Consider the following 144,179-nt stretch of genomic DNA (forward strand, 5'->3'; position numbering starts at 1 on the left):
AGCCAGGGAATCCAGGACTTGTTGTTGCTGCACCAACCGCTGGGCCAAACCCGGAATGGCCTGTAGCCCGGCGAGGTCTGCCGGATCCATGGCCTTGCAAACTGTTGTGCTGGCGAAAACCCGGATGTGGATCCTTGGGCCGACCGGACCGAGGGAACAGTCGGTAGGCAGAACTCCCACTGGGCAAGAGGATCTTCACCTGGAAACCCGAGACTCCTCCAGAGGAGCTGTGGGAGCCCGGGTTGCTAGGACTTAGGAGACTTCGCCCTGGAAGTCCGAGATCCCCCCAGGAGAAGCCCGTAGGGACCCGGACCGCTGGGACTTAGGTGAGAACGAAGAAACCCAGGAGTGGAATCCGGTCTGGAGTCTGGGCAGGCAGCGAGCAAGCAGAGGACGGGAACACGGACCGAGGTCAAGGCAGGCTGAAGACAAGCAGGTCGAACCTAACGAACCGGAGTCAAGGCAGATAGCAGGCAGGCGGAGTCAGGCAATCCGTGGTCAAGGCAGGCAGCAGGCAAGCGGAGTCAGGCAAACCGTGGTCAAGGCAGACAGCAGGCAAGCGGAGTCAGGCAAACCGTGGTCAAGGCAGGCAGCAGGCAAGCGGAGTCAGGCAAACCGTGGTCAAGGCAGGTAACAGGCAAAGCGGAGTCAGGCAAAGCGGAGTCAGGCAGGTAACAGGCAATCCAGGAACGCAACTGAGAACTACAGGAAGTAGTGAACCTCGTTGCAAGGCAAAGAAGGGAAGGGACTGCAGGGCTTAAATAGCCCTGCAGCGTCTGACGTCATAGAAGGGAGGAGCCGGGTTTTCCCGCGCTGGTCCCTTTAAAAGTGGAGGACAGTCGCGCGCGCGCGCCTGGGGGCGGGACTGGCTGTGAGGGCACGCCAGCGGCAGCGTGAGAGCCGGCGCATGGCGCCCGAAGGCCCTGCAGGCCCGCGGAACGCGGCAGCTCCCCGGAAAGCAGCGGCCGGGGTCCTGAGGCCGCGGAACGCGGCAGCTCCCCGGGACTCGGGAGGAAGGTAAGGCCTCGGGCGCCAGCGTGGCGACCGAGACCGCAACATAAGCATCGAAGAACTGCACCTACTTTTCAACCTGGGGATAAAGTTTGGCTTAGCACACGAAACATCCAGTTAAAATTACCTTCTATGCGTTTGGCTCCCAAGTATATTGGTCCATTTGTAGTTTCAGAGCGAATTGGACAGGTCTCTTATCGCCTTAAATTTCCTACAAGACTGAGAATTCATAATGTATTTCATGTATCATTGCTCAAACCTTTGATTACATCTAGATTCCGGAATGTTCCATCTGAATCATCAAATACAGCAGCGGATGAGAACGTTATATATGAAGTACAAGATATTCTAGATGTTCGTTTTCTTCATAGACGCTGGGAATATTTGATTTCTTGGGAGGGATTTGGTTCTGAGGAGAATACTTGGGAACTGGCCTCAAATATTTTAGACAAGTCTTTGTTATTACAATTTCACCAAGACAATCCAGATAAACCGAGACCTCCAGGAAGAGGGACTAAGAGAGGGGGTACTGTTGTGAAAATACCTTTTGTTGAGTTGATGTGGAGGGCGCCGTTTTCGCCGGCTTTGCCGGCCTGCACTGCGCTCGGGGGGTGGTAGGTGAACTGCTGAGATTCGCGTGATTGTGCTCTGGGACGTCTTGGGCACGTGCGCGTTCTCGTGCTTGACGTCAGATTGCACATGCGCGCATGAAGGGAAGTTTTGGTTGCTTGTGTGGGGTTGGTGGGAGTTTGGGCCGGCAGGAGAGCGTCTCGGGGAGTGAGGTGCGAGTTGGGAGGTCAGTTAGAGGATTTGGAGCGTGACAAGGGTCCTCGTGAGGTGTGGGAGCTCGAGGTAATTCGAATGTATGTAAGGTACGTCATTTTCTGTTAGTTTAACTGTTCTGTGAAGCAGCGTTGATGTTGCCTTGGCAACTTTGCAGCAACCGAGTACTCTGCTTCACAGTCTGTCTCCGTTTCTACTGATTATAATTTTCTTCCATAGCTTTGAAGGATTAAGTTAGAACTTGTATTATTATTGAACTTGCTTCAGATGAATCTGCATTGAATTCAAAAGTATCTAAATTGCTCCAGATGTACCTGTTTAAAGACTAAGAGTTTGATTTGCTCAGATGTATCTGCCTTGAAAACAAAGTGTGTTTTTAACGAAAGTTTTATTAAAGGATTCTTTGAAATTCAGCTGGATTCAGAATATATTTCTACTCAAGGTCAGTGTTTGAAAGACTGTAATTAAGATCCATATTGATTCTAAAATCATAAATCAAATAAGAGTCCACAAAAATCAGTCCATACAGTTAACAATGCCGGCATTCTCACAAGCTCCTCACCTCACCACACTCCAGAAGTCTTTGTCTGCAATCATAGTTACATAGAAATGAGAGCAGAAAAAGACCTTATGGTCCATCCAGTCAGCCCTTTTCTAATTCTGCTATATCTTTCCTGAGATTTGGCGACCAAAGCTGAACACAATAGTCAAGATGAGGTTGCACCATGCAGCAATACAGAGCCATTATCACAGCAAGCCAGACAGGATTGCTAAACACCCATACATGTAAGGGCTGCCCACATAAACAGCAGAAAATTGGATCTGTCTGGAAATGTCTTTATAGTGCCTGTACGTTTCCAGATGGGGTTTCTCTTTGACTCCATCTGACATTGGGCAGATGCCAGGAGTAGGGATGTGAATCGTTTTAGGATGATTAAAATTATCGTCCGATAATTTTAATATCGTCTTAAACCGTTATGGAACACAATACAATAGAGATTCTAACGATTTATCGTTATAAATCGTTAGAATCGTGAGCCGGCACACTAAAACCCCCTAAAACCCACCCCCGACCCTTTAAATTAAATCCCCCACCCTCCCGAACCCCCCCCCAAATGACTTAAATAACCTGCGGGTCCAGCGGCGGTCCGGAACGGCAGCGGTCCGGAACGGGCTCCTGCTACTGAATCTTGTTGTCTTCGGCCGGCGCCATTTTCCAAAATGGCGCCGAAAAATGGCGGCGGCCATAGACGAACACGATTGGACGGCAGGAGGTCCTTCCGGACCCCCGCTGGACTTTTGGCAAGTCTTGTGGGGGTCAGGAGGCCCCCCCCAAGCTGGCCAAAAGTTCCTGGAGGTCCAGCGGGGGTCAGGGAGCGATTTCCCGCCGCGAATCGTTTTCGTACGGAAAATGGCGCCGGCAGGAGATCGACTGCAGGAGGTCGTTCAGCGAGGCGCCGGAACCCTCGCTGAACGACCTCCTGCAGTCGATCTCCTGCCGGCGCCATTTTCCGTACGAAAACGATTCGCGGCGGGAAATCGCTCCCTGACCCCCGCTGGACCTCCAGGAACTTTTGGCCAGCTTGGAGGGGGCCTCCTGACCCCCACAAGACTTGCCAAAAGTCCAGCGGGGGTCCGGAAGGACCTCCTGCCGTCCAATCGTGTTCGTCTATGGCCGCCGCCATTTTTCAGCGCCATTTTGGAAAATGGCGCCGGCCGAAGACAACAAGATTCAGTAGCAGGAGCCCGTTCCGGACCGCTGCCGTTCCGGACCGCCGCTGGACCCGCAGGTTATTTAAGTCATTTGGGGGGGGGTTCGGGAGGGTGGGGGATTTAATTTAAAGGGTCGGGGGTGGGTTTTAGGGGGTTTTAATGTGCCGGTTTTGCGATTTTACGTTTTTTCGATTTTTTACGATTTTTCACGATTTTTCACGATATTTTACCCCCCCAAACGGCAACAATACGATTCCCTCCCCCTCCCAGCCGAAATCGATCGTTAAGACGATCGAGGACACGATTCACATCTCTAGCCAGGAGTGACATATAGATAGCCCAGGTAGACATACGGTGCTGGCAGCAGAGGAGAATGAATCTCAGGGAACACCCCTCCCCAAACTTGCCCCTCTTCCCATAGATTTCGACAACTTTTATTGACAATATGCAAAAGTGGTCTGATCAGTAAAAAAAGAAAAAAAACATTCAGAATATCAGTAAAAACATTTTTATGGCGGTGGCATCCTTGAAATCCTCCTACCAAGGAACACTCCACATACCATCCCCTAAACTTACTCATCTCTCCTCCACAAGGGAGCGAGCATTTTCAATAGCAGGTCCCGCCATTTGGAATGCTCTGCCACCCGACCTCCGCATAGAACCGTCCACACAGAGGTTTAAGAAGAAGCTAAAAACATGGCTCTTCAAACAAGCCTTCGATTAAGCACCCTTCATGTCGCGTTAGCCTCTCCCTCCCTTATTGGACTTCCTACTATTGTTCGCCTCTCCATAACCTTACCTCCCTCTCTTTCTCTGCTTCCCTGCCCCTCCTGTCCTCCTTTATGCCCCTTGCCCTCACCCTAAACATGTGTAAAACATGCCTTGCAGCCTTAGTCTATCCTTCCTTTTCTACCTTCTTTCTATCTCGCGCCCATTATAATTTTCTCTCATCATTCTGCTCGCCTCTTAATATGATTATAGCTTAGCACAATACATATACATTGGTTTCCCTTCATGCTACCTATGTCCTATGTAAATATAAATGTAAAATGTCCTATGTAAATATAAATGGTTTGCATTATATTTCAGTTATGCTAGACCTCCTTACCTCTTTGTTTCTTGTAATCCAATACTGTATAATCACAATGTTTATTGTAAATGTTTCATATGCCATATCTGTTTATGCGTTACCTTATACTCATAATGTTCCTTGTAACTCAATATGTTAGAATCTCAATGTTCCTTGTAAACCGAAACGATGTGTAAACGGTTATCGGGATATAAAAACCACTAAATAAAATAAATAAAAAAAGGGGAAATACAGATGTGGCCATGGAAGGGGAGATAAACAGCTGTGCATTACTTTGCAGTGCCAAACTTGGGTAGGGACGGCACCAAATCACCCTTTTATGTGGGTACTCAATACCAATAGGGAAGGGGAGTACCCTAAGCAATCCCTGCCCAGACTGGGTGCTGTTTTGTCCAGAAACTGCCCTGGGGGAGAGACGTAGGCTAGGGCTGAGCAGAGCCCGTGCTGGGCTGATGAGAGGGAAGAGAGAGAGGTAATCATGCTAAGTTACTATGAGAAAAGACAGAGGAATGGCAGAAAGCATAGAAAGAAATACTGTGATACAGAAAGAGATAAACACTGGGGATAAAGAAGCACCTTTGTGCCAATTTCCCTAAGCTCCTCATCGTCTCCGATTTCCAGTTGTTCTTCAGTACACCGTCATTCTTATAACATTAGCAGCTCACAGTCTTGCTCCCACTCTAGGGAACATCAAAGGGAAAGTCCAGGCAACCCGCCCTTTCTCCCTATTACGGAGGGGGGAACTACTCCACAACCAGAGGTTACTCAGACCCTGCAGCACATCTCTTCCTTATTTTCGGGTATGATGTGCACACTTCAACAAGCCCTGGCGCTGCCACCACGGCAACCATCTACTCCTATAAACATGGAACCTCCAGGATCAGGCATCCTACCATTACTTCCTGATCCCATTTCTTTCGAACCGAAAGAACCAAGTATCCCCCATCCACCCACACCAGACCTAAGCAACTTGCCTCAGCGTCCTCATTCACATCCATCTACCCCTTATCCTTCCGAGCCCGAGGAGGAACATCAACAACCATATTCACCTCCGGAAGATCTTGCATACCCAAAATTCATAGAAAAAGTGGGAAATGCCTTGCATCTTGAGATTCAAAAGGTGCCGGACCCTAGAGCAGATGCTTTAGATCTGCTAAAGATATTTGATTTACCGTCCGAACCAACCAGTCTGCCTTCACATAAGGTTCTGGATTCTGTATGTTATATTATGCACTGACTTTCTGAAGTACCTCATCTCTGCTGTATTCAAGAATGCTAGTTTGAAATTAAAGGAAACAAAGGACTCTGACTACATGCTGGAATGCAGCCAGCCAACACCCCAGACCCAGTGTTTGGGTAATTGCCAGGTTCTTGTGGCCTGGTTTTTGGCCTCTGTTGGAAACAGGATGATGGGCTTGATGGACCCTTGGTCTGTCCCAGCATGGCAATTTCTTATGTTCTTATGTTCTTACCCATTAGCTGATTGGTCTAATATATTCCCAAATCAGAAGCCCTGCACTTATCTAGAAATAACACTCTCAATATGTTCTGATTGGTCAGTATGGAAGGTATAAAAGGTTCTACACATTACTGGAACTTTGAGTGACTTGGTGATTATACATTTGTATGGACCTGTCGCTCCCTGGAACAAACTTATCTGTACTTTGTTCCAGTATCTGTCTCTATTCCCTTTGTCTCTGTCTTTCCCTAATAAAGTCTCAAAGTTAACTATTACAGCTGTGTTTTCCTTTAGAATAAACATGTGGTAGCAGAGGAACGGGTTTTCTTTTGCAGCTGTACCTTGCCTCTCCTGACTGATTGGACCAGAGAGTTGACCTTTTCCCTGCGCTTCGTGCTCAGCCCCCGGTCTGGACGAGAGGGTCTGGAGCCTCCAGATTTGAAAGTCTTAGGGACTTCGTCTGGTGTGAAGTTGTCTAGAATTTGCTGAAAGTCCAGCTGGGATTTTCTCTTGAGTATTGTAGTTGAGCTTTCGGTTTGATTTTCCTCAAAGGGGAGGAAACTACTGAAGGTATGTTGTTTGGCTAGTTTCACTTTGTTTTGCTTTTGTTTAAGCAGCCTGTCCGTCTTGTTGCTTAAAGTCCAAAGGTTACCGTTCGCTGCAACAGAGTTCCAGCGCCTGGAGTGTTGCTGGTGTGAATTTGGTGAAGGTAAGAAATACGTCACTTTGTCATAAGGGTGACTTTAAATTGTTTACTGTTTACCAATTGGTAACTTGTTTTATTGTCTAACTTCTGGTCTGCAACCATGGGAGGTCAGTAATGTGCTGTAGGGGTTAATTCTACTAGTCCACTTTGTTATCTCTTTGCATAGGCCTGCTGAGCTGTTCCTTTGTCTCTGGTCTGTTTCCCTGCTCTATAGTAAACAGTGCTTGCTGCAGAGCTCTGAGACTTTACTTTTAGAGGAAAATGTTGCTGCAGTGAGGTTTTCTTTAGTACCCCCTACCACCCTGACTTTTGGGTCCCTATTCTGTCCCTTGGCTTTTGTTCATATACCGATTTCTGGGACTATTACGGTAGAAGGAACTTTACACTGTGTTTCCGTTGGAGACAGTTTTATCCCGAAGGTGGGACATTATGCTTTTTAAGGACGAAAGGGGAGTACCTCCTGCTGGTTCAGGTTTGTGTTGCCCTGTGTCTCTCTTATCATTAAGGATGTGAATCGTTTTTTGACCATTTAAAATATCGTCCGATATATTTTAAATGGTCAAAAATCGTTAGGGCCACGATACAATACCAATTCCCCCGATTTATCGTCAAAAAATCATAAATCGGGGGAAGGGGGAGAGCACGAAAACCGGCACACTAGATCGTGAGGTCTTCAGCCGGCGCCATTTTTCAAAATGTCCGCCGCAAAATGGCGGCGGCCATAGACGAAAACGATTCGACGCAAGAGGTCGTTCCGGACCCCCGCTGGACCCCCAGGAAACTTTTGGCCAGCTTGGGGGGGCCTCCTGACCCCCACATGACTTGCCAAAAGTCCAGCGGGGGTCCGGAACGACCTCTTGCGTCGAATCGTTTTCGTCTATGGCCGCCGCCATTTTGCGGCAGACATTTTGAAAAATGGCGCCGGCTGAAGACCTCACGATCTAGTGTGCCGGTTTTCGTGCTCTCCCCTTCCCCCGATTTAGCCACGGACCGCCGCTACGGAGGACTCCCAGGTAATTTAATGCATTTGGGGGGGGGTTCGGGAGGGTGGGGGATTTAATTTAAAGGGTCGGGGGTGGGTTTTAGGGGGTTTTAGTGTGCCGGCTCACGATTGTAACGATTATGACGATACTTTACACACACAAACGGCAACAATACGATTCCCTCCCCCTCCCAGCCGAAATCGATCGTTAAGATGATCGAGGACACGATTCACATCTCTACTTATCATATCCTGCTGATTCCTCGGGACCCATACATCCTATATCCATTACCCCTTCCCTTCCTTATTTTACCCATGCTTTCACACTCCTTTGTCCCTGTTCCGTCTCCTTCTGCCCCTGCATTTTTTCCCTAGGTACTGATTGCGTGTGGCTTTCTGCCGTTCCTTTATCTCCGCAGGGAGTACCCTGCACTTTGTGTATTCAGAGGTTGCCCTTGCTACAGCGGTATATGCTGATGGGGCATATCTGGCTCTCTCTCTACCTTTTGTGCTTCTGCGGTTCATGTTGCATGTGGAATCTCTGTGTGTGTCTGTCTGTGCTTATCTTTTTCGTTTTGCTTTGGTGCTGTATAATCTCCTGGCTCTTCATGTGCTCTGGCTGTTTTACGTTTTGTAAGAGTTTCACCAAATATATATTTTACGTGCCTCATTGTACATCTTTGTGATATAGAAAAGATTTTAAATAACTAAATAAATAAACATTGCCTGTTAAAAACTTTTTTTTGTGTTGAGCTGTGGGTGTGCCCCTTTGTTGGTTGCTGAGACATGTAGTTTTCGTTTGGTGTACGTATGCCCTTTCTCCCCCTTCTTATGTATTTCTTTATGTTAAGCGGAGAGGGATCGGGGCGTGGTGACCAACCCCCCCCCCCCCCCCTCCCCTCCTTTCGTTTCTTTTGGGCATGCTGGTGGAGGTGAAGACCTCATTCCCCCCTCCCTTCAGCTTTCGCAGTGCTCTCTGGGATCTGGAGTTTTTCCGTGTGCCTGGCTGTGCTGGTTGAGTGTGTGTCTACCCCTCCCCTTGACATTCCTGGCATTCCTTTGGAGCAGGACATAGAGAAGGGGAGGGCTGGTGTGCTTCCCCTCGCCTCCTTCCATCTCGTCTAGGTCTACCTGCTGTTTTTTTTTTGCTTAGTTTCTCAGTCTTTTCTCTGTATACCAAAGTTCTGTAATAAACCTTTCGTCTCTAGTAGCATCTCCTGTTTTGTCCTTGTCCTGCTTGTTTCCATAGTTGTTTATTTACAACTATTTTCATTTAATTATTTGATTTCTTTTCTCCTTCGCAGAGGACATTTTGCTTTTCCTAGGTCCTAATCCCTATGTTTCCATTACATCTTTTCTGCCTCTGCAGTAGTACAAACAATGGACCTGCCTGCTTTTATTTTTGTGTGTAATTAGTTTATTTTCCAGCATGTGTTCTGGGCTGTGTCACAGTGTTTTTGTTACTAGTTTTTAATTATTGACCACTATTTTTCTACGGGAGTCACGGTATAACTGGCTTTCATGTCACCTTCTACTGGGAACATTTCACTACTTTGTCAGGCCATTTGCTGTTTTTAGGTTTAATAATTTGCATGCATGTTTTTTCAGCGACACAGATGACGTCCAGTTCCTAAATCTTAATAATTTGTTCTGTTTCGTTCCAACCCAATATGTAGTTACAGCATGCCCCACTCCGCGGTATGGCTGGATGTTTACTTTCCACATTCTTTCAGCAACACACTGTGGGTCGCTTCCTTGGACGGCTCACTGTCTACCAATGACATTATTGATCCCTTCAGGCCATTAGCTCTACCCCTGGTATTTCGCTGTTATAGCATTTGCTCCTACAGCTGTGTAACTTGGATGTGCCCCTGTGTTATCTTGTATTCCACTTATTTTGTATGGCATGTTTCTCTGGGCCTATATTTTTCCTTTTCCTCCTTCTTTCTGTGGCACCATCCAATTTTGGTTGTCTGTATATTCTGTGGTTCTGTTCTTTTCTCTTTTTCTCATTTCTTTTTAAGGTGATCACTGTTCTTTAATCTTTTTTGTTGCTTTTTTCTATTTGTTTTGAGTAATTGTTTCCAGTGCTGGATGGCACTTTCCTGCCATTGCTTTATGTATTTGGCGTACTTGATCAAGCATTTCCTGGTGTTTGTGCTTTCAAACTCTCCTTCCACTGGTAGTTAAGGGGTTAATTGTGCAGCTCTTAGTAACAAAAATCAGGTAGTTACGAGAAAGGGGGGTTGATTCAGTGTGGGCTTACTTCAGTGGAGGTCAGTGGGAAAGAGAGTACATGGTAAATTTCACTTATATTTTGAAAGTACAGAGATACTGACATAGTTTAGATTCTTTGTATACAGAGTGCCACTGGAAGAGTTGGGCTTCTTTGGCATGCAGTCATTAGTGGGGTTTGGTTCAGGCATTCAATGGTTTAGTACTCACATTAATACATTTAAAGCACTCCCTAGGTTTGTTTTCTTGTAATTCCTAATTGATTCTATTAACAATGTTTTGTAGAGATGTGTATCGTTTTTCGCCCGAAGTAGGAAATTCAACGAAATTTCCTACTTCGTTGGCATTTCGTTGTCCCCGAAACCCGAAATGAATTTTCCCCGACTTTCGGGGAAAATTCGGTTTTCGGGTTTGCCTGGGGAGAGGGGCACAAATTTTTTTTTTTAAATAAAAAAAACACCCCAAACCACCCCAAACATTTAAATTAGCTAATACCCCCCCCCCCGATCCTGATCCCGATCCCTATCCCTCCCTAACACTTACGAAGATCCCTGGTGGTCCAGCGGGGTCCCGGCCTCCATTTTCCCTCCGTGCCCTCCGTGCCAGTGCAAGCCGCGCGCCTCAAAATGGTGCTGAATAGTGAATAGCCCGAACTACCATGTCACAGGGGCTTTCGGCGCTATTGGCCAGCCCCTGTCACATGGCCATCGGCGCCATCTTGTGCTCCTATCATGTGACAGGAGCTGACCAATGGCGCCGAAAGCCTCTGTGACATAGTATGGGCAAAGGCTATCGGCGCCATTTTGGTTACTGGCAGCCGAAAACGAAATCGCTCCCGGACCCCTGCTGGACCCCCAGGGATTATTGGCAAGCCTTGGGGGGTCAGGAGCCCCCTCCTGACCCCCCCAAGGCTTGCCAATAATCCCTGGGGATCCAGCAGGGGTCCGGGAGCGATTTCGTTTTCGGCTGCCAGTAACCAAAATGGCGCCGATAGCCTTTGCCCATACTATGTCACAGAGGCTTTCGGCGCCATTGGTCAGCTCCTGTCACATGATAGGAGCACAAGATGGCGCCGATGGCCATGTGACAGGGGCTGGCCAATAGCGCCGAAAGCCCCTGTGACATGGTAGTTCGGGCTATTCGGAGGCGCGCGGCTTGCACTGGCACGGAGGGCACGGAGGGCAAATAGAAGCCGGGACCCCGCTGGACCACCAGGGATCTTCGTAAGTCTTGGGGAGGGATCGGGATGGGGGGGGGTTGTATATGTATGCTTTAAAACGTTTTTAAGTGCTTGGGGTGGGTTTTTTTTAGCTTCGATTACTGATTCGTTTTTCGGCCCCGTTTTTGGGTTTCCTCGTTTCGTTTTTCGGGAAAACGAAATGAGAAAACCCGAAATGTACCACGAAGTACTCGAACCGAAAAACGACCCGGTAGAAAAAAACGAAGCACATCTCTATGTTTTGTTGTTTCACACGTTTATTTTCCCCTGGCAGTGTTGGCAGTGATCTCTTTGTAGCTTAGTGTCCTGCTTGTGAACACACTTTGTTTCTTTACATTCTGTTTTTTTTAGGTGTTTCTCACCAGTGTTTGAATATAACCTGTCTGTAGCTGACTGCAGGGAGTCCATTGAGGGGACTCCTGCTGGACATCCGGTGAGGCACAGATGCATCGACAGTTTCTATTTTTATGACTTTTCAGTTACTTTTACAGATGGTGTTCTGTGCTGAGATTATAATCCTTTCTTTTTTACTTCCTGCGTTACAGGAGTTGTATTTGTTACTAACATCTTACTTCCTGCATTACATTTTCTGCCACTGTTTTTCTACTTTTTATTTGCTAGAATTCTGTTTTCCCTGTGCCATAGGAGAGATGAAGAGACTTCCTTTACTAAATTGATCTGTTTAGTTTCCCAACTTTGACAGTAATACAAGCCCAAATATGTTGTATGGCTGTCTGCTTATTTTCCCCCTTCTAATTCTATCGATGCTAGTAAACTCCCTGGAAAGTTTCCTGTCTTCATGTGCCTTTCTATGGACTTTACAATCTTTTGCAATTTCCCTGGTGTTTTTATTCTCTAGTGTAGCCTGCAAGCATACCTGCAGCACGTTGCAGCCTATGCCAATACCGTGGTGATATATGACAATGCCGTTTATGCCTTCTGTTACCCCTATATCCCTTGGGATACATGGTGTTTCAATACATGTTGTAAGTTTTCTATGATGTCATCAATCGACGCGGATATATTTAGCAAATATATAGAGAGGTCATGTATACACATGGTAAGGTGTCACCCAATGAATGTGGGAACACAAAGAGGTGAAATATACAACAATAGGCAATACTGGGGACAAGAAAGATGGTGTGTAATGCATGTTGTAGTTAACATTTTAGATGATAAAATATGCCCAACTGGTTTTCAAAAGTTGAGTCTGTAGGGACGACTTCTGGCTTTTTAACAGTGGCCTAATGACCTTTGCCATGGACATGTGTCTGCATTGTTTACATATAGGGATAGGTTTACACAAATATTGAACGGATATTGTTTGATTAACTAAATAAAGTTTTCATTTCAAAAAACAAAAAAAAAGGGAGATGAGGGGAGGAGTTGATTCAGGATTTGGGCTATTCTATTGAAGGGTGTGTATGTATACAGAGGGAACTTTGGCATGGGTATGCTGATTAGTTTGTTTGTTTATTTTGAATGTACAAAAAAACATTGAACGAGTTATGCTTCTTTAACGTGCTATAGTCATTACATTTCAGTAAACCTCACTTGCTTTTTCTTGCAAATCCTAATTGCTTGGTATTTCATATTGAATTTCAGCTCTGAGTGCTGCTGACCGAATTCATTCTTTAAGTTTATACCTAACTATTGGTATTATTTTTTGTATGTTACCTTTCCTTTTATTCAGGTCAACGTCCTTCCTGTCATGAATATATTCAGGCTGTATTTTGTTTTTCTACATTTTTTCCATTTTTATTTTTATTTTTCCATTTTTAAACAGAATTCTGGTTTTTGTTTTCCTGGCATTTTTCAAACGCGTTTGACACTCCTTTTTGGTTTGTTTTTACTTTTGTTTTCATTTTTGAGCTCAAACATATGTGTTAATTGTTGTCTGTCTGGATGTTATGAAGACATCGTATGTCTATTTGTGTAATAAATTGATATATGTTGGTCTTGTGAAATCTATGTTCTATGTAGTGTCTGCCATGAGTTGTCTGTGATTCTGTTTATTACATTTGACACCCACACCCACACACATGTTCCAAATACATGCATATTTCATTAAGGCCTTGATTAGTGAAAGATTAATACATCCTACTGAATAACATGAATATTCCATTGATTGTTTGAATTCAGAGCTTGTCTTAGCAAGCCAGCCCAACAGTACTTCATTATATGACCTGAGTTATTTACTTATTTGGCCTGATTTCTTTTTTGTTTTATTCTTTACCCTGATGAAGTTTTCTTGATCACATGAATTAATGTACCTTGATCTGCCATGCGATAATTGATTGTTATATGTATTTGGTTATTATGCCTTTTTGCAAGTGCCATGATTTAAATTTCCAAACTTCATAATATATTTTGAGGTTATGCAATTTTCACACTTGTAGAAATCTTCAGTTCAAATATTTCTATTATGTGTTTCTTGAAATGTTCTTTTATCTCTATTTATATGCTAGTATGTTTACATTTGGGATTCCAGAGGGGAAGGTATAATATTTTCTTATTTCTGATTTTTTATTTTACTACATTTCTTTTTACTTGTGCAAAGACTCACATTGATGGTTTAGCAATCCTGCAACGAACATTATTTAGTTTTAGATCATATAACATGCTAAAGACTTTCTCACAGAATCATCTGTCACTTGTTTCTATGATTATCTCCTATTACACTCAGACTTACCATCATTTAAGATGGGTATCAGTCCCGCTTTCTCAGATGTACCCGAAGATAAATCAGTATTACTAGCCCTCATCTACATTAATAGCTTATACCCCTTGACTAGAACTGGTTTAGAAGCTTTTCCATCCATAGTTGGATCATCTCTTGGACAGGTGACTGCCACAGTTGAATTAGGACTGTCCATACAGCGATTGTTTTCACTGCTACATACTACATGTTGTTGTCATAATACTGCATAGCGCTATCAATACCCTGCCGGACTACTATGATGTTTTGGACTTTTGCTATGCCTTTGCCTACCATGCGTATGCCTCTGCCTTTGACGATTTGGATCTTCCATCGCTGCTGCCATGCCCAGGCTGCCCGGATTGAACATTATGGTCAATTCTTCATCTGCAGTGCAAGATCAAGTAACTACTATCCGTCAGCTTTTAATGATGGACATACATGAGCTTCCCCATGAATTAAATGGGTAGGGAACAATAGTGGGGGTTTAGCCAATGATGGGTAAGATTCCTTCACCTAAGGCTAGCTTAGGATGTAAGGGACAACCTAAGACAGGCACCCACGGCCCCGCCCATATGTGAAGGGTTTCTAGGCAAAAACCCTTCAAGAGGGGAATGTATGTTATATTATGCACTGACTTTCTGAAGTACCGCATCTCTGCTGTATTCAAGAATGCTAGTTTGAAATTAAAGGAAACAAAGGACTCTGACTACATGCTGGAATGCAGCCAGCCAACACCCCAGACCCATTAGCTGATTGGTCTAATATATTCCCAAATCAGAAGCCCTGCACTTATCTAGAAATAACACTCTCAATATGTTCTGATTGGTCAGTATGGAAGGTATAAAAGGTTCTACACATTACTGGAACTTTGAGTGACTTGGTGATTATACATTTGTATGGATCTGTCGCTCCCTGGAACAAACTTATCTGTACTTTGTTCCAGTATCTGTCTCTATTCCCTTTGTCTCTGTCTTTCCCTAATAAAGTCTCAAAGTTAACTATTACAGCTGTGTTTTCCTTTAGAATAAACAATACTCTATTAGAGAAATCCTGGGAAACACCATATAACTTGCCATCAGTCTCCAGGAAGATGGATATAAAATACAAACTAAAACAGTCACCTTATTACGCTACGCCTCAACTCCCACACAGTTCAGTAGTTGTAGAGTCTGCTTTTCAAAAGGCGAAAAAATCCAGAACCCATTCAAACACTCCACCGGGGAAAGACCACAAGTCGTTGGATGATTTCGCAAAAAAGACTTTTCAGTCTGCTATGCTAGCAGCGCGTATTGGACAGCATCAATTCTACATGGTCCAATACCTCTATGATTCCCTGCAGCAAATAAAAACACTGATTCCATCAACAGATTTAAGCACACCTCAACCTATTTTAGACATGGAAGAGGGAATAAGACATCTTCTGCGTTCTATTTACAAATCCTTTGAAACAACCTCTCGCACTTCGGCATCGGCGATAGCAGCAAGACGTATAGCATGGTTGAGAGCTAGTGCAATTAGAGATGATGTTCATGACAAATTAGCTAACTTACCTTGTCGAGGTGATAACTTGTTTGGAACTCAATTACAAGAAACAGTTTCAAAATTAAAAGAGCAATCGCTAGCAGTTCAATCGCTAGAAAATCCATCGACTTTCACTACGACGCCTCGAAGGTTTTACCCTCAGCAAAGAAGACAACCTTTCCAGAGAAGAACATACAGACCATACATTCCATATCGCTCATACAATTATCAACAGCCTCAGAGACAACAAGTCTCCCAACCTCAGCCTCGGCGGAGAAGGCCAAGAAATCAACGAAATACAACACAACCTTTGACTTCCACCACAAAAAGCCAACCGTCTTTTTGAAGGTAATAGGGCCACCCCACTCTCTACCTCCCCTAGCAGGAAGAATACAACAATTTTCACAAGCATGGTCAAACATAACATCAGACCGTTGGGTTCTCAACATTGAAGTGGAGGGATACCGTCTCCCTTTCTCAACAACCCCCCCTTCCACATTTACCAACACGACCTATTACCAGGAACAACCACCTTCAGTTATCACAGGAAATATCTCACCTCCTTCACCAGAACGCAATTCAAATTATACCACGTTCCGCATGGAACAAGGGGTTCTATTCCAAAGAAAACAAACGAGCTACGGCCGATCCTAGACCTCAGAGAGCTCAACAAATACTTAACCAAAGAAAAGTTCAAAATGGTATCCTTAAAGTCCATTCTTCCGCTACTCCAACCCAACGATTGGATGTGCTCCCTAGACCTAAAGGATGCATACACGCATATCCCAATGCATCCCACCTCGTGGAAATACCTCAGTTTTCACTATGGAGACCGCCACTACCAGTACAAAGTGCTACCTTTTGGACTGGCGACGGCACCGAGAGTCTTCACCAAATGTATGGTGGTGGTGGTGGCGGCCCACCTCAGAAAAGCAATGATACAAATCTTTCCATATCTGGACGACTGGCTCATTGTAGCATCAGACCCAGTCACCTTGCAACATCAGGTTCAACAAACCATTCAATGTCTACAGACATTGGGCTTAGTAGTGAATTTTCAAAAATCCAAACTAACTCCGACTCAATCGCTTCAGTTCATCGGAGCACTTTTAAAAACCCCTCTGAGCAGAGCGTTCCTACCAGAGGACAGGAGAAAGAACTTAAGATCCCTGTTACTGCATACGAAATGGCAAAGAAAGGTTTCTGCTCGTCAAATTCTAACTCTGTTGGGCCATATGTCGGCAGCGATATACACAGTGCAAAACACCAGACTTCATATACGCCGACTGCAGTGGGGTTTGAAACAACAGTGGTCTCAACACCGTCAGCCACTATCACACATGATAACGGTCACATCACCAATGTTACTAGACATCAATTGGTGGTTACGCCCAAGGACTCTCACAAACGGTTCGCTGTTCAGAGTACCTCCACACAATGCGGTCCTAACTACAGATGCATCACATATCGGATAGGGAGCCCATCTAGACCATTTAGAAACACAGGGCCGTTGGTCACCCAGCGAATCCACTATGCAAATCAATCTCCTGGAACTTCGAGCCATACGAAATGCTTTACAGACCTTCCGAGCACATCTACAGGGCAGAAGAGTCATGGTCTACACAGACAATCAAGTTGCCATGTTTTACATAAACAAGCAAGGAGGGTCAGGTTCGTGGAACCTTTGCAAAGAAACACTCCAGATTCTGGAATGGACAACCAAACATTCCATACATTTGCAAGCTACATATCTCCCAGGAGTAATCAACACCAGAGCAGACCATCTCAGCAGGGTGTTTCACCCACACGAATGGGCACTCCACCAAGAGGTAGCCGACACAATCTTCCAGAGGTGGGGCACTCCTTTCGTGGACCTCTTCGCCACAGAAACCAACAAGAAGGTACAACGGTTTTGCTCCTTAAAAGCCAGCAAACACAGACTGACACAAGATGCTTTCCTCCTATCATGGACCAAACATCTCATGTACGCATTCCCACCGATTCCACTACTGAACCGAACAATACAGAAATGCATACAGGACCGAGCAGATCTCATACTGATAGCCCCAGCATGGCCGAGACAACCATGGTACTCATACCTGCTCAAACTCTCTATCGATCGTCACATTCCCCTTGGAAACAGAGAAGATCTTCTCTCTCAGGAAGACGGCACTCTTCTTCACCCGATGCACGACTTCTTACACCTAACGGCGTGTTGACTGAACGGGACTTACTAACGGACATGGGACTATCCACTCAAGTCCAGGACGTATTGATAGCGTCCAGAAAACCCTCCACTCGAAAAAACTATTATTCGAAGTGGCACAGATATACTAACTGGTGTACGACTCGCCAGCTAAACCCCCGAAATTGTACACCAAAGTTTCTTATGGACTACCTGTATTCACTATATGATTCCGGCCTAGCCACGGCCTCTATTCGAGTTCATCTCAGTGCAATTGCAGCTTTTCATTTACCTGTTAATGGAAAATCAGTATCCACACACCCGTTACTTTCTCACTTCATGATTGGATTATCTCATCTACGACCTCCATTATCAAAACCAAGAATTCCTTGGGATCTCAATGTAGTTTTGGAACAACTGATGTTGCCACCGTTTGAACCAATGGAGGTGGCGCATATGAAGTATCTAACCTGGAAAGTAGTCTTTCTAGTAGCAATTACATCAGCACGCAGAGTCAGCGAATTGCAAGCTTTGGTCCATTACTCGCCATACCTAAAGTTATTTCAGGACAGAGTGGTACTTCGTACACACCCTTCCCTTTTACCTAAAATTGTATCAGCTTTCCACCTAAATCAGGACATAGTTCTACCTACCTTTTCGCTGCCACCACATCAAGACGAGCGGCATCAATCGCTTCACACATTAGACTGCAAGAGGGCCTTGCGTACTTACTTACAGCGAACAAGTACCATAACGAGACCATCCCAACTATTTCTCACCTTTAACCCGAATGCTCCAGGACTACCGGTAGCAAAACGCACCATATCCGCGTGGATAATCCACTGTATAAAATTCTGTTATGAGAAGAGGAATCTCTCCCTCGCTTCGCCCCCTCACGCACATCAAGTGCGAGCACTCTCCACATCCATTGCACATCTCCAGCAAGTAACACCACTGGAGATATGCAGAGCAGCAACTTGGTCTTCTGTACATACCTTCACGGAACACTACTGCATAAAGCAACAATTGACAGATGATACTACGTTTGGACGTGCAGTACTAAATACTATTATTCACTAGATTGGAGTGCTCTGTCCACTCAATGGGTCACGCCAAAAAAAAAAAAAAGAGACATATATAATACAAACAGGCGTGACCTTTAGCTGGGGACTCCCATAACAGCATGGCTGATTCAGCCTGCTATCGACGGGAAAAGCAAGTTTGCTTACCGTAAACGGTGTTTCCGTAGATAGCAGGATGAATCAGCCATGCGACCCACCCTCCTCCCTGGACAGATCACTTCCTACAACGATTACAGCTATATTACAGACTGAGGAGAATCTGTTTCTACCAGCACGGGAACCTTCGCGCAGCCGCACAGAGCAAAGCTCTGTATCTTACTTAGACAAGCTCTGCCTCCCGGGCCTGAACGGACAGCCCATAACAGCATGGCTGATTCATCCTGCTATCTATGGAAACACCGTTTACGGTAAGCAAACTTGCTTTATGACCATTCTATCTAACTGCAGTTAGCGGTTTCTGTCCTTGTTTATACATAAGTTCTTTGTGAGACCTTGTGTCCAGTAATAAGGAGGTTAGCTCCTCTATATTTTGATTTGATTTGATTTAATTATATTGATAATTATTATAATTACCCGTCTGTTAATTAATTAATTAATATTGATTTTATATATATATTGTTTGTTGTGATATCTTGTGTCCAGTATTAAGGAGGTTAGCTCCTCTACATATATACTCTTATTTGATTTGATTTGATTTAATTACATAGCTATTTGTTAATTATCTGCCTGTTTCTTGTAGTTTTTAAAGGTATACTTACCCCTGAAGAAGCTGCGAGGTTGCAGCGAAACATCGGCCGCTGTCAGGTATATTGACAGTGATATTACAACCATTGATACTGTGTGTATATCATTTTTAGATTTTTTGTTAACCAATTTTGATGGATGTTATATGAACTGTTTAGACGGGCTATAAGTCTAAACTACAAAATAACTATTGACAACTTGTGAAAGAAATATTGATTATTGTTTTGGAGCCTCCATCAATATATAATTATTAGTGAGTGGTGCCTTTTGCTGTTTAATTTTGATACATAGGACCCATTAAGTGCTCTTTTTGTTCTTCTGGGTACCATACATAACATTGTGAGGGCTGAAGAAGAGCTGGATGAATGGATTCTGAACTATACCATCCACATCCTGGTGGGATTATTAGAAAAAAACAACAGCAGAATAATGTGCGGCAATCAATTAAACTGGACAATACCACTTTAACCAAAACACTAGTATTTTAATTCAATATGTGCACACAGCAATTGTGCACAAAGGTTTAATCGTAGAGTAAAAATGAGTAATCACACAGGGCTCTGTGCACATGTTGAATTAAAATACTAGTGTTTTGGTTAAAGTGGTATTGTCCAGTTTAATTGATTGCCGCACATTATTCTGCTGTTGTTTACCTAAATGTGTGTGCTCTTGACTCCGTTCTCCCTGTATGCTTGGGGATTAATTAGAAAACCAGGTAGGCAGAGAACACCCCCTCCTGCACCTTCATCTTTCTCCCCTGATCCTCTGTGAAGCAGCCATCATGCAGGATGCACAGCTGCATACCCCAGAGGTGACTGCACAGTCAAGGAGCTACCATTTTGCTCTCTGCTTAAGAAGTCTTTTATAAAGTACAAGGGGGATCAGTGTTTCTGTTGTCTGCTTCTGAAAGTTCCCAGGCTCCTGTGCATTGGGAGAGGGAGGCGAGATAAAAATCCAGTAGAAAGGGGTAGTGAATTGTGAGTGAATGACTCAAAGATTAGAAAGACTCAGTCTGTTGACAACTGTTTGCAATACAAGTCACTTTTGGGTTCAATTTTGCGCTGCCCCCTGGTGAGCTGACGTTTCGCCTACGGTTGTTTCCCTCTAAAGTGAAAAGACCAGCTGCACTGCAGGGATCTGTCAGTACCCGCGATCACTGCACCTATCTTTTCTAGAAGTCACAAAGCCCACTGTGGAAAACCAGCCCTTGGGGATTTCCTAAGGAAATCCCTGCACTATCGACCAGCACCACCCAGCTCTGGGCCTCTCCCCTTTTTGCTGCAAGTAATAATCAAATTCATTGACTTGAGTAAAGACCGATGTATCCCTGTCAATCGGCTTTCTGACAATTGCCTCACACCAGTCAATCTATCAAGCTGCCCACTTAGCTGCAAAGCCTTGGAGAGACTTTTTATCTGATGACTTTGGGCTGAATTTCAGAGGGAGAGGATGTTCCTTCTTTCCCTTTGAAAACTGCAGGTGGAGACCTACGCACCCACTCTTAATGTTTGCAAATCTACTGCTAAATAATTTGAGTAGATTCAAAATATCAACCTCAGATCATTATTTTTGGAAATGGGCCCAAAACCAAGCCCTGGGAGTCCGTCCCTCCAAATCAGGCTGGAAGCGTGCTCCACTAGCCAAACCGAAGGAGGGAAATTCCTGGGTTTCCTGTTTACCCGGGTCCGTCGCTAGAGTTACCCACATGAACGGCTGTGAATTAGCTCTCTAGAAGTATGTGTGATGTTCTCCGCAAACCCACTTTTAGCCGGATGCGGGGGATGGGGGTGCGGCATTCTTAGGCCATGTTTTGGGCAGTTTCTTAAGTAAGACACCTAGTTTCAAATCAGTGCTCATTAGGGATGTGAATCGTTTTTGAACGATTAAAATTATCGTCAGATAATTTTAAAATCGTTCTAAATCGTTAGAGTGCATGATACAATACATCAGGGGCATTTGTATTGTATCGTTAAATAGGGCACGGGAATTATTTGGGGGAGGGCGGGAAAACTGGCACACCAAAACAACCCCTAAACCCACCCCGACCCTTTAAAACCAATTCCTTACCCTCCCCCACCCTCCCAAACCCCTCCAAAATATTAAGTTACCTGGTGGTCCAGTGGGGGGGTGTCCCGGCGCGATCTCCCGCTCTCGGGCCATTGGCGCCATTTTGGCTGCCACTAATTAAAATGGCGCCAATGGCCCGATAAAAAAAAAACCCACCCGACCCTTTAAATCGACCCCCCTTAGCCTCCCCCACCCTCCCGACCCTTTTTTTTTAGGGAGGCCCGTGCCACTAAAAAAAAAAAACCCACCCGACCCTTTAAATCGACCCGACCCTCCCGACCCCCCCAAAACCTTTTAAAATTACCTGGTGGTCCAGGGAGGCCTCGGGGGGCCTCGGGGAGAGATCCAGGGGGGCCTCGGGGAAAGATTTCCTGTTCCCAGGCATCAGCTGTTCTAAAAAAAAAAATGGCGCCGATGCCCCTTTGCCCTTACCATGTGACAGGGTATCCGTGCCATTGGCCGGCCCCTGTCACATGGTAGGAGCACTGTATAGGCTCGGCGGCGCGCCCAAGCCCCAGGACACGCGTATGTCCCGGGGCTTCGAAAAAGGGGCAGGAAGAGGGCGGGTCTGGTCGTGTGGCAGCGGTCCGGGGGCGGTCCTGAGGCTTCCTTCGTGCGGCCCTGCTGGAGGTTCGTGCGCCGGCAGCTGAACATAGCAACAAGCTTTACATAGAACGAGTTACAAGGTGAACGTTAATAAAGGTAACCATGATAAACATGAGCAAGTAAAACAATAGGCAATACAGAGAACTAGTTACAAATTAAGCGTTGTTATGAGGCAGTCATGAATAATTAGGTTATTAACAGTTTAAGTTTTACAGAGAATAAAATTGTGACAGGAGAGTTAAAAGTGGGTAACATTGTGTGAAGTGACTGGTGATATAGGTAGGGCTTAAGCCGGGAGAGGGAGGCAAAGTGCACAGGAGAACACCTGGCATAAAAGGTGGCTGGGAATAAAGGGGGGAAGGGGAGAGGAGGGGTGAACTAGCTGGGGTATACTGGATAATTCAACAGAGTTTCAACGGAGCGAAGAGGAAACAATGAAATTATGAGGGGGGTTAGGAGAAGGCCTGTTTGAAGAGCCAGGTCTTGAGGTTCTGTTTGAATCTTTTATGACAAGATTCTAAGCGAAGGGTTGGAGGCATTTTGTTCCAGAGGGCGGGTCCGGCTAGGGAGAGAGCACGTGCCCTGGTGGATTTAAGTTTGGACATTTTAGGAGAGGGAGTATGCATTGTGGCAAGGTGTTGCGCTCTGGTAGGTCTGTTGTGAACGCGGATTTGGAGGTGATCTTGGAACCAGGACATGTCGCGATTGTGAGTGGTTTTGTGGATGAGGGTGAGTGCTTTGTAAATGATCCTGCTACCTCCATCTCAGAAAGTGCTTCAGAGCTTGTGAAACCCTTCTCACGCTTCTATCATTGCTTGATCTACCTTCAGTTATTTTCATTTTCTGAAGTGTTTTGATGCGGAAAATAGACTAGCTCTCTCTTTATTTCACATTAAAGAATCATTCAGTATTTATCTTTTGTTTTAAGGTGTTATAGTGCTTATAGTTTTATTAATTCGTAGGATGTTCTAAAATTTAATCTCTTTAGTAAACTTCAATAAAAATAGAATGACTAAAACCTCCCCAAAACAGAGTGGCAAGATTGGCATGAATAGTGCCTTTTATGCTTAGGTATTTCACATGCCCAAAAAACTTTAAGCAAAATCTCAAAATGTGGCTATTCTCACAGGCTTACTCCTAATATCTACACCTTGGCCTCCTACTCTCCGCATGCACACATCCTCTTAGCCTATCCTCCCTCAATCCCCTTTAGCTAACTCCCTTCTTTGAATCCCTCCCTCCCCCCTTTTAGTGCCACCTATCGGTACCCCCTCTTTCAGTCCCAATGCATCTTGCTGTGTTCCTTATATTGTATATATTATATAGCATTGTTTTGCCATTATATATCTTATATATCTCTTATACTACCTTGTATTTCTCCTATGTTACGTTATTCACTCAAGTCTAAACTCATATATTCTTTCATGTTTATTGTCAAACGCCTTCGGCGCCATACTCCTGTTCAATGTACACCGACGTGATATCCTCGATGAACGTTGGTATATAAAAACCGTTAAATAAATAAATAAATAAAATGCTATTAATCTGTGCAGCCTGTGTTTGAGCATGAGCCAAAAGCAGTAAGATAAAGGAAGATGAAACTCAAATTACAAATGGCAGCATTATATCAGAGTGGTCACTCTAGCCTCAATAACGAATTGCTATGAAAAGAATTAAAGACAATTTTAAAAGATTTTAAAAGACAGATGAGCCATTAAACAAAAAAGAAAATACAAATAGAGATTGAAATACTATATTTGAAAAACATTTAAAAAATGTAAAACAGAAATCAAAAGCAAAAGAGCAGGTGTCAAAAAAGAAAGCGAAGGGAGACCAGATTGCTGGGCCCCTCTTCCGGGACCGGACCAACACCCCGCCCCTGCTGTCGTGAGTGGGAGGAGCCGTGAGCCACAAAAACGCCGCGGCGGCGTCAGGAGAGCCGGAGACCAGATTGCTGGGCCCCTCTTCCGGGACCGGACCAACACCCCGCCCCTGCTGTCGTGAGTGGGAGGAGCCGTGAGCCACAAAAACGCCGCGGCGGCGTCAGGAGAGCCGGAGACCAGATTGCTGGGCCCCTCTTCCGGGACCGGACCAACACCCCGCCCCTGCTGTCGTGAGTGGGAGGAGCCGTGAGCCACAAAAACGACGCAGCTGCGGCGCGTCATCGCCGCCGGCGCGTCACCAAAGCCGTGCGCACCCAAGGGGTGCGCACGGCTTTGTCCGGCTTAGTCCGGATTAAGACGGATAGAGGAAGGAACCCTTCATCTGACCTTCATAACTGAGATCATTTGGATACAGGTACTTTTTGAAGCGGCTGGTTTCAATTGTTTAGTTGTTTCTTATATTTTATATGCCTGCTAAAAGAAAAGGGAGGGTAAGGGTGTTTCCCTCAGAACCCCTTCCCCCCCTTTTACAATTAGAGATAGACCGCTTCATGACACAGTTTAAAAATGAGGATTCCAAGGACTCCCTTGGAGGCCCCTTGGAAGGAGAACAAGCGGCCTCCCAGGAGGAGGCTTCCCTTAGTCCTGTGTACCGACCGTCTCCTTTCCAGCGAGAAACAGGAGGAGGAACTGTATCCTTGCCCTCCGAAGAGGGGGCGCAAAAGAATGCATCTGGGGGAGAATCCTCGTCCCTAATATCAGGAAGGGAAGGAATTGAGGAAGTTCCCCTTGAAACAGGGGAACCTCCTATATTTCCTACAGGTCTACAACAACGATCTCCCCAACCTGAGACTGCTGTGGATGTAAGGCCTTTAACAACAAGGCCAGAGACAGTTACGTTGGGAGCCATTTGGGACTTAGTAAGCAGTTTGAATGCTACTGTAAACAGGTTAGAAGGGAAACTTGATAATGTAGCTTCTAATTTACAACAACAAGTTTCTTCTGTACAGAATCAAGTAATTACTCTTACTACAAGAGTTGATGTAATAGAGCGTAAAGTAGAGGTGGTAAACTCTGTGAATAACAAGCTTATTAGTGATTATCTAATCTGTTCTAAACGTTTAGAATATCTTGAAAATAATGTTAGACACTTAAACGTTAGGATTGTTAATTTCCCAAAAATAGTAGGTGAAACTGTATTAACATCTTTGAAGAAATTTCTGACTGAGATACTTGGCTTTTCTGGAAATGACATTCCTTTGGTTAACTCATGTTTCTTTGTTAAAAAGAGAAGTTTGGATCCAGTATTAACTATTCCAGAAAACCTTACAGGTTTTCTGGAAGACTCGACATTGCAGGTTCTTGACAGGAACACCTTGATTGTATCATTAGTGTCCACTGGGGATATTACTAAATTAATGAAACAATATTTCCAAAAATACCCGGTTTCTTATATGGGACAAGACGTAAAAATTTTTCCTGATCTCGCCCCATCAACTCGTAGTAAGCGAAGAGAGTTCTTGGTATTAAAACCCAGAGTTTTGACTCTGGGTTTTTCATTTCTATTGAAATACCCATGTAGGTGTTTAATTAGAAGGGGTAATGAATCCTTTAGTTTTAATTTAGTGGAACAACTGACCCAGTTCATAGTGGCTAGAGAACCAATTACTTCTTCCCCAGTGGTAACCTAGGTGTCAGGCAGAATAGTAATATAACTGTGAAAATGTACCTAATCCTGTGAGATTGTAAGATTTTCTTTTTCTTTCTCCATAATATCTTTTCCAATTGATTCTCAGATTTGTATTAATACTCCTGAAGAAAAATTAATTATAAATTTTTTGGTGGTTCAACATAAGTATAAATGAAATATGTTACTTTATTGGTAATGTTTGAAATTTTTTTCTTTTTAAATATGTTGAAATTGAAGGGATTGAAACTAAATCAAATATTATAATGTAATGAATGATATTTGAAGTAAATACTTGTAAATTATATGATAAATAAAATATTAAAAAAAAAAAAAAAAAAAAGAAAGCGAAAAAGAGCTCAATGAGAATAAGCTTAAATTATGAGAATGGCAATCAGCATCAGCGGTAGCAACATCACTTGGGTCAATGGCAAAAGACAGAGTTCAAAATGCCTTAGTACAGGGCAAGGCGCCAAGCACGTCTGTGCCGAGAAACCTACGTTCAGCACCAAGGGCAGCGCACTGGTGTCTGATGCTGAATTCTGAGCAGAAAGGAGAGTGGCTAATGCTGACAAATACAAGCGGTAGATCTTGTGTGCATGAGTTTAACAGAAAAAGAGGTGAATCAAAGTCGCCAGATAATATACAGTAGGTAAAGGATATGAGGAAACAAACTAAAAAAGCAATGTTCCCCACCGATTTTAACACCAGAGGAAGCAACAGCTTCAAAGTATTTTAGCTATACCACCATTCCCAGAATCATTCATACTAACAATTTGGGAGAACTTTATGAAAAAGCATATGGCTCAGCCTTCTACTTCTAAACAATCACATTACAAACAAAAAAGTGTTTTGAAAACAACAGGATTCAAGGATCTCACCAGTAATAATATAGATTATGAGTTCTCAAATTCAGATGATATGATAGCAGAGGAATCATTGGATGATGATATTGATATCCCTGCCAGTGCATCTCCTGAGCCATGAAAAATTACAAGTTGTCCTGAAGATATGACTTACTTATGTTTCTGCAAAAAAAAAAAAAGTTGCAGAAAATATACCTTGTTAAATTAGAGAATACAGATTAAATTAACAAGGATTTGCCAGGTGTTTTAAGGTGTATACAGTCACATAAGCAAATAAATGTGGTACCGATACATAAAGCTTTACAAGAACTGCAATTAGAAATATGAAGGTAATACCACTGACAGGATATTTAATAGCTAAAAATATAGATGCAAAATATAGAGTTCAATAATGCCCAGCATACTATACCAAAGCTAATTGATGATTGAATAGTAGTAGAATCTGCATTCAGCAGAGTCAAAAAAAATCTATGACATATCAGCAAGTCCACCACTAAAGCATGTCAGGTTAATGGAATCCACGGCTAGAAAACATTATTACAATTATCAATATTACAATCCAGATTTGCTGCACGTCAGTGACAATGTTATGATATCGAGGTGTTTGGTGGATTCTCAGGGGCAACAATGATGGTATCTCCTACAGGGGGAGCCCCATAGGGAACTGTAGCACCGGGCTAGACTCAGAGGCACAAACACAAACACAGAGAATATATCTTTATTATACAGCTTGTCTGATTCACCAGAGGTGGCAGTAGAGAGTGGATTAGATAGCAACAGTCTGTGATCCTTGGCGTAGGAGACCCATTTCACAATAGTGGTGTAAGGTCCCAATGCAGATGTCCAGTAAGGCACTGTTGGAGAGACAGACTGGCAGATGTTATAACACACTCCCTTGTAGCTGAGTAGATAGAGTTCCCAATGAGCAGGAAAGAAAGGATAGGTATCAACAGTCTGTGATCCTCGGCAGAGGAGACCCGTTCCACAATGGTGGTGTAGGGCCCGATGCAGATAGACAGCGAGGAGCTGTAGATGGGCAGACTGGGAGAAGTAGTACTCACTCTCTGTAGCTGATAGGTAGTGTTCCAGCAGGTTGAAGAATTGGTAGCAGGCATCAGGATAGACACACAGGCCCTCGAGGAGCGAGTACCTGTATTAGGATAGGCACCTGGAAATAAGCAAAGGGCCCCCGAGGAATGAGTACCCAGGTTAGTAGAACCCCGGAGGGTGAAGGTGGCTTCCAGCAGCAGTAGAAGCGGCAGAGCAGCTTCAGACCGGAGTGAATCCAATCTGCTGCTAACTCGGCGAGAGTAAGCAAATGGGCAACCTTTTGAAGAAGGAAGCAGTGACATCACTCGAGGGTGACGCTCCCGAGGTTTGTGCCAACTCTGCTATAAGACGTGAGGCACGCGCCCTAAAAGGCCTCAGGTCAACATGGCGGGACGCTGTGCCAGGGCCGCTTTGGGGAAGCCGGAGGGTGCAGCAAGGAGATGCTACGGACGCCATTCTCCCGAGGCTGGTGAAGGCTGAAAGAGAGGTGAGGCATGTTGGGCGAAGCCGTCTGAGATCAACAGACAGAACAGACAAATTGTACAATATTTGTACATGTTCCTTAGTGGTTAGAGCAGCAGGCTGAGAACTAGGTAAGCCTGTACTCAAATCTCGCTGCCACTCCTTGTGACCTTGGGCAAGTCACTTTGCCTTCCATTGCCTCAGGTACAACCTTAGGCCTGGATTTATCAAAATGCACTAAATATCGCATGCGACAGAAAAAGGGGCGTGTTTTATGGTAATAGGCAGTTTATCACAATTTGCACTAATACCTATGCGAAGTGATAAGTTACCACAAATTGCGATAACTTTTTCACACTTTGAGATATGCCAGAATTGTGGTATTTTCTACATACATCCACTCTCTCTCTCTCTTGGCCTTTATAGCTAGGCTGGTGGTCCGGGAGCTTCACAACTACTAAAACCGGCATTTGAGAACACATCGCAACATGTGATAAAGCCTTAACGCAACCTATCGTATGGCTTAACGCTACTGAAAAAGGTGTAGCTACAATCTGCATTAAAGCCGTGTGATAGGGCTTCGCAAAACGATGAACGCAGCCCACTCCGCCCCTAACTCCTCCTCTTTTTCTGATTTGCATCGCACCATAGGTTATGGTGCTATTGCATGTGTTAAAGGCGTTTTCGCATGCATTAAGGGGTTTTCGCATGTATTAAAGGTGCTTAACGCATGCAAAAATGCTTTAACACATGTGAAAATGCCATAACGCTATTTGATAAATTACTGTTAGATTGTGAGCTCTCTGGGGTAAGACAGGGCTGGATTTCGATTGCCAGTGCCCATAGGCAGCTGGAGGGGTGGAAGGGAGTTGCAGGCACCTCCCTCTCCTTTTCTATCCTTAGATTTGAAGGGAGACGGTTGCAAACTCCCAGCTGTTTACCTAAACTGGTATTGTCATGATCCTGCACAGTGGTGGCAGTAACCTAAAAGAAATTCAACTCATTGCTGTATGCTCAAGACTCCTCCTCTTGTACAGACTTCCTGTTACTAAGGAGACCCATGCAAGAGACAGGGTCTCTTGCATGGGCTTTAGGTCTTGTGTTAAATTTGTTTTAGGTTTCTCCTGTCACCATTGTGCAGGATCAGGACAATGCTGCTTTAGGTAAGCAGCTGGGAGGCAGGGCCCGATAGAGCGTAGCAGCAGCGGCAGTGCTCCGGGATCTATCAAAATTTGGCACTGGAGGCAGTTGTCTATTTTGCCTATGCTTAAATCTGGGCCTGGGGACAGAGAAATACTTATAGTACCTGAATGTAGTCCACATTAAAGTACCTGAAAAAGTGGAATATAAATGAAATAAATAGGGGGACCTCGGAGTTCTTCTTGACCACGAACTAAGCATGAAACCTTACATCAACTCCATTCTCAAAGCAGATTTCTTCAAACTCAAAGTTCTCAAAAAACTCCGACCCCTACTATACACCCAAGATCTCCACACTGTGATCCAAGCCACCATCACCTCTAAACTAGATTACTGTAACGCACTCCTCCTAGGGCTCCCCATGTCTACGATAAAACCTCTCCAAATGTTGCAAAATACTACAGCAAGACTTATTACTAACACACGCAAACACGAACACATTACCCCTATCTTCAAAGATCTACATTGGCTCCCCATCCTCTCCCGCATATACTACAAAACCCTGACCATAGTACACAAGTCTATCCATACCCACAATTCCAACTGGCTTGACCTTCCCTTCAATGCCCCCCAGTCTACTCGAGCCACCAGATCTGCCAGCAATGGTACCTTACATGTACCTTCCCTGAAAACAGCCCATCTCTCCTCCACCCGCTACCGCGCCCTTTCTATTGCTGGTCCTGCTCTCTGGAACTCCCTGCCCATCCACATGCACCTTGAACCATGTGTGATCAAATTTAAAAAGAAACTAAAAACACTATTGTTCAACCAAGTTTATTCAGAATAGTTACTCCCCTTCACACAATTTCTTACACCACCCCTTGGTGACCTCCCATTCCTTATATTAAGGAGCTAATTATACTGTAAATTGATCTTGTTCTTGTTTTAAACTATTTTTCCATGCTGCCCTGGTTAACCCCCCTCCCAGTTCTCCTTCCCTGTTGATATGTATTTCAAGCCTTTTGTTAGAATGTGAACCGGTATGATGTCCCCACTAATACCAGTATATAAAAGTTTCTAAATAAATAAAAATAAATAAATATAATGTCAAATCTTCTTGAGGCATAAGAATGTGCAAAGCACTTAGCTATGTCAATTTATGACATTTTTGACACTTTCTCAAGATCAGCAGAAGCAATAGTGAGAAAAGATTTGCATGGCTAAAAGAACAATATATTGGCAGACAGTCTGAGTTGAAAACTGCAACCCCCATGAGTGGTCTCCTCAAGGCAAAATAGTTCAGGAGCTATTCTGCTTTTGAAGAAGACCAAAAAACAGTCCTCCTTGCTGCCCTGTTGAATCACAAACTTCCATGATATTGATTCAAAACTCCATCGACAAATGCATTGTAAGCAGATGCATTTTTGATACTTTGGGGGAAATTTTGATATATGCTTTTCCACCTATCCTACAAGAATTATAGTCAAAATAAGGGATGACTAAGTGAAGATGATTTTAGTGGCGACAATGGCAAAAGCAAATATGGTTTCCATGTTACAAAGATTGTGGTAAGGCTTCATTACCTCTCTCCGTGTATCGGGGGTTGGGCCGGGCTGCCTTGCGGCTTGCAGCATGTCGGTCTCCAGTTCAGCATGATCGGGACCGACGTCGTAGGCCTTGCTCGTGCGTGGTGTGCACGCACGCATCGGTGACGTCATCGGACGAGCGCGCGTGCTGATTCTTGATGGGACTTTTTTCGTCCCTGTGCCATGTTTGGTGTGCGCGCGCGCGTCGGTGACATCGTCGCGCGAGTGTTTGCATGCCAAGGGGGGTTTGGTGGTGATTGGTGCAGGGAGTCAGCGCGGGACGGAGAGCATTCCTCAGCTGTTAAATTTAACAGCTGAGGAATATAAACAGCGTTGCTGAGCGTTCTGGTTGCCTTGGCAACAATCAACATCGGAGACAGGCTGGTATTCAATGTGCTCTTGTCTGTTGCCTTTGTTATTTTAGTTAGTTATTTTAATTCAAGTTAATTTGTTATTTCTGAATGCTTAAATGTTTTTGCTATTTATTACTTCATTAATTAATGGACTGTTTATTTGAATACACTTCTGTTCTGAAGCTAGCATGTATCTGTGACTACAGACTTCAGTCTGATCCTGAATATACTTTTGTTCTGAAATTAATATTTTTCTGTGACAACTACAGATTTCAGTCAGACTCCTGGTTTGTTTTTTAATCTTTTTATCTTGTCTGACTGTTCTGATTAAACCTCGTATTGCAGTGAAATTAAAGTCATTTTTATTGAACTGTTTCCTATTTTTCAAACCGCCCATCATCTGATCAATTCATATTGATTAGTTGAACTAAGGATCCACTAAATACTTTCTAACAGATTGCCAAAGCCATGGATCCGGCGGAGATATCTGGTTTACAAGCTATTCCTGGTATGGCTCAGCGCATACAACAACAACATTGCTTGGATCTTCTAGCTGCTACAGTGGAGCGGCTAACTAATCATCAGAATTCTTCTTCCTCTGAGGCTGCTACTACTTCAGCTGCGAGTTTAGTTCATGGACCTGTGACTCCAATACAACTACCTGCTCCTCCTAGATATGATGGAGACATGAAACAGTGTCTAGATTTTTTGAATCACTGTTTTATTAGATTTACATTACAACCCTGTCAATTTCCAAATGATCAAATTAAGACAACTTATATTATGTCTTTGCTTGATGGTAAGGCTTTGGCTTGGGCTTCACCAATTTGGGAACGTGGTGACCCGATTCTTGGAGATTTACAACAATTTATTAAAGTTTTTAAACACGTTTTTGATGAACCCGCTCGACAATCCACTGCTGCTACAGAAATTTTAAATTTACGACAGGGTTCACGCTCATTGGTAGATTATATAGTTGAATTTCGTACTCTAGCTTCAGAACTTGGTTGGCGAGATGATAGCCTACAAAGTATTTATTTAGAAGGGTTATCATCTAGAGTCAAAGATGAATTAGCAGCTCGAGATCTTCCTGAGAATTTGGAGGAGTTAATAGATCTTACTGGACGTATTGATCGTCGAATTCAACAGAGAGTTAGAAAGACTAGAGCATTTCGGAGACCAGTGACTTTAGCACCATCTTTCTCTTGTCCTCTAGCTCCACCTTCTGAAGTTTCAAATATTCGAGTAGAGGAACCGATGCAAATTGGACATACTCCACTTACATCCGAGGAGAGAAGACTTCGCCGTTCTTTGGGATTATGTTTATACTGTGGAGGGAAGGGTCATATGCGTGCCCAATGTAAAAAATTACCGGGAAACTCCCAAGTCTAGGAATCTCCGGGGAGCTGATCCTAGGCTGTTCTACTTCTGCTCCCCTATTTACTGTACCTGTGACTTTTGTTGATTCAGGTTCTGGAGGAAATTTTATTCTGGCAGATGTTATTAAAATGTTACAATTACCTACTCAACTTAATACACCACCTTTACGAATTTCATCGATTCACGGAACTCAACTTCCTGGTATCATTGAGAGAAAAACTGTTGCCTTGAAGTTACGTACTGGAGTATTACACCAAGAAGAGATTTCTTTCTATATTTTAAATAAGTCTATTCATCCTATAGTATTAGGATTACCATGGTTACAAAAACACTCTCCACTCATTTCGTGGGATGGATTACAAATAACAGCTTGGGGAAAAAATTGTTTCAGCACTTGTTTACAAAAAATACCTAAATCTATTATTCATATACCAGATCACATTATTTCAAACTTTCCGTTATCTTCAACTTCCTGGACATTACCTTTACAATACATCGACTATTCTGATGTTTTTTCAAAAGAAAAAGCTGATTTACTGCCAGAACATAGAATTTTTTATTGTGTGATAGATCTTCTACCTGGTGCTATTCCTCCACGAGGTAGAGTGTACCCCTTATCTTTACCAGAGACTCAAGCAATGTCAAAATACATCCAAGAAAACTTAGACAAAGGCTTTATCCGTCCTTCAACTTCACCTGCAGGAGTGGGGTTTTTCTTTGTTGCTAAGAAAGATGGAACTCTTAGGCCATGCATAGATTATTGTGGACTAAATGCTATTACACGAAGAGATCATTATCCTTTACCTTTGATTCCAGAGTTATTGAACCGATTGCAAGGAGCTAAAATATTTACTAAACTTGATTTAAGAGGTGCTTATAATTTAGTAAGAATAAAGCCAGGAGACGAGTGAAAAACCGCATTTAATACCCGTGATGGCCATTATGAATATTTAGTTATGCCTTTTTGTTTATGTAATGCTCCAGCCGTTTTTCAAAATCTTATGAATGAAATATTCAGGGATATGCTAAATTCTTCCGTTATAGTTTATTTGGATGATGTCCTCATATATTCAAAAGATATCAATTCTCATCGTCAACAAGTTCGACAGGTGTTACAGAGACTTAGGGAAAATCATTTATTTGCTAAGTTGGAAAAATGCCTTTTTGAACAGGAGTCTTTACCATTTTTGGGCTATATAGTTTCTGTCACAGGATTTCATATGGATCCTGAAAAGGTTTCAGCCATTTGTGATTGGCCACAACCAGTAGGAATTAAAGCATTACAATGCTTTTTGGGATTTGCTCATTTTTACTGGAATTTTATTCCTAATTATTCCAGAAAAGTTGATCCACTTACAGCGTTAACTAAAAAGGGAACAAATGCAAAGGAATGGTCTCCAGAAGCTATAAAAGCTTTTCAAGAGTTAAAGCAAGCCTTTTTGATCGATAGTTGTTTGTATCATCCAGATCCATGTAGTCCATTTATTGTGGAAGTTGATGCTTCTGATACAGCAGTAGGAGCTGGTCTTAGTCAAATTTCAGATAAAGGAGTACTATTACCTTGCTCATATTTCTCATGAAAATTTTCTTCCGTAGAAAGAAATTATGGAATTGGGGATAAGGAGCTGTTAGCAATTAAAATGGCTTTTGAGGAGTGGCGTCAGTGGCTGGAAGGAGCCCAACATCCAGTGGTGGTTTACACTGATCCTAAGAATTTGGAATATTTAAGTAAAGCACAACGTTTAAATCCAAGATAAGGTCGTTGGTCTCTATTTTTCAGTCATTTCAATTTTTCTTTAAGATACAGACCAGCTTCAAAAAATATTCGTGCAGATACTCTTTCACGAATCAATGAGGTTGAGGATACCGTCATACAACCTCAATATATAATTAACCCAGTTAATATTGTTACAGCAAATACTAAGTTATCATCTGAAGGTAAAACAGTGGTGCCAACTCGTTTACGAAGAAAGTACTTTCTTGGGCTCGTGATTCCCTTACTGCGGGACATCCTGGTAGAGTACGAACTTTGGAACTTTTGTCTCGTTTTTATTGGTGGCCAAATGTTAATAGCGATGTAAGGAAATACGTGGATTCTTGTCCTACATGTGCTAAACATAAACCTTTGTCAGGTTGTCCATGGGGACTATTACAACCTTTACCCATTCCGGTTGAACCGTGGACTCATTCATCTACAGATTTTATTGTGGATTTACCTCCTTCAGAAGGAAAACAAGTAATATGGGTAACAGTAGATAGGTTTTCAAAGATGGCTCACTTTGTAGCACTTAAAAAACTTCCTTCGGCACCCGAATTGGCACAATTATTCACTGAACATATTTTTAAATTTCATGGATTACCTCAACATATAACTTCTGATCGAGGTACACAATTTACAGCTAAATTTTGGAGATCGCTTTGCAAAAAATTCGATATCCAACTGGATTTCACTACAGTTTTCCATCCTCAAGGAAATGGACAAGCAGAACGTACTAACAGGTCATTGAAGACTTTTTTACGACTTTTTATTGGAGATAAACAAGATAATTGGACGACTTTACTTCCATGGGCAGAATTTTCATATAACTTTCACATTCATTCTGCTACAGGAAATTCCCCATTTCAATTAGTCTTTGGGAAACAACCAAACCCTCCATTGCCAATTCCAACGTCTGTACCATCTCCAGCAGCTCAACTTACAGCTCAACAACTTCGATCATTGTGGGATTCAACACAAGTTAACTTAACGAAAGCAGCAAATATGGCAAAGAAAGCTGCAGACAAACATAGACGAGCAGCTCCTATCTTTAAAACTGGAGATCGAGTGTGGCTTAGCACTCGACATATTTGTCTTAAAGTTCCTTCTATGTGTATGGCTCCGAAGTACATTGGACCCTTTGTAATTACTGAAAGGATAGGTACACTTTCTTATCGTCTACGACTACCATCACATTTCCGAATTCATAATGTTTTTCATGTTTCATTACTTAAACCAGTAATTCTTTCAAGATTTCATCCAGCTCCCTCTGAACCAGTGAATACAACTGCTGATGCAGATATTATTTACCAAGTTCAGGAAATCCTTGATGTACATTTTCATCATCGTCGATGGGAATACTTGATTTCATGGGAAGGTTTCGGTCCGGAGGAGAATACATGGGAACCAGCATCAAACATTTTGGACAAATCTCTTTTAAGACAATTTCATGAAGATAATCCTACTAAACCCGGACCTTCTGGGAGGGGGTGTAAGAGGGAGAGTACTGTTAAGGCTTCATTACCTCTCTCCATGTGTCGGGGGTTGGGCCGGGCTGTCTCGCGGCGTGTCGGTCTCCAGTTCAGCCTGATTGTGACCGATGTCGCAGGCCTTGCCCGTGCGTGGTGTGAGCGCACGCGTTGGTGATGTCATCAGATGCGCGCGCGTGCTGATTCTTGATGGGACTTTTTTCGTCCCTGTGCCATGTTTGGTGTGCGCACGCGTCGGTGACATCGTCGCGCGAGTGTTTGCATGCCAAGGGGGGTTTGGTGGTGATTCGTGCAGGGAGTCAGCGTGGGACGGAGAGCATTCCTCAGCTGTTAAATTTAACAGCTGAGGAATATAAACAGCGTCGCTGAGCGTTCTGGTTGCCTTGGCAACAATCAACATCGGAGACAGGCTGGTATTCAATGTGCTCTTGTCTGTTGCCTTTGTTATTTTAGTTAGTTATTTTAATTCAAGTTAATTTGTTATTTCTGAATGCTTAAATGTTTTTGCTACTTATTACTTCATTAATTAATGGACTGTGTATTTGAATACACTTCTGTTCTGAAGCTAGCATGTATCTGTGACTACAGACCAGTCTGATCCTGAATATACTTTTGTTCTGAAATTAATATTTTTCTGTGACAACTACAGATTTCAGTCAGATTCCTGGTTTGTTTTTTAATCTTTTTATCTTGTCTGACTGTTCTGATTAAACCTCGTATTGCAGTGAAATTAAAGTCATTTTTATTGAACTGTTTCCTATTTTTCAAACCGCCCATCATCTGATCAATTCATATTGATTAGTTGAACTAAGGATCCACTAAATACTTTCTAACAGATTGTCATAAGTGGACCCAGTACGATTACCAATTATACCAAATCTAATATTTGAGTACAATGAGACATTATTGCTTCCCAATCTCCAAACATTTGCGCTAACTGCATGAATATTGAAAGCAGAATGACAGAGCATTTATGTTTAGGAAAGAAATAAAGGAAGTGTTAATACTGGCAAAGAAGCCAAGCACGAGATGATCTTATATCTTCAAATGGAAAAGTTTAACAAAGTGGTGTGAAACAGCAAATGAAAATCAATTGTTCAATTTCTCCCCTTCCAATCAATTGTTCAATTTCTCCCCTTCCAATCAATTGTTCAATTTCTCCCCTTCCATCCCAAGTTTATTTTCCTTGTTTTTTTGTAACTTTCCCTCTCCCTTTTTCTGATTCACTGTATTTAAAGTTCAAGGTTCTTATTGAAAATATTGTTTTTTACGTTACGTTATGCTTTACACTCCTTGTTATTTGTAAACCGGGTTGATGTGATGCCTATCATGAAACTCAGTATAACAAAAACAATAAATAAATAAATAAATAAATAAAAATCCTTTTTCATGTAAGAGAGACAGATAGTTCTACATTATCTTTTGTAACGTTCAAATTTAGGTTTGAAAACAAATTCAGTGAAATATCACTAGAGTGCCATTGTAGCATATCACCATCATTGGCAAGATCAGTTATGTTAAATAACACAAGCACCTTTCGAACCAATAGAAAAAGTAGAATTGAAGTGGATTACTTGGAAGGTTATATGTTTGGTAGAGTAAACTTCAAGCACTAGTAACTTGTCCACCTTACACATAATTCTTCCCAAATATGGTTTTATTAAGAACGCATCCAAAGTTTCTATGAGAGATAGTTTCACAATTTCATATTGATCAGTCCATGGTTATTCCTGTCTTTTTTTTCACAAAGCCACATTTATCACTAAAAGAAAACATTTTTGTAGATTAGATTGCAGAAAAAATTAATTATTTTGTTTGCAAAGAACAAAAAGTATAAGGAAGACATCAAAGCTTTTTGTATCTTCTGATATTAATAGATTGCAATTAAGAAACAAACTATATCTTCATGGTGAATGCAATGTATCTCACTCTGTTATTCTCAGATGGCAATTCAGCTTTCTCAGAAAAGTTGCTGCACATCAAATCAGAGCAAAGTCAACTTCATTAGCTATAATAAATGGAGCTTCAGGATAGAATATTTGCACTGCTTCAACATGGACAACTATTCATACATTTACAAAGCACTATTGACCTGGATCAACTGCAAATAAATCAGATGATTTTCGACATAATATACTTAAAACTTTATTAGAATTAAAGCTTCAACTTCTCAAGTAGAGCCTAGGTCTCAAAAAAAAAAATTGCGATTAATAAACTTGTAGTCCATCCTCATGTGGCTGTTTTGTAAGGCTTGTGCATGGAGAAAGTAAAGTTGCTTACCTGTATTGAGGGCTCTCTAGGGACAGCAGTACAAAACAGCCACACAATCTCTCCTACCTCCCAGAAACTGAAGCACAGCTTGAAAAAGACCGAAGGGAGGTCATGTGATGATAGCAATGTGAGAAGGGGTATGCATGCTGAGAAATATTTTTGAGAACTTTCCAAGCTGGAGAAAGGAAATGATTTTCTGTGATGGTGCTGTAGGATGATGTCACCCACTCATGTGGCTGCTTTGTATTGTTGGCCATAGAGAACCCCCGCTATAGGTAAGCAACTTTATTTTCCTGTATGGAAGAAAGATATTTGAACTAAACGAAAATGGAAATCCTCATAAACATAGAAACTTAGAACACGATGGCAGATAAAGGCCAGACATCCCATCCAGTCCACCAATCCACATTTCCCCTTCTGCTTTACAGTCTTTTCCTCTCCCTCAGAGTTCCTCTGTGCTTGTCCAAGGCTTTCTGATGCTGTTCTCATCTTCATCACTTCCACAGTACCCTTTTCTGTAAGCTTACACTCCCGGCTGCTCACAGCCCTTTGTATCCTTATGTCCAGTTTGCAGGGCTAAGCCAGCAGGAGCATGAGAGGAAAACAGTGTTATGATCAGTGGGAGCCGACCCCCACCGCCGACCGCACTTACCGGCTGCGATGGCCACAGTCGGAGCAGGCAACCCGGTCCCTGCATCACGGCTTTTTCAACTCCCCACGGCCTCCTTGGACAGCAGTAGGCGGCGGCAGTATCAGCTTCAACGTCAGAGCTGGCAGGGAGCTGTCAGCACGGCTCCTGCAAGGCCAGCTTCAATCCCAGCCAAACACGGGCGCTCAGCTCCTCCCCCTTCTTAAAGGAACCATGGCAGGAAGTCTATTTGAACCACTTCCGGTTCTGGACTACTTAAGGAGGCTTCTGAGGTTGCTCCAGTGCCTTGCAATAGGTCCTGCCTGGTGTATTGTCTGCTTCGCTTGCCTGTCTTTGATTGCTTTGGATACTGGACTTTGCCTTGCCTGCCATCTGCCTTTGACCCAGTTTGGATACTGGACTTTGCCTTCCTGCCGCCTGCATTTGACCCTGTTTGGATACTGAACTTTGCCTTCCTGCCACCTGCCTCTGACCCTGTTTGGATACTGGACTTTGCCTTGCCTGCCGCCTGCCTTTGACCCTGTTTGGAAACTGAACTTTGCCTTACCTGCCACCTGCCTTTGACCCTGCTTTGGATACTGGACTTTGTCACATTGCTGTCTGCCTCGACTCCGGACTGTCTATCCCACTGCCCTGCTGGTAAATTGGCTCTTACCTGCTAATTTTCATTCCTGTAGTACAACATATCCATCCAGAACCCACCCAGATTTGGAGGTGGAGAGTCCGCTGTTCAGTGGTAATTGTTTCGGCATATATCTTCTGTTCGGTTATTCACAATTTACTAGTAATGTTATCATTTTGTATGAACTTTTTGCACATAATTTTTTTGCTTGGATACTACAGGTGGCACCAGGGCTTATTAAACAGTGTCAGTGAAACTTTCTCTGTCTCCATCTGCTGGCAGGAATGAATAAACACAGGTGTCTGGACTGATCCGTAGTACTACAGGAATGTAAAGTTGCAGGTAAGAACCAATTTTCCTATCCTCTGTTTTAGCAGGATTCCATTTATTAACCCAAGGTCAGACTAATTGCCCTGTAGTTCTCAGCCTCCTCCTTATTTCCATTTTTATGAAGAACTACATCTGCTTTTCTCTCGTCCTCCAGAACTATTCCTGATTCTAAATAAGTATTGAAAAGGTCAGCCAGAGGAGCTGCAAGAACTTTCCTAAATTGCCTTCATTTCCTCTGATGTAGGCATCAGGCCACACATTTTTATCCACTCTTAGGGGCGGATTTTCAGAGCCCTGCGCGCCGGGAAGCCTATTTTACATAGGCCTCCCGGCGCGCGCAGAGCCCCGGGACTCGCGTAAGTCCTGGGGTTCTCCGAGGGGGGGCGTGTCGGGGGGCGGGCCCGGTCGTCGCGGCGTTTCGGGGGCGTGTCGGCAGCATTTTGGGGGCGGGTGCGGGGGCGTGGCTACGGCCCGTGGGCGTGGCCGCGCCCTCCATACCCGCCCCCAGGTCGCGGCCCGGCGAGCAGGAGGCCCGCTGGCGCGCGGGGATTTACGCCTCCCTCTGGGAGGCGTAAATCCCCCGACAAAGGTAAGGGGGGGGGGTTTAGACAGGGCCGGGTGGGTGGGTTAGGTAGGGGAAGGGAGGGGAAGGTGAGGGGAGGGCAAAGGAAAGTTCCCTCCGAGGCCGCTCCGATTTCGGAGCGGCCTTGGAGGGAACGGGGGTAGGCTGCGCGGCTCGGCGCGTGCCGGCTATACAAAATCCATAGCCTTGCGCGCGCCGATCCAGGATTTTAGTGGATACGCGCGGCTCCGCGCGTATCTACTAAAATCCAGCGTACTTTTGTTTGCGCCTGGAGCGCAAACAAAAGTAGGCTATTCGCGCGCCTTTTAAAATCCGCCCCCTAGTTTTGACAGCTTCTTGTGAACAAAAGTCTTCTGAAAATTATTGAGGTCTTCCTCCCTTCCATTCCTATTTGTGGCAGTTTTCTTGGGCCAAATCCTTCTTCAGTGAACACGAAACAAAAATGTGTTAAATAATTCCACTTTCTCCTGATGAGACTCTTCATACACCCTGTTCGACCTTCATCTTTGAGTTTTACAACCTATTTTTCCACTTCCTTCAGTCAATATATTGAAAAACAGGTCTTCTCACCCTCTTTTACCAGGTGAGGCTATTTTTCTTTCATTTGCACCTTTGCGTTCCTGCCTACTTTCCCAGCTTCCCTTACCTTTTCCAGATATTGTCACCTGTCTTACTCTTCCTGCAATCTCTTGTGGTTTATGAACACTAATCTTTCTTCCCTTACCTTTTCAGCCAAGTCTTTAGAAATCCACAGTAGTCTCTTTTTCCTTTCTCTTTTATATACTTTTGAAACAAAAAGTTTGTTTGTCCTTCCAGTATCTCCTTTCAGTTTTTTCCCCGACTGCTCCTTTTCCTTCCCTAGCATTTTCTCATCCAATTATTGGCTTCTTGAGGTCCTCTCCTACCTTTTAATGAACCACAACTGCCTGTGCTTTAATAATGAACCACACTATCTGAATCCAAAAAATATTAAAGCATTTAAACAAGACTGCTTGGCACCTGACCGCAGGGAAGGGTCATGAGTCATCCTACCTAATAAACGAAGGATGACCGACATGCCGCAAAAGCGCAGTAGAGACCAGCTCTACCGCGCATGTGCGGGCGAGCACGTCGGTCTGAGCCAGAAAAAAAAGAAAAAAAATGGCGGCGTCGAGTGGCAGCGGCGTCCAGTGGCAGCGGCGGCGTCGGCGTTGAGTGGCAGCAGCAGCAGCGGCGGCGGCGTTGAGTGGTAGCGGCGGCGGCAGCGGGTGGCAGCGGCGGCGTCCGGTGGTAGTGGCGTCGGGTGGCAGCGGCAGCGTTGAGTGGCAGCAGCGGCGGCGTCCGGTGGTAGCGGCGGCGGGTGGCAGCGGAGGCATCCGGTGGCGGCGGCGGCAACGAGGGAGGAGAGAGAGAGGGAGGGACTGACAGAGAGAGGGAGGGACTGAGTGAAAGGGGAGGAGAGAGAGGGAGTGGGACTGAGAGGGACGGAGTGAGACTGAGTGAGAGGGTGAGAGGGAGGGAGTGGGACTGAGTGAGAGGGGGGACTAAGTGAGGGGGGAGAGAGGGGGAGAGAGAGGGAGAGGGGGAGGGAGAGGGAGGGAGAGAGAGAGAGAGAGGGAGAGGGAGTGGGACTGAGAGAGTGGGACTGAGGGGGAGGGGGAGGGAGGGGGACTGAGGGGGAGGGGGGAGGGAGGGGGGAGGGAGTGGGACTGAGAGGGGGAGGGGGAGGGAGTGGGACTGAGGGAGAGTGAGAGGGAGAGTGAGAGGGAGTGGGACTGAGGGAGAGTGAGAGGGAGGGAGAGAGGGAGGGGGGAGGGAGTGGGACTGAGGGAGAGTGAGAGAGAGGGGGGAGGGAGGGAGTGAGACTGAGTGGGAGGGAGGGACTGAGTGGGTGGGTGGGAGGGAGGGAGGGAGGTAGGGGGTGGTGAAGAGGGGGAGATGAGAGACAGAGGGATGTAGCCCGTTTTAATGGGCTTAACGGCTTCTTTTTACATAACGCATACAGATAAGAAAAGAAAGCTTCTTTGTTGCTGCCCAAAGATGCAGCTTGCATAAACTGCCATAGCCTTGAGTGGAATGTAGAAAAATGCACAAACTGTGTGTTAAATTTTCAAAGTGAACTAGTCTGGCATTGATCAGTTGGAAACATGAAACATGCAGCATTTGTCACATACAGACAGCAGGTGATTTCTCATATGCAGGGAGACACAGTCACACACACAACCATGCAAACTCCTGATACAGCATAGACCAATATACAAACCACCAGCCAAAGAACACTTGCCATAGTGAGCATGAGGGAGCATTATTTGACAGTTAAACTGGATACTACTGGGAGCACTACAATTAACATGCTCCTGGAGATTGTATAGGATTTGAGGAGTACGTGGTCAGGTAGGAGGATTCAGGTTTGGGTTATGTGTAGAAGATGAGAAGAGGAGTCTTGGAGGGGGTCTGAAGAGCAGAATTTCAGAATTTGGAGAAGTATGGCGGGGAGATTGCTTGGGCCAATAGGCTTACAACTTTAAAAAATCTGTTAGGAGGCTTGGAGTAGTGGATGTTCGGATACTAGGCCTGACATAATTTTGAGTCTTACAGCTGAGAGTTTTGGGGAAAGAAGGAATCAGGCCTGTAGGCTCACAAACCCCTTCTTTTGTTTGTTTTACTTTGCAGCTGCTTAACCAGCTATGTTTTTATGTAGCTGATTAAATCAAAGGTTATCTGAGAATATTCAAACATAGCTGGTTAGTTTTGAACATTATCCCAGCACATATACTTGGAAACTTTAGATGAGTATGTTCAGTGAGATGTTCATCTTTCTGAATATCCCTGACAACTTATCTGGATAAATCATCACTTCACTGCTTTTCTGAATATTGCCCTCCAAATTTTCTGGACCATCTATGAGGAATCTGTGTATTACATGAATGTATGCACAATTACACCTCCTAATACATTTTTTATTTTGAATCCGATGCACACCAAAAATTAGCAATAGCTGTGAGGTGATCAACGGGGAATCGTGACAGTGCTTTTATTTTTCAGTCTTACATGGATACATATTCTAGAAATATGCACATGCTACCTAATAATTTTTTTGGTTTTGCATCCAATCCACTCCACATTGTCAAATGATGTCATGGGGCCAAGAGGAGGTAGAAGAGGATATTATTTTTTGGAATCACATAAGTATGTAAACACACATTATGAGGTTGAGAGAATCGACCCAAGTCGCAGAAACATATGCATTCTAATCTTAGAGGGATTCCCCATGTTCCCCTTATAGTCTTTTTGTATTTCCAACAGAAATGAAATGTATTCTGAAAGTCTGCAATGTTAGGAATGCCCCAGATTGATTCCCTAAACCTCGTTCCCCCTTTCTGAAAACTGTGCTAATGACCCTTGCGAAAGGCCTTCAGTTTCCCCCTGGATGTGTCCATGTTGGGGGGATGTGGCTGTCTGGGCTCCTGAAATTACTCCTCTCATCTTCTTTATCCATAGCCGACCCAGACTGTGCTGGAGACCTTGGAAGACATGAGTCAAATTGTCTTGCTGGCGGCTTGCCAGGAGTCCTTGCCTGACATCATCAGGGCAGCTACAGATGTCTTCTGGAAGCTGCCAAGACAGGAGAACTACAAAATCATGGAGGTGAGATCCAGCACATGGGGAAAACGTACTGAAACTTGTGTTCCGGGAATAGAACTTTATTGAACAAATCTAAAGAATAACCCAGTGATAGAAAAATGAACCATGATAACCAATAAAGAATGCAAAACTTGTCTAGTTTGCCCATTTACCCTTTCTATTGCAAACCTACAATAAATTAATCCTATCCCTTCACTGAAATGAGGTTAGCATGGAAGTGTGCTAATTTTAGTGCACATTTTTCTCACTTTGTAGCACAGAGCTTTTGAGTACTAGAAATCTTATTAAATCATGAATAAAGTTTAACTCACAAAGATGTGTGCTAAAATGTGAATAAAAATACATTAAACTTAGTGCCCCCTATTAGATCAGCCCCCTCTGTCAGCTGAAGGACTGCAATGTCCCCAGCACTCAATTATCCATGTGGGAAGTGAGGCCTGTGAGCAGAGGGCCATGGGCTGCTTCATTTTCCATGCTTACTGCCTTCTGATAAGAAAACAGTCAGAGCTGGAGCCCTGAGGTCTATGGAGAAAGGGAAAGCATCGGAGACTGGGAAGTGAATCGGATTGGAGGTCTGCATGGCAACAGGAGAAAGGAACTTTGTTGCTCTCAGCATTTTGCCAACCTAGGCACATCTTAGTGAGCTTGTGTGCAACTCCAGGCCATAGGTTGGATGGAAAGCCCCAGGACTAGCTCAGCCTCCCTCCTGATGATCCAGAGTCATCTGGTATCCATAGGCTTCCTTGCAGATGGAAGTCAAATCCCTCTAATTCCCTAAAACTGCTGTCATGTCTTCTCTCCCCTTACAGCCTTTCTGTACCATCTTTGTAAGCTCCATCACTAAAGAGATGCTGAAGGCAAGGAACCTGATTATTGCTCTGCTGCACATGCTGCTTTTTCAGGTGATGTGTTCTCCTTATTGTTCTATGGTTTGGAAACAAATTACTGGCACTTTGTAAGGTGTCTCTTCCCTTGGAATTCTCAAGAAAAGCAAGAACCCACAGCTCCTTTGATCAGGAGTGTGCACACGGGGCCCTGGCATGCCACAAACAGGTCTGGTTTCCAGGCTATCTTCCATAAATAGGCATGAGAGATTTGCATATATTTCTTTCAAGAATCATTTCAGTTTATTTTATTTCTTTTATTATACTTGTAACCCTTTTTCCATGGATGTTTAGTCTTTCCTGAGGCTGGTTTAGTGGAAGCTGCATTGCACTACAAAGTCAAGCAGTGGGAGGTTAACCACCCTCCACTAGTTTGTACAAGATGGAAATGCGGGCAACAAGGCAATAGTTGTCAGTTATTTTCCTAGCATGCCAGGTTTCTTCAGGATAGGTTTGAAATCTGTCGTTTTGAGTGAGTAGGGAAAGGAGCCTTGGGTTAGAATAGCATTCATTGTAGTGGATAGCCAGGGGACTAGGTAATGCTTCAGATTGCAGATGAATCTGGGAGGATAGGGTATGATGGGCTTATTGACTCACAGATTGGAGGATTTTCTCCACCTCTTGTGAGAAGGTTGCTCAAAAATAGGATAGTGAGATACAATCAGGAAGGAATTGTGTTGGTTTACTCAAGGTTGGGAGGGGAATGATAGCCTTACCAGGGTGCTCAGTAGCTGGGATAGGTGAGGCAGAGGATTAGTTTTTGGTCTGACCAGGAGAATGGGACCGTTGAACTTTTGTTGGGATCAATGTTGAAGAATGGAAGCTTAGGTCTAGAGAGTGCCTATGATAAGCATGTTGGAACCTTGGTTAGCCAGGTGAGATCAAGGTCATCCATGTTGCACTGGAATAAAGCATCATAGCCTTTTAGAGGAATACTCTGTATGGTAATTGAAGTCTCCTAGTTCCAAGAGGTTGTGGATGGTGGTAGCAACAGCATATAGGAATTTGGATAGTTTAAGAAATGACTCAGGGTAATTCACTGGAGAGTGATAGATGAGGATTCGTTTTGGGCATTTGTTGCCTTGAAATGTAATTTCTAGGCATTTAGATTTGCCTACAAATTTGGTAATAACTCAATCAAGGGCCAGTGTGATTTTGGAAATGATAGCAACTCCTCCCACAATGGTCAGTGAGTTGGGGGTTTCTGGTAAATGTGGTAGCCAAGGTGGCAGAGCTGAGTGAAAGTGGTATGTCATCTCCTCCTAAATAGATCTCAGTGATACATAGACAGTAGAGATGGTGTTCTTCAGTTTGGTCCTGAATTCTACTTGCTGATTGAGCATTGAGAAGGCCAAGTTGAAGGAATGGGGTAGTGATTTGTTTGGGCTGGGAGAACAACTGTTTTAATAGGAGGATAGGGAAAAGAATTTGTATAGGTTGGCTTTGTTGGCAGGGGATCTCTTCTATGGCAAATCATGTCTATAGGTAGAGTGGGTTTTGCTGAAGCACATAATGGTGATGTATTATGGCCTTTTACATCTTCTCTCAAGGTCTGAGGGCAAGGCACCAAGTTGGCAAGTGGAGTTTTTATTTTATTTTTTTTTGGGGGGGGGGGGGGGGGGGGGGCAGAAGTAGGACATTCCTATGTGGAACACCAATATTATTTTTAATTATGCTAAAGAATCCCTTTGCTCTCCATGTAATTTAGTTGAATGATAAATTCACCTATGCCCTTGGAAGAACATTTCAGAAAGGTAGACCCTGGGATGAGAGGGATTAAAGTCCAGACGGCAGGAACATGTGAAGACAAGCCCTGAATTTACTCCCCTCCCCTCTTTCTGTTACTTTCTCCAGACAGCGTGTGTGAGCGCATGGATTCCAGCTGCCACTCAGCTAGGCAGTTGAGCCTTAAATGTTTACCAACAAAGCCAGGTCCCCACTTCCACACAGAGGAAGCCTGCCGCACAGAGCGCCAACACTGTTTGCATAACATGTCTTAATACTATTCTAATTACAGCTAGGCTGACACCCTTGTCCTGAACAGCAGCAACATGTGAAAACAAAGCTTTGGAAAGCCCCTTGAAATCTATTAGGGGCCTGTGCAAGTAAAATTTGTGCGTAACCTGGTTTTGCATGTACCAGAACTGAGTGGAGAAATTCCTGGGGTAGAATTTGGAATTTTGCCTCTACATTTTCAGTTTAAAAAGTGTTAACCTTGCACAATTTATTCCCTGCTTGGAGCAGGTGTAACTTTGTGCAAGTTAAGCTGTGACACACATCATGTCAATTTTACTTAAGCATTTTCAAAGCAAGCTATGATTACATTACTCACTGAATTATTTTTTCTAACAGGAAGAGTCTTGGTGAACTGGCCTATCCTCAACCTTTTTCTCCACAACATCTATCATCTGCTAGGAGGCGTTACGTCTTCCATTTTGGCCTCCTTCCCTGCCTCCACATCTCATGCACTCCAGCTCATGAGAGAACCAGCAGCATTTTCCATCTCCCTGCTTCCTTGCAGCAAAAATGGCATGAATAGGAGCTTCCGGTGTCAATTACACCAGAGGCCTGTATCCATAGCCTTGGCCTCCCATTCTCTGCTGCTGCTGATGATCCAGCTCCCTTGATGCTGCATCTGCCTACCTACCTCCACGATCACTGAGGCTCCAGCTCACTGAGGACACAACTCCCACTGGCACTGGAGATTATCTTCCCCTTTCATCCATGTGTTCTGTGCTTCTAGTTTCTATGCAGTCTGGTCTTTTGACTTTGCTGGTGGCTTTTCTGTGGAACTGGCTACTCTCTTCATATACTGAACATCCTGAACTTCGAGGTTGGTAGACATCACATTCTGCCATCTTTCTTTCTTCATTTTGCATTTAAGTTTTTTTTACCTTTAAATTATTCCTTTCTTTCCCACTCCTCCTTCTAAACCTCTTCCTTCTTGCATCTGCCCCCTACTCCCATTCTTGCATACCTCCTCCTCACCTTCTTCCTCTGCATCAGCTCACTTCCAGTGATTTTTGTTGCAAATGATCCAGCAGAAGCAAAGGTGCTGTTAAGATATTACCTCTGGTTAGAGTGGGCTTTGGTGCAGGTTGGGCGGGGGGGGGGGGGGGGGGGGGTGTGTGTGTGTCACCGATGGGGTTCATCGGCGCATTGGTCAGGGACTGCAGCGGGTGTTTCGGGCCTTGCCGCGATTTGTGCGCTCCGACGTGTCTGACGCGTGCGCATGCGCACGTGATGTCAGACGCGCGCATGCTTGGCTGGGTTCTATGTGCTGGCCTGAACGTGCGCCTGCTCCCAGCTGATTTTTGGAGACTTCAGAGGGGAACAGGGGGGGTCGAGCTCTGCTTAGAATCTAAAGGTATGTTTGCTGTTTATAAGCATTGAGGAGAAGCGTTCTGGTTGCCTTGGCAACTGACAGCAATGGTGAACGCTTCTCCTCAGCTTTGTCTCTGCCTTTTTGACTTGTATAGATACTTTTTGCTTGTTGCCATGTTTTTGCTCAGTTCCAAAGTTTCATTTGAGATATGTTCTGGAATCCTATGTGGTTTGCTGAATAAATACTTTTAATATTGAATCACCTACGTGTTCAGTTCAACTCCTCATCTTGAAGGTCAGTTTTATAAAAGGACTGTTCCCTGTACGTACCAGGATCGGTCCAGACAGTAGGGTTATGTCTCCCTTCCAGCAGCTGGAGTCAGAGGTCAAAGTTCTAAGCACCTCCCATATCCCAGGGAGCCTCCTGCGATCCTCCAGTATTCCTCTGACTCCAGCAGGTGAAGGAAGACATCCCCTGCAGTCCTGTTACTTTGACCAGCTGAGTAAATTTACCTTTATTTGTAGTGAAGGGAGTTTTTTATCCCTGGCTGATCTTTGACTAGATCTTCTTATGTTTAAAAAAAAAAAAATAATTTAAAATTAATTTGATGCTGTGTCCTTTGGCCTTGACACCTGGAAGACTTTAATTATTCCTGGGCAAAGAGGGGATTTACCGGTGGGCCGGTCCCTCCCCCTTTCAGTGCCAGAGAAGTTTATATGCCTCTGAAGGGAGCTTAGAGATTTTTTGTTGATTTCCAGGGAGGTTTCATTCCCCTGAAGAGAAAGCTCCATTAACTGTATAGCAGTTTAAAAAAAAAAAAAACCTGTTAAGTTCAAGGCAAATTTTAATATTGGGAAGGACACAAGACAAATTTATTTCAAGCCTTTCTTTTTTTCAGAGCTGTTTATTAATTTTTTTTTGTTATGCCACGCGGTTGTCGCTGTTCTGCCTGTGGAGAGCCGGCAGCACGGCTCTCCAGAGACAGTCTGTGCTTTCGCTGCGTTTCTGGCGGCGAAGGGCCATCTGAGCTACCTCTTACTGGCAGAAAACAGCAGTTGCCACGTACACGCGATTTAAATGCTTCACAGCTGATTTCCTTACCTATAACGGCCCCGTCTCCGAATCGCGGGGCAGTGGCGGCCATTTTGAATTTAAACGACGATCGCGTTGGCTCGCGGTCAGACGGAGGGGAGCACATTGAATGTTTATCACCTCCTATTTTAGCCCCAGAGCACTCTAGTTTGAATGAAAATGATAGTATTCAACCTTCTTTACCCCGGGGGGGTTTTAAAGCAGCCATTTTCATCACAATTTATTTTGCTTATGCATAAGGCATATTTGGAGGCTACAGCAGATACAGAAGGTAATCAGCCACCCTCTGCTAAGATTCCTAAGCACTATTCCACAACAGAGATTATCCACCAAGTATATAACTTCTTTACCACAATCACTACTTGGTACTAATATTTTAACTCAGATATTCACTGATAACCAACTCTATTTTTATTTTTATGTTTTTCAATTAATCAAAACAATTTTTTTTAGAGATGGGGATGGTTTCATATAATGTATATATGGCAACCCCCTTGGTGCCTTTACCGTTTTAATCATAAACACATCCTCCAACCTCCGTATTTTTATTTTAACAAATTATATTTAAAAAACTTTTAGAGTTGAGTCTCAGTAAATATTTTTTATTCCTTTAATTATTATTGATTTAAATAAATCCTCTTCTCTCTGTGCAAACGCACTACTGGTTATTAATGCAAACCGTCAGAAATGGATGTGCTGTACTTGGCTTTAGAAAGTCTTGAATTAGTCCCGACTAGCACAAGTTTCGACATAGAATGTCTTCATCAGGGTTCATTCGTGTGCATTTTCTTTTTGCCAAGAATCCAACTGAATGTTCATTTATTTTTTAAGTTTCCCAGTGCTCTAACAAGCCTCCGTCTAACGCTCTTCCTGAAGGCCGTCATCAGCCCCTATTATACTATGGCACCGGCCATCTTTACTCATCAGCCCCTATTATACTATACTCTATAATAGGGGCTGATGAGTAAAGATGGTCGGCGCCATCTTTAAAGATGGCGCCGGCCATCCAGTGCTCCTACCATGTGACAGGGGCCGGCCAATGGCACGGATACCCTGTCACATGGTAAGGGCAAAGGGGCATCGGCGTCATTTTATTTTAGCGTGGCTGATGCCTGGGAACGTGAAATTGCTCCCCGAGGACCCCCTGGACCACCAGGTAATTTTAAAAGGTTTTGGGGGGGTCGGGAGGGTGGGGGAGGCTAAGGGGGGTCGATTTAAAGGGTCGGGTGGGGTTTTTTTTAGCGGCGCGGGCCTCCCTAAAAAAAAAATTAGCGATGTGAATTGGAATCGGAAACGATTCCAATTCACATATCTTAACGATCAGATTTCCACCCCCCCCCCCAGCCGAACCTGACCGTTAAGACGATCTGGCACACGATTCACATCTCTAAGCAGGAATGCAAGAGGTCCCTTTCTGTTCCATATGGTATACTATGGGGGCCAACAACCCCAAAATTGCCAAATATTAAATTTTTGTGCAATCTTGTAGAAATGTATATTGCTGCATGGCCTGAGACTACTAACTAGGGATGTGAATTGTTTTTTGACGATTTAAAAAAATCGTCAGATATTTTTTAAATTGTCAAAAATCGTTAGAGTCGCGATACAATAGAAATTCCCCCGATTTATCGTGAAAAATCGTAAATCGGGGGAGGGGGGAGGGAGGGAAAACCGGCACACCAAAACAACCCCTAAACCCACCCCGACCCTTTAAAACAAATTCCCCACCCTCCCGAACCCCCCCAAAATGTTTTAAATTACCTGGTGGTCCAATGGGGGGGTCCCGGCGTGATCTCCCTCTCTCGGGCCATCAGCGCCATTTTGGCTGCCACTAAAAAAATGGCGCCGATGGCCCGATAAAAAAAAACCCACCCAACCCTTTAAATTGACCCCCTTAGCCTCCCCCACCCTCCCGACCCCCCCCCAAAACCTTTTAAAATTACCTGGTGGTCCAGTGGGGGCATGGGGAGCGATCTCCCACTCTCGGGCCATCGGCTGCCACTAATAAAAATGGCGCCGATGGCCCTTTGCCCTTACCATGTGACAGGGTATCCGTGCCATTGGCTGGCCCCTGTCACATGGTAGGAGCACATCCGGCGGCCATCCAGTGCATTAGGCGGGAGCACATTCGGCGCACATTAGGCGGGAGCACATCCGGCGGCCATCCAGTGCATTAGGGGGAGGAGGAATAGCCTAGTGGTTAGAGCAGTGGACTATGAACCAGGAGACCAGGGTTCAAGTCCTGCTGTCGCTCCTTGTGACCTTGGGCAAGTCACTTTACCCTCCATTGCCTCAGGTACAGAACTTAGATTGTAAGCCCTCTGGGGATAGAGAAATACCTCCAGTACCTGAATGTAAACCGGTGTGATATCTCAATTGAGATCAAATGTCGGTATATAAAAATAATAATTAATAAATAAATAAATGCTGTATTGGGTACATTATCTCTGTTGCAGTCAGAAACCTATCTATATGCTTTAAATAACAAAATAGAATGTTCCTCCACTATATTAACCACATTTATCTTCCGGAGTGTACTAGGAGTGCTCCCTCAGGGTTTATTCGTAGCAGCTAACAGGAACTGGGCTGATTGTGGAAAACAAAAAATAATGAAATATCCTTATTCTAGCTAGCACAGAGGAATTAAATTCAGATGCTCGCTCGTGTGTGGTGAGGATTATTTTCACACTTTCTTTCACTCACCTCTCACACTATTACCACAGTGCACTGAGTAAAGGTTCAGGTGCTCATCAATATCTAGTCACAACCAGTGGCTGTATATTTAAGTACTTAATCTGAAAAGATATCACCAAGTATTTTCATATTGGGGATGTTATAAGCATTAAATCACTATTATCTGTACATCTGTGTACTCTGTCTATATTCTAACCCTGGTGTAGAGTAAAGACTCACAGTGTCAGACTGTTTCCACCTAAGATAAATAACAAAATGGTTCCTCTCACTTTAGAAGCAGCTCTGCTGTTTGTCACCCCTTTCTTTTCTCTTAGCTTTCTCAGTGGGTTCTGTTATAAGCTTTGCTATAAGCAAGCTTACGGTTTCATATATCCAGCTTGTCTCTCACTGCAGCACACCACTACTGTAAAGTAGACCTTCTCCTGAGTCAGACTCTCACTCTCCTAGATCAGTTCCATTGGAGAGAACACAATTCTTTAGGAGATATGTGTATTCTATATTATGAGAGCTGTAGCTCTCTCCTTGTTAGAGAAAGCCAAGATAACTTATTATATATTTCTTAAACGCAAGCCATAACAGTGGCATATACAGCCATATGTATTGGAAAATCAGTCTCTGAAGAGAACTGGCCAGGTACCTTCTGCTCTCTCACTTAGTCAAACCCTGACTAACTGAAATCTTAGCTGACACCCAGGCAGATCAGTGCTCCTGTGCTGACTTCAGCAAAAAATAGTTCTAAGAGGCATTTAGGAACATTTTTAATATACTTTTGACCTATGGACAGCCCCCTATCTTTGTATGAAGTTGTAGAAAAGAAAATTTGGGAATTTTGAGGCATAGTTTGAGGCCGAGATGGAATCTGAATTTCTTTATCAGTGTGAAATATATATGTATCACTCCACTAGCTCCTTCACATAATTTTCCCTCCTTCAGCACTGCCTCACAAAATGGTGTCATCAGCTCATTTGCATAGACACTTTCCTCAGGATGCCAGTGACAAAAATTGAGTTTGATTTTTTTTTCTCTTTCACTGAGAAAATTTGTTTGGGAATCCAAATTTTTCTCTTCTAAATAATTTGGAAAGGATTTTGAAGTGATTCACAGCATTTTCCAGTGTTTCAGATTCTCTCTTTACCATACAACCTAGTTTCTATAACACCATAATCATACCTGGGAACTCTCTGGATCTGACCCGGCGACTCCGGAATTCTAATGGAATTGCCCTACCTCCGGGCCAACAGCTGTAATCTCAGGGTGCCCTGCTGCTGCGCTAGTGAAGCAGCCAGTTTAGAAAAGCGTCTGATTGGCTTTTACGAGCTAATTGACTCCTTCCTTTTCCCTGTCCTGTGACCAGTCAGAGGCCTCCTTTCTTCTTCCTGAGCCTGCAGGGCAGGAAGGGGGGAGGAGGCCTCCGATCAGCCTGTGAGAACAGGAAGAAGGGAGGAGGCCAATAGCAGAAGCAGCAGTAGAAAATGCTGCTGCTGCTATTAGCTGGAAGAGGGAGGAGGAGATTGTCCCTACTGGTGAGTTTAGGGTGGGGAGAGGTAGCCAGTGAGGGGGGTATTTGTGCATGTGTATTTGTATATAGATGTGAGGGGGCATGTGTGTGTGTGTGTGTGTGCATGGGGGAGGGAGTATATCAAAGGGAGGGGAAAGAACATGACTGTGAGAGTGTGTGTGTTTGTGTAGGAGGAAGAGAAGTGAAAGTGTGAATGAACATGCGTATGAGGGTGAGTGGGCATGTGTGTGTGTGTGCGTAAGAGGGAGGGAAGTGAGTGAGCGAGCATGTATGTGGGTAAATGAGAGGAGTAAAGCTGTAAGTGAGCAGGTGAGAATGTATCAGAGAATGAGGAATGAGAGCATGTAAGAATGAGCGTGTGTGTGTGGAAAGTGATTGTGAACCTATGAGTGTTAATGTGTGTGTGTGTGTGTGAAAGAGTAAGTTTGTGCATATCCGGTCCTTTGCCCCTGCCTCCCCCCGCCACATTCATGGTAATCTGAGGGTGACTGGAAATCAAAGGTTCCCAGGTACGCCTATGTCCAGCGTTTCTCTGTTTCTCCCATACTTTGTCCATAAGAACCTTCCCTACTCTCCGCCGCCCCTCCCCCCCAGACATACAAGAAAAACTAAGGGAGTTCAGTAGGGAAGCACTGGTGTTGGGGGAGTGACAAAGTAGCACAACAAATGGGCTAGATTAGAGAGAGAGAATGAGGAGATAGGGTGGGAGAAACTGGTGTGGTCAGGGTAGGAGGATTTAAAGAGAGAGAGAGTCTGGTAGGACCAGAGTATGCAAATGGAGAGAGAATGAGAGAGAGAGAGACTGATGGGGATGAGTTGAGAGAGTTGATCCTTTCTTTGGGGGTGGGAGAGGGAGGTTAAGAGTCCTCACCCCCTCACTCCTGAAAGGTGAGACTCTGCTAGTGTTTTCTGGTTTTGTGGCTCTTGTTGGGTGAAAGGTTGTCCAACTCTGTGAGGTGCAGCAGGGGTCCCCAGTCCGCAGTGCAGTCAGGGACCTCCCACATAAGTTAAGTGAAGGAATGTGAGTGGGGAGAGGCAGGGAGAAGATACTGTTGAAGGGGAGGGGAAGGAAGGCAAGTGCTAGGGATGTGAGAAAGCTGAGGACAGACACTGCGAAGGGAGAGAGGTATGGGGAAAATGTTGAGGAAGGGGAAAGGTGGGGGCAGATGCTGAGGCAGCAGTTGCTGGGGAAAGAGGTTGTGGGGACAGATGTTGGGAGAAGAGGCAGGGAACAGATGGGAAAGGGAGACGGTAAAGTGCTAAGGTTTGTCCAGGGGAGGGAAGAGAGGAGGAAGAGTGTTGGGGTCCATCCTGTGGAGGGGGAGGAGTGGGAAGAATGCTGGGGTCTTCCCTGCCATTCCCTTCCCCTCCATCCACATGAATCTCAGGGTGACCAGTTCCCAGCTATGACCATAACATATTTAAAAATTGCCACTCAGACTTTGCTGGCATTTGTCCCAGGCTTTTCACCCTTTTACACTGTTTTGGGTCTCCTTTTGCCATATCTGCTCATCTCCCGAGCTTAGACTCTGAAACCTAAAATAAAAAACCTCCCAAAACACAGGATGTATTTACTTAGGCATCTCTGACTTGGCCAGTATGGATCCTCAGGTCCACCTTAGGCACTCGGGGGGTATTTCTGACACATTCTGAGACCCCAGACAACCTTTGACTGTCAGGAGAAACTCCTCCAATTTGGCCCCAATGCTTATTTTGTACCATTTTAACTTTAAAAAGAGCTCTGTGACCCCCCCAAAATCGATTTTGGCAAAATTCAATTGAGGTTATAAATCCAAGGTGGGAGCTCGGGCAGGCTTTCCCCACATAGAGTGTGCTTTTCTTTAAACTTTTTCATTGCTCAGATCCATTTTTATAAACTTTTAAAAGTTCTTCTGACCTCTGTAAAACCAGGAAATACCTCCCCCAGGTCACTTCCGGGTTGACGACTAACACATCAATTCCCCATGCAACCTTATTGCACATACATTGCACTCATCAGATTCTCAGCAGCACAGGGCTCTTACAGCGGCCTGCACATCTTTCCCATGCAGTAACATATCCGGTGAGAGAACTGGAAAAAAAAGGAACATATCATGTAATACTTTCTTACAGCCCAGGTTTCAGGTCAGTAATAATAAAAAAAAATAATAAAAAAAAAATCTTTACCCCCTTATTTCTATAATCTCTGGTTGCACACAGATCAGTCTGTTCCTCCCCTCTTCCTTGTTGTTTACTGTCCCAGATCTAGAAATCCCCATCTGGGAGCGAGATAGTCACTTCCAAGGCTGCTCTGACAGCGAAAGCACCACCCAGCATTTTACGCTTTCGGTGCCGCTGCTCTCTGAGCAGGCCTGGAAGCAGAGGAAGCATAAACAGCAGGGAGCATACATTTCCTGCACTTCTCCTGTCAGAGCAAACTTGAATGGGTATTTGAACCCTTCACTACCGGCTGGGGATTGCTGTGCCTGGGGAGGAGGCAGCCTGGGTTTGCAGAAATTGCAGGTGGGGAGCAGGGACGGATTTATTTATTTATTTATTTTGTCATCCCTAGGCACTATTGGTGGCATTGCGCACCCCCCTCCCCCACTACTACCAAAGATGGCCCCCATCTCCCAGTCTCATCCCTCAGTCCTCACTCTTTCTGCAAGGAGGAAGAGGTGAGTGGCAGTGGCAGAGTAAATGAGGGCAGATGGACATAGTCTGTGGTGGTGGAACCGTGGTTTTGTTTGACCCCCTACTGCAGGCCACATCAGCCAGCTCAGTGTGGGAGGGCAGATGGCAGTAGGAGTGAATATGTGCTCCAGTGGCTGTGTTTGGCCCTGACGCAGGATTGCACCAGGGGTGGGGAGGACTCCTCTTAGCTTGCTGCAGGCCTCATCAGGCCAGTAGTGGGCAGCTGCAGGTCTCTTTCGGCTCCTTATCTGCTGGGATGGCAGCGGTTCTTCTCTGGCCGTGGCTAAGGTTACCATATTGTGCCAGGTTCGCCTGCGACACTTGTTCAGCCAACCGGGAATGGGAAGGAGTCCTCCATATTTTGCAGGCAGAGGATCAGTTCCATCCAGCCTGTGGTGGCAATATCATGGGGAAGTTTCCATCAGGAAAGGTTTTAACAGCTACTTATCAACAAATAGTTCTGACAGTTAAGAATTTTCTTACCACAAAATGTTATTCATGCAGTTTGGCTCACCTGAGATAAATCCTTCACAGAAGAGAAACAGACACCAGGAAGAACCAAATCGGCCATGGAAATTCAGATGTTTTTTTCAGAACATAAACTTTTTCTCGCTCTGGGACATACACGCAGATCATAACACTTTTGAATTGGGTCCTAAGGTTCTTTCTACTGGTAAATTAAGATTTCAGAAAGTAAAAGAGAGCGAAGGAAAGAGTTGAGGGGAGAAAGAGATGAAGCATTTGGTAGGAGGAACAGAAAGAGGGGACAGCACTGGGTAGGAGAAAGGGAGGGGATGAAAGAGGCAGCGTCGAACATGAGAGGGAAGGGAGGCAAGCAACATCTGATTGGAGAAAGGGGGGGGGGGGGGCATTTGGTGAGGGAAAAGAGCATGGGTTGGACAGATAGGAAGTGACAGAGTTTGGCAAGATCCATCTGATGAAGTGGATTCTGTCCCTGGAAGCTCATGCCTCAATAAATTGGTTGGCCTATAAGGTGCCACCCGCCTCTTGTCATTTTGGCAAGATACTATTGAGCCTGAAGCTGCAACATGGATCACACGGGCAGAAGGCAGCACCAGGCTGGAGGCAGCAACATGCAGTACTAGCACCGGCTTTCCAATTCCCCCTCCCGCTCATCCTTTGCCCTATCTATCCCTTCTTGCTCTTTTACCAGCTCCTCCTATTCTCCTCCTCTGTGTCTCTCCTTCATCAGCTCTCCCCATCGTGTCTTACCCTATCTCACATCTTTATCTCTAACTCCCACTCATAACCTCATTCAATGAGTCTCTCCCCTCTTACCGATCCCAAAGTCTTCTGTACTCCCGATTCCCAGTTCTCTGCTCTTCCTTAACCCCACCCAATCCTCCAGTCTTCACTCATACTCTTCACCCAGTTCCTGAATCTTCACTGTTCCCTTCCCATCAGTCCAGGTCCCCATTGTAACCTGCATCCCTGAATCTTCACTTTCTCAAATTCCCATTACCCTGCCCTCCTCTCCCGTCTCCACTCAGTCCCTGGTCTCCCCAACCCAATATCTGAGTGTCCCTTCTACTCCCCAGTCCTCATGACATACTTTCTGTCTGCACAACTCCCACCTCCCCCAGTTGCTACTTTCTGTCTGCTTTACTCCTCTTGCCTGTCTTCTAGGCCTCTCTATATTTTCTCTCTCTCCTGCAAGTTAAACAGGGAGAGGGGGTGGGGGAGGGCTGACCTGCAGATTGCATCCATTTGTAAACATCAGAGGGGTTTAGGTAGGTGTGGGCCATGAATGACATATTGGGGAGGGGGTCAGGAATTAAGCCGTAGGTCCACAAGACGTTTCTTTTTTAATTTAACAGTGCCACTTAACCAGATATCTTTAAAGATATTCGGTTAAGTGGATAGTTATCTGGTGCACAAGGCTGGATAACTTTAAAACCTAACCAATTATATTATATTCAAACGTAGCCAGATAGGATTATCTGTTATCTGCCAACTATGTGTTGGCAGAGAACTTTAGGTGAATATATTCAGTGGGACGTTTATTCTGCTGAATATCCAAGACAAGAAATTCGGCTAAATTTCAACTGGATAACTTGCCTGCTCACCGGCTTATTGAATATGGACATGATGGTCTTTGTCAACCAAGGTAATTAAGTGTACATTTTGGGAGGCATATATTCAGAAAGCCAGCAAGCAGACGTTATCTGACTAAAGTTAGCCAGATAACTTGTTCTGGATAGTCAGCAGGAAAAGTCTCCTGTTCATCAAACTTGCCTAAACTTATCTGGATACCAAGCCAAAAAAAACCAAACCTTTCTGGGCTTTCATGCCTGATTCTCCAGCCCCCAGCCCCTCCAAAATACTTAAAGGTACTGTTGATTAGCAACTAATCCACTTCCCAATCTTCTGAACCATCAAAATAAAAAAAAGATGTGGTTCTTAGTTATCCAAAGCTGGCTTCTCCCTTCCCCCATATTACATACAAATTCACTGCGCTCTTATCTGCAAGCTTAACTCCAACTTCCCCCATATCCCTCGGACTCCTCCAAACCCCAGCTGGGAGCATGGTGCTGTCCTAACCACTCCCGGCTGCTTCCAGTGTGGCTCTGACAGTCATGCAAATCAATTTGGAAATTATCCTCTTAGTAAGGAGGAAAGAAGCTGTGAAAGATTAGATTGGAAAAAGTACAGTATTAAGAAATAGTCCAGGCACATTCGAGAGAGAAGATGTCAATCTTATTTTCACACTGAGCTGATTTAGGAAACTTAAATATTGTGGTTATCGGATGGATCTTTTTATGCTTCATTAACAAGACAAACATATGCATCTGAAAACCAAATTAATGCAGAACATACTGAGATGAAATAAAATAAATGCAACTAGGGGTAAGAAAGCAATGAGCCACACTGTTCTGTATATCCCTTCCAGTTTCTCCAGACATGTTTTTTTCATACTTAACACTGCTACACCAAAACACCATGCAATATGGCGCTGTATGTGTACACTGTATACCACCTTACCGTATCTATCTTACAATCCAATCTTTATGTAGAGGAGATAACAAAGTTCTGATTATGAGTAGATTTTCAAACATTCAAACATTTCTCTCTTGAAAATGTATTTTTTTTTTTTTAAACAAGTTTTCCTTTTGTTTCCTATCCTGGCTTCATTTTTGTGTAGTTGTGCACTTTGCATTGTATAAAAAAGAGACGCTGAGTTTGTGGGGAGAGAGGCTGGGAGAGAGAGAATTTATGCCCGGGTATCTTTAGTTTATCTGTAACAACAGTGAATTACAGGTTATTTATTTATTTAGCCATTTTATATCCCGTCGTTCCAAATAAAGATCACCACGGTTTACAACATGACATACATATTATACATCGACAAGTACATTGACTTAATGAGGTCAAATAACAATCAATTTAAACATTGACACATACTTGGGATAAGGTATTTAGTTCAGGATATAGGTTCTTAATGACTTTGTCCTTGAGGGTGCATGTTCTGTGGTCAGCTGCTTTTAAGTTAGGTTATAGGCATTTTGAAATAACCATGTTTTTAGTCACTTTTGAATTTCTTTGTTTCCAGCGTCAGATACTTGGGTAGTCCTGGAACTTCTTCTGCCATCTGGGCTTCTTCTTAAATGATTGCAGATATGTCATGGTCTGTGGTTGACGGTGTGTACACAGAGCTATGCCGCTCTGATATATCAGCAGGGCCAGTGGGGCAGTAGGCACAACGATACTGGCTTGGTATGAGCTTTTGGAAAAAGCTATAGAGGTATTTCCTAAACTTCTCGCCAGCAAAAGCGTAAATCAGAGGATTTAGGCAACAGTGGCAAAGCGAAATCATTTCCACCAATAGAAGAGCCAGGTCCAGCCGTTTGCTGCTCTCACAGGTGTTCAGGGGCCCTTTGTCATTAAAAGCAAACAGCAGGTAGACCACGTTGTACGGTGTCCAGAAAAGAAAGAAGACAATCAGGATGATAAAAATGAGCCTGACTGGTTTATGCTTTTTTTTCTCATTCCTGCACCTAAACAATGTCTTTAAAATTTCAGTATAGCAGAAGATCATAATGCCCATTGGGATTCCCAGCCCCAGGATGTTCATCTTGAGAATGACAAAAAGTTTCCATGACTTCTCTGCATTGGCAGGATAATGGGGGCTGCAGGTGTAATGGAAGCCTTCCTTCTGAGCCTTATGAAATATGAAGCCTGGAAGTGAGACTAAGATTGTTACTGCCCACAGTACAACACTTGTAAGGACACCGAAGGTGAGCGTTCTTGCTTTCATAGCAAAGATGGCATGGACAATCGCCAGGTATCTGTCTACTGTTAGGAGTATGATAAAAAAGATCCCTCCGTAGTACCCTATGTAGAAGACACCTGAAAGAAGTTTGCACATGACGTTGCCAAACACCCACTCGTTAGCAGCATAATATGCCCAGAAAGGTAAAGATAACACAAACAGCACATCAGAAATAGCCAGATTCAGAAGGTAGATATCAGTCATGCTCCTGAGCTGTTTGTATTTGATCAGGATTAAAATGACCAAGGCATTCCCTACCACTCCAAAAATGAACACTAGGGAGTAAATTGGGGGCAGCAACTGAGCCCTAAGCCTTCTGACGTCATCCTTATCACAGGGTGTGTTCAACTCATCATAGATGTACTCCGTCGTCATGAGACTATCATTTGGCTCGCATGTCTGGTTCATCTTGAAGTACCCCGACATCTGGAAAAGAACAGTGCATGTTATCACAAATCATTATAGGATTAGAAATAGACATCTATTAGTGAGCATGAGGGCTAGTCAAAGTACAAAACAATCTGAATTGCTCATTTTAACACTTTGGGGCCTGTGTACTAAAGTGTGTTAATGTGTCTGATGTGCACTAAAGGAAGTTACTGTGTGTTAAACACTTCACCCTATCTATTATTTACCACTGAAGTGGTAACTTAAGTCAGAAAAAACTTATCACCTAAGGGGCAGATTTTAATATCTATGCCCGATTTTATAACATGCGCGCACAGCCGTACGCATGTTATAAAATCCGGGGTCGACGCGCGCAAGGGGGTGCACACTTGTGCACCTTGCGCGCGCCGAGCCCTAGGGGAGCCCCGATGGCTTTCCCTGTTCCTTCCGCCCAACCTAACCCGCCCCCCAGCCCTACCTAAACACCCCCATACCTTCATTTTGCAAGTTGCGCGCGCTGGCCAAGTGCCAGTGCGTGATCCTCCGGCCTAGATGCCCTCCGGAGACCTCTGGCCATGCCCCGGACCACCCACACCATGCCCCTTTTTCAAGCTTCAGGACATACGCACGTCCCGGGGCTTGTGTGCCTCGCCGGGCCTATGCAAAATAGGCTCGGCGCGCGTAACCACCCTACGTGTGTAAATCCAGCTGGATTTACGTGCCTAGGGCTTTTAAGATCTGCCCTTTAAGGTTTAGTTTGCGTGAAGGACAACAGGCTACAAGTGACAAGGATTATCAACTAGCTCCAGATTTTCAGGACAGGTGGATGCAGGTCTAGTTGTACCCCATTGATTGCAGGGACTTGTAGTTCTGCTTTCTCTATTGTAGTCTCTATGAAAATCAAGACTACAAATCCCTGCATGCAACAGGGCAAAAGCAGGTCTGAATTAGCCTGTCCTGAAAATGTGAAGTCAATTGGCAATTCGACAAGGGTCAGGGCCATGTCTGTCACTACCTGGGATCCTCTGTTGGTGCTCTGGTTGCAGCAGCAGAGGTAAATTGAGGAAAGAATGAGAGCGAAAAAGACCTAAAGTGTGAGAGAGAGAGAGCTAGAAAGAGGGAAAAATAGATGGAAGGAAAGAGAGATGAAAGAGGGAGAGAGCAGAAAAAAGGAATCCAGGAGTAGCAAAGAATCCAGGAGCAGAGGATTAAGCAACCATTACAGTAGCAGAAGCCATACTGGCAGTGCAGAACCTGCACCTCTGTTTCAATCACAGGACAGCCTTCAATTTTTCATCACTGACATAGATCTGGACGAAGCAGGGGTTCCCTCTTCTGGTCTGAGCAGGAGGAGCCAGTATTTGAGATAGTAGTCAGTTGCAATCCCTACACCTCCTCTTGCAGTGATCAACATAAGACTGGGACTCCTCATCCCCCCCCCCCCCCCCTCCAATAAGTGACAGTCGTGGATATATCCTTCCACCACTTGTGTTTTGCCAGCAGAGAATTTTTACCACCAGGCGTGATGATTAGTGTTATAGGACCAGGTTGAAAAGATCATTCTCCTGCACACTGAAAAGGATATTGTGGATCTGGCCTCTGGGAAGTGATGCTCTGCGCTGTCTGTGATGCCATTTCCACATCCAGAGGTAAGGATGAGAAAGGAGCTTGTTCCTCCTTCTTTTCATCTCCTCCCAATCCTCTCCCTCCTCTTTTTACCCTTCTGCCCTACCTCTTGTCTTTTCAACATCTTATCTCGTTCATCCTCTTTTTTCTTCACTTCTTCTATTTCCTTATTCTCGTTCTCTCCCAGTATCTCTAAAAAATATATTCTTGCCAATTGAATATCAAGGCTTTTATCCCTGTTCTAAGAGGTGGTGTTGGTGGTAAGAAGCCGGGGGAGGGGCTTGCTTAAATTACAGTGAGGGTTTTCTTTGGGGTTTTTTTGCATAGCAATACAGACTTGCTAAACATGATGCATTGTGTTTCTGCATGTTACTTTGCAAAAATAACCCAAGGTAATTTTGCATATTATTAAATTATTACATTGGCATTTTAGGTATGTGAGCATGTATTATCTGATATAATGTCTGTTGGGAGAAATGTGTTTTTTTCTTTAAGGTGTTCAGGGTTTTCTTATTGTCTATCAAGCTCAAAGTGAGAGATCTAAAAGCGTGGGGTTTGGAGAGGAGTCTATTTCCTTCATGGGTTTGGACTGGACCGAAGAAGCATGAGAGGGTGACGGTGGAATGGCAAGAAGTGGGTTTTTCTCCTCCCCAGGGGAAGTACTATGCAGAAAGGAGGAGAAGTGCACATTATCATTTTGTGAAGATCTTTTTGCATAATTTTACCCACAGAAATAGAAAACACTTTAAAATTCACTCCTGTTTAAAAGTTTAATTTAAATTTTCAAGGAGTCAAAACAAAGTACCAAACACTGTTTTAGTATTTACAGCTTTTCTCATTTTTAAGTGCATTTTGCATGCCTATTGTCATGTGCCCATCTGTCTGTCTGTATACATGGTGCAAGTACTATTGATTTTGAGTAAAGAGAGACCCCCAAATTATTGTTGCACTATTGTGGAGTGCCTTGGTGCGAGTACAGAAGGCTCTGAGTGGATAACTCCAGGAGTTATCAATGTGTTTGGTTTGGGGAAATATTTAAAATAGAGTGCATGCAGAACTACTAGTTGGCCACTGGATGGCATTTTAGGTATGTGAGCATGTATTCTCTGATATAATGTCTGTTGGGAGAAATGTGTTTTTTTCTTTAAGGTGTTCAGGGTTTTCTTATTGTCTATCAAGTTCAAAGTGAGAGATCTAAAAGCATGGGGTTTTGGCCCTTTCCTCCCATGCTCTTGCTAGAATAAGGGGAGGATTACAGACCCCAGCTATATAATTGTATTGAGTAACAAGACTGCAGGTTGAGAGGCCTAGGGGACCCTCTTTGGGGAATGGGACCCTGTAGGGGTTTTCCCCCTCAGGGGGGGAGGCCTGAGACCAAGAAGAAGTGGAGAGGAGTCTATTTCCTTCATGGGTTTGGACTGGACCGAAGAAGCATGAGAGGGTGACGGTGGAATGGCAAGAAGTGGGTTTTTCTCCTCCCCAGGGGAAGTACTATGCAGAAAGGAGGAGAAGTGCAGGACTGCGGTGAGTTCACACAGTTGGGAATGCTCCAGAGTGTCCTTTGAAGTGTAGAGGTCCAGGGAACTAGCACAGAGGGAAAGGAGAGGTTTCCTCTTCCCCCCGAGGAGCTTACAGGAGTGATGAAACTGAGAGATAAGAAGGTCTTATCCTGGGCCCACGACTCTTTGACCGCTAGTCACCCTGGCAGGGTCTGCACTTTAGAACTGTTGACTCGCTATTATTGGTGGCCTCACGTCAATCGAGACCTCCAAGCCTATGTCAGTTTTTGCCCAACTTGTGCCCGAAAGAAGCTGCTTCCAGGCCGCCCATAGGGCCTTCTGCAGCCACTCTCCATCCCTGAAGAGCCATGGACCCATATTTCCATGGACTTCGTGGTGGACTTGCCAGTATCTGAGGGGAAGCAAGTTATTTGGGTAACTATTGATAGATTCTCGAAAATGGCCCACTTTGTGGCCCTTCCAAAACTGCCTACAGCACCTGAACTTGCCCACTTATTTGCCAACACATCTTTCATTTGCATGGTCTACCCTGACATATAGCCTTGGACCGTGGGTCACCGCTTACCACCAAGTACTGGCGTGCCCTCTGTAAATATTTCTGGGTCAAACTGGACTTTACATCTGCGTTTCACCGGCAAGGAAACAGCCAAGCAGAGCGGACCAACCGCACATTGAAGGGCTACCTCCGCTCGTTCGTGGGTCACTGACAAGATGACTGGCATCCCTTCTGCCTTGGGCAGAGTTCTCATATAACTACCATGTCCACTCTGCGACTGGTGCATCTCCGTTCCAGATTGTCTCTGGAAAGCAACCAACTCCATCATTGCCATTACCCTTGGCCATGCCTTCTCTGGCAGCTCAACTCACGGCTCAGCAACTTCATGCTATTTGGAACTCCACTCAGCCTCACCTGGAGCAAGCGGCCGAGGCCACCAAAAAGGGTGCAGACAAACACCGTCGGCAGGCTCCACTCTTTAAACCTGGAGACCGAGTGTGAGTGAGCACTCGCCACATCTGCTTGAGATTACACTCTATGTGCTTGGCACCCAAGTACATCGGACCCTTTACCATGAGAGAATGCCTAGGTCCAGTCTCGTATCGTCTGCACTTGCCCTCCAGTCTAAAAATCCACAATACCTTCCATGTTTCGCTGTTGAAACCCCTAGTCCTGTCAGCATTTCATCGGAAGCCTCCCGAACCCCTGGATGTGGTTGCTGATGAGGATCCTATCTACCAAGACATACTAGACATCAGGTACAACCACAGATGTTGGGAGTATTTAATCTCCTGGTAGGGCTTTGGCCCGGAGGAAAACTCCTGGGAACCTGCCTCCAACATCTTGGATAAGTCTCTCCTCCTTCAGTTCCATCGTGACCCCCCCTGACAAGTCTGGCCCTTCTCGGAGGGGTGTAAGGGAGGGGGTACTGTTGGGAATCCTGGCCGAGGGTGTCGTGGCCGAGTCCCCCTAACTCACCCGGCAGACGCCGGCCTAGCTGCACATTTAAAGGGGCCACAACAGGAAACCTCGGCCCGGCCCCCAATAATGACATCACTGGCTAGGGCTATTTAAGCCCACTTCCTGCTTCCCTTTCCTTGCCTTGGCAACAGGTCAGTTCGAGAGATTAGCTAGTTGCTTGTTCCTGCGTTCCAGCTTGTTCCTGTGCCTTTCTCGATTTCCTGTGTTCCTGCTCCTGTGGTTCCTCTCCCTCGTCCAGTTCCTGTCCTTGGTTGTCTCCTCGACTCTGACCTCAGCTTGGTAACCTGATTCTCCTGTCTTCTGCCCGTCCTGACCTCTGGCATGTTCTCTGTTTCCTGCTTGTCTTCTGCCTGCCCCGACTTCTGGCCTGGCTCCACTTCTGCCCGCCTTGACTCCTGGACCGTCTCCGATCTCCTGGATCTCCGCCAGCCTCGACCCAGATCGTCTATTGGACTCTTCTTGCCAGGAGATCTTCGCCTAAGTCCTGCCGGCCCCGGCACCCAAGGGCTCAACCTGCAGGGAATGAGGGCTGGTAAAGGTGACGATCCAGTCTAGTCTCCTGATCCTGCACTGTCTCCCGGCTACAAGAGCCGCTAGAGGGCCTTCCCTCAGTGGTTCCATCTGCTCTCAAGCCAGCTCAAGGGTCCATAATTCCAACAGTCACATTGTTTTGCCGACTTCAGATCATTAGACACTTTCACTCGAAGGTCTCTCTCCTGCTCCGTGCACATCAGCCCTACACCCCATCAAATACAGTTCTTTCGGATTTCCACACCCCATATGCATGACTCTGCACTTCTTGGCATTGAATCTCAGCTGCCATATCTTCGACCACTCTTCCAGCTTCCTTAAATCCCATCTCATCCTCTCCACTCTTTCCGGCATGTCCACTCTGTTGCAGATCTAGTATCATCTGCAAAAAGATAAACCTTACCTTCCATCGTGTCCGCAATGTCACTCACAAAGATTTTGAACAGGACTGGTCCTAACACCGATCCTTGCGGCACGCCAGTTAACACCGCTCTCTCTTCAGAGTAAGTTCCATTTACTATCACACATTGTCTTCTGTCCGTCAGCCAGTTTGCAATCCAGGCCACCACCTTGGCACTCACTCCTAAGCTTCTCATTTTATTCACAAGCCTCCTGTGTGGGACCGTATCAGAAGCTTTGCTGAAATCCAAGTAGATGACATCAAGTGTTCTTCCTCGATCCAATTCCCTAGTCACCCAATCAAAAAAAGTCAATCAGATTTCTCTGTTAGGACCTTCCCCTGGTGAATCCATGCTGCCTCTGGTCCAGCAATTCTTCTGACTGTAGATAGTTCACTATTCTTTCCTTCAGCAGCGACTCCATTACTTTTCCCACCACCGAGGTGAGGCTAACCGGCCTTTAGTTTCCAGCCTCCTCTCTGCTCCCACTCTTGTGAAGCAGGACCACCACCGCTCTTCTCCATTCACTTGGCATCACTCCCGTTTCTAGGGATCCATTGAACAGGTCATGCAGCGGACAGGACAGCACATATCTGAGCTCCCTCAGTATCCTGGGATGAACCTCATCAGGCCCCATGTCTTTGTCCACTTTCAATTTTCCTAGCTCTTCCAATACATTCTCTTCTGTAAACAGAGTTTCATCTATTCCACTCCCCTCCAGTTTCTTGTTAACTAATAACGGTCCTTCTCCAGGGAAGTCTTGCCTCCCAAATTTGCTATATTTTTTTGAGGAAGTAAATAAACACGGATAAAGTTGAGCTAGTTGATATAGTGTATCTGGAATTCCAGAAAGCATTTGACAAAGTCCCTCATGAGAGACTTCTTAGGAAATTAAAAAGTCATGGGCTAGATGGCAGTGTCCTATTGTGGATTTGGAACTGGTTATAAGATAGAAAACATAGAGTAGGGCTAAATGGTAAATCTTCCCAATGGAAAAAGGTGAAGAGTGGAGTGCCCCAGGGATCTGTTCTGGGACCGATTCTTTTTAATATATTTATAAATGAGCTGGAAATGGGAACAGCAAATGAGGTGATCAAATTTGCTGATGACACAAAATTATTGAAAGTTGTCAAATCACAAGAAGATTGTAAGAAATTGCAAGAGGACATAGCAAAACTGGGAGACTGGGCATGCAAATGGCAAATTAAATTTACTGTAGACAAGTGCAAAGTAAAGCACTTAGGGAAAAATAATCCTAATTATAGTTGTAAAATGCAAAGTTCCACATTAGGAGTCACCACTCAGGGAAAGAATCTAAGTGTCATCATTGAACATACATTGAAATTTTCTGCTCAGTGTGCAGCAGCAGCCAAGAAAGCAAATAGAATGCTAGGGATTATTAGGAAAGGAATGGAGAATAAAACAGAGAATATCATAATGCGTCTGTATTATTCCATGATGTGATCTCATCTTGAATATTGTGTTCAGTTCTGGTCATCACATCTCAAGAAAGACATAGCAGAATTAGAAAAGGTACAGAGAAAGGCAACCAAGATGATAAAAGGGATGGAACAATTCCCCTATGAAGAAAAGTTAAAGAGGTTAGGACTCCATCTTGGAGGCGAGATGGCTAAGGGGAGATATGATAGAGGTCTATAAAATAATGAGTGGAATGGAACGATTAAATGTTAACCAGTTATTTACTCTTTTAAAAAGTACAAAGACCAGGGGACAGAGAATGAAGTTACTGGGTAATACATTTAAAACTAATAAGAGAACATTATTTTTTTTATTCAATGCATAATTAATGCATATCTGGAATTTGTTGCCAGAGGATGTGGTGGCAGCTAATAGTATAGCTGCGTTTAAAAAAGGTTTGGACAAGTTCCTGGAGGAAAAGTCAGTTAACAATTATTAAGGTGGAGTTGCAGAAATCCACTGCTTATTTTGGTATAAGCAGCTTAGAATCTATCTACCCCTTGGGATCCTGCCAGGTAATTGTGACCTGGCTTGGCCACTGTTGGAGACAGGATTCTGGGCTTGATGGGCCTTTGATCTGAGTAGAATGGAAAGCCTAGAAGCAATAACTCATATGGAGGAGGTTAGACCCTAAGTAGATAGAGCAGCAGGCTATATCCCAGAAAAGCCAGGTTCAAATCCCACTGTTGTAGGGTTGCCAACTGCCCAGTTTTCGTCCGGACAGCCAGGTTTTCAGCTGTGCTGTACAGTGTCCAGTCAGAAGCACTGAACGGACACTGAAAATCCGGTTTTTGCAAGAGGCTCCTTGTCTCTCACAGCTTCCTGGTTATAGGAAAAGACAGAGCAAGAACTGAGCTGTGTCCCTGCCCGCTTGCCTCCTTTCCTGTGTTGTGATTAGACAGGATGGAGAGAGGAGGCGGGACACAGCACTGCCCTCAGTTCCCAGTGGCTCCACAGATCTCTGCAGCAATGCCCTCTGGGTCCTTCCCCCTCCCTCACTGAATGCTGGGCCAAGACCTAGAGAGGGTCTGCAGCGAGCCAGGCAAGGATACAGGAACAGAGGAGGGGAAGGTGGAGAAAGAGACAGAGTTACAGAGTGAAGAAAGGGGAGAGGGGACACAGAGAGAAGGGGAGGGAAAGGAAGATAGATACATGGGAGAAAGGGAGGAAAGAGACACAAAGGGGGGAAGGAAGGAAGGAAGGTCACAGGGAGGGGAGAGGCACAACAGGAGCATGAGAGAAGGAGGGAGACGGGGTAAAGGGAAGGGGGACACAGGAGTAAAGAAAATAGAGAAAGATGAAGGCACTGGGGAGGAGAGGGAGACAGGACGGGAGAGAAAGACAAGAGCATGGGGAGAAAGGGACTAGAGATAGGGCAGCACAAGAGAGTAGTGCACCGAGGGGGAGGGCATATTGAGAGACAGGTGGCACAAAGGAGACAGATGAAAGGCTCGGAAGGTTTTAAGGAAATGGAGAGCAAACCATCTGTATCTGAGAGAGAAGGTTTGTGTGTTTGAGAGTGTGCATGAGTGTATGAGATAGGAGGAAGTGTGTTTGGGAGTATGTGTGTATGAGAGGAAGTTGTGTGTTGGGAGTAGAGATGTGAATCATGTGCCAGATCGTCTTAACGATCAGGTTCGGCTGGGGGGGGGAATCTGATCGTTAAGATATGTGAATTGGAATCGTTTCCGATTCCAATTCACATCGCTAATTATTTTTTTAGGGAGGCCCGCGCCGCTAAAAAAAAACCCCACCCGACCCTTTAAATCGACCCCCCTTAGCCTCCCGACCCCCCCAAAACCTTTTAACATTACCTGGTGGTCCAGGGGGGCCTCGGGGCACGATTTCCCGTTCCCAGGCATCAGCTGCGCTAAAAAGAAAATGGCGCCGATGCCCCTTTGCCCTTACCATGTGACAGGGTATCCGTGCCATTGGTCGGCCCCTGTCACATGCTAGGAGCACTGGATGCCATCCAGTGCTCCTACCATGTGATAGGGGCCGACCAATGGCACGGATTTTTTATCGGGCCATCGGCGCCATTTTAATTAGTGGCAGCCAAAATGGCGCCGATGGCCCGAGAGTGGGAGATCGCGCCGGGCCCCCCCCCATTGGACCACCAGGTAATTTAACATTTTGGGGGGGTTTGGGAGGGTGGGGGAGGGTAAGGAATTGGTTTTAAAGGATCAGGGTGGGTTTAGGGGATGTTTTGGTGTGCCGGTTTTCCCGCCGTCCCCCAAATAATTCCCGTGCCCTATTTAACGATTTAGGACGATTTTAAAATTATCTGACGATAATTTTAATCGTTCAAAAACAATTCACACCCCTAGTTGGGAGTCTGTGTATGAGAAACGAAGTATGTTTGGGAAAGTATGTGTGTATATAAGATAGAAGACTGTGTTTATGGGGAAGTATGGAGGTGATTGTGTTTTAGAAAGGCTTTAGTTGTGATAGAGAGCAAAACTGCATGAGAGAGGCCGCAGCTGATGTCTTTATGAGGATAGTTGAAATAACATTTTATAAAACAAAGTACATTAGGAGGGGTGCTTGAAAGCCAGTAATGAGTGGATTGACAACTGACAGTATTCTGTAACCTCCCCTCCCCCTCCCAAAGCATAAAGATTTGTTCAGTGTCCAGTTATGATCCATGGAAAAGTTGGCCACCCTACACTGTTGCTCCTTTTGACCTTGGGCAAGTTGCTTCTTCCTTCATTGCCTCAGATGCAAACTTAGGCCTAGATTCATCATTTTGTTATATTTATAGCAAAAATAGCACCTGTGATTAAAAAAAAAAAAAAAAAAAAAAAAGGGGTGTGGTTAAGCTAATTTTTTTGCTACCGCATAGGTATTTTTTCACAACTCACATTATTTTCACATCGCAAGCTGAGAAATCCCATTGCACGCTGTGTTAGAGAGAGAGAGAATTAACTATGTATACCACTGTCAATGGGGCTACTAGAAGCCCGGGGTGAGGTTTTGGTGGCAGGCTAGGTTTTGGGGAGCAGTTTTACGATCAGTACAGTTGCCTTCAATAAAAATTTTATGTGATTTGGAGTGATGAAAGGTACAAAAAGATGACATTTGTACAATGTACCCTTTATAAAGGTGCTCTCTATCTCTTTCTCTCTCTCTGAACAAAAATGTGTTCTTTCAGTAATGTAGGCTCAACACACAGAAAAAAGGTGTAGTTAAATTCTGTTTATTCTATTGCATACCATACTAACTGACCCTCATTTCCATTTACTCTGCCCAAACTCCTCCCACTTGAATCAAATTTGCATACATGTTTTGCATTGTGGTAGTTATGGCATGTGTTTTGGTGTTTTCACCTACATTAGGGCTCTAACGCTAGTGTTAAGGCTCTAATGCAATTTGATAAATGATCCTCTATGATTGTAAGCCCTCTGGGGACAGGGAATAGTTACATTACGTAGATACAGCCTGCTTTGAAATGGTAGAATATTTAAAAATCAAATAATTGTTTTTGAACATGCTTAAATGAGGTGACTGAAATGTGTGCAAGCATTTTTTTGTTTCCTGTCTTTAGTACAACCTGACATCACAGCTGGACTGTGCTCAGAGTGCTTCATCATTCGTTCAATTTCAGATGTTGGTGATGTCAGGAAAGCTCCTCTATACACCAAGAAAGGAATCATGAGGGGGCATGTATCTTGTAAGAAGCTGATAATGTATTTTGCAATTTTAAGTAGAAGCTGACTTAAAATTAATGTAAAAAGAGTTATTACTTTTCTCCAAAATGGGCAGGGCCTTTGAGTTGCTGCTTGTAACATAAGATTTTGATTATTTTTGTTTCTCAAACTCAGTGAATGAATATCTTTTTGTCAAAAATTGTCAAAGTCCACAAGTTGGATGAGTCGAACACTTAAAATATTATAATAAGGCCTGGATTTATGCACAAGCCTATTAGGCCTTTCGCTCAGGTTGCCAAACGTTTGAGTCATCGAATTTCCTGACCCTGCCACAAATCTTGGAGGCTGCCCCTCCAGCTGCTGCCATCATTACCTTCTGCCTCCCAGACCTCCGCTCTAGCAGTGGTCCACAAAGCGGAGCGAGTGCTGGGTCTAAGCTCACACCCTTGGGGTTTTCACAAAAGGGAATGGGCCTTGGAGCACAAATTTTTGTCCCTTTACTTCCTGTGCTTTAAGGGTCACCCCTGGAGCCAGAGTGCATATCTTGGAGATTTGTCAAGAGGTTGGCTGTGACATGGCACCAGCCCTTTTTATTGCCTAGTGGCAGTGGCTGATCATATTTGTCTCTGATTTTGATTACTATTGACTTTGTATGTTGATTACTATTGACTTCTCTGAGCTTTTTAAACAAGATAATTGTTTGCTAAACCATATGTTACTTATAAATATTAATGCAGAGGTATCTGTTGACTATTCAGGCATATCAGCAGGTGCACTATAAGGAAGTGAGAACCACAAAGGAAAACAGAGTTCTTCTGGTTCCTTCATAGCCCAAGAGATAACATATTAAATCCCTTAATATATATTTTGTACTTTAATAATCATTTTCTTAAAAATGCGATGTAAGAAGAATCTTTTAAGTTCTAATGTTTTACACAAATGGAGCAGTTCTGCAAAAAAAAAAAGCAATTTTAAAATCACAGCAATGTATGGTAAGTGATTACAAGTTTCATTTACAGCAATACTGGTGACCTCCCTTTTGAGGAACTGAGTTTGGTGAAGCAACCTTTTGGTTTTCTTAATTCTTTTTCTCTTTCATATATCCCTCCATCTTTGATTTCCCCTTCCCAGACAGCATGCTTGGGTAGCTCCAGGAGCCCTGGTCTACCTCAAGGTAGGAGGATTATCTCAGTCTCGCTCACTGACTGGTCGTGAAGGGAGCATAACTCTTAAAATCTAGGCACAAGCGTGGGAGAGCATCACCTATAACTTTTATTTTGCAGTGCCATTTGAAACTGATTTTAAATGGATTTCATAAAATTTGAAGGCTGCTGTTCTGGTCTTCAGGAGCTGCACACAGGCCTAATTTTCAGGATTTCCAAATGTGTGGTCTAAGAACCCAATTAATTTGCATATTTTGGTTATTCTGAAAAGAAGACCTGGAAGTGACTCTCAAGGACCATCTCACTTTATCTCTTTTCTAGTAGGTTAAAATCAGTTTATAAACTCATTAGTTAAGAAAGTAAAATTAAAACTGTATTTGTAATGAATTCCATTTGCTGCTTAAACCTGCAAATTCTTTTCATTTAAAAATAATGTTAATTTATAAGTTATATGACTGTCATGCTGCATCTACAAATTAGGTCCAATTATTTTAACTTCTTTTAACCTTTATTTTGAGTTTCTTTTGCTAATTGTGGGCCTTATTTTCCAAGGCTATCGCCCACCTGCGCTACCTAAATCGGGGAGGAGTCGGCCCCGGAAGAGGAGGAGTCGGGGCGTCACCAGGGCCGACTCCGAGAAGACACCGCGGACGGCGAAAAGGTAAGGGGCCTTTTCGCGTCCTACTTCGCGCCCAATAGCTACACCTTCTATGGTGGCGCTATTGGGTGCGAAACCGGCAGCGATCGCACCGCGGTGGTGCGATCGCTGCCTGCTAGAGCAGGACCACCCCCCCTCATCGACCCGCCCCGCCCCCCCATTAGCGCAATTTTCTAAAGTATCGCAGGGCTGCGATGCTTTAGAAAATGAGGCACTGTGTGTCTACAGGCATCTACATCTAAATCCAACACTCAGCTCAATCTCTGTCTTTTACCACCACCTTTGTCTAATAATTTAGACAGCTACCAAAACTAGTAAGGCTGAAGCCCCTACATCCAGCCTCTCAGGATCCTGCGGCCCTGACGGACAGCCCCCCCCAGCCACCACCAATCTGGTGACACCAGTCTTTAGGCTGGGAGGTACAGCCTGCCAGTACCAATCTGCAGCATCACTATGTTGTGGCTCTTTAATCTGTCCTTCTTATGTCCTTACCACTCCGCCCCCCCCCTCCCCCGCCCTTGCCTTTACTTGCAAGATAATAAAGGGTGGTCTGTTTGCAATACTACAGCCTGTCAACCCTGTTCTTACAACTGTAGTGGAATATGGCAACAGACAAGGACCATTATGCCATTCTAGTCTGCCAAATTTCACTCCTGGAACCATGCACACAGATCCCAGTTGTCCTTTGTGCTTACCCCATGCTTTTTAGTGATTTTTTAAAAATTGTTTTTGCAAAAAAAAAAATAATTTATGTACTTGCGTTGCCTGTCTGTGAACACATTATCTCCTGAATTAGTCAGCGTACAACAACCAAAGTGTCAAGATTAGTAGGTCTATACGGAAGCTATTTCTTAAAATTTATGAATCTAGCCCCACACTGAAAACAGTGAGGTCCATATTCAGCAGGGTGATGAAAGGAGAATTTATCCGGCTAAAGTTAGCCGGATAAATTCTCACAGACATTCAGAAGGGTGCTGCCGATTAGGCACTCTGTTGGATATAGCCGAATAAAGTTCTAGTTAGTTAGATAAACTTATTGGGCTAACTTTAGGACTTTTCTGCTCTACTGCATGGTCAGACACGGCCAATAACTTATCTGACTAACTGAATATCAGAGTTTGACAGATAAGTTATCCTGCTAACCTAACACCACCCTGCAATTCCTCCAACTTTTCTGGCTAACTTTTATCTGGATAAACAGCCGGATAAATAGGAAGCCAGAGTAGCAGGAAGTTTAGGGGTCAATATTCAAATGGTTAAGTTTGGGACTTAGTCTGATAAACTGCAAGTTATAAATTTCCCACGACTCTGACCACCTTTGATTTATTCTGCTGTTTAACTGGAAAAAAGATAGCCAGATAAGTTGGAGGCATTCCAGAAGCATTCCAGAGCGAAATTATATTAACCAGATAATTTATCTGGCTAGCTCCAGTAATCAGATTTAGCTGGATAAGTTATCCAGCTAAGTCTAGTCGTACCAGAGAGCAGTCCTAAAGTTAGCGGGATAGGTTTATTTGGATAACTAGGACCTTATCCATTTAAATTCAGTAAAGAACCTAATTGGCAATGCTCTGCTGAATATCTGTGACAATTTATCTGGCTAATTTTAGCCAGAAAAATTGTCCGCTCATCACACAGCTGAATATGGACCCCCTTCGAAATTGTGGTTTGTCCAGCTAAGTCCCCAACTTAGCTGGACAAACCATCTGAATACTGACCCCATTTGGCTTTTCCCATTAAACTTACAGATCTCGCCCAAAATTTACACAAATAAAAATATTTACAAAATAAAAAATAGAAAAAGGAAATAAAATAGAAAATCATTTACTTTTCCATCCAACAGAATTTCTCAACTCAACCAATCTCAGTGGACTTCCTCCTTATGCATGATTTCTTAATACTGGAATTCCTTTATATTGATACCAAGAACATCTTAGTCATGAAAGCTCTTACATAATCCATTCCACTTTAGTTCCAAACTGAGACTATCTCCAGGGGACAGGGCTGACACTATGTGGGTTATGGGCCTGGTGTGATTCAGTCGCAGTGGTTCCTACCTCTGAGTGGGTCAGTGGGGAGAGGAGTCTGAGGTTTATGAACTGGAGGAGCGAGAGCTTCTGGCTCAGTTGCAAATGTTTATGTATACAGGCCACTGTAAATCCTGCCCCTCTGTAACTCACAAACCACGGGAAGTGATGTTAATCTGAGGTATAACTACTGTGGTAGCACAGGGACCCCAAAGCTCCGACTGGACCTCTCACACAAAAGATGGCCCTGCCCATGGGTGGAAGTGGAACTAGAGGAGCGACTAGAGGTAGGAGTGGAGGAGTAGCCTAGTAGTTAGAGCAGCAGGCTATAAACCACAAAAACCAGGATTTAAATCTCACTACTGGTCCCTGTGACCTTTGGCAAGTCACTTTACCCTCATTGCCTCAGATACAAAGATCAGCATGCTCATGTGTCAGCCCAGGGACACAGGTATTTTATAAAGTGCGTGTGTATATGCATGCACGTAATAAAATAGCCTGGCCACGCGTACATGAGAACCAGATTTTAAGTGGTCGAGATGCAAATACATCTTCTACCATATAAATTGGGGCATTTTAAAAGTGGCACGCGTTGACACGATTCCCAGTTTTACCAGTTGATACCCAGTTTGCCCAGTTAAGTGAGAGGTCCTCCAAGCCCTCTAGTTTAATAGCCTTCACTTCCCCCTCTTAGTCCTGACCCTTAACATCCTGCAGATCTTCCTAGTTTTCTTTAATTTTTAACTTGCAGGTTTTCAATAGCAGAAGTAAAATTGCGCGGCAGGAGACCTTGGCATGTCACAAATCACATAAGTATTTATGCATACATCTCAGGTTCTCGCCCCTAAACACCCATGCCCTGCCCAAATCACATCCGAAATCTGCCCCTTTTTGAAAACTTTCAAGATGTGCATGCTTCGGCATTTATGCACGTATCCAGACAGCTTTTAACATCCGCTCAGTGTGCGTGAGCCGGACTTATTTGCACATCGCCTGATTGATATGCGTATCGGGCATTTAAAATTCACCTTTTAGATTATAAACCCACTGGGGATAAGGAAATACCTACAGTAACTGAATATAATCCACTTTGAGGTGCCAAAAATATAAAATAATGTAATATTTTTTACAATCATTATTTTGCTATAAAGGGGCATGGTTAGGGTAATTTTCTGATATCGCATAGCTGTTTTACTGCAACACGTGTTAAATTTAACGCACACATGATATTTTCACATCACACGCTGAGACGTGCCCAGACAGGCCTTTATCGCATTTTGGGCTGCTGCTGCTGCTGCAAGAGAGAGAGCTTTATAAGGCTCTCCTATAAGTAAACTATTTATACCATTGTAAGAGGGGCAACTAGTAACTTGTTTTGGGGGGCAGCTTTTCATGCACAGTCAGAGATATGAACAGCACAGTACACATCAGTTAAGATTTTTGTTATGACCGTCGGCTGCAGCTGTCCGCAGCCAATCCAACTCACATCAATGTCATGCCTGGCTCTCCACTCCTGGTGAACTCGCGGCTGTGGTCAGCAGCTACCGCCGTGTTCCTGCTGGCTCTCCATGCCCCACGTGGTGACTCGGATGCCGCCGACCAACGCTTTGACTCCAGGCCTCCTTAGGCACGCTCGTCATCTCTCCTCCCTTTAAAGGCCGAATGGCGGGAACTCCAGGGTCGTCCCTGGCTGATGACATCACAAGCCTGAGTTATTTAAGCACCTCCTTTAGCCTACGCTAACTGTCTTGGCAACGAGTTCCCTGAGCTCCTCTTGTGCTTGTTCCTATTCTCCGGACCTATGGTTCTTGCCTTGGATCTCTGCTCGCTGACTGCGGACTCTGGCTCTGAGTACCCGCTCCTCGGGCCTGCTCTGCTCTTCCTTTCCTGGAACTCTGTCTCCACGCTTCCCTGCTCCTCGGGGTAGCTGCTGCACTACTTCACCAGAGATCCTGCCTCTACCCTTCCCCGCTCCTCGGGATAGCCTCAGAGTTACTACACCAGAGATCCTGTCTCTACGCTTCCTCGCTCCTCGGGGTAGCCTCAGTGTCATATACCAGAGACCCTGTCTCCACGCTTCCCCGCTCCTCGGGGCAGTCTCTACATTACTACACCAGAGATCCCGTCTCCACGCTTCCCCACTCCTCAGGGCAGCCTCAGCGTTACCACATCAGGGGTCCTGTCCACGCTCCCTGTTCCTCGGGGCCTGCCCTGCGCGCTTCTGCATTGGAGATCCTTCCTCTGGTATATTCTCTCTCCAGACCTGCCTAGCACTGCGATATTATTGAACTGACTCTCTGTCCCCGCTCCTTGGGGCACCCTGCAGTACTACTACAGTGCAGGCGCCTGCGATCACATGGCTGTGATGCAGGCAGTTCTTCTACACCTCCTCTCTGTTGGGCCACAGTCTTGGTCCTGTTGCCTTTGTCTCCAGTCAACCTATCCTCCAGAAGGTGAGGACCTGTGGGGCCTAACCCCTCAGGTACCGTCAAACCCTACCTCGGGCCAAGGGACCAAGAAACCTACAAAACCTAACAGATTGCCAAGTCCATGGACCCGGCAAAGGTCTCAGCTATACAGGCCATTCCTGGCTTGGCACAAAGGATCAGCGAGCAACAAAAGCTCCTGGAAACACTAGCAGCTGCCATAGACAATTTGAGCACCCGATTGGATTCCGCCATGACTATAACCACGACATCTCCCAAGTTCAACGCTCCTACCTCTATGCCGGTTCCTCGGCCGACTGTTTCATTGCTGGCACCTCCACGCTTCTCTGGAAACCGCCTGATGTGCAGAGGTTTCCTGAACCAATGTTACATGCACTTCTGCCTGCAACTGGCTTATTTCCCAGATGTGATTACCAAGACCACTTACATCCTTTCTCTCTTGGATGGCAAGGCCTTGGCCTGGGCTTCACCCCTCTGGGAGCGTGCTGACCTGGTCCTTCGAGAGCTGCCCAGGTTTCTTGCATTATTTCGCTCTGTCTTTGATGACCCTGGCAGAATATCCGCTTCTGGATCCTTGCTTCTCCATCTCCGACAGGGCACCAGGTCCTTGACAGATTACATCATAGATTTCTGGACCCTGGCGTCAGAACTCCATTGGGACCCTGACTCTCTTCAATCCATTTTTCTCGAGGGACTGAGCTCTCGAATCAAAGATGAGTTGGCAGCCCGCGAATTGCCTGCATCTTTGGACGCTTTAATAGATCTTGCTGGGCGGATTGACTGCTATCTCCAGGAGCATTCACAGGAGACCCGAGCTTCCAGAAGATATATGCTAAGCTCGTCCTGCATTCAACACTCTTCTTCCCCAAGGCTGGACTCGGCTCAACACAAGGCTGAGGAAGAACCTATGCAAATGTGTCAGAGCAAGCTTTTGCCCAAAGAATGACACCGTGCCAACAATCAGGCCTCTGCTTATATTGCGGCAAATCCAGACACACCTTAGCCACATGTCCTAGCTCTCCGGGAAATTCCAGGCCTAGGTTCAGCAGAAGGACAGCTCCTAGGCCTAACTTCACCTTATCCTCCATTGACTCTGCCTATCTCTATCAAGCTGGACAATCAAGAGTTCCATACCCTGGCTCTTGTGGACTCTGTGCTGGTGGAAATTTTATTTTAAAACAGTTGACGGAACACCTCCGGATTCCAAATATCTGCTCCCCAGTACCGCTACTCCTTTTTTCCATCCACGGAGAGCCACTGCCTGGTCAGGTTACCCATACCACAGCCCCTATCCTTCTCTGCACTGGGTCCCTGCAAGTGGAGTCCATCTCCTTCCACATTCTGGTCAAGGCTATACATCCTGTGGGCTTGGGCCTGCCATGGCTACAACAGCACACCCCCCAGTTTGACTTACAACTTTCCCGCTGGGGTTCCTCCAGCCACGCCAACTGTCTGGAGCCCATCTCGCCTTTGCCCTGCCTTAGTACTTCGCTTTTACCTCCTGGCCTTCCTCCTCATTACTCAGCTTATGCAAATGTCTTCTCCAAAAAGGCCGCGGACACTCTGCCTCCAGAGTGTGCAATCAACTTGTTACCCAAACTTGTTACCCAACATTGTTACCCAACATTGAACCTCCTCGGGGCAGAATCTACCCATTGTCGCTCACAGTGACTCAGGCCATGTCGGAGTACATCCGCGAGAACCTAGCTAAGGGGTTCATTTGACCCTCCAAGTCTCCCGCCGGAGCATGTTTTTTCTTTGTAGGGAAAAAAGATGGATCGCTCCGTCTCTGCATCGACTACCGGGGTTTGAACGAGATTAGCCTGAGACCACTATTCACTACCTTTAATATCTGAACTTTTTGACAGGCTCCAGGGAGCGAAAATCTTCTCCAAATTGGATCTCAGGGGAGCCTATAATTTAGTTCGAATCTGCAAAGGAGATGAATGGAAGACAACTTTTAATACTCAAGATGGCTACTTTGAATACCTTCTGATGTCGTTTGGCCTTTGCAACGCCCCGGCTATCTTCTAGAATTTGATGAATGAGGTCTTCAGGGATATGTTATACCAATGTGTTGTGGTCTATCTTGACGATATTTTAGTGTTCTCCAAAGACCTGCAGAGCATTATTATGGGCGATTTGGTAAATGATTCTCATAGTCTTTTGAAAGAAAAAAAAATGCTTATACAGCTTGCTCTGCAATTCTTTTCTTATGTAGCCCCTGTGCTAGGGTACGCTTCAATAAGACATAGGGCACACTTTAAATAGCGGGGCTAACTCTATGGTTCCACAACACCCTCCTCTCTCTTTTCTGGTTCAGGGTCCTCTGTCAGGAGGAAAGACCACCTCCTGGGCCCTAGGCGCTAGCTAACTATTCCTTTATAACTGACAATGATGAAAGTAGACACAGTAGATATTCTAACATAATTTTACTGAGTAAATTGTTCAAACACAAAAATGACATTGTCCATCAGTCTCTCATAGAACATATATATATATCCAGGAACTCAAATCTGTAAACCTGTGACTCTGTATTTAGGTTTGTATATATAAAAAAAAAGAGCCACAAATCCCAAATAATGATACCAATACAAACAGGGAAACAAGATGCCAATCTTTCTATGAAAAACAGTCTATAATGTGATGAAATAAACATCAGTGATTAACTTATTTCCACATCAGCAAGCCAGACAGTGTGCCCTGCATATCACGGGCCACTCGAACAGCACATTCATACATGGAAAACAATGGCAACATTTTTTGCTCAACTCAATTTCTTATTTTTTTTTATATTGCAATTAAAAGTAAAGTCCAATCTTTAAAGGACAATGGTCCTGCAACATTGAAAATCAAAGCCCAACAACGGCCGATGTTTCGAGGTGAGCTTCGTCAGGAGCTGTGCATAATTTAAATCCTCACTTCTTAAAGCGAACTAAAGTCATCCACGCGGACAAACACGTCTCTCAGCAACTTCACACTGTGTTTAGGTACATCTCTGAGCCTTTGGTACATCTCTTACAGGTGAATTTTGAAAGGAGTTACTTGTGTAAATGTAGCATACTATCGTAGCAATTTTCAAAAGCCATTTACGTGCATAAAGTGTACTTAAGCAACAAAACGAAGGATGCCACAAGAGCGTCTTTTTCAAACTTTAATGAAGGAGATGTAAAATAAATTGCGAATGAAAAAGACGCTCTTGTGGCATCCTTCGTTTTGTTGCTTTCCTACGGTTTCACTGGATCGCCTACCCTGCTGTTTTTTGGGTCCTAAAGTGTACTTAATGCAGGTAAATCCTATGGACAATTCAATGGCATATACTGCAGCAATTTTCAAAAGCCCACTTACATGGCTAAGTGCATTTCATGTGTAAGACCCATTTTTAAGCAAGTAAATGCTTTTGAAAATCAGGCCCTTAGCATTCCTTCCTCATCCTTGAACTGAATATGAAGCTTCCCTGGACCACTTGGACTCCAGTACTCCTTTCTCTTAAGACTCCCCTTAAAATATCCTGGATCCACAGCTCCTCTTTCCTCAGGTACCAGATCGGCACTTTTCGGCTGATGGATGGCTTGCTTCTCCTCTTTCCTCCCAGAGTTTGAACTCTGTTGGATATCCACTTCTTCTTCACTTGCTGGTTGAGCAATTCGATCCCCTGGATCAGGGGGAAAACAGCTGAAAAAAACGGATCCCCTCCTACTCCAGCTGGGGAAGAAAGGTGGCTGGAAACTTCCTCCCAAGCTAAAATCAGTTTCTCAGAAACGAATATTAAAAAATCAGTAGGAGTAAATCCACAATTCACTGGCTGTGAGTTTAACATTTAAAAACTGCCTTACTTCTTCTAGGGCTTTTTACCCTAAGGCTCATGGCCTTACTTGTACAGATTAACAGGAACTGAACAGAAAAGCTCCTTCCTTCTCAAAAGAAAACTTAAAATCCACACAGACCACTAGGGGTCTCTGTCCTATTCAGACACAGGAAACAACCATTGCAGCAACCTCACATGGGGATGCTGTGACATAAATGGCCTCATCTACAAGGTCTCATCTTTGTGGGCCATTTATGCCACGGAATCCCCATGTGAGGTCGTCTGGGTGCTTGACAAATTACCAAAGAGGCGCTGCTGTCAGTGGCTCTGGTTGTTAGATGGCTCAAGAGCCAGATAGGTGCACTCTTCAGTGGAACGCGCATGTGTGTTAGTATGCACATGCACATCCTGCCAGTCACCAATAGACAGACCCGATTTCCTTAACATATTAGATAGACAGATATATCTATATCTTATATTTGACAGAGTGGAGGTGTGGCCTGCTGGTTGAAGCAGTGAGCTGTGCAACAGGAGGCCTGGGTTTTAGGTCCCACTGATGTTTCTTATGGGCTTGGGTGGGTCGCTTCTTCCTCCATTGCTTCAGGTGCAGACTTGGATTTTTGGTGATATGGGGTTCCTGCAGTGCCTGAATATAATCCACCCTGAAGTATCATAAAAGGTGGAATTAAAAAAATAGTTTAAGGTAAATATAATTAAGATATAGATAAGTTTCTGGATCCTAGTTTTGTCCTTACCTCTTTCTCTATTTATTTATAGTTTCGGCTCTTCTCCCTCCCTATACAACCAGAGTGGCAAAATATGGTCCATGCTGGGGGGGACCGACGTTTGTCTCATTTCAGTACAACTGCTTATTAAATAATTGCATTGCTTGGCACCTATTATATTGACTTAAGTTTCATTTGAGGTCTAAGGATCCTTATGCGTATCTGCACTTCACTTGATTTATTGTGTTTGTACCATTGTGTGTACTGCTCTTCTTCTCCACCTTCAATTTACTGTGTGCTTGGACTGAGGAGTTTCATGGCTACATCTCTGTCCAGTGATATTTTCAGTTATTCAGAGCAAGACTTCAACTCGCTACTATCGGATGCGTCCCTCTTCTCTGAGATATCATCTGTTCTTTCCTCTGTGACGTGGTCAGAAAACAATCTGCTGCAGAAATAGGCCACGCGGGCGGAACTGCCTGCAGCCACTCTGGTGGAATATTAGCAGAGTGAGATGGGATTCCTCATGCTTCTTCGGATCTGGAAAGAACCCCAACTCCATATTGAAGATCCTGAATTCCTCACCTTATGGAACCAGATTCTTAACAAGTGTTCATTTGATCTTATCATTTTGATTGTTGAAACAACCAAACGTGCAGCTACTACTTATCAGGAGAAGGTCAATGCACACTTGGAAGATCTTAAAACTCACACTCCTGTTGTCTTCTTTGCTGACCAACTGCCTGATTTCAATAAGAATCTGCAGAAATTTCATTGTGACCTGAAGGCTACCAAATACAAGAAGTTTTTGAGGGACGAATTCGATTACTCCAAGATTGTTTGATGCATAATATATAATCTATAGTATAGGATTTGTTAGATTGCCATGAAAATTAATTGATATGAGTACAGCAGTTGTCATTCTTTGAATAAAGCTTTCTCTTATGGTAACTTGTATTTTAGACAACTTATCCCTTTTCACTGATATTAGTAATCTTGTGGAAGACAGAGGTACTATAAAAGGTATATACGTAATAAAAATAATAAACTGATTCCTTTGTATGTGTAATAGATCTTACAGGGTCATTCATCAAAATGCATTATGGCATTAACGTGCGCAATAATGCATTAACACCATAACACATGCGATAGTTATGTTATTGCATGGTGGAAATGCACATGTTTTGAAGGGGCGGGATCGGGGAGGGTTTGGGAGGGATTAATGAAATTGAGGGGCAATTGAGGGGCAATATCGCATGTTTTAACGCCAGAAAAATAACTACACCTTTTTACCTGGCATTAAGCTGTGTGATATGCCCGAAACGGCCATAATAAGATTTGCGATAAAGATTGTAAATTGCATGGCTGACAGAAAGAGCAAGAGCCTCTAGTCTAGGGAGACCATCACAGTAATCAACTATTTATATCACTATAGGAGGGCCAGCTAATAAACTTGAGGTAAGATTTTGGTGGTGATTTAGAGTTTTGGGGCCAGTTTGACATGCAGAGTGAGATGTACGAACAGCACAGTAGACCTCAGTGAAGATTTTACGTCATTTGGCGTGAGGAAAGTCTCACAAAGTTGAGATTTCTACAATGTTCTCTCGCCCTAGCTTGACAATAGTGATATAGCTTATTTGATAAAGGGAGATGCTCATCGGCCATTCATATATTGGAATGTCAGATGAAATGAGGTGTAGCACGTAATTGAAGCACTGGAATCGATTTTCCCTTGAAGAAGGCTGCAGTGGCGAAACAAATTGGATCCTGTTGTTTGTTGGGACGGGACATATTATATAATGTGAGTGTGTGGATGGATATGATATGAATGTAAATGGATGATTTGATAAGTGAAGAATGAGTACCGCATGTGATTGATTTTTGGAATATGTGATTACAATTTTATATGGTTAATATATACTTGTTTTGTATATCAGTGCTGCATATACAAAGTTTTAATGTTTAATATGTTATGATGTATTTATGTTAATGAAAACTTTTTGTAAAGCTCATAATAAATGTGTATTAAGTTGAGATTCATTATTATTTTTTCCAGCAGAATATACCAATTACACCTTTGCTTACACAGAAAGAAGTTCAAATATTATACTATTGTTATTGATAAGAGAAAATATAAATGTAAAACATTTCATGAGTTTGAAGTATACTTTAATGTGGTTCTGTCATCCTTTAAAAGGAATTAATTGTGATGAATTTATATTTCCAGATAGCATAATTAGGTATACTGGTTACTGTGCAGTATTGTTTAGAACAGTGATGGTGAACCTATTTTTCTCAGTTTGATATGGATCTATCTGTCACTGAGTCACTTATTGGCTACTCGCAAGCGGTCAGTCTTTGGCTACAACAAAACAACCTGATTCTTAATCTTAAAAAGACTGAAGTTTTGTGGCTTAGCAGTCTTCCAATCCCTTCTCAGTTGCTTGGTTTTACAATTGAAGACATACCTCTCAATTTTGTCAGTGTTATTACAGATCTTAGTTTTTTGTTTGATTCACTGCTTTGTCTGAAACCGCAGTTAGGGGCTTTTATAAAATTGTCCTTTAAAGTCAGAATGGTCTGTCCTCTGAAATATCTTCTATCGGTGAAGGATTATAGAACTACTGTCCAGGCATTTATTTTAATTACAATGGATTTTATTGTTAAGTCTCTTTACATTGAGTTACCTAATTATATGTTGCATGGCTTTGCAGGCTATACAAAATGCTGCTGGCTTGTCTAGTGGTATCCTGTCCAGCACGAGATCATATTATGCCAGATTTAAAACATCTTCTCTGGCTTACAATCACCCAGAAAATTCAATTTAAGGTCACTGTCATGGTATTTAAAGACTTTCAAGCGGTCAACCCTGCTTACTTAGCTGATAGACTTGAGGTCTGTGGATAACATCTTTTTGGCCATACCAACGGTAAAGTTGTTGTGCCTGCATGCCATTTGTAATTGAGCTTTTTCGTTAGGGGACCCATCCTCTGGAATAGGTGCCATTAAATTTTCAGAGTATTACTGACTATAAGCTATTTAGGAAAAGCATGAAAATGTATCTTTTCCAAAATGCTTTCTCTTGACTCGTTTCTTCTTGCCTGGAATATTTGTATTCTGATTTATGTATTATTACGTTGTAATTGTTTTATCTCTGTTTTATTATAGATGCTGCTTTGTGCACAACTTAGTAGGGTATTTCCAATGTCAGCAGTATAAAAAAAAAAGTGTAAATAAGTAACCTATGGTATGAGTATCCATGGTAGTTGATGTAAATCTGTTAGGAAAGCTCTGAGTTAGAACTGGGAGTTAGCAATCTGTAATAAATCTGCAGTTAGTTAGACTGCAGAGTAGCAATCTGTTCTTATTGGCTCCTAAAGAAGGAGGAGTCAGCAATCTGATATAGTTGTGGGTGGATCCCTGGACCGGTGGCAGATGACCACGCCCCCAGGAGGATATCCTGAGAGGGACCACCGGCTAGGCTTGAATATGGAGACAGACACACATTAGTTCTTTTATTAAAAAGGATTTTGAAACCACCAAAGGTGGCAGTAGTGAGCTGAGCTGATATGCCCGGCAGGGCTGTAGTTCCTCAGGTACTGGAACAGCGATCCAGGATGGCTGAGATGTTGAGAAACTGTAGAAAGTGAGTAGGCAGAGTAGGCAGAGTTCATGAACAGAACTAGATGACAAAACTCACATAAGGTCTCAAGGAAGCTCAGGTGCTGGAAAGGTGTTTAGGCCCTCGAGGCGAGAGTACCTGGTTCCAGGGAAAGCTCTGAGAGAGCGATAGTAACTCACAATTGTTTGTAGCAGTGATAGTTTCCAAGTAGTAGAGAATCTTCAGAGTGTCCAGGAACATGGGCCCTTGAGGAACGAGTACCGGTTCCTATCTATAATCTGAAAGTAAAGAAAAAGAGCGAGGCCCCCAAGGAGTGGGTACCTCTGGTAAGTCCGAGGAGGCAGAGTAGCTTGGGGGGAGGAGTCCATAGGTAGGGAGACACATTCCCATACCCAACCCCTTGCTAACTCAGCTACTTTAAATATTGGAAGTGGAAGACGTCAACTCAGGGGGACGCCCCTGAGGTTCGCGCTCTTGTTGATACTTCAATCAGAGCGCGTGCGCCCTAGGTTTCAGGCAACATGGCGGATCTGCAACGTCGAGCCGGTCCGGGGACGCCGGAGGGAGACAGCATGGAGACGCCGCGGCAGCCAGCCATCCATCAGACCCGGAGGGAGTCACCATAGAGGTAAAGAGGGTGGAGTGAGGGCGGAGTGAGGGCGTCGAGCAGCGACGGTCGCAACAGTAGTACTCATTGCTACAACTGCTTGTTGTATATAATATTGGATAGATTATTTCAACCAAAGTAGGAGCTGAAAATTTTTCATAAGGTGATATTAGGTTTACCAAAATATTTTAAGTGCTGTATTAGCTACTTTGAACTACTGGGTTTGTAACTCGTGGAGAAGAGTCTACTCAGTGGGAATTGATAGAGGTTTATAAAATTATGAGTGGGGTATAAGAGGTAAATAAGGAAAGGGTATTTACCCTTTCAAATTGTACTAAAACTAGGGGACACTCAATGAAACTAGCAGGTAGCAGATTTAAAACAAATCAGAGAAAGTAATTTTTCACTACATACACAATTATGCTATTGACTTTTACTGGTGGATATGGCCAAGGCATCTAGCATAGCTGGATTTAAAAGAGGTTTGGACAGGATCCTGGAGGAAAAATCCATAAACAATTATTAGCCAAGTGGACTTGGAGAAAGTCACTGCTTATCCCTGGGAATGAGCAACAAGGAATTGGATCTACCCTTCGGAATCTGCCTGGTTCCTCCTAATGACCCGCATTGGTCACTGTCAGAGACGGGATGCTAAGCTCGATGGATCATTGGTCTGATCCAGCATGGCACATCTTATGTTCTTTGAGCCTCAGCAGAAGGGCTAGCAAGTGGGGGGAAGGGACCTGCCAGGGAGAGCCTCAGCAGAAGATGGCAGGGCTCCTTGATCCTTGGGCTGGGGAGTGTTATGTTGGGGCCACCAGGTCCCCATTGCTCTTCATATATGTGTGTGTAGAGGACCATGGGTGAAGTCAGGCAAATGAGATTCTCAACTTGTGGAAGAGGGGAGGGGATGAAATACCCCATGCTAACTCATCCGTTCACTCTGGGTTAGCATGGGGGATTTCACTATGCACCACATGGAAGCTGCACTTTACTTTGTACTCTTACTTATATTTATTTATATTACCTTTTTGGACTTAAAAGTGTGCCAGAGGCTTATGTAGCCTTTCTTCTGTTTGTGTCTAAGAAGGCTAGGGCACACTCAATCCTGGAGCTAAATCCCTGCACATAGACACAAATCCAGAACAGCCCTGGATTCTTTGATTGGGGGAGGGGGAGGGGAGGATAAACTCTAGGCCCTGGGTGCTGGGGTGCACACACCTTCTCTCCGGGTGTACTCCAAGGGGGTCATTTTCAAAGGAGTTACGCATGTAAATGTGACATACTATCGTAGCAATTTTCAAAAGCTATTTACTCGAGTAAAGTGCACTTACTTGAGTAAATCCTATGGACAATTCAATGGCATATATTGTAGCAATTTTGAAAAGCCCACTTACTTGAGTAAAGTGTATTTACTCGAGCAAAAACCAGTTTTGCTCGAGTAAATGCTTTTTAAAATCTACCCCATAGTCTCTTGGGGAACTCTCTGTCCCTGTGCCAATAATCATGCTCAATACTTATGTGCGGTGTTTCAAAAATAAAGTTTACCATAGTAAGTCTTCAGTAGTTATCATCTGGTATCAAAACACATTTCCTCACTGTTACATCCATAATTCATCCACAGTCTCAGTCCTGCTTTCTGGGAGTAAGTGTCCCTCAGGGTGCTGTGCATTAGAATAACCGCTCCTCCCAGGTTTTGGAAGTATGGGCTCCCAGTATGGAATGGGGTCCCCTAAGCCAACCATGGGTCTCTCTTCCCAAAAGGGAAAAGGCACGGGAGGCCCCCAGATCTTGTCACAGAGTCCAATCCGCACTGTCCTTCCAGTTCCTGAGGTGACTCCAGTGGGTGTCCCAGCTCTTTTCTCTGATGTTAAACTGGATCTTTCTGGTTGAAAGTCCCCAAAAATCAGCACCGCAGGGGAACTCCTCTCTCCCCGCTCCTGGGCAGGAAGGGAGGGCAAAAGCTTCCTCCCAAAGCCAAAGGTCAAAAATAAAATCTTCTCAGATACCAAAGCCCCAAACTCCCTTCAGACGAGCCGCCCGTGTCCATCCACACTTTGTGAGATGGGAGCGGCAGGTCTTCTCTACCCCTAATCCTTCCCAAGGGCAGGGCTTTCCTCCCTCCTGGATCCAGCTCTAAGGATTCACAAAAGACAAACTCTAAAAATGTAATCTCCAAAAAGAATAAATCTTGTACTCAGATTTGAGAAAGACCTGCCAGACAGGTTGTGTACTGGAAAGGGCTATGCCTCTCCCCTTCTCCTCTACCTCTGACCATGCGGCTTGGAAGCAGAGACTGGGGAACACCAGAAGAACAGGTAACTAGGTGTCTCCGAAAGCCAGTCACATTGCCACACCACACTGCAAGACACATGCAGACAAAAGCTATCAATTCCAGCATCCATCCAGGAGGCGCTCTTAAGAAGGCTGTGCTCCCCTCCTACCTCTTAACCTGTATCCCAAGCTAGAGCCATCCCAAGGGCTCTCTACACTTGGGCTATTATAAAAAGTAAGAAGTGACTTTCCAATAGACTCTTACTAAAGTAAAGTGAGATAATAACGTGTGTTACTGATGACATTACTAATCCATATATTGGCCCCCTCCATTTGAATCGGAGAATATCATCTAATATAAAACCTTGAAAAAAAAAGGACATATTGTAATTTGATTGTTTAGTTATTACAGTGCTGCTTTAGATTATATATGTGATTACGCAGCGAACGGAAGACACTTCTTTCACTGGATTTTATTTAGTGATATTACCATAGCATAGGTCTAATTGGTGGCAGGCACAACTGTGCCTTTGTCTCTAGTACAGAAACTATAGAATTTTCAGCTACAATAATAAATCAGGAAATATAAACTGGAAGTACTAGCATAACATATTGTATTCATCTGGCAATAGTGATTTACCTAGTATTTTGGTGAGATTTACTGAAGGATTGTGAATCAAAGAATGCGGTGCTAATATCCTCTCGCTGGTGTGAAGAAATAGTAGCCTTCTCAATGCAGAGCAAGTTCACGTGCGTAAAACAAGGTGATGTGGATTGTGATACCTCTCATCAAAAAAAAAAAAAAAAAAAGCAGAGTTTTGTGTTACATAAAGAAACCCATCAGAATGTGCTTCTGAGAGCAACCTGCAAAAAAACAAAAAATCACATCTATTAGTCACTGAAACAAAAGAACTTCACCAGGGTGTGCAATAGTTTCATGCTTTTTTGTACTAAATCATCTGAGAATTCCACATTTTGAACTTTTAGGGTCAGTGAGGTACAAGAAATTGCTCAGTCATTGGGGATCTGCCAGATACTTTTGACCTGGACTGGTCTCTGTCAGAGACAGGACGCTGGCCTCAATGGACCTTGGTTTGACCCAGGCTGTCACTTTTAATGTTCTTATGTTTGCTTCTGATCTTATGATTTGATTGACTGGGGAAAGGCAGAATAAAAAAAGATGGGAACAGTTTACAAATCAGTTTACTTCTGCAATTCTGAAATAGTATATCTTTTGCTGTAAAGAATTTAGGCCCTGTAGCCTCTAGAAAGGTAAAAACTCCCCAGAAAAAGGTTGAGCAAGTAAAAAACATCCCAAAATCTCACAGAGCTCGTTTCAACAAGATTTGCTTGCACAGTTTTTATGCCAAATAAATGGAAATTTTCAAAGAAATTTCCATGCCAAAAAAAACCCAAACATGTTTTAGCAGTGGAAATTGCCTCCCCTGAATACTGCTAAAAGTGTGCGTGCAGTTCAACCTCATGCAGAGTTTTGGGCTGTGTTCGAGGCATTCCCAGGGATGGGGTTAGGGTGGGCACAGAAATAATGCAGGCACATTTATATTTTCAAAAGCATGCATTTTCTAAATAAATTAAAGTATCTGCAGAAAAATCAGTTTCAACCATCTGTTTTTCTTGGCCAGTTTTCAGAGTGAAAGTACACGCACGCTTTCACTTTCAAAATTAGTGCCAAGTCCACCAATGAAAAGATCTTGTGGATTTTAGATGCAATGCAGGCAGTTTGAAAACTGTGCTCCCCCCCCCACCAAGAGGACCATTTTCCAAGCTATGTGGATAACCCAGGTGAGCTGGTGTGTCTGAGAGGCTAGAAGATACAGAAGGGGCTCATATGTGTGTCCATTTAACCACACTCAAAAGGGAGGTTCTGCTCGGTGTGTTTCGGTTGGGAGGGTTAAAACAGCACACAAACTTGGCATTTCAAATGTATGTACACTATTTTATCTCCCCCTTCTCCACTGCTCGAAGAAAGAGCGGTTGCAAAGAACACGGGGCACAATTATTAAAGAGTGTTGGCTACACCAGCTAAGTAGTAGTTTCCCTTTGAGAATTTGCCTTAAAAACATGTACAGTAAAAGAACTTGCATCTTTTGCAACTCCATTGGATGCTTAAAAGCATCTCCTGAATGAGAAGAGAATGCGCCTTGGGAATTGTAGGATATCAAGGGGCATGTACTCTACTTAGATTTACAGTACAGAGACCCTTTCAGGCAGATTTGCTACAGGCACTTTCCCTAAAATAACAGGTGAACTTAATGAGTTGATTCATCAAACTAATTTGTGTGAGAGAGAAAGAGATCCTCTTTATAGGACCCAGTCTGATATTCTATATATGGACCACTGTGTTGCAGGGGTAGACCCTTGACCTGAAGTGGAGTTGGCGCCGAACGGGAAGGTGGGGCTGACTGGAGCTTCGCCAATACAAAGCCCTCGTTCCCTGCAGGTTGAGCCCTTGGGTACCAGGGCCGGCTGGTCTTAGGCAGGCCTCCACATGGTTGATCCCGGAGAGAGTGTCCAAGGCAGGGTGCCAGGAAGCAGCGGAGATGCAGGGTCCAAAGAAGCAAAGTCCGAAGACAAAGGCCAGGCTCCAGAAGCCTGGACAGACAGAAAGCAAGCAAGCATTAGGAACAAGTTAAGTCCGAGCTTGTGAGTAGGCGAGTGCCTAAGAAAGGCCAAGTCCTAAGACAGTCAGCTGGAGATGAGATCAGGTTCAAGCTGGAGTCAGGGCAGGCAACTGAATATAAGGTCAGATTCAAGCTGAAGTCAGGGCAGGCAGTTGAAGACAAGGTCAGGTCCGAGCAAGGGTCAAAAGCAAAAGGAATCCATCCAGAGAGTAGTCCCGGAACAAGTGAGGGTCAAGCCAGGGAATCCATCCAGGACATAATCAGGTACAAGCGAGGGTCAAGCCAAGGAAATCTGTCCAAAGGGTAGCAAGGATCAGGAGGCTGGAACTGGAACACAAGGACTGGGAACAGGAAACACGAACAAGGCAGCAACGAAACACACGACAGGAAGCATGGAGGCCTGTTGCCAAGGCAAAGACTGAATGGTGGGGCCCACCTTATATGGTAAGGTTGAGAGATGTCATCATCCGGGGCGACAGGAAGGTTTCCTGCCACGGCCTCTTTAAAGTCAGCGAAGGTGCGTGCGCGCACATCTAAGGCAAGCAGGCTGGAACTAGGAGATGACGGCATCTCCCCTCAACACACGTGGGGAGACTGACTGGGACCGGAGGAGGCTGCAGAGCTGCCGGAGGAGCCTGGGAACTTAGCAGGAATGCGAGCGTGTAGGCAACTGCCTACCGGTGCCAAGGAGGAAGGGCCAGGTCTGGGACCCGGGTGTTGCAGGTGAGTGGAGCCGCCCTTTACGCCCCCCTCTTGGAGGTCTGGGTTTGCCTGGATGGGCTTGATGAAACTGCTGAAGGAGCCCTTTATCTAAGAATTTACAGGCTGGTTCCCAAGAATTTTCTTCAGGACCGTACCCCTCCCAATAGAGGAGGTACTCCCAATGGTGGTCTGTCCTCCGGACGTCCAAGACTTCTTGTACTCGGTAGATTGTGAAACTCTCCGAGACAACTTGTGAGGGTACTGGAGCCTTATGGGATGGCCAGGAAAGTACTAGAGGCTTGAGTAGCGAGACATGGGAAGAACTGTGTACTCCCTGCGTAGGTTGCAGACAGAGCTGATAGGTCATTGGGCCAATGCGTCAAGCAACCGGGAAAGGCCTGATATGCCTGGGAGCGACCGATGGGAGGGGAGCTTCAAACGGATATGGCGAGTGCTTAACCATACTTTGTCACCAGGTTGAAATTCAGGAGCAGGTCTACGAAGGGCATCCGAGGATTTCTTGGCACGTGCGGCCGCTTGGCACAATCGTTGGTTAATGTGCATCCATAAGGCCTGAAGGGCGTCCGTATTTGCCTGGGCTGCTGGAGAAGGCACCGAAAGGGGGTATTAGGTTATGTGACCCAAATGGTAGAGCAACATTCTTACCTGACTCAGGCTGGGAAAGAGGTAGCCCTGGCATTCCCAAAGGTAGTTTTGGCATATCCATGGGCGGAGAGCAGACAGGATACTCGAAGACAGTCTGAATCCAGGGGCAGGTATCGGACAGGGTAATCCAGGGACAGTCCAGTTCAGGGCTGGCAGCAGACAAAGGTAATCCAAAAACAGTCCAAGTAACGAGACAGGCAGCAGGCAAGGGTAATCCAGAGGTGATCCAGGTAAAAAGGCAGGCAGCATACAAGGGTAATCTAGAGGCAATCCAGGTAAGAAGGCAGGCAGCAGACATGGGTAATCCAGAGGCAATCCAGGTAAGGAGGCAGGCAGCAGACAAGGGTAATCCAGAGGCAGACAAGGTAGCAAGGCAGGCAGCAGACAAGGGTAATCCAGAGGTGATCCAGGAAACAAGGCAGGCAGCATACAAGGGTAATCTAGAGGCAATCCAGGTAGCAAGGCAGGCAGCAGACATGGGTAATCCAGAGGCAATCCAGATAAGGAGGCAGGCAGCAGACAAGGGTAATCCAGAGGCAGTCCAGGTAGCAAGGCAGGCAGCAGACAAGGGTAATCCAGAGGCAGACAAGGTAGCAAGGCAGGCAGCAGACAAGGGTAATCCAGAGGCAATCCAGGTAGCAAGGCAGGCAGCAGACAAGGGTAATCCAGAGGCAGTCCAGGTAGCAAGGCAGGCAGCAGACAAGGGTAATTCAGAGGCAGTCCAAATCAGAAGCAAGGCAACGAACTCCGAAGACAGCACCACCACAAGTGAGAAAATTCAGCCCACGGGAGCAGTTGGGCCCAGTTGTCTTGCTGGTCATTGGAGTAAGCACGGAGAAAGCACTTGAGGGAGCGGTTCATCCACTCAGCTTGGCCATTGGGTATGGTAAGTAGTTGTTAGGCTGATGGAGATTCTGAATTTTTGCATAGAGAGCGCCAGTAGTGGGCGACAAACTGAGGGCCCCCTGTCAGAGGCGATGTCTTGTCTTCAGGCAATCCATGGAGATGGAAAACGTGGAGAAAGAACATATGTGCAAGTTCGGGTGCCGAGGGCAAGGTGAGAAGTGGAACAAAATGAGCCATCTTCGAGAATCTGTCCATGACTACCCAGATGACAGTGTTCCCCATCGAGATTGGAAGGTCAACCATGAAATTGGTGGACAGGTGAGTCCAGGGTTCTTCAGGGGCAGACAGAGGCTGCAGCAGGCCCCCAGGTCGGCCCACAGGAGGTTTCTGTTGAGTACCCATAGGACAGGAGTCTATGTAAGCACGCGTGTCAGAGGACATGGTGGGCCACCAGTAGTAGCACTGTAGGAGGGACATAGTCCTGGTGCGTCCAGGATGGCCAGCTATTCACGAAGCCTGTGGGCACCACTGTTTTCCCTGCAGGCACATCACAGTGGCAGACAAGGAAATGCAGATTGGGTCAATGATATACCGAGGTTCGTCTTGAGAATCCTTGGGTTCAAAAGAATGAGACAAGGCGTCAGCCTGGAGATTCTTCTCGGTTAGATGATATCAAAGATCAAAGTCAAATCAGTAAAGAATAACGCCCAGTGGGCCTGGCAAGCGTTTAAATGCTGGGCATGCCAGAGATGCTCCAGGTTCTTGTGGTCAGTGAAAATTGTGGACCGATGTTGGGTGCCCTCCAGCCAGGGGCGCCATTACTCGAGAGCAAGTTTGATTGCGAGTAGTTCTCGATCCCCAATGCTATAGCTTCTCTCCGTGGGGGAGAACTTATGGAAATAGGAGGAACAGGGACGCAGAACCCCTTTTGGAGAATGCTGACTCAACACTGCCCCAGCTCAATAGCAGAAGCATCAACTTCAGTGATGCAGGGGCGGTTCGGGTCTAGGTGTCGCAAACAGCGTCCTAGCAAGAAGGCATCTTTCAATGCTTGAAAGGCCGAATTTGCCTCTGGGGTCCAGTTCTTCGTGTCACTTTCCTTACAGGTAAGGGCCGTGGCAACCAGAGAGTAATCGACTATGAAGTGGCGGTAGTAGTTGGAAAAACCAAGGAACCACTGGAGTGCTCGGAGGCCGATAGGTCGGGGCCAATCTTGGATGTTTCGTAGCTTACCGGGGTCTGTGGAGAAGCCATGTGGGAAATGATATATCCCAGGAAGAGTAAGCTCTGCTTCTCAAATAAGCACTTATCTAGCTTGGCAAAAAGGTGATTCTCCTGCAGGCGCTGCAGCACCATGCAGACATCCAAACAATGGGTAGCAAGATCCTTAGAAAAGATAAGGATGTCATCTAGGTACGTGACAACTTTCATATAGAGCAGGTCACAAAAGATTTTGTTGATCATGCGTTGGAACACCGCAGGTGCGTTGCAAAGGCAAAATGGCATCACAAGGTATTCGTAATGTCCATCCCTAGTATTAAAAGCTGTCTTCCAGACATCTTCGAGACGGATACGAACCACGTTGTAGGCTCCACGTAAATCCAGCTTGGTGAAAATGGTTGCCCCTTGGAGGCGATCGAACAACTCATTAATCAAAGGCAGCGGGTACTTATCCTTGCAAGTGATGGCATTCAAGCTGCGATAGTCTATGCATAGTCATAGTGACCCATCCTTCTTGATGACAAAGAAGAAGCCTGCACTAGCAGGTGACGTGAAGGGACGGATAAAGCCTTTAGACAAGTTTTCTTGGATATAACCTGACCTAGCTCAGGTCTCAGGTACACAGAAAAGGGGTAAGTTCTGCCCCTAGGGGGTGTGGTACCCGGTAACAGGTCAATGGGGCAGTCAAACTCATGGTGTGGCGGGAGGATGTCAGCCTTCTGCTTCAAGAACACATCCCCAAAGTCAATGTATGGCGCAGGGAGGCCTGAGACAGTGACCACCAGCGGGATCACAGAAGGTGGTTCCACTCTCCTGAAGCAGCTGCGATGACAAGCAGAACTCCATTTGGCAAGTTGTTGGGTCTTCCAATCAAAGTGGGGCGAGTGGCGTTGAAGCCATGGTAACCCTAAAACCACTTAATGGATGGACTTATCCAGGATGAAGAATTCTACCTCCTCATCATGCAGAACTCCAAAGAGGAGGTGAACAGGAACGGTGACCTGAAAGATCCTTCCAGGTAGAGGGTCACCGTGAATGGAGGCGATGAGTAGTGGTTTCTTGATAGGATGAGTAGGAATGCCCAGAAGTTGGGTCAAGACCTTCACGAGTAAGTTCCCGCCAGTTCCTGAATCGACCAAAGCCAAGGTGGGGGAAGGAACAAGAGTTCCAGGTCAAGGTAAGCGTTAGCTGGGGGGCCGGAGAGGTAGCGCCTAAGTTCAGGACCCCTACTGAAGTCAGGCCAGTGAGTTTCCCGGACAGATGTGACATGAAGACAGGCGGTGTCCTGCAGGTCCACAGTACAAGCACAGACCCGAATGCCTCCATCTAAGGTGCTCCCTGAGGATGAGGCCTCCACGTCCCAGCTGCATGGGTTCCTCAAACTTAGTAGACAGCAGAGCTCTGCTGGTTGTGGGGCTCACCGCAGATGGAGAGCGAGAACATTCTGCAGCGGGGCACCAGGGTACCCGGCGTCCTGGTGGTGCTCCTGAAGGTGATGGTCTAAGCGACCTGCAAGGTCGATGAGATCCTCGAGAGAGGAGGGTAGTTCGCGGGCTGCAAGCTCATCTTTGAGTTGAGGCAACAGGCCATCTAGGTAAATGGCTCAGACGCAATCCTCCTGCCAGCCCAACTCCGTTGTGAAGGTCTGGAATTCTATAGTATATTCATTGAGCACTCAAGGTCAGGTCCGAACAACGGTCAAAAGCCAAGGAATCCGTCCAGAGAGTAGTCAGGTACAAGCGAAGATCAAGCCAGGGAATCCTTCCTGGGCGTAGTCGGGTACAAGCGAGAGTCAAGCCAAGGAATCCGTCCAAAGGGTAGCGGGAACAGGAGGCTGGAACTGGAACACAAGGACTGGAACAGGATCAGGTACTTGAACAGGAACATGAACGCTGGAACAGGAACAGGAACAAGGCAGCAACTAAGCACACAACAGGAAGCGTGGAGACCTGTTGCCAAGGCAAGTCCATGCGCATAAAACCTTTTGAAAATTCAGCTGTATGGAGTGAATTTCAAAGGAGTTAAGCACGTAAAAGCACAATTTTCAAAAGCCTATTTACTTGCATACAGGTGAATTTACAAAGGAGTTATGCATGTAAATGTAACATACTATCTTAGCAATTTTCAAAAGCCATTTAGTCAGTGCACTTAATGCGGGTAAATCCTATGGATAATTCAGTGGCATATATTGTAGAAATTTTCAAAAGCCCATTTATACGGGTAAAGTACATTTTCAAATGTAAAACCCAGTTTTAAGCTTGTAAATGCTTTTGAAAATCAGGCCCTATAAACCCAGTTTTACCCAGGTAAAATATATATATAACAAAGCAATTATAGAAAAGGGATGACAACAGTTAGAAGAAAAGACTTCAGTTAGTGACCTGAACAGGATGAGAAAAAGAACAGAAGCACTTACAGGAAAATAAGCTGTTACTCTTACTGATGGTGCATAAAGCAAAGTGACACACGACTCAGTTCCTATCCTGTATGACGACATTTCTGTAGTGTCACATGCAGAATTCTAATACTGTGGTTAGATGAACAGACCTGTTGTTAGAGTAGTCTATATATTTTGTTGAGCTGCCCTTAGAAATGGTATCTTTGTTAGTCACTGTGCTAAAGAGGAAATTGCCTCCAATGCAAAAGTGGTTTTTGATAGTATTAATTACCTTTTCCTGGAAGCTACAAACTTGTATTACATGGAACAGTGAGCAGCTTATCTGTCATTGTACTTGTATCTTATCTATGCAAAAATGCTGGATCTCACCTAGATCACAATAGAACCAATGGGACAGTGCTATATCAGGGTACAAATTATATTGCAATGATAGGGAGGATCAACTTGGTGGGGGTGTGGCACCTTATGTCCGGGAGGGTATAGAGTCCAACAGGATAAAGGTCATACAAGAGAGTAAATGCTCAGTAGAATCCATATGGGTCGAAATCCCATGTGTGTTGGGTAAGAGTATAGTCATAGGAGTATACTACCATCCACCTGGACAAAATGGTCAGACAGATGATGAAATGCTAAGAGAAATCAGGGAAGCTAACCAATTTGGCAGTACAATAATAATAAGAGATTTCAATTACCCCAATATTGACTGGGTAAATGTAACATCAGGACTTGCTAGAGACATAAAGTTCCTGGATGTAATAAATGACTGCTTCATGGAGCAATTGGTTCAGGAACCAACAAGAGAGGGAGCTATTTTAGATTTAATTCTTAGTGGAACGCAAGATTTGGTGAGAGAGGTACCAGTGGTGGGGTCACTTGGCAACAGTGATCATAACATGATCACATTTAAACTAATAACTGGAAGGGGGACAATAAGTAAGTCTGCAGCTCTAACACTAAACTTTCAAAAGGGAAACTTTACTAAAATGAGAAAAATAGTTAGAAAAAAACTGATAGGTGCAGCTGCAAAGGTTAACAGTGTTCAAAAGGCATTGACATTGTTTAAAAGTACAATCCTGGAGGTGCAGTCCATATGTATTCCACACATTAAGAAAGGTGGATGGAAGGCAAAATCATTACAATCATGGTTAAAAGGTGAGGTGAAAGAGGCTATTTTAGCCAAAAAAAATCCTTCAAAAATTGGAAGATAGATCCATCTGAAGAAAATAGGATAAAACATAAGCATTGTCAAGTTAAGTGTAAAAAATTGATAAGACAGGCAAAGAGAGAATTTGAAATGAAGTTGGCCACAGAGGCAAAAACTCATAATAAAACTTTTTTTTAAATATATCCAAAGCAAGAAACCTGTGAGGGAGTCGGTTGGACCATTAGATGACAGAGGGGTTAAAGGGGCTCTTAGGGAAGATAAGGCCATTGCGGAAAGACTAAATGAATTCTTTGCTTCCGTGTTTAAAAGACAGGAAACAGAGAGTAGGATTAAATGGTCAATTTTCTAGGTGGAAAAGGGTAAACTGTTGCGTTCGTGCCTATTCTCGCCCTCACTCCACCCTCTCTACCTTGGGGCGACTCCCTTCAGGTCTGACGGACAGATGCTGCCGCGGCTTCTTCTCGCCATTTTCTTCCTGGAATCCCCAGGCTGGCCTGATGCCATGGATCCACCATGTTTCTGATGACGTAAGGGCGCGCACGCGCGCTCCATACTTTATACCAGCAAGGGCGCAAACCTCGGGGGCGTCCCCCTTAGTGACGTCATCTGCTTCCAACATAAAAGGTCATTGATTGCTACTTCGAATTGAGTTAGCAAGGACAAGGATAGGAACCCCTTCCTCGCAACTCTCGGGGAATCCTTTCTCCGCTGCTCTGCCTCTACAAACTCACCTAGGGGTACCCACTCCTTGGGGGCCCCACTCTCCCTCTTCTTGATTTCAGAATGCTCTACGAGATCCGGTACTTGCTCCTCGAGGGCCCTTCGTTCCCGAAGACTCAGAAGACTCCTATTGACTAGAGGCGATTGCAGACATGAACATAGTGAGTCCTATTACAGACAGGAACCGGTACTAGCTCCACGAGGGCCCATGTTCCTAATCTCTAAGACTCCCTTCAGTCTAAGACGTTATCATAGGTACGGAGATCGTGAGTTACCACTGCAGATTGCAGATAGAAACCAGTACTTGCTCCAGGAGGGCCTATGTTCCTAAACCTCTCCTAGCCTCTCTTCTATTCCAGAAGCTATCCCATACACATTTATTGTGAGTTCTATTTAAGACTGCCTATAGGAGCCAGTACTTGCCTGCAGCTCCTGTTCCTGAATACTGAAGACTCTCTGTTGCATAAGAAGACATTACAGATATCTATAATTGTGAGTGTATCATCTACCACTGGTTATGTCCAGCATACCCTGTCTACTCACTACCTATAGTCTCTCCTTACAGCTCAGCAACTCAGAGATCGTAGTTCTAGTATCAGAGAGACTTCAGCCCTGCCTGGCACATCAGCTCACTATTGCCACCTCTGATGGTCCTACTTCCAGTCTAATAAAGAACTATCTGTTTTTGTCTCAATACTCCAGCCTAGCCAGTGGTCCCTCTCAGGATCTCCACTTGAGGGAGCTGTCATCTGCCATCGGCCCAGGGATTCACTATTTCTACTAAGTGTTACTCCTTACACTAATAGAGCGGTATTATCATCTGCCACTCTGTGGGAGCCAACCCACATCAGACCATTACTCCTCTTTCTGCAGAAATGGACCCATATCAGTTAGCTATCTCCCCGTGGGGATCATACAAGTTGCTGGCTCATCTTTCTACAGGAACAAAGCATAACAGTTGCTACTCCTTCCCTTTGGGGGAGCAGAGCACTAACAGATTGCTAAACTCCTCCTCCTATAGGAGCCAAGCCTATCAGATTGCTATCTCCTCCCCTTGGGAGGAGCTGATCGATACCAGATCGCTCACTCTGCCCTCCTGGTAAGCAGGGTGAGTGCTAACAGATTGCTAACTCCTTAGAAGATTCCTAACATAAACAGTGGAGTGCCTCAGGGATCTGTACTTGGACCGGTGCTTTTCAATATATATATAAATGATCTGGAAAGGAATACGACGAGTGAGGTTATCAAATCTGCGGATGATACAAAATTATTCAGAGAAGTTAAATCACAAGCAGACTGTGATACATTACAGGAGGACCTTGCAAGACTGGAAGATTGGGCATCCAAATGGCAGATGAAATTTAATGTGGACAAGTGCAAGGTGTTGCATATAGGGAAAAATTACCCTTGCTGTAGTTACACAATGTTAGGTTCCATATTAGGAGCTACCACCCAGGAAAAAGATCTAGGCATAATAGTGAATAATACTTTAAAATCGTCAGCTCAGTGTGCTGCAGCAGTCAAAAAAGCAAACAGAACGTTAGGAATTATTAGGATGGGAATGGTTAATAAAACGGAAAATGTCATAATGCCTCTATATCGCTCCATGGTAAGACCGCACCTTGAATACTGTATACAGTTCTGGTCGCCGCATCTCAAAACAGATATAGTTGCGATGGAGAAGGTACAGAGAAGGGCAACCAAAATGATAAAGGGGATGGAACAGCTCCCCTATGAGGAAAGGCTGAAGAGGTTAGGGCTGTTCAGCTTGGAGAAGAGACTGCTGAGGGGGGATATGATAAATTTCTTTAAGATCATGAGAGGTCTTAAACGAGTAGATAAGAATCGGTTATTTACACTTTCGAATAATAGAAGGACTAGGGGGCATTCCATGAAGTTAGCAAGTAGCACATTTAAGACTAATCAGAGAAAATTCTTTTTCACTCAACACACAATAAAGCTCTGGAATTTGTTGCCAGAGGATGTGGTTAGTGCAGTTAGTGTAGCTGGGTTCAAAAAAGGTTTGGATAAGTTCTTGGAGGAGAAGTCCATTAACTGCTATTAATCAAGTTTAATTAGAGAATAGCCACTGCTATTAATTGCATCAGTAGCATGGGATCTTCTTAGTGTTTGGGTAATTGCCAGGTTCTTGTGGCCTGGTTTGGCCTCTGTTGGAAACAGGATGCTGAGCTTGATGGACCCTTGGTCTGACCCAGAATGGCAATTTTTTATGTTCTTATGTTCTTAAAGAAACAAATTTTAAACACAACAGAGTAACTATTCACATTGCTTGCCTGTTGGGAATTGTTTGAGATCTCTGAGGGAGTGATGGGAATTGTAAGGGCTATATAAATTAAACCAGTGGTTCTCAACCTTTTTTCTACTGGGTCACACCTGACAGATAATGCTTACAGGCGTGACACACTGAACACCTGGCCATCATGGGGCTAAATGTAACATATACTCTGCATTCATAAGAACCCGCCTCTCCACATCCCCAAACAACTGATGCAGAGCAGAACTAGGATATTTCAAATACAACTCGCTATATAAAAAAGATATTCTGATTCTGGTGCTATTTCAGTAACAGAAACACAAATTCCCTTACTACCAGGCGCATTGTAAAATACAAAACCTGAAAAAAAATACTCAGCACATGCGCAGCAAACCTTCCATACCATTGCAACACTAATTCCAAGAATTAAACAGCAATAGTCCTTCCTATGAAAAGTCGGCATTGCAGCACCAATGCATGTCCTATTGAGAATGAGAACACGCAACAAAGAAGATTACTACAAATTCCTACCTACTAGCAAAATACCTCACTTCAGTCACAGAGATCCGACCTTCACCAAATGGTAGGGGCGTGCATGTGTTTACAACGTATTGGCAATCCGCAACATACAGGGCCATATTCGTTGTATTCGTGGGGAAGCAAAATGTATCGCGATTCCCCAAGAATACAACAAATCTTCACCGAATTATTCGGCCATCTAAAGGAGTGAATTTAAACAAACCCCTCACCCTCCTGACCCCCCTAAGACTTACCAAACTCCCTGGTGGTCCAGCGGGGGTCCGGGAGCCATCTACTGCACTCACGCCGTTGGCTGCCGGTATTCAAAATGGCGCTGATAGCCTTTGATCTTACTATGTCACAGGGGCCACCGGTGCCATTGGTCGGCCCCTGTCACATGGTAGGAGCAATGGACGGCCAGCTCCATCTTGTGCTCCTACCATGTCACATGGGCTGACCAATGGCACCGGTAGCCCCTTTGATATAGTAAGGGCAAAGACTATTGGTGCCATTTTGATTACTGGCAACCGATGGCCTGAGTGCAGGAGATCGCTCCTGGACCCCTGCTGGACCACCAGGGACTTTTGGCAAGCCTTGGGTGACCCTCCTGACCCCCACAAGACTTGCCAAAAGTCCCTGGTAGTCCAGCGGGGTCTGGGAGCGACCTCCTACACTCGGGCTGTCGGCTGCCAGTATTCAAAATGGCTCCGATAGCCTTTGTCCTTACTATGTCCCAGGACCTTCATCTTCTCAGCATCCCTAACCTTTCCCCCACCCTCCACAAAGTGAAGAGATCATCAGCAGCATCACTTCCAGACTCAGTACGGAAGATAAAATTTGCATCCCATCAGGCCCAGAACAACAGGAGCTGGCAATGTCTCGCTCTGATCTGAGTGAAGGAGGAAGCAACCTCCCACTGGGCCAGAAAGAAAAGAAGGGAGTGAGAGTCACCTCCCATCAGGCCCAATGTAAGAGAAGTCAACCAACTCCCACCCAGGCTGATAAGGAGGCAGTCATCTGCTGGCCCTGTGACACACCTCCCAGGACCTTGTGACACACCAGTGTGTCCCGACACACCTGTTGAGAACCACTGAATTAGATGGAAGGGCAGACTAAATGGGCCATATGATCTTTTTCTGCTGTTATGTCACTATGTTTCTATGCTTCTGTGTTATACTGGTCACAGGGGAATGAGGTGCTGTTACAACTCAGAGATAAGCAGATAAGGTGCTGCTACCTACTTATTCACCTAGGAGCGGATTTTCAGAGCCCTGCTCGCGTAAATCCGCCCAAAACCGGGCGGATTTACGCGAGCAGGGCCCTGCGCGCCGGTAAGCCTATTTTACATAGGCCTACTGGCGCGCGCAGAGCCCCGGGACTCGCGTAAGTCCCGGGGTTTTCGAGGGGGCGTGTCGGGGGGCGGGTCCCGAACCGCGCGGCGTTTTCGGGCGTGTCGGGAGCGTTCCGGGGGCGGGCCCGGGGGCGTGGCTACGGCCCGGGGCGGCCCGGGGGCGTGGCCGCGCCCTCCGGACCCGCACCCAGATTGCGTCCCGGCGCGCTAGCGGCCCGCTGGCGCACGGGGATTTACGTCTCCCTCCGGGAGGCGTAAATCCCCCAACAAAGGTAAGGGGGGGTTTAGACAGGGCCGGGCGGGTGGGTTAGGTAGGGGAAGGGAGGGGAAGGTGAGGGGAGGGCAAAAGAAAGTTCCCTCCGAGGCCGCTCCGATTTCGGAGCGGCCTTGGAGGGAACGGGGGTAGGCAGCGCGGCTCGGCGCGCGCCGGCTATACAAAATCGATAGCCTTGCGCGCGCCGATCCAGGATTTTAGTGGATACGCGCGGCTCCGCGCGTATCTACTAAAATCCAGCGTACTTTTGTTTGCGCCTGGAGCGCAAACAAAAGTAGGCTATTCGCGCTCCTTTAAAATCCGCCCCTAGAGTTATTCCAGAATAGAACCTGAAGTGATGCTACAGCTAGAAGAGTTCTGCACAGAAACAGAAGATAGCATAACAAGGAGCAGTACCTATCTATTACTACACCACAAGTCCTAACCTTCTCTTCACCTCCATCAGGTGCCCAGAGATTTTGCCAGCTTGCTTGACCTCTCTAAATTGTGCTTGCTTTGGAGTTTGACAGGTTGGAGGAGATAGTTACATACATGGAACTTCTGTTACCCTTTGTGTTAAAGAGGATACAAAATGAATTGTTAAAATGTATATAGTACAGAGAATTAACCACCTTCTCAATGAGAAACCAACAGCCATTCTGCCAAAAGACTTCATCCACCTTTCCAGACATCCATTAGGATTTTTGTTTATCTCAGAATCAAAATTAACCTTTTATCAGTGCTGCAACCATATATCTCTGCTTTTAGGAAAATTCCAGATTAAAGCAATTGAGCTGAAAGTGGAGAATTTAAAAATCACTCTCAGTTATTTGCTGCAGTTATATTAAAGTTTGAATGAAATCACTGGTTTCTAAGGGAAAGACCAGTGTGATTTGTACCACCCTAACTTCCTTAGAGCTTGCAGTCTCTCTGAGAGGGGGTAGGCCTCACCAGCTTCACCAAACTCATTGCTCTTGTGTATCTGAGTCCAAGCATCTTATGTATTTGCTTGTACACATTTAACATGACATTCAGCATTATGCCATCAAGGAGGTAGATGTTACAATTTAATCACCTCCTGAACTGACAATGTACCATATATATGGTGCATATATATGTAACAGCACCTCAGTTCACTGTGAGCAGAAGAACATAGAAGCATAGAAACATTGCTCAATTATCCTTAGATTCACTAAAAAGTGGACTAATGCAACTCCATGGTACTCACAAAAAGATGGCTTGCTCCAAGCCTCGATGAAAAGCAATCCAATTAAGTTAGTTGGCATAGTCCTCCCTGGAGCTTACAATTGCTCTACAGGAAGCTGACTCCTCTAAGACTGCATGCTGGAGAGAGAATGTCTTGCCAGTTCCTGAGTTCTCCAGAGTGACTCAAAAAACGTTGGCGCATGCTCAGACAAAACTGGAACAAAGCCATAGCAAACCCACATTGGGGTGCTAAAGCAGATCATTTCAATAAGTAACCATGGGATACACAAGGAAATAAGGAACTGGTCTAGCCCCCAAGTTCTTCACATGACTAAGATTGCAATGGTTATGTATTTATTTATTACGTTAGATTTATAACTCACATTCCTCAACAAACCTGATGAGACATAACAAAACTAAATGCATATCATAAAACATATTCAAAAGCATTTAGCTGGTTAACTCAGAAGTTAGCTGGCTAATTGAAGGTTTGGGCATTTATCTGGGTGAATTCTAACCAGTTAAGTTATGGGCTAGAATTTAGTCAGATAAGTTAGGGGTATTTTGGGGATGTAATTGGGAGGAATTGAGTTAGCTGGCTAAGTTAATTAATTACCTACGATATTCAGAGTTAGCCGGATGACTTAGCCAGCTAAGTCTGGTCGAGCCAAAGAGCTGTCCTAAAGTTAGCCAGCTAACTTTAAGATAAACAGCTATATTCAATAGTGCAACTACTGCACTATTGAATATACTTCCAAGGTTAGGATAACTTTGCTATCTGGACTTTGTCTGAATATGGACCTCATCAACAGCATAGCGATACAGGCTGTGAAAACAATCACATAAATCAAACAGTATATTCACAATAACAATTATTAAAAAAAATAATATTTCAGTTCTCTGAGGAGGTGCTCTCATCTGCTGAAAGGATGTTCTGTCAAAACTAGATGCACAGATATTTTCCAAAAGTCTGTACTATAGAAAAGACTTTACTTTTGCTTGCTGGTGGGGAGAGGCATTCTGTGTGTAAAAAAAATGCTTTCAAAACACAAAAGATTTTGGAAAATAAATCATTTTCCCTTTCAGCAAGCTTGGTGTCAGACTTTAAGGCATTATCTCTGCACTTACCCTGCGCTTTACATTGTGCTCCTCCCTAGTTTAATCCCAGCAAGATCTAATTCATTTACTACCAAACTGGCTGTTTAACGAAATGTTCCTTTTCTAGTATTTATTCTATTTTCGGTTTCATGGTTTTGTCTAAGAGTGTATTCTGTAAATGAAATATTGCAGCTAGCATTTTATTTTCATGACTGTTCATTAATTAGTGGGGAATGTATGCTATTGGTTACCAATTGAGATAAACAGAGAAAGGGTTCTGAGGGGGCACCTAACTCACAACCTAAAAAGTCAAGAGGCATAACAGAGAGGCTGTACACATCAATAGTCAAACAACCATTGCATCTCACTACAGTGTCTTTCAAAATACCCTTGGCTCATACTACCACAGATGCTGCCAAAACGTTAATAAAAACGATTCCTACTAAAAATAAAATTAAAATGACATGAGGAAACATACCTATAATACAAAACAGTTTTACAGAACATTACAAATGACAGTTTGTAATATTACAATTTCAGGGATTGCATGCATCAGGAAAACCTGCCTATTCCTTCCCCCAAAAAAGTTCTAAGTCTTTATGAAGACTCACTAAAACAAACCAAAACCTGATTAAAAGAAAGAAAAACACTTGCAAGTCAGGTTACAAGTGACCTGCACATCTGTGGTTCAAACCCACAGAACTTTGTACCAAGTGAAGAAAGGTCAGAGGTGACTGCATATATGAACTGAACACATTAACAGAGGCTGCATGGATAAAACTACACTACAAAATAATGTTTTTTTTCTACACATAATCACAATATCATTGTAAAAGTATAAATACAATAAAAGTGATACTCACAGATTTGTATGTAGCACTGCTAATGCTCTGCAAAAAAATTCTCAGAGGTGAATTGTCTTTTGGGCAAAAAAATCAGCTCTCTTAGCCACGTACTTAGAAGCAACAAATATAGACGCGTTTTAGGAAGCACATAATTTCCTGTGTGAAGAGGACTCAGCAGTACTTTTAAAGGGTTAAGAAAAAATGTCAAGAAAAAGGAATTGTACATTACCAGAAACAAGTTGGTTCTTCTTTCTAAAATAAGACTTTTAACAATAAGTGACACATTTGACTTTGAAATGTTGGCTCACACTTAAAACATTGCATAGGACAATTAATATTAAAAGTGTGGGGCCCAGGATTCAAAGCTGGCTGTATAAGTAATTAAAAGCGTCATTCATCAAAATACATTAGGGTGTTATCGCAGGCGTTAGGGTCCTAACGCCTGTGATAATGCCATAACTCCCACATTATTTTTCACATCACGAGATACATATGCAAATTTTCAAAATGTAGTCAAAGGGGAGGAGTTTATGAAAATGAGGGGTGTTTAACATTCCATGTGATAGTGTAATGCATGTTGTCACCAGAAATAACTACATCTTTTTTCCTGCTGTTAAGCTGTGATATTTCCAAACCTCGGTGTGTGTGTGTGTGTGTGTGTGTGGGGGGGGGGGGGGGGGTGGAGGGTGGAGGATGGAGAGCCTCTGAGGTGGCACATATATTTGTCATCTATTTACACCACTGTAGGAGGGTGAACTAGTACCTCAAGGTGAGGTTTTGGTGGAAGGCTAGGGTTTGGGGCGCAGTTTTACATGCACGGTCACAGGTACAAACAGCACAGTACATAGTGAAGATCTGATGTGATTTGGAATGAGGAAAGGTACACAAAGATGAGATTTGTACAATGTACTCTCACCCTAGCTTGATAGAAGGGAATACTGGGGAGGGGTTGAGTTATCCAGTTAACCTAACTGAATATCACATATATCCGGCTAAGGGCCTGATTCACTAAGGCTTTTCTCCCCTTCTGTGTCTATGGGAAAAATGCTTAGTGAATCAGGCCCTAAGTTAGCCGGATAACTTAACACCTGTTTCTGAACAGATCTAAACTTATCCAGCCTTGTGTAGCTGAACAAATTGCTGCTTAACTGGATATCTTCAAAAGATATCCGGCTAAGTAACGTTTTTGAAAATAAATAAATAAATAAATAAATAAATAAATAAATATTTAGCCCAGCCATTTTTAAACTCCATGTGATCAGCTTTAGAAAGCCTCTGAACAAAGTGGATATTTAGATTTTACTCTCTAGTGAAGCCTCCCAGCATCACTCGGCACCTTCAGTTTGAAGTGATACCTCATCGAGCACTCCCTGCTAATTACAGAGAGAGAGAGAGAGATTTTTACACTGGATTTCCCTTTTGGGGTGAATGGGCTCTCATCCAGAGGATTGAAGACCTGTGAGTCCACTTTAAACCCTATGTGAGGCGGAGGTCACGTGATGCTGTGAAACCGAGCGGACGTCTCTAGCTCTGGCTCCGTGCCTCGCCCTCTCCCAATCAAAGGTAATTGGCTTCAGCTAGTGCACATTCGCCCTATTCTTTCTGGCGGCTAAGAGATTCCATGTCTATTAACTGTTTCATGCTCAAAAACACCATTATTATGCCCCTGAAGGGAACTAAAAAGGATAAAGACAAGACCGGCGGGCCCAGTGCAAAGATGGCAGGCACTCCAGGGCGACCTTCCCCACCCGCTACCCCGCCAACGTCGGCTCTCCAACAAGAACTCACGGCTACAGTAACTAATGTGGTGATCTCAGCATTAGATACCCGTTTCACAGAACTCTCGCACGCAATTTAAGGACTTGAAAGACTCGCTAGCAGAACTTCACCCCTGCATGGAGGCAGCCAAAGGCCGCATTTCGATGTTGGAAGATGGCCATTTGAGCACTCATCAGAAAGTGACGGAGCTCGAAAAACACGTGGAGGCCCAATCAGATAAAATAGATGACCTGGAGAACAGGGCCAGAAGAAACAACATATGTTTAGCGGGGTTTCCTGAAGCGGTCAGGGATAGCAACCTAGAAACTGTGTTAGAATCCTGGCTGCCAGAAGCCCTTGAGCTACCGGACCTATGTCACGTTTTTAAAATTGAGCAGGCAAATCGCCTAGGCCGCAGGAGAGAGGGTGACAATAGACCTCGTCTGATTATAGCAAAACTTTTGAACTGGGTCGCACAAGCAGAAAATTATGCAGGCGTACCGGACGAAGCATAGCCTGATGTATCAAGTGGATGAGATTCGACTGTTCCAGGATTTTTCTGAAACAATTGCCTCCAAACGTAAGCAATACAATCCTGTATGTACAGACCTATACAACAAGAACATTAGGTTTCAACTGGCCTACCTTGCGATTTTGTGGTTTCGACATGAGGGCAAAGAGCAGACATTTACTGATCCCGACTCTGCAAAGCAATTTCTAGCTCAGATGTAGAGCCGGCGCTAGAGAAATCGATTTCCATTCTCCAGGGATCAAGCGAGACACTGCTAACTATTGGATTTATATAGAATGGGACTTCAATATTCTACTATAAACGTCTTGTGGGTATTTGGGGCTCTATAAAAACTCTTACCACCGGGTTCTTTTTAGGGCTTTTGCCCCGCCGACATCGACCCCAAGGCCCCTGATGAATGTTTCAACTGTGACTGACACCTCCGGGACGATAGAAGCCGAGACTTTCTGACCCACCATGATAAGCCTCCAAAACCCAGGTTCCGTGGATTCTTTTTGACCAGACTGCATAATGTTCACCGGCACATCGACAAGGTTTAGGTAACCATGCTGCTGGCTTTTCTGAATGGTTTTTCGTCTGCTGAGGCAGCTTCTCCGAGCAGCTGACTCAGCAAGCATGTTTTGTGGACCACCGGAGAACTGACTGACTGATTTAAGAGACTGCCAAGACATTTTGTGCTTTTGGCCGGGTTTGGGGGCTGACAGATTATTTCTCTAGGCTCTCGATCTACATAGAACAGTCTATTAGCGTGCTGTTACAATTCCGTTGTTTAAGAAAGTTTTTTCTTTATTATTAAGAGTGCGGATGGGAGAGGGCGAGGGCACGATGCATCTCCGAAGTGTTCCTCCTTGTCTCTTAGCCCACGGGTGGAGAGACATTGACTACAATGTATGTTGTGAAGGGTAAGGGATGAGGGATAGGGAGGGGGAGCGGGGGTGGGAGAAGGGTTACTTAGCAGTACATGGGGAACATACATCAGCCATTATTGGATATACAACTGTATCATTATCATATGGATTGTCACACTTTCTCTTTGGTTGTGGCCAATCCCTGGAATAGATCTCTGCCGTAGGCTTAGGCTGGGGAGCCTAGGGCACAACAACTATATAGACATAGAATTTTCTAGAGCCCTTACTATGCACGAGTCATGCCGTTTTTAAAAATAGCTAGCCTAAATGTGAACGGCTTGGGGAAACCCTATAAAAAGAACTAAAGTCCTTCAAGCTCTCAAACGGACCCAGGTGCACATAGCCTGTCTTCAGGAGATGCACCTCTCTGAGGCAGAAAGCAAAAAATTGCAGCGTGAGTGGGTTAGTCAGTGTTTTTATTTGTCAGCAGTAGGGAAGAAGGTAGGTGTAGCCACCCTAATACACAAATCTCTTTCTTTTCATCTGACAAAAGAAATTGTAGACCCAAATGGTAGATATGTCATCGTCATAGGAAAACTTAATGGAAAGGACATCACCTTGGAAAATATTTATGGACCAAACACACCCTCCTCAGATTTTTTCCAGGCTATCACCAATCTCTACACAGTACATGGGAATGGGGAATTCCTGCTAGTTGGGGATTTCAACTCTGTTCATGATCCTGCCTTGGATAGATCCTCCCTTCCCAAAACAACTACCTCACATCAGCTATACATCTTTATTAGCCGCTTATGCCACAACTTGAATCTCTTAGATTACTGGCAGGTGTTACATACAGATGAAAGGGACTATACCCACGTCTCGAAGGCTCATGGTACGTTGTCCCGAATAGATTACATTCTGGGTTCCGCCACTTTGTTTCCTTTTGTTTCCTCGACTGGTATTGTGGAACTGTGGGTGTCCGATCATGCTTTACCCTGGGTGACCTTAAAGCTAGGGGCAGAGGTTGGGCAAAGTAAATGGTGGAAGTTTCCTACCTTTTTGAAAGAGGACCAGAAATTTCAGGCCTTTATTTATTCCAAGAATCAAACGCACAGCACAAGGATGATCCAGAATTATACTGGCAGACCCGCAAGGTAGTTTTGAGGGGAGAAGTCATCTCTTATTTGAGATTTAGGAATAAACTGCTGAATTCTGAAATTCTCACTTTAGATAACCAATTGAAACATGACAAATCCACAAAATGCAATATCACACTATGCTCAGCTCTCTGCAAGCGCTCCTTCATCAGAGAGCTCTTAAATCCTTGCAGTTTAAGGAACATTCTTTCTTTCGATTTGGCAACAAATCTGGGAGGACTTTGGCAAATTTAATTTGACTGCGTAGAAGTAAAACCTATATTGCGAAACTTGTTAATGCTCAAGGTAAAGGAGCCACGGAAGGGGAAGCCATCTGCGAAATCCTCAGGCAGTTTTATACAACATTATATTCCAACGATAGGCCAGGGGGCTCAGAAGAAGAAACATATATAGTTTTCTTCAGACTTACACCCGGGCCTGGATTTGTGAATAGGCCTGTGTCTAGGGCAGCAAAAACCTCGGGGGGGGGGGGGGGGGCAGCAGACTGAGTGAAGGTTTAATGGCTTTCAGCAGTCATCTGCTTCCCGATCCAGCACCTCCCTTTTCATGCGGGATGCAGGAAACAGGGCAGGAGGGGAGTGAGCCTTATGCACACAGAGCAAAGACAGAAGTTAGGAGGTGCTGAATGGGGAACATTGAGGGGTGAGGGGAGTGGCTGGGGGATGAGAGTGGATCAGCTGGGGGAGAAGGGGGCAGTATTTGTGTGTGTGTGTGTGAGAGAGAAGGGATTGGTGCTGGTGTGCGTGTTCCAGACTAAGGGGTTAGGAGAGCGGATGCAAGGGGGAACGGGAGAAGAGCACAGTAGGGAGATCTGACTCCTCTCTTTCCCCTTCCTCTGCCCCACTTCAATCCAGGTTCTCTTTCCCTTGATCTCAGATTCTATCTATCTCCCAAATCCTGGAAACTTCCTCCCTTCCTTCCTCTCCCTTCTTTCCAAATCCTGGAAGCCATCCCCCAACATATCCTACACACTCCTCCCCTTTCTCAGTTCCAGAACATTCCTCCCTTCTCTTCTTTTCATCTCCCATTCTCTCCATCCCCAGTCCTTTTTACATCTTTTCTCACCATCCCTAGTCCTTTTTCCTTCTGATACGCCTCCCTCCTAACCCCAGTCCTTTCACCTTTTCCTTACCCCATTCCTAGACCCTAGCTATTTTAGAGTTCTTTGAATATCAGACTCTTTAATACTTTGTAAAGAAATGCACTGAGCGGCCTCATATATACATAGAGGTCCATACTCAACAGCCATTTACACAGATAACCTAATAGTTATCCGTCTAAATGGCTTTCCCGGTTATATTCAGCCCTTAGCCAGCTAAATTCTAGCTGGATAAGTAGTTACTCAATTAGAATACAGTTGAATAAAAAAGGGGTATTTTGAGGGCTTTCCAAGGAGGGGCTGTGATATCTGGCTAATCTAACCAAATATCTGGTATATCTGGCTAGGTTAGCCAGTTAACTTTAGACCTGCTTCAGAGCAGGTCTAAAATTAAGCGACCTTGTGTGGCCGGATAACTTGCTACTTAACTAGATATCTTGAAAAGATATCCAGCTAAGTAGCACCTTTCTAATAATGAAAATGAAAGAGCTTTCAAATATAGGGGCCGCTGGGGCAATCTCCTCCCTCTCCCCCCACAATATCTTATGAAGGCCCTGTCGGGCATTTCTCGTTTCACCCCCAAAAGCATTTTGGGGAGCAGAGGCTCCCTGTGCCATTTCTTTTTTTTATTTTAATGAGCAGCCGGCCCCCTCCCTTCCCTCCTACCCTCCCGCTTAGGAAAGAAATGGCCACAGATATCCTCCCCCCCCTTCCTCTAACCCTCCCCATCCCCCCCCCCCCCAGTAACTTTTCTTTTGCCGGGAGCAAGGGACCCTCTGCCCCACTCCCACCACCTCCAGCGCTGCTCTATGACTGGCAACACTAGAAGCATTAGCTTATATTAAGCTTATGCTTCCAGCACAGCCTGCAGCTGCAAGAGAAAGGGATCTAGAGACTGCATCAGATAAGTTGCCCACTAACCGGCCTACTGAATATGGACCTCATAGAGACCTATCTGTGGTTCACCAGAGCAGATTGTTACCATGTTGTCAGCTTTTGCTTCTTCTGCAAGTACTGTGAATGTCAATAAGTCCCATGTGTGGTCCGAGTGCGACTCTTTCAGGTTAAGGTACAAATGTAGTTTGGGTCAAGTGGCTAGTGTAGTGGACCCGGGCCCAGAGGCCGGAGGGATGGAGAATTATTTCTTGAACTGGAAAATGGAAAGCCTCCACTTGTATATCCCCTCTATGAACCCTGTTCCTCGCTATTCCAATGGTTTGTCCATTTGTTCCCCAAGTAAGGTCCACTCCAAGATATATTCCAAACAATTAAACATATTTCTGTGATAACCAGTATAGCAAGACTGTATAGGATAGTAAAGATTACTAAATTAATTAGAGTTCATGGGCTTTCACAGCCCAGATACAGCTTTAGAGATATCACATAAACAGTTATCAACAAATTGTACAAAATCCAAGAGAATTATTGCAATCTCTCAACATTTATGCTACAATACTCCTCTCGCTTATTACTATGGAAATGTGATACTCACATTCCCTCTTACACTCTCTATCCTAGACTGACAATATCAGACCCCCACCACCATCTAGGGTACATTAATCTCCTCTCAATACATCAACATTAACTTCCCTTACATCAGGTGTTCACTCATGGGCAATAGAGTACCTCCTTTCCTTAGCACCAGTAACTCTATAACCCAGCTGCCCCTGGGCTCTCTTTTGTCCTGCACATGCAGGTCAAAGGAAAGCCTGGGATCATCTAGCATCATTCTGAATATTTTGTGCTGGTGGGGCAGAACTGACTGGGAATCATTTCTGTGGGCAAGGTTTCTCTTACTGGCCAGAGCTAAAGCGTTGCCTCCACTTATAAATAATTATGTGCTGGTTGAGTAGGATGGGATCCCGGTGACTTCAGCTTACCCTCACATGAATTATTTTTCCAGTGGAGTAGGGGCCTTACTTTAGGCACTTGTAGTCCTCTTAAACTAGCAAGTGCATAGATGGAGAAGCCACCATCACGTGTTGCTGCGGCTCAGAATGTGCAAGTTTCCTGGCCAAGGCAACGTGAAGAAAAACTCTGTGGGACTTATTAAACAGAGGTACTTGGGTACTGCAATTTAATAAATCCAACAAAGATTTTACCTGCTGTAAAATGCTTTCAGTATGTTGCAGAGCATGCCCTCAGGCCCGGTTAGGAGCTCGGAGGCGTGGTCCCATCTAAGGAAGATGTGAGCCCTTGGGCTGCAGCACGGCTCAGGGAGAAGCCCCAAGACGCACCACGGGAGGTGAGATGGTACGAGCACGGGTGGAGCAGGAGCAGGGCTGGAGCGAAGACAAGGCAAGGATTCTGGAATAGGAACTAGGCAGGCTCAGTCCTCCACTAGACCTACACGCACCAATGAGATCCAGCAATGCAATGCTGATCTCGAGAGTAGCCCTCCGGCCACTCGATAGCCCATCCAGATCAGTCGCTGGGGAACGGCAAGTGCATGAGGCCAGACGGAGGCTGAAGGCAGGAACATGAAGACTCAGACGAGTATTTGGATACTCAGAGGGTTCAGACATAGACTTGGATACTCAGGAGATTCGGACGTAGACTTAAATAAGCATTCAGGATATTCAGAAGACTTGGACAAGGATTCAAGAGATTCAGAAGACTCGGACAAGGATTCAAGTTGCTCAGAAGTTTCAGGCAAGGATTCAAGAGGGAGGCAAAAGTACTTGGTGAGAACTGCATCACAGCGCGCCCTACACAGCCGCCCATGGCTGGTCGCGGACGCTGAACACGAAGCAAACTCCAGGCGAAGACGTGGAACTTGAGACTGGAACATGGCAAAGATTCAGTAGAGGCCTGCACTGGGGCGCGCCCTACGCAGCCTCCTGTGGCTGGTTGCGGACCACGCTGGAGGGAGCAAGTTCTGGCAGAGTCTTTGGCATGGACGGAAGCAGGCACAAGGGAACTACGTAGACCGGGAACAAGATACTCAGGAACAAGGCTTTAAAATCAGAAGTCTCCCGGAGGCTTGCACTGCAGGCGAGAAGAAAGCCTTGTACCGTAAGGTGCCCTACACAGCCATCCCATGGGCTGTTCATGGACCACAACATGGTACGCCAAGAGAGGTGGACAGACGAGGGACCTTGGCACTGGATGAAGAGCTGAAGATGAGACGGACGGAGTCAAGACAGGAACATCAGACATCAGGAACATGGAACATGGCACCTCAGGACTTGGGACATCAGGATATCTGGACATGGAACATCAGGAACAGAAGACAGGCGGCAATGGAGCTCCAACGAGGGACGAGACCAGGAACATCAAGGAGACAAAGTTCAGGAACACGAAGAACATGGAATGAAGATCCAGCAAGACACAGGAGACCATGGAAGACCTGGATCGGAAGGAAGAACACAGACACTGTGCAAACCCAAACCAAAGGCACCTAAGAATGGCAGCAAGGCCCTTTTATAGGGCTGAAGCAGGAACAGGCTGATGACGTCACTGCTGAGGGCCGCGGGGCTTTTCCCGCCAGTGACCTTTTAAAAGAAGAGAAGAGGCTCGGCCATGCGCCTAGAGGGAGGCAGGACCACGGACAGCGTCGGCGACATCCATGCCGCGAAGAAGAGCAGGCAGGAGCGGCACTAGGCCGTGGAAGGAGGGCCCGACATCGACGGCTTCCTGCCGCAAGAGGAAATCCCAGTGGGGGCTTCCCCGCTGCAGAGGCGGCGTCAGCAGCGGCGGCTCTAGCCATGAAGATGAAGCAAGACATCGGCAGGCTTGGCCTGCCGCGAAGGATGGCGTCGGCAGCCTGGCTGGCCGCGTTCAGCTAGAAGAGAGGTAGGGGGACTGCCCGTGCCTGTCGCAGGTAGGCTCACAACACAGTGTGATTATTGCTGCTATAGATTGAGAAGATTATCAGTGCTGTTTACAGGGATTGGACAAGGGCTGTGTTCTATGGTAAATGCAAAAGTGCCTTGAAGCTATGCTTCCCCCCACAGGGAGCCCTGGACCTCAGAAGTGAAAAGCTATCTGTGGAGAACTGGTTGCTGACAGGGTCTGTTTTAATTCTACGTGCATTTGGGGACAGCACTGTTTTACCATGGCTTAGTAAACTGGCCTCCAGAGCTTCTTCTGGAACAGCTTAGTTTTGCTTCATTATATGGCCTGAGAGAAAAAACATTTTGAGACTAATATTCAAAAATCCTCCAACAGATAAGTTATCTAGCTAAAGACAGATGGATAAGTTATCAGGGATACTCAGTGGGATAAACATACCGCTGAATATCCCCGAGTAAAGTTATATGGTAATATTCAGCCAGATATCTTTGAAAGCTAACCGGCTTTGAATATTACTGATTTAAAGACAGCTGGTTAGCTTTCAAAGTCATTATCTGACTAAGATTTAGCTGGAGCGTGTTGGGGGCCTTTCAGGATAGGGACGAATTAGACAAATAAATTATCTGATTAACTCCGATATTTGGAGTTAGTCAAATAAATTATTCAGCTATATCCAGATGTGCTTGAGAGCAGGTCTAAAGTTATCTGGTCATGTGTTTTTGGATAACTTTGCCCTTAACTGGCTACATTCAAAGGATATAGCCATTTAAGTGTCACTTTTTTGTTAATAAATAAGGATTGTGTTTGGGGAACCCCTGGGCCGGACGCCCCACCACCACCAATTAAAAGTATGCATGTCCCTAGTCGTCAAGTCTCCCTCCTTCCAAACTCCTAAAATTAAAGTTAAAAGGATAAGCAGACCAAATCCAAAAAACCCACACTCCCCATCTTGAAATTGTAACATTGCTAAAAGCATGAATTTTGGACGGCCACTCTTCTCCCTCTCCTCTCCCCAAACCCTTCTGGCCCACCCAGAACCCTGAAAACCTGTTAGAGTAGCCAGGAGCTGGGAAGTGTAAAGATATCTCGGGTGGGAGCAGGGCTGGATTGCAGGAAAATATTGGCTCGGGCGATTTTTCAAAACTGACCCATGGGGTAACTGACGTACTCATGCACGTTCCCTGCAGCACATGTATGTTCCGGCTGCAGCAGGATGGGCTCTGCCATGGCATTGCAGGCCTCCAGGGCCGGTGCTAGCTTTTTTGCTGCTCTGTGGTGCATCATTCAGTCTCTGTCCTGCTCCCATCAAAAAAAGCCCAGCTCCCTCCATCAATCTATATTTTTAAAAACTTACACCTCCCTCCAAACAGAGCCCATGGTCAAGGGAAGGGTATTAGGTATCCTAAGCAAACTTTACAGCCTTACGCACATACACACACACACACACATACACACACACACACACACACACACCCTCTACAGACGCACCCATACAATTTAATTATGCATTTATAACAGATTGTACATGAAAAAAGAACATTCAAAAGTACAGTCTTCTGAGGCAAAATATTACTTACAACATGCATATTATATTAACATGCACTGCTGTGATGCCAACCGGAAAATCCTGCAAAAAAGACACTTGGATCTCCTATGGAATTACACTTTTTTAATGTGTGCTGGGACTGGGCTTGGCCCTCAGAAAGCCATGAATAAATGGAATTACCTGTACAATATAGTAAACCCAATAACCCAACATGAAAAAAAAGCTATATTAAATTCTGGGGTCACCTCAACAAAAAAAAAAAAAAAAAAGACCCCCTCCATTGCTAAACAGGGTTAGCCCTGAGTGCGGCAAGGCCCCCGAGGAGCGGGTAACTAGATCACTCAGACAGGAGAGCATGAACAGCGAAGCGAAGTCCCACAATGGCGGAATTGAGCAGGACAGGAATCCTTGCTAACTCGATGGTATGCTGGCCTGATGAGATTATATATATACGTAGGCAGTGACATCATGCGGTGGCAGGGGCGGATTGTGGGAAAATAGTGGCCCGGGGGATTTTTCTCCATACTGGCCCATGGATACCCAATTACACATACAATTTGGTGAGTCACCAAATACAGAATAAAGGGACCATAAAATATGCACAGGCAAACTGAACTGGAAATCACAAGAAGTTAGACTGTATGTAATGCAGCAATGGAAAAACAGAAAATACCATCATTCCTCATAAAACATCAAACAATAAAATCAAGAACTATAAAACATCACAACAGGAAAATTATACTAAAAATATATATTTCAAAACGGCTGATGAATAGAACCTCCAGTAATTTAACTCAGGGAAATTTTCAAAAATTTGTATATAACACCAATAAAATATTTCATAAAGAGCAGACATCAAATAATATTCAATAATTAAAACTAATAAGGATTTTAAAAAGCCCCTGCTGTCCCCTTCTGTGGGAGCTCTTGGTTTCCAGTCACCCTGATATTGTCGAGGATTAGGAGGTTATCCTCTCTCACTCACACATACTCACATGTCCATTATCTCTCACACATACACTGTCACATACATACACATTCATACTCTTATATCCACCATAACCTCTCGCTCTCACTGACACTGACACACTCTCACGCTCTAAGACACTCTCTCCCCCTCCACACACAAACTCTTATTCCCTTGGATTTTCTCATACACACTCATGCTCTCACACTCACTGGCTCCCTCACATACACACAAACACACACACCCAGGCAAGCTCCCAGTCATTCACACACAAACACACACACACACAGACCCCCAGGCAGGCTCCCATTCATTTTCACACCACTCCCTCCCCATCCCCCAGGCATGCACACCTTAATTCTCACACACACAGACCCCCAGGCAGGCACCCATGCATTCACACACATACACCCCCAGGCAGAGTTCCAGTCATACACATGCACACACTAAAGGCAGACCCCCCTCTCTTTTGCCAGCAACCTCGGAACCTCTCTCATTCCTCTGCTGCCACTGTCACTGCTGCCACATGGCTATTGGGGAGGTGCCGATTGCTGCTACTGACACTGAAGCCCATTCTGCTGCCTCCTCTGTGCAGGCCCCGTGGGCTTCCACTTTCTCCATGCTGATCTCGTACATTGTGAGATCCGCATAGAGAAAGTGCTATTCATGCACATTCCCAAAGATTACATGTGCCAATCACTAAAAAGTAATTTATTTTTTTTTTACCTTTGCTGTCTGATCTTAGTTTTCTAATTGGTTGGTCACAGGCTTTTTTTTTTCCACCTTCCCTTTCTTATTTTTTTTGCCAGTTCCTTTTATATTGTCTTTTTTTCTGTTTCTTTTCTCTCCATCTTCTTCCCTCAAACACACTGTCAGGTTCTAATTCTCACATGCATTTCTCTCTCTCACACACACACACAGGCTCTCACCGTCACATGCTCTCTGATATAAAATCATTCATACACGCAGTCTCTCACTGGCACATGCTGTCTGACTCACACACACAGGCTCTCTCTCACTCCCACATGCTGTCTTGCTCAAGCACAGGCTCTCACTGTCACATGCTCTCTCTCATACAATCATTCATACACACAGTCTCTCACTGGCACATACTGTCTGACTCTCACACACACAGGCTCTCTCTCACTCCCACATGCTGTCTTGCTCAAGCACAGGCTCTCACTGTCACATGCTCTCTCTCATATAATCATTCATACACACAGTCTCTCACTGGCACATACTGTCTGACTCTCACACACACAGGCTCTCTCTCACTCCCACATGCTGTCTTGCTCAAGCACAGGCTCTCACTGTCACATGCTCTCTCTCTCATACAATCATTCATAAACACAGTATCTCACTGGCACATGCTGTCTGAGTCTCACACACACAGGCTCTCTCTCACTCCCACATGCTGTCTTGCTCAAGCACAGGCTCTCACTGTCACATGCTCTCTCTCTCATACAATCATTCATAAACACAGTATCTCACTGGCACATGCTGTCTGAGTCTCACACACACAGGCTCTCTCTCACTCCCACATGCTGTCTTGCTCAAGCACAGGCTCTCACTGTCACATGCTGTCTCTCTCTCACACACAGAGGCTCTCACATGCTGTCTCTGCAAACATTCAGGTCCCCACTCTCACACACAATCTCTCAACTCATCTCATACACGCACACACACACACTCTACAGACCCTCAGCCTCTCTCTCACCTCTGGGCCTCCTCTTCGCGGGTCGCCACAGGATGGGCTCTGCAGCGGCCCTGATCTTCTTGGGCCGCGGCAGCCCTACTACCGGGCCTCTTCCTCTTCTCGGGCCACTGCGATGATTCGCGGCGGCCTGTAAGCGCTGCTCATCTTCTGCACGCGCTGATGCTCCTCCTCCTTCCTGCCCGCGCGGCTCCGGCAACATTTACTTCCAGGGCCGCGCAGGCAGGAAGGAGGAGGAGCATCAGCGCGTTTAAACGTGATCTTTTCTTCGGGCCGTGGTGACGTGAGCCTCACCACGGCCCTGCCCATCTGCCTGCCGCAGCGCCGCATGAGCCTCCCTGCGCCCGGGGGCATTGGCTCCCCTCGGGATACCACTGCTCGCGGCGCCCCAGGCCCAGGCCTAGTGCTTCCACTGGCCCTGCCCGCAGGTTTCTCTTCGGGCTGCAGCACCAGCAGAACCTCTTCTTGTCTTTGGCCGGGAAGTTTAAAAAAAAAAAAAAATCACGTAATGGGAGTGACTGGCCCCCCGAGGGAAGCCCGATCCCCCAATAGACCAATCCGCCCCAGTGCGGTGGGGATGCCCTCGAGGTTCCCGCCATGACGTGGTTAAGACAAGGGCAGGCACGTGTGCGTGTGCCCTAGGTCACCCCAGAAGTAAGATGGCTTCCGGGAGCAACAGCGCCATCCCGGGAACACCATGGAGGGCGGCGTGCAGAAGCCGAGGTGGCCATCCTCCCTAGACTTGGAGCTGCAGGGCCAAAAAGAGGTGAGCAGCAAAGGTCGCAGCCGTCTGTGACCAACGGGGCAACAAAATCTCTACAGAAATACTACACACTAGCAGCAATACTGCACCTCAGTCACACACAGGCAGAGCCCAGACTGACCCTTATCTAATACAGAAATAAGGGACTACAATTTAGAAATAGAAACATGCAAACAAAACTGAAATAGCCTGAGATACCAGGCTCTGAACAGTGGGAGGCTAAAGAGCAAAATACAAAATTTTAAGACATGCATATACTCAAAGATGACATATTCCAATTGCTAAAATCTCAAAATATTTTTTTTTACCTTTGCTGTCTGTTCTTTTCATTTTTCTAATCAGTTGGTCCTAGAGATGTGAATCGTTTTCCATATCGTCTTAACAATAGAAATCGTGTGGCAGGGCAAGAAAATCGTGTTAGGCACGATTTTTTAGTTAAAAAATCGTTAAAAATCGTTTTTTCCGATTAGTGCGCACTAACTCCCAGTTAGTGCGCACTAACTGAAAATGATACAATTTGACACTTTTCAGGTCAGTTAAGGTCAGTTTAGGAATGAATATGTATTCCTATTGGCTGCCCTCTTATTTATTCATGTTACCAAGCTTCCCACTGACAGTATATGGGGGATGGGAAATAGAAACAGTTGGTAGCTTGACAAAACAAGTAATGTGATCAGTCAATGTGACTAGAACTTGTGCCCTAACCCTGATACCAGGGGTATTGTGATCTTCCTGCACACAGTGCCCTATCCCTATTAATACCAGGAGTGTTGTGATCTTCCTGCACACAGTGCCCTAACCCTGGCACCAGGGGTGTTGTGATCTTCCTGCACACAGTGCCCTATCCCTATTAATACCAGGAGTGTTGTGATCTTCCTGCACACAGTGCCCTATCCCTATTAATACCAGGAGTGTTGTGATCTTCCTGCACACAGTGCCCTAACCCTGGCACCAGGGGTGTTGTGATCTTCCTGCACACAGTGCCCTATCCCTATTAATACCAGGAGTGTTGTGATCTTCCTGCACACAGTGCCCTAACCCTGGCACCAGGGGTGTTGTGATCTTCCTGCACACAGTGCCCTATCCCTATTAATACCAGGAGTGTTGTGATCTTCCTGCACACAGTGCCCTAACCCTGGCACCAGGGGTGTTGTGATCTTCCTGCACACAGTGCCCTATCCCTATTAATACCAGGAGTGTTGTGATCTTCCTGCACACAGTGCCCTAACCCTGGCACCAGGGTTGTTGTGATCTTCCTGCACACAGTGCCCTATCCCTATTAATACCAGGAGTGTTGTGATCTTCCTGCACACAGTGCCCTAACCCTGGCACCAGGGGTGTTGTGATCTTCCTGCACACAGTGCCCTATCCCTATTAATACCAGGAGTGTTGTGATCTTCCTGCACACAGTGCCCTAACCCTGGCACCAGGGGTGTTGTGATCTTCCTGCACACAGTGCCCTATCCCTATTAATACCAGGAGTGTTGTGATCTTCCTGCACACAGTGCCCTAACCCTGACACCAGGGGTGTTGTGATCTTCCTGCACACAGTGCCCTATCCCTGGCACCAGGGGTGTTGTGATCTTCATGTACACAGTGCCCTATCCCTATTAATACCAGGAGTGTTGTGATCTTCCTGCACACAGTGCCCTATCCCTAATACCAGGGGTGTTGTGATCTTCCTGCACACAGTGCCCTATTCCTGATACCGGGGGTGTTGGGATCCTCTTGCACACATCCCGGTATCAGGGATAGGGCACTGCATGCAGGAAGATCACAACACTCCTGGTATCAGGAATAGGGCACTGTGTTCAGGAAGATCACAACACCCCTGTATTAGGGATAGGGCACTGTGTGCAGGAAGATCACAACACTCCTGGTATTAATAGGGATAGGGCACTGCATGCAGGAAGATCACAACACCCCTGGTATCAGGGATAGGGCACTGTGTGCAGGAAGATCACAATACCCCGGAGGAGTGAGGGTCAGGCAGCTCCCCCCTGTCTGTGAAGCCAGCCTCTCACTAGTAATGCAGGGAGGGAGCTGTCTCAGACTTCACCATCCTCCCCCCCCCCTCCCCCACACACCATTCACTAGCTGGGACATGGGGGAAGTCAGGAGTGAGGGTCAGGCAGCTCCCCCCTGTCTGTGAAGCCAGCCTCTCACTAGTAATGCAGGGAGGGAGCTTGTCTCAGACTTCACCATCCTCCCCCCCCCCCTCACCCACACACCATTCACTAGCTGGGACATGGGGGAAGTCAGGAGTGAGGGTCAGGCAGCTCCCCCCTGTCTGTGAAGCCAGCCTCTCACTAGTAATGCAGGGAGGGAGCTGTCTCAGCCTTCACCATCCTCCCCCCCCCCCTCACCCACACACCATTCACTAGCTGGGACATGGGGGAAGTCAGGAGTGAGGGTCAGGCAGCTCCCCCCTGTCTGTGAAGCCAGCCTCTCACTAGTAATGCAGGGAGGGAGCTGTCTCAGACTTCACCATCCTCCCCCCCCTCACCCACACACCATTCACTAGCTGGGACATGGGGGAAGTCAGGAGTGAGGGTCAGGCAGCTCCCCCCTGTCTGTGAAGCCAGCCTCTCACTAGTAATGCAGGGAGGGAGCTGTCTCAGACTTCACCACCCCCCCCCCCCCCCTCACCCACACACCATTCACTAGCTGGGACATGGGGGAAGTCAGGAGTGAGGGTCAGGCAGCTCCCCCCTGTCTGTGAAGCCAGCCTCTCACTAGTAATGCAGGAAGGGAGCTGTCTCAGACTTCACCATCCTCCCCCCCCCCCCTCACCCACACACCATTCACTAGCTGGGACATGGGGGAAGTCAGGAGTGAGGGTCAGGCAGCTCCCCCCTGTCTGTGAAGCCAGCCTCTCACTAGTAATGCAGGGAGGGAGCTGTCTCAGACTTCACCATCCTCCCCCCCCCCCTCACCAACACACCATTCACTAGCTGGGACATGGGGGAAGTCAGGAGTGAGGGTCAGGCAGCTCCCCCCTGTCTGTGAAGCCAGCCTCTCACTAGTAATGCAGGGAGGGAGCTGTCTCAGACTTCACCATCCTCCCCCCCCCTCACCCACACACCATTCACTAGCTGGGACATGGGGGAAGTCAGGAGTGAGGGTCAGGCAGCTCCCCCCTGTCTGTGAAGCCAGCCTCTCACTAGTAATGCAGGGAGGGAGCTGTCTCAGACTGGTATCAGGGATAGGGCACTGAGTGCAGGAAGATCACAACACCCCTGGTATCAGGAATAGGGCACAGGTTCTAGTCATATTGACTGATCACATTACTTTTTTTGTCAACTACCAACAGTTTTCATTTCCCATCCCCCCAACCATCACCTCAGTTGGAACCTTGGTAACATCAATAGATAAGAGGGCAGCCAGCCAATAGGAATACATATTCATTCCTAACTGACCTTTACTGACCTGGATAGTGTTAATAATTTGTATCATTTTCTGTTAGTGTTCCTGAGTTTCCATTTCCATTTCCCATCCCCCCAACCATCACCTCAGTGGGAACCTGGTTAACATCAATAGATAAGAGGGCAGCCAGCCAATAGGAACACATATTCATTCCTAACTGACCTTTACTGACCTGGAAAGTGTCAATTTGTATCATTTTCAGTTAGTGCGCACTAACTCGAGTTAGTGCGCACTAACTCCCGTTAGTGCGCACTAACACGATTTAACGATTTTTAACGATAAATCGTTAGAATTTCTATTGTATCGTGTTCTATAACGATTTAAGACGATATTAAAATTATCGGACGATAATTTTAATCGTTAAAAAACGATTCACATCCCTAGTTGGTCCACATCTCTTTTTTCTGCTTTCTCCTTGTCAGTCTTTTCCTAATTCTTTCTCCAGGGTCACTCTTCTTTTTCTTCTTCTCTCTCCTATCTTCTTCCCTTCCTCTATTCCACACACACACAAAGGCTCATGCTTTCTCTCACAGACTCCCTTACACACACAAACTCTTACTCACACACCCAGGCTCCCATTCTCATACCCACACCCATTCTCCCACCCATTCTTCCATCCAGGTGCCCATTCCCCCACCGATGCACACACCCAGTCACCCATTCCTCCATGCACATACCCAAGGCTCCCATGCAAACATCCAGGCTTCCATTTTCACTCCCAGGCTCCCATTCTCACGTGCACCGGAGCTCACCGCAAATCCCTTCTTTGCTGCCAAGGGGACAGGTTCCCATGGCGGCCTTGTTTTGCCGGGGGGGGGGGGAAGGGGAGGGTGTCTTTGACGCCCCACAGCCTCTCCTGCTGCTGCCGCCGCCTTCACAGGCATGCTGGGAAGTTTAAAAAAAAAATTCACATGATGGATGTGACCAGCCCAACGGGGGAGGCCTGATCACCCATTAAGGCAATCTGCCCCTGGGTGGGAGATGTTACAGTAAATTAGAGATGTGAATCGTGTGATCGATCGTCTTAACGATCGATTTCGGCTGGGAGGGGGAGGGAATCGGATTGTCGCCGTTTGGGTTTTTAAAATATCGTGAAAATCGTGAAAAATCGAAAACCGGCACACTAAAACATCCCTAAAACCCACCCCGACCCTTTAAAATAAATCCCCCACCCTCCCGAACCCCCCCAAAATGCCTTAAATTACCTGGGGTCCAGAGGAAGGGTCCCGCTGTGATCTTCCACTCTCGGACCTCCGGTGCTTGTAGAAATGGCGCCGGCGCTACCTTTGGTATTTCCGTACGGAAAAACGATTCACGGCAGGAGATCGCTCCCGGACCCCCGCTGGACCCCCAGGGACTTTTGGCCAGCTTGGGGGGGCCTCCTGACCCCCACAAGACTTGCCAAAAGTCCAGCGGGGGTCCGGAACGACCTCCTGCAGTCGAATCGTGTTGTCTACGGCCGGCGCCATTTTGCGCAAAATGGCGACGCAAAATGGCCAGCGCCATTTTGCGTACGGAAAAACCAAAGGTAGTGCCGGCGCCATTTCTACAAACACCGGAGGTCCGAGAGTGGAAGATCACAGCGGGACCCTTCCTCTGGACCCCAGGTAATTTAAGGCATTTTGGGGGGGTTCGGGAGGGTGGGGGATTTATTTTAAAGGGTCGGGGTGGGTTTTAGGGTTTTTTTAGTGTGCCGGTTTTTTCTCCCTCCCCCTTCCCCCGATTTACGATTTTTTGACGATAAATCGGGGGAATTGTTATTGTATCGCGGCTCTAACGATTTTTGACGATTTAAAATATATCGGACGATATTTTAAATCGTCAAAAAATGATTCACATCCCTACAGTAAATTATCACATTTAACCAACAACCTTACGATAAGAATTCATTAGTTTTAGGGAGCAGATCCAGACACTGTTATGAGGTAGTCAATTAGTTTATTAGCAGCGCAAGTGAAAACAAGGATAAAACGGTACAATTATTTCATTGTTTGGTTTTAGTTTTTACAGTTTACAGTATAAGCACTGTCATGTGAGATAAGCAGAAAATAAATGTTATCTAAGCTTAACTTGCACTTAAAATTACACAATTGCCATCTAAGCTTATCCCAGCAGTAAATAATTTGAACCAGTGTTCTTACTTTTGAAAGCACTGTGTCAGTCCAGGGTCACGCCTGTAATAGGATGCGGTCTGACACCCAGGGATAGATCCGTATCCCTTTAGTGGATGACAGATAAAACCCAAAAATCTCACAGATGTCTCTGTGTGGTATAAGGGCAGATAAAGGTTAAAAATCACTAATGGGCCAAATATACTTTCAGGGTAAATCAGGCAACAGTTGTACAGGCTTTAATGAGAAATTGTGCTGAGTAAAACTCAGTCTTAACTTGCAAGTCACAATGGTGGTGACTGGCACAATCAGTTCTAGTAACACAGCCCTCAGACTGCTTTCCAAAGTCTGTGAAGGAAAATCATGGTAAGAAACAGTTGGCCAAAGCTATTTCAGATAAAATTAGAAGAAAGTTTGTTCGAATGATGTCAGACATCAAAAATCATCTGTCTGATGTTAAAGTTCATCTGTCTGTGTAACTCAGAGTCTCTCTTGGATATCCAGCTCCATAGGATTCCAACTTTAGTCTGGATTGGATATTGTCACCTTCTATAGACACAGGATTGCTGGGATGCAAATGATGTCATCTATGCCTCAATGCATAGGAATATTCTCATCTTCTCATTAGAGTCCATCAGCAAAACAGATGTTAGAATAAAACCCGCTTCATTACTGGTCTTCAAGCTGGAAACAAAGTTTTACCAAGGATAAAGTTCTGGTCCAAGGTTTCTTCAAATTTGGGAGGTGTTTACAACTCTCTGATATGAAGAAATAAACACAGTCTTTTCTCCTCTGTGTGTGAAAAACAGTCTTATAAAAGGTTTGCCACAAATATCACACGGTTGTAAAACTCCATGCTTGCAGCTTTAGGCCAGTACTGTGGTCAGTTTGTGTGCATAGCAGTTAGGCCTCAAAGTTCATGATTCACATCCTGTTTAGGATCACTGGCATCTACCTTACAGTTATTCCCTTGTAAGATGGAATGCACTGCAAAAGATCCATCCCTTTTACACCTAGCTAGCAAAACTGTATGTGCAAGTTGAACTCAGGATAGCTGAAAATATTAAAGATAAATGAAATGATTTAAATGAGTACTAATCAATGCAAATTTAAATCAAGAAACTAAGAGGTAGATTTTACAAAATTACACACACGCATACTTTTGTTCGCGCACCAGGCACAAACAAGAGTATGCAGGATTTTAATAGATACACGCGTAGCCGCGCGTATCTGTTAAAATCCGGGATCAGCACGCGCAAGGCTGAGCAAAATCGGCAGCCTGCGCACGCCAAGCCGCGCAGCCGGCCTCCATTCCCTCCGAGGCCACTTCGAAATCGGAGTGGCCTCGGAGGGAACTTTCCTTCCACCTTCCCCCACCTTTCTCTCCCTAACCCACCCCCCCAGCCCTATCTAAACCCCCTCTACCTTTATTCCAGAAGTTATGCCTGCAGGCTGGCTGCCGGCGCGCCATGTTCCGGTCCGGGGGCTGGTCTGGAGGCCGCGGCCACGCCCCCTGGAATGCCCCCGGGCCGGAATCATGCCAGCAGCCCTGCCCCCGGAATGCCCCCGGATGACGCACCGCCACGATACGCCCCTGACACGCCCCCCAGGAAAGCCCCGGGACTTACGCGCGTCCCGAGGCTTGCTCACGCCGCCGAGCCTATGCAAGATAGGCTCGGTGCGCGCAGGGGGGATTTAGGGTAGGTTTATGGGGGTTACGCGCGTAACCCTTTGAAAATCTACCCCAAAGTATCAATATCTCTTTATATGATTAAGCTTCAGTATAATATCACCGGTTAAATGAAATAACTATTGATGAATATACTCAAAATATCATGTGATTGGACATCCAAGATGGCCCTGTAGCTTACATTGGTGTGTGGTGATTCCATTGTTTCCTCTGATTCTTTGTTATTGTTACATGGAGCGATGGACCCTTGCCGAGACGAGGTTGGCAAGGGTCCATGTAATCAGAAAATGTGGGTGGTAAAGAGGAGGGCCAGCTCCAGTGCAGAGGGGAGACCCGGAAGCGTCATGAAGTGGGCAATTTTCAAGAACCTGTCTATTACCACCCAAATAATGCTGCAGCCATTAGAACTCGGGAGGTCCACCATGAAATCGGTGGACAGGTGAGTCCAAGGTTGTTTGGGGGCTGGCAACGGCTGTAACAGCCCCCAAGGTTGTCCCACCGCGGGCTTGTGCTGGGTACAGGTGGGACAGGATTCCACCTAGGCCTTAATGTGGTGTGCCATACGCGGCCACCAGTAATAGTGCCTAAGAAGGTTTGGCCATATTGCCGTATTGCAAAATGGCGCCGGCAGTATGGCCGTATGGCCATATTGCCGTATTGCAAAATGGCGCCGGCCGTATGGCTGTATGGCCGGCGCCATTTTGCAATACGGCAAATACGATTTGAGTGCAGGAGGTCGCTTCCGGACCCCCGCTGGACTTTTGGCAAGTCTTGTGGGGGTCAGGAGGCCCCCCCCCAAGCTGGCCAAAAGTCCCTGGGGGTCCAGCGGGGGTCTGGGAGCGATCTCCTGCGCTCGTGACGTCGGGGGACAGGAACTAAAATGGCGCCGGCGCTACCTTTGCCCTGTCATATTGTAACCGTCTCTTTTTAGTCAGTAAGGAGGTCCAGACAACTGATCCGTAAAGATAGACTTTTATTGCCAGCAAGATGCAGCTAAGACAAAGGCTTAGTACAACTGCATGCCCCTCCCCTCCAGGAGCAGACTCTTATGCACTTTACAGTTCTTATCTTTTACACATGCGTTCTAAGCATTGCTGAGCAAGCATATTCCGGCTGAAGGGGCTACTGACCCCCTCCCTAGACACTCTGGAACTTTCGTGAAACTTCTCCCATGTTCTGCAGGAGAGGCTGCTGGGACTTGCAGTTCTGGAAAGGAATTCGCGAGTCTGCAGTAATACAGCCCATCACATAATACATCCATTGTTCTAATCTAGGCTACAGCAGTGAAAGCTTATCAGAGAATAAGAACAGCGAAGCCAAAAAAATGAAAATGTGCAATGTGCTGACAGAGTTTCTCAATGTCCTAATTACAGCTGTATTGCAGACTGTAAGTAAACCCGTCATGAAGCAGGGAATTCTGGTACATGAAGTCCTTTGTCAGGTTGAAGCCTTCAGACTCCTTCATTCCCCCCTTTGATACTTATCATTCTCTATGAAAAGTATCACACCATCACAACGCAACTGTGGAGCTGAAAGAAACAGAAACAAGAAAAATTAGCAATTTGAGTTCTCAGGGGGCCCTAATTTCCCAAACAGTCTGTTGGTTTCTTCACGGGTTTGAGACGGATGGGCCCTATTGGCTCCACCCCCATTTGTAGCCCGAACTTGTCATGTATGGGAAGATGGCCCAGGATAAAACATGAGGATGGTTAAACAGGTTCTATAGGCTCAGAGGAATACATGTACAGTGACAGAAGCTGCGTGGCGGTTTTGCGTTCAGCAACGTCCTTCATCACCCGACGAAGGCGGTTTGAGCAAGAAAGGAATAATTCAGGGTCCTAAAAGACAAAACAGAATTAAACTGGCTGGGATAACAAACAAGCTCTTAAATCCACCGATCATGGAAAACCAACCACGGAATCCATTGGTCCAGTCCCAAGCACTATTCCATTGCTGGACAGGGACATGTGCCATCTTGACCATGCGATCAGTGATGTCTTGGATAACCTTGTTTTGGTCATCTACCTGTAAACAACAATTGGAGAGGTTAAATGTTCCACAAACCCTCCTTCCTGGGCCAGAGGGTAATCTAAAACCAATCTATTCTGGTACACTGCAGTCATAATTTTGGTATTTTGTTTTGCCCAGAGTTTAAGAGCGAAAGCAGTCGTTGGTGATGAGCTCCAGGACTGCCTGAAGCCTGATGATTCGATGCAATTAATACTGCTTGGAAGGGTTCCCGAGTTGCCCCTTTTTGCTGCTTCATCTGCTCTCTGATTTCCTTGACAATAGGGTTTGATTTCCTGGTGTGTGCTTTGCAATGCATTACAGCCACCTTGCGAGGTAGCCAAACTGCGTCTAGTAATTCACGTACTTCTGATGCATTGTTCAATTGTTTTCCCTCTATAATGCTCCATGCACTTGAATTGTAAGGAAGGCATATTTAGAGTCTGTATAGATATTTACAGTTTGTCCTTCTGCCAACTGCAGAGCTCGAGTAAGGGCAATTAGTTCAGCTTTTTGTGCAGACGTTCCTGGGGGAAGAGGTTGAGCCTCAATGATTTCATCTTCGGATACAACAGCATATCCAGCAGAACGTATCTCATGAATGATTTGGCTGCTCCCATCAGTGAATAAAGTCCAAGCTCCTTGCCAGGGTTGATCCCTCAGGTCTGGTCTACTGGAATGTATTGTAGTCATGACTTCTTCACAATCATGGGCAACTGGTTCAGGTGCCGGCATAAGAGTGGCCGGGTTCAAGTTTTTGCTGTCTTGTATTTGAAGTTCAGGTGTTTCACACAGTAAGGCTTAATACTTGATGAGACGTGAATTAGTCATCCATTTTGGTCCATGAGTCTCTAGTAGTCCTTGAATAGTATGAGGAGTTGTTACTTGTAAAGTTTGTCCAAATGTTAGCTTAACAGCTTCGGGTATCAGTAAGCATGCAGCAGCAATGCTTTGAAGGCAACCAGGCCATCCTTTTGCAACATTGTCCATTCCTTTTGACAGATATGCAACAGGTCGTTCCTATGATTCAAAAGTTTGAGTCAATACCCCAATGGCCATTCCTTTCTTTTCATTGATGAACAAATGGAAAGGTTTCATTACATCAGGTAATCCTAGAGCAGGGGGTGAGATCAAGGCTTCTTTCAGTTGATGCAGATTTGCTAGTTCATGTCCTTCCCACTGGAAAGAATGAGATTCCGATTCTTTTCCTCGTAACTTGTCATACAGGGGTTGGGCAATAACTGCATAGTTAGCAATCCACAGTCTACAGTATCCCGTAGCTCCAAGAAACGCTCGGAGCTCTTTCTTACAAGTGGGTACAGGTTGACCTCGTATTGAACTAGTACGAGAGATTCCAAGACAACGAGTGCCTTCACGGATTTGGAAGCCCAAATATTCCACTTCCAATTCACAAATTTGCGCTTTCTTTTTACTTGCACAGTATCCTTTAGAGTACAACGTCTTTAGCAAGTGGAGGGTGGCTACTGCACATTCAAGATACGTTTCTCGAAACAACAGAAGGTCGTCCACATACTGTATCACTGGCCCATACATGACTTGGTACATCTTCAAGTCTTTTGCCAGTTGCTCACCAAACAACATAGGTGAGTGCTTGAACCCTTGAGGCAAGCGAGTCCATGTGTACTGCTGCTTTATTCCAGTGTGCGCATTTTCCCATGTGAAGGCAAAAATCTTCTGACATTCCTCCGCTACCGGAATGGAGAAGAAAGCATCTTTGAGATCAATGACACTGTACCACTTTGACGCAGGAGAGACTTGAGCCAAGATTGAATATGGATTTGGTATGAGGGCTACTAGATCTGCTACTTGATTATTCACCTTCCATAAATCCTGTACCGGTCGGTAATCAGTAGAACCAGGTTTCTTTACGGGCAACAAAGGGGTGTTCCAAGCAGATCGGATTCGCCGGAGAATGCCCAAATCATACAGTCTCTGCAAGTGTATCTCGATTCCTTGCCTGGCCATATATGGAATGGGGTATTGAGGTTGATTGATCACCTGTGCATTCTGTTTCATCTCTATCCATCAGTTGTCTTCGTTTTTCGTTGAGGGGGGTGTTGTTTTCATATCGATGTTCGATGGTTCGTTCGACTATGGGAAGATGTAGTCTCCATTCTTCTTGGAGGGGACAGATGAGTATCACTGGATGGTCCCCGAAGGAGGCTTAACTTCCCCTGTTGGTTGAAATCTCAATGTGGTCTGAGGCTTACACAGCAGGTCCCATCTGATAAGGGATACCATGGTCCCGCCTACTTGTATAGTTCATTCTTTCTGCAGAGGGGCAGTGAGTACCTGACCTGAGGCACCCACTATAGAAACAGTCTCTTTCATCGGGGGGGCTGATTGGTGCAGTCATGACAGATCGTTGGCCTCTGAGTCCAACAGGCCCCTGATTTTTGTTGTGTTACCTCGTGGATCTCCACCAGAGGGTCAGTGGGGATTCTTCCCTCCCGGTCTCTTCAGGCTGTATGCTCCTTGTCGCCTCCCCCGCCATCTGCCAGTGGGGGTTGTCCGATCTCCTTCCTCCTCGGCCCCTTGGTGTCGGTGCAGGTCCATTTTTGTCGTTAGTATTCACTGCAGGGCTCCCGTATTTCTTTTGCCATTCTTCACAGTCTCTCTTCCAATGGCCTTCATTTTTGCAGTATGCACACTGATTCTTTCCCAAAGGGGGGTCTTGTTCCCCCTCCTCTTCGCGGTCTGCCATTGTCTTGGCTCCTTCCCGTCCGAGTGTCCTCGAGAGCGGCGGCTAACAGTCACTTTCTCCTTCATGTCTCTACTTGCTTCTCTCTTTTCTCTTCCACTTCTCTATTTCCACATACCTGGTCTGCTATAGCTTTTAACTGGCTGAGGCTCATGCCCTCAAAGCCTTCGGCCTTCTGCAGCTTCTTTCGGATGTCAGGTCTCTATTATTAAGTTCCTGGTTGCAGGGATGGGCCCTTTTCTTCTCTTCCTGATCCCTGTTCCCATACATCTCAAAATACGATGAAAAGATCACAGTCCATCTGGAAATTGAATAGGTGACCTGCGCCTGGAGGCAAATCAGTTCTGACGAGGCTGAGAAGCTGCAAAACATTGCTTCCTTCATACTTGTAAGTTTGGCATTGGGTTAATTCAATAAAGTCAACCTGGATCTGCAGGCAAGGATCCAGGGGTGATGATCAAACCCTTGGAAGCCTTGTACCAATTACATTGCAAACACTAAGAACATATGGTAATAGCCAGAGCCCAGCCCCCACCAGTGGTAAAAGAACATAATTGCAATATATATATATATGTGTGTGTGTGTGGGCCACTACTTTATCATTTGGGCCGACTCATATTTGCTCTTGTTCCTAATCTTGCATAGTGGCCCCTTCTCTTGCCCACAACTTCCAATAATCCTTATCTTGCGCCTGCCACTGAATCAAAATTTTTAATATTAAGTCTTTGTTTTCTCTGTGTTTTTTTTTTTTTTTTTACAAACGGCATCCTGTAATTCCCACAGTCAGAACTGCAGCTGTCTTATCTTGCCACTTGCTATGCCCTGCATATTTAACAAAGCTTTAACAAAGGTCCCATTCTTAATCATTTCTCCTCTAATTTTCCCAGAGACAGCTTCAAAATAAACTGCATGCGTTCCAATGTAACTTTTAAATAACAGATAATATATAGGAGACAAGTAAGAACAATAATTAACATGGTATTAGAGAATAGAAAGATAAGCATAGGGAGGACACTGGGATAGAAGATATGAGAAAACTAAAAACTTCTGATTAACAACGCCAGCATTGAAACGCACAGCCATATTGAATGCCTACGCACTGATACACTGACACGCAGTGGAACGCACCACCATTCCACAATTACATTTTTGTACTGTAACAATGAATTTGCTGCTATAAAATGTCTTAAAAATAGCCTGCATCATAAGGCACTAAATGATTTGTAACGGACCCTTGGTTCTGGTATTTCTTTGCAAGTAGCAATCCTTTGTCAGATTACAGACAGTTTTAGCAAGGACCTTGGAGAATAAATTTAATCAGCAGAAACTCTGAGCTAAAAAAAACTTCAACTTCTGTGAAACAGCCTATAAATGCTAAGGAATAACATACCACAATTCTATCTTTATTCACATACGCACACCATCAACTAACTTTCAATAATGCTTTGGCTCAACCCCTTTTTTTTTTTTTTTTTTCTTCTCTCTTTGGCTCGATCCCCTCCTCTCTCCTGTAATTATCTCTGCCGTTAACCCTTAACTGCCATCAAGTTCTAAACTTCAACACCAGTAAATGCATTCTCCAGTAATCAAATCAGTATTTTAACTTAACACTGTAAATTAATTTGTTGTATAGTAGTCTTGTGCAGCATCTGTAAACCAAAATCTCTTCTTATTAGGGTTTAAAACAATTAAAAACAATTAAAAAAATCCCTGGTACATGTGCTTGCAATTCACAGATAGCAGTTACATACATTACAATCCTTAATTAATAATGGGGACTTCCAGTTCCCCATTTTGTGCGCCTGAGCCACCATTACGAGGGCGGCTCCCTCCACTAACTTCTTTGCCCATGACGGAGGATTCTCAATGACTGCAATCCAAGCAGTTATGTACGGTATATCTTCAGGGCAACCCGGATTCCCTACTCGTATAACTATATTCTGGACCCTTGTGGCCGTTTGGAAATCGAAAGTTCCTACCGGAGGCCAATTTACACACAAACTGGGCCACCTATGGGTGCATCGTTGAATCATTCCGGGTTTTGTACATTTTCGTCTATCAAACACTTCACTATAGTGCTCCGTCATGGCTTTTAGCGGAGTTGAATAGCCCCCTCCCATTAGGATAGAATCACAGACAAAGGAGGGAAGGGAAGACGGATAGGTAAGGGGTCCGTACCCGTCAGACACAAAAGGGTCACAATCGCCCCGACTAGTACGCGGTCAGCCCAGCCTAGAACTGCGAGGCCATTCATTCTCTTTCACACAACAAGAAACCTTTTCCCGCTATTGTACACTTCACTTATAATTTTTGTCTCTTATGCGCGTGGCCTTCGGAACAGAATTCCTACTGAAACACTGCGCGGGGTGTGATCAAAGCCCCCTCGGTCCGCTTGGGGATGGACCGGTTACTCTTTATCTATTCTTCACTTCTTCTACTGTTCCCATAATACTCGCCTGCAGGGTTCTTCCGATCATCACAAAAGCCTTCTTCCCGGATCACCAGCCCAAAGGTCTCAGAGGATCTCCGTGGAATGACCCCCTCAGATACCTGATCACTGAACTCAGCGGTGGCCACTCACCAGGCAAGTCTGGGGGATCACTCCGCCACAAAATCCCCTGGACCAACTGGGGGGCTAAAATGGCGTCACCGGTACCTCCTGGCTGAGGCTCGCCAAATGTAACCGTCTCTTTTTAGTCAGTAAGGAGGTCCAGACAACTGATCCGTAAAGATAGACTTTTATTGCCAGCAAGATGCAGCTAAGACAAAGGCTTAGTACAACTGCATGCCCCTCCCCTCCAGGAGCAGACTCTTATGCACTTTACAGTTCTTATCTTTTACACATGCGTTCTAAGCATTGCTGAGCAAGCATATTCCGGCTGAAGGGGCTACTGACCCCCTCCCTAGACACCCTGGAACTTTCGTGAAACTTCTCCCATGTTCTGTAGGAGAGGCTGCTGGGACTTGCAGTTCTGGAAAGGAATTCGCGAGTCTGCAGTAATACAGCCCATCACATAATACATCCATTGTTCTAATCTAGGTTACAGCAGTGAAAGCTTATCAGAGAATAAGAACAGCGAAGCCAAAAAAATGAAAATGTGCAATGTGCTGACAGAGAGTTTCTCAATGTCCTAATTACAGCTGTATTGCAGACTGTAAGTAAACCCGTCATGAAGCAGGGAATTCTGGTACATGAAGTCCTTTGTCAGGTTGAAGCCTTCAGACTCCTTCAATATGACAGGGCAAAGGTAGCGCCGGCGCCATTTCTATTAACGCACCCGTGGCCCGAGAGTGGAAGATCACACCGGGACCCACCCACTGGACCCCAGGTAATTTAAGACATTTTGGTGGGGTTCGGGAGGGTGGGGGATTTATTTTAAAGGGTCGGGGTGGGTTTTAGGGTTGTTTTTGTGTGCCGGTTTTCCCGCCCTCCCCCGATTTACGATTTATACGATTTAAAAAAAAACAAAACAAAACCACGACGATCCGATTCCCTCCCCCCCCCAGCCAAAATCGATCGTTAAGACGATCGATCACACGATTCACATCTCTAGTAGGTTTTCCTGTTCGAAGGAGCATTTCTCCAGTTTCACATATAGTTGGTGCTCACAGAGTCATTGCAGGACTACCCACACATTTTGGCAATGGGTCTGGAGGTTGGGAGAAAATATAAGGATATCATCGAAGTAGACTATCACTGAGACATAGAGGAGGTCACAAAAGATCTCATTCATCATGTGCTGGAACACTGCAGAAGCATTGCAGAGACCAAACGGCATTACAAGGTACTTGTAATGGCCATCCCGGGTGTTGAAGGCCGTCTTCCATTCGTCTCCTGGTTGGATGCAGATGAGATTGTAGGCTCTGCACAGGTCCAGCTTAGAGAAGATCTGGGCACTCCTGAGGCGATCCAACAGCTCTGAGATGAATGGCAGGGGGTACCTGTCTTTCTTTGTGATGGTGTTCAAGCCCCGATAATCTGTACAGGGGCGTAAGGTCCCATCCTTCTTGGCCATGAAGAAAAACCCCTCCCCTGCCTGTGAGGTGGAAGGTTGAATAAACCCTTTGGGAAGGTTCCCCTGGATATATTGCGGCATCGCCACAGATTCTGGAGGGGAAAGGGGGTACACCCTGCCCTGCAAAGGAATGGTCCCGGGAAAAAGGTTGATAGAGCAGTCAATGTGTCGATGCTACGGCAGGATTTCCGCTTTGCTTCTGGAAAAAACATCCTCGAAGTCCCGGTATTGAGGGGGGAGGCTCAGGGGAGCAGTGATTAGGGGAATGATTGACGCAGGTGGGACCCGTCTGAGACAACCCTCGAAACAGTGAGGACCCCAACTGGTGAGTTGGAGGGTTCCCCAATCAAACTGGGGTTAATGCAACTGGAACCAGGGCAACCCCAGGACTATCAGGTGCACAGTTTTCTCTAAAACATAAAAGGTGATGCGCTACTCGTGCAGAAGACCTGTATGGAGACGTAGAGGATTGGTAGTATATCCGATATGTCCCGGCAAGGGTTCCCCATAGATGGAAGAGATATACAGGAGCCGATCTCGGGCATTGGTGGGCAGTTGAAGTTCTTTTACTAGGGCCCAGGCAATAAAATTCCCTCTGGCTCCAGAATCCACCAGGGCCAATGTGGAAAATTTGTGGCCTTCCTCTCCAATTCATACTGGGAGTGTCAGTATGGGGGCTGTGTCAGTGTAGCCTAGGAGCGTATCCCCCTCAGCACCTAGACTGGTCCATTTCCCGGCTTCTGTGGACAGCGATCCACCAGGTGCCCTCTCTCACCTCAGAAGAAGCAGAGACCAAGGCATCGGTGGCGAAGTTTCTCCTCGTCCGAAATGCGAGTTCGGCTCAGCTGCATGGGTTCGTCTGGATGTCATGTGATGACAGTTTCCTGAGCCAGGGGAAGAAGTGGTCTGGGAAAAGGTGGGTGCCAGGGGCATGTGCCTGCGAGGACCCCAAAGCTCCCGGACTCGCTGTTGAAGGCGCCGGTCAATCCGGCCCGTTAAATTGATCAGGGCATCTAGCGACTCTGGCAGTGAGCTTGTCTTTTATTGTGGGGACAGGCCTCCAAGAAAAATAGCAATTCGGAGTCCAGCGTGCGAAACTCTGAGCCCAAGGCAGCCGGACGACAAGGTTCTTCAGACATTTGCCTAAAGGCTTGTAAAAATGTTGCGTATGTGGACCCTTGAGCCGAGATGAGGTTGGTACCACCACGAAGGGAAGGACCTCAGTGGTCCTCGTCGTCGGGAGGCAGTACAGGTGGAGAAGACCCTTCTGGAGCTTCACCTTTACCAGCCCACGTTCTCCTCAGGTTGAGCCCTTGGGTGCCAGGGCCGGCAGGACTTAGGTTCGAGTCGAGGAGTCCAGGAAGAAGGCAAAGCGACGTCAGGCAGGCTGAGTCGAGGCAAGCGGTGGACAGACGATACCAGGAACAGGCCAGAGGTCAGGGCAGGTGGCAAACAGGCAGGACGATGAGGCAGGCTGGAGGTCAGGACAGGCAGCGATGAAGCGGAGGCAAGGTACCAGACAGGAGTCAAAACCAGGAAGTCAGTCCGAGGCCAAGAGCAGGAACGGAACCGTGACAGGAACACAGGATCAGGAAGACGAGGCTGGAAGGCAGGATCAGGGAGGGAGCTGGAACACAGGACCAGGAAGGCAAACTGAAACGCAGAACCAGGAAGGCAAACTGGAACGCAGAACCAGGAAGGCAAACTGGAACACAGGATCAGGAACAAGCAACAATGCACTCAAGGATGACCAAGACCTGTTGCTGAGGTGAAGTGCAGAGGTCTGAGTCGGGTTTAAATATCTGGGTGCGGTGACGTCATCTCCCAGAGCCGTGGCAAAGTTTCCTGCCTCCAGCCTTTTAAAAGGGGGAGAGAGGTGCGCGCACATGCCTAGGGAGGCAGACACTGAGGCCGAGTTGGCGGCATCCTGTGCCACAGGGGCAGGCCGCTACTGTGGGGTTTGGGGCCTGGCCGCCCCGGGCCGTCAAGGAGAGGACTGGGACCGAGTGCCTGCCAGTGCAGGTAAGGGGGCCTGGTTGCGAGTTGCCGCAGCTGGGAGTCCTAACAAAAAACAATTGGATATCTTGAAGCAGTAGGTCTCCCTGTTCCCAGAGGAGTGAAGCCCACTCCAAGGCCTTCCCGTCCAGGAGGGAAATAATGAAGGTAGTCTTCACGGTACCAGTGGGGAACTGAGACCGGCTGCAGGGAAAAATGCATCTGGCATTCATTCAAAAATCCCCTGCATGGTTTGTTGTCACCTGCATATCGAGGTGGAACTGGTAACCGTGCAAGGGGCCGCCACTGCCCTGGGACTAGGTGGCATAGACTAGGACTGGCTCGTAGAGGTGGTCAAGGCGTCCAGGCAAGCGCAGGTCAATGGTAGCTGCGACCATCTCGAGGCATTGCTGCTGTTACTGGAGCTTCTGTGCTAGGCCAGGGATGGCTTGAAGTCTGGAGAGATCCGCCGGGTTCATGGCCTCTGCAAATTGTTACGCAGAGCGGTGGACCCTTGGTGAGAAGAGGATGGTGGCACCTATAAGGATAGGCCCCGATAGGTCCTTGTCATCAGGAGGTAGATACAGGCGATGGTGACCTAACTGGACCTTCACCTATACCCGCCCTTGTTCCCCTCAGGTTGAGCCCTTGGGTGCCGGGGCCAGCAGGACTTAGGCATGGTCTCAGACAAAGATGATCCTGAAGGCAAGAGGCAGAGGCAACGTCAGGCATTCCAGAGTTCAGGACTGGTAGCAGGCAGGAGAATCCTGGAATGGGCCAGAGGTCAAGGCAGGCAGCTAACAGAAGAGTCAACAAGTGAGTATTTATTTATTTATTTATTTATTTATTTAAGGTTTTTCTATACCGGCATTCATGATAAGATCATATCATGCCGGTTTACATATAACAGGGGGTGCAAAAACTGTTCTTTTAACAAGTGCAACGGAAGCAAAAGTTACAATAAAACAAGGTTGTAGAACTGGGAGAGGAAGGAAATAAGGATAGTAGCGTAAAAATTTACAGAGGTAACTTATTTACATTGTGCAGTGATGTCTCTTTATGGATATTAACATTGTGCAGTGAGGTCTCTCAATGGATATTTGACTTCGGAAAGGCTTGCCTGAATAGCCAAGTCTTAAGTTTTTTTTTGAATGTTGGTAAGCAGGGTTCAAGTCTAAGGTCCGGTGGTAAGGTATTCCAAAGAGAGGGGCCCGCTGTAGAAAAGGCCCGGTCTCTGAGTGCCTTATGGAGTGTAGATTTAGTTGGGGGAACGGTCAGGGAGCCTTTGTAGGCGTCTCTGATAGGTCTGGATGATGAGTGCATTCTGAGGGGGATTTGGAGGTTGAGAGGGGCCTGTGAGTGGATGGATTTGTGGATGATGGTGATGGACTTGTGTAGGATTCTGTAGTGTATTGGCAGCCAGTGAAGATTAGATAGAATTGGCGAGATGTGGTCTCTTCTTCTGGAATTTGTCAGAATTCTGGCTGCCGCGTTCTGTAGCATCTGAAGTGGTTTTATGTATGAGGCTGGGAGACCTAGCAATATTGAATTGCAGTAGTCCATCTTGGAGAAAATTACTGATTGCAAGACTGTTCTGAAGTCATGAAAGTGTAGTAGTGGTTTCATTCTCTTGATTACCTGCAGCTTGTAGAAGCAGTTCCTGGTTGTATTGTTTATAAATGCTTTTAGGTTCAGGTGTTTGTCTATTACTACCCCTAGGTCTCTTGCATGTGTAGCAATGGTGTTAACTGTTGCAGAGTAGATGGTCAGGGCAGGCGGCAGAAGAAGCAGAATCCAGGGACAAACCGAGCTAAAGCCAGAAGAACCAACCGAAAGGATCAGGAACAGATGAGGCAGATGAGTCAGGGTCAGGAACAACAAGGCAACCAGTGGCTCTAGGGCAGAGCGAGAGCTGTTGCAGAAGCAACTATCGCTTTCCAGAGCCGGGGTTAAATATGCCTCCAGGCTGTCACATCATCAATGAGGGTGTGGCATTTCCCGCCACTGCCCTTTAAGATGGGGGAGGCAGTGCGTGTGCGCACCTAGGAGGCCGGGCGCGGACCGTGCTTTGGATGGCGTCCCTGCTATGCAGTGGAAACAGGGCTGGAAGCAGCCTGCTGGAGATACCGGTGGAGATTTCCTGCCGGAGGTCCCTGGAGCGGCGGTAGGCGGTGCCGAAGGTCTGGTGGCATGGCAGGTAACAGTTATTCAATCTAATACTGGTCAGAAGTGATGGGTTAGGGAGAAGGCAATCTCTGCGGCCACCCTGGAGCTTTCACTTACAGGCCTGCTGGACGCCCAATTTGTGAAGGGGATCGCAACATCAGAGGTGCAGTTGCTGGGAGGGGCGCATGAAGGAGAACCGTTCGCTTCCTCCCCTAACTCAGTAACATAATTTTCCCTGATTGACAGAACCCTTGCCCTGCTAATCCTGCTGAAGCCCATGAAAGGACCCTGACTCTGGGAGCATCTCCTGCTGATCACACCACTGCGACAGTCTCCCTGGCAGAGGGGAAGGACCCACTAGAAGAGTCAGCATTGTTCCTGATTAACAATGCCAGTGAGTCGGGGGATGTCCTTACTCTCCAAAATAGGATAAGGGCTGAAGAACTTTCTTCCATGATTGATTCTTCTATGTCTTTATCATTCATTGCCTTGGAACATTTGTCTCTGGTAAGGCCAACATGCTGTACGTTAGATTCTATATGGGAAGGCATAGAAGACCTTGCTCATTCAATTATTGCTCAATTAAAACCTTTCTGGTCAATTTTTAAAGGCTTGCACATGCCAAAAATGGGAGATATACTCATAACTTGGACCCATGCATGCCTCGTAGATTTTAAAAGGCTCGTGGCCATGCACATATCTCCTGATACATGCATAAAATGTTTTCAGTAAAAGGGGTGGGGCATGGGCATAGAGGGAGCACTGAGAGGAAAGGATCACCTTGCTGGTGGATGAAAGGAATAAGTAAGTTTTTGCTTGGAAATTTTTCTTTTTTTAAAGTATTGGGATGAAGTTAACTATTTGGGAATATGATTTAGTGTGTTTGTGCTTTTAATAGTCAGTAAGGCAGCGAATAAACAGAAGTTAGACTGTTTGTATTTTTAAATAGTCAATCAGTAAGGCAGCTAATAAGCAGTAGTTAGTGTGTTTATTTTTAATAGTCTGTAAGGCAGCTAGTAAGCAGAAGTTAGAGTGTTTGTATATTAGAAACAGAAAAACAAAAAAGTTACCAGAAGCTAGAAATAAGCTAGGAGCACTGTATACCTAAGTGAAAAGGTTGAAAAGTTCAGTTCAGTTACTCACCTTGGAAAGGTGTTAAGGTAGTGTGATTTGGTTTGATTAAGTACCAACATTTGTTATTCAAGAGAGCAATGAGTCACTCTGGCTGACTAACTGGTTAGACTGTTTTTAAAAAGTCATGTGATTAACTAATCATTCAGAAATTATAAATGTGAGTAAATATATTTCTCTTAATATCATTATGTTAAAATTAAAATAAATGTGTTATGTGAGCTCATATTCTTTTAAGTAATTCAAAATCAAGATCACTTATGGTATCAGGCAATATCACAAATCAGAAACTTGGCATTTTACTAGGTCTTGCAAATGCAGTGGAGTGAAAGTAAAATAGTTCTGCTCACAAGAAATCATGGCCGTAAACTTCTGGTTCATGAAAAACCAAATAATGTACTGTATAAGTAAAAGAACACCAAAAGTAGGAAGGACATATGTCAAAACATAATCTGTCTGTAAAATGCCCACATCACAAGCATCATAATCATAATCTACAATCTGCACGATGTCCTGGTCCACGGACAGTTCAATAGTGTGAAAGTCTTTGAAGTCTACCAAGTAATACAACTCATTGCTAAAGTTAATGGCATGTCCCTGAAACATATCCAAGGTCTCTAACTCAGCGGGGACAGGTTCTGGTTCCAGGTAAGAACATAAGAACATAAAATATGCGATACTAGGTCAGGTCAAGGGTCCATCAAGTCCAGTATCTTGTGTGCAACAGTGGCCAACTAAGTCACAGGTACCTGACAAGTACCCAAACATTAAATGAATAGATCCCAAGCTACTAATCCTTATTGATTAATAGCAGTTTATGGACTTCTGCTCTAGGAACTTATCCAAATGTTTTTTTAAACCCAGCTACACTAACTGTCTTAACCACGTCCTCTGGTAATGAATTCCAGAGCTTAATTATGCATTAAGTGATTTGTTTTAAATGAGCTACTTGCTAACTTTATGAGTGCCCCCTAGTCCTTGTATTATCCGAAAGAGTAAATAACAAATTCACATTTACCTGTTCAAGTCCTTTCATTATTTTGTAGAACACCCCCCCCCCCCCAGCCATCTCTTCTCTAAGCTGAACAGTCCTAACCACTTTAGCCTTTCCCTTAATCATTTTGGTTGTCCTTCTCTGAACTTTCTCTACTGCAACTATATCTTTTATTTGCCACTCCCTTCCTAATAATTCCTAACATTATGTTTGCGTTTATGACTGCCACAGCACACTGAGCAGACAATTTCAATGTGTTATCCACTATAACGCCTAGATCTCTTTCCTGGGTGGAAACTCCTAATGTGGAACCTAACATCATGTAACCATACTAAGGGTTATTTTTCCCTATATGCATCTCTCTGCACTTGTCCACATTAAATTTCATCTACCATTTGGATGCCCAATCTTCCAGTCTCACAGGTCTTCCTGCAATTTATCGCAATTCGCTTGAGATTTAACTACTGTGCATAATTTAATGTCATCCACAAATTTAAGCACCTCACTCTTCATGCCCTTTTCCAGACCATTTATAAATATATTAATAAGCACTGGTCTAGCACAGATCCCTGAGGCACTCCACTGTTTACATTTTTTCTACCATGAAAAAAGACCATTTAATCCTACTCTCTTTTTGCTGTCTTTTAACCAATTTGCAATTCACAAAAGGACATCGCCACCTAACCCATAACTTTTTAGTTTTCATAGAAGCCTCTCATGAGGGACTTTGGCCTACTACTGTTACGGTTGGGTGATAGCCAGGTGTGGTGAATACTACCTGCAGGGGTGACTCAGGACAGGAGAATGGGAGCAACAGCAAAATATCTGGTAATGTCTCTGGTGTCTGGTAATGTCTCTAGTGTCTCTGGAGCCGGGTGCAGGATGAAAGGAGTCTCTGGTGCTGGGTGCTGGTTGAGCAGAGTCTCTGGAACAAGGTGCGTGGGGGTAAGGGTGAACTTCAGGAAACACTGGAACAGCATGGGGGTACGCATGGATGTGAGTGCAGGTAAGCGTGGTCTGTATACAGGAACTGAGTGCAGGTATGGGTGGAATCAGGATAGTGTGCAGGTAAGCATGAGACTGAATGTAGGTAAGTGTGAGCTGGATGAGAAAACCAGGGCG

General features: G+C 45.3%; 2 protein-coding genes across 7 annotated transcripts; one reads left to right on the top strand and one right to left on the bottom strand.

Moving 5' to 3' along the window:
- The first annotated feature begins 6,075 nt into the window (after positions 1-6,075).
- Positions 6,076-47,811, top strand: LOC115084588. 4 transcript variants are annotated; one of them, XR_003854599.1, is made up of 6 exons: positions 6,076-6,765; positions 11,550-11,631; positions 19,427-19,491; positions 43,693-43,839; positions 44,646-44,738; positions 47,073-47,811. XR_003854599.1 is itself a non-coding variant. In XM_029589651.1 (2 exons), exon 2 carries the CDS (start codon positions 16,316-16,318, stop codon positions 18,683-18,685), a length of 2,370 nt encoding a protein of 789 aa, XP_029445511.1. In that variant the 5' UTR covers positions 6,076-6,765; positions 11,550-16,315; the 3' UTR covers positions 18,686-19,250. The 4 variants fall into 4 exon arrangements, 1 of the variants encoding a protein (XP_029445511.1); XR_003854600.1 differs by lacking the exon at positions 11,550-11,631; XR_003854601.1 differs by lacking the exons at positions 11,550-11,631; positions 19,427-19,491.
- An 11,315-nt stretch (positions 47,812-59,126) lies between these two features.
- Positions 59,127-106,750, bottom strand: LOC115084589 (C-C chemokine receptor type 5-like). 3 transcript variants are annotated; one of them, XM_029589655.1, is made up of 4 exons: positions 106,636-106,750; positions 89,351-89,574; positions 76,714-76,917; positions 59,127-60,740 (listed from the first exon to the last, which is right to left on the bottom strand). In XM_029589655.1, exon 4 carries the CDS (start codon positions 60,738-60,740, stop codon positions 59,646-59,648), a length of 1,095 nt encoding a protein of 364 aa, XP_029445515.1. In that variant the 5' UTR covers positions 76,714-76,917; positions 89,351-89,574; positions 106,636-106,750; the 3' UTR covers positions 59,127-59,645. The 3 variants fall into 3 exon arrangements, with proteins under 3 accessions (XP_029445515.1, XP_029445512.1, XP_029445514.1); XM_029589652.1 differs by lacking the exon at positions 76,714-76,917 and having other exon boundaries at positions 106,636-106,749; XM_029589654.1 differs by lacking the exons at positions 76,714-76,917; positions 106,636-106,750 and adding an exon at positions 104,697-104,816.
- Positions 106,751-144,179: the final 37,429 nt, after the last annotated feature.

The sequence above is a fragment of the Rhinatrema bivittatum genome, chromosome 2, assembly GCF_901001135.1.
Source record: "Rhinatrema bivittatum chromosome 2, aRhiBiv1.1, whole genome shotgun sequence".
In the NCBI taxonomy this organism is placed as follows: domain Eukaryota; kingdom Metazoa; phylum Chordata; class Amphibia; order Gymnophiona; family Rhinatrematidae; genus Rhinatrema; species Rhinatrema bivittatum.

Bases quoted from the DNA above. Each gene is read 5' to 3' on its own strand.
- LOC115084589 (XM_029589655.1), bottom strand. From the start codon at position 60,740: ATGTCGGGGTACTTCAAGATGAACCAGACATGCGAGCCAAATGATAGT.
- LOC115084588 (XM_029589651.1), top strand. From the start codon at position 16,316: ATGTATGGTGGTGGTGGTGGCGGCCCACCTCAGAAAAGCAATGATACA.